General features: G+C 50.3%; 3 protein-coding genes and 1 long non-coding RNA gene across 8 annotated transcripts; 2 read left to right on the top strand and 2 right to left on the bottom strand.

The window, feature by feature from the left end:
• Nucleotides 1-8,603: 8,603 nt before the first annotated feature.
• Nucleotides 8,604-65,146, top strand: DHRS7B (dehydrogenase/reductase 7B). Of its 5 annotated transcripts, none has more exons than XM_087440255.1 (7): nt 8,604-8,664; nt 45,944-46,122; nt 51,528-51,637; nt 58,736-58,952; nt 59,515-59,607; nt 62,848-63,000; nt 64,669-65,146. In XM_087440255.1, exons 1-7 carry the CDS (start codon nt 8,645-8,647, stop codon nt 64,872-64,874), a joined length of 978 nt encoding a protein of 325 aa, XP_087296381.1. In that variant the 5' UTR covers nt 8,604-8,644; the 3' UTR covers nt 64,875-65,146. The 5 variants fall into 5 exon arrangements, with proteins under 5 accessions (XP_087296381.1, XP_087296382.1, XP_087296383.1 ...); XM_087440256.1 differs by lacking the exon at nt 8,604-8,664 and adding an exon at nt 12,702-13,002; XM_004432978.3 differs by lacking the exon at nt 8,604-8,664 and adding an exon at nt 42,019-42,155.
• A 4,341-nt stretch (nt 65,147-69,487) lies between these two features.
• TMEM11 (transmembrane protein 11) lies at nt 69,488-84,019 on the bottom strand. The gene is made up of 2 exons (XM_004432976.3): nt 83,862-84,019; nt 69,488-70,364 (listed from the first exon to the last, which is right to left on the bottom strand). The coding sequence occupies exons 1-2, from the start codon at nt 83,921-83,923 to the stop codon at nt 69,848-69,850; spliced, it is 579 nt and encodes a 192-aa protein (XP_004433033.1). The 5' UTR covers nt 83,924-84,019; the 3' UTR covers nt 69,488-69,847.
• A 12,776-nt stretch (nt 84,020-96,795) lies between these two features.
• On the bottom strand, nt 96,796-109,115 carry NATD1 (N-acetyltransferase domain containing 1). Its single transcript, XM_087440253.1, has 3 exons — nt 108,963-109,115; nt 101,377-101,495; nt 96,796-99,738 (listed from the first exon to the last, which is right to left on the bottom strand). The coding sequence occupies exons 1-3, from the start codon at nt 109,057-109,059 to the stop codon at nt 99,622-99,624; spliced, it is 333 nt and encodes a 110-aa protein (XP_087296379.1). The 5' UTR covers nt 109,060-109,115; the 3' UTR covers nt 96,796-99,621.
• Nucleotides 109,116-109,304: 189 nt separating this feature from the next.
• LOC147914852 (uncharacterized) lies at nt 109,305-112,406 on the top strand. Its single transcript, XR_015554574.1, has 2 exons — nt 109,305-110,618; nt 110,999-112,406. It is a non-coding gene; the product is annotated as an uncharacterized LOC147914852 (long non-coding RNA).
• The last annotated feature ends 14,303 nt before the right edge of the window (nt 112,407-126,709 follow it).

Genomic DNA, 126,709 nt, shown 5'->3' with positions numbered 1-126,709 from the left:
GAAGGCTGAGGTTTGGAGGTATTAAGAAATTCAACATCTGCCTTGTGGCTTTTTTTTTTTTTAATTTTATTTTGAATGAATTATAGATCCACAGGAAGTTGCAAGGGTGGTGTAGAGCAGGGTAGAGCATGATTATAGTACAATATCAAAACCAGGACTCTGACAATGTATGTGTGTTTGGGTGCGTGTGCGCAATTCCATGTCACACGTGTAGATTCGGGTAACCACCAATGCAATCGAGATACAGAACTATTCTATCACCACAAAGATCTCCCTCCAGTACCCCCTTATAGTCACAATCACTCCCCTTCCCCCTCATTCTTAACCCCTGGCAACCACTAATCTGTCATTCAAGAATGTTATATAAATGGAATCATAAGTGTGTGACCTTTTGAGGTTGGCTTTTTTCACTCAGCACAATGCTCTTGAGATTCATTCAAATTATCATATGTATCAATAGTTCATTCCTTTTTCTTGCTGAGTAGTATTCCATGGTATGGATGTACCAGTTTGTTTAACAATGAGGGACAATTTGGTCGGTCCCAGTTTTTGTCTGTTACAAATAAATCTTTAAACAACTGTGTTCAGGTTTGGGTCTCTTTATAGGTTTACATTTCTTTGGGATAAATGCAATTACTGGGTTGTATGTTTAGTTTTTTGTTTTGTTTTTAGGATCTATCAAACTGTTTTACAGAGTGGCTGTATTATTTTATGTCCCCATCAGCAATGCGTGAGAAGTCCACCTTCTCTGCATCCACTCCAGCATTGGCATTGGCATTATTTTTATTTTAGCTGTCCTAATAGGCATGCAGTGATATTTCATTGTGGTCTAATTTACATATTCCTAATGTCTAATAATGTTGAACATCTTTTCATGTGCTTATTTTCCATTTGTACATTTTCTTTAGTGAAACGTTTCCTGTCTTTCTCCATTTTAAAATGAATTGCCTATTTGTTTACTGTTGTTTTGAGAGTTCTTTATGTATTCTAGACATGAATCCTTTTTCAGCTATGTGGTTTGCAAATATTTTCTCCCATCTGTAATTAGCGTTTTTTTGGCCCATTAACGGTATTTTGTAGAGCAAAAGTTTTTAACTCTAATGAAGTCCAGGTCCACTTTATCAATTTTTTCTTTTATGAAATGTACTTTTAGTGTCATGTCTAAGACGTCTTCATGAACCCCTAATTCCTCCCAATTTTTTCCTGTTATCTTCTTTTTTTTTAAAGATTTTATTTATTTATTTTTTTCCCCCCAAAGCCCCAGCAGATAGCTGCATGTCATAGCTGCACATCCCTCCAGCCACTGTACGCGGGACGTGGCCCCAGCATGGCCAGAGAAGCGGTGCATTGGCGCATGCCTGGGACCCGAACCCGGGCCACCAGCAGTGGAGTGCGTACACCCAACTGCCAAGCCACGGGGCCGGCCCTTCTGTTATCTTCTAAAAGCCTTATAATTTTATGTTTTACATTTAAATTTTATTCATTTTGAATTAATTTTTATAAAAGGTGTGAGATTTAGGTTGAGGTTCTTTATTTTCTATTTTTTATATTTTTTGCCTGTAGACATCCAATTGCTCCAGCAGCATTAGTTGAAAGAGGCAATCCTTTTTCCAATGAGTTGTTTTTTCACCTTTCTCAAAAATCAGATGGACATAACTGTGTGGAGCTGCTTCTGAGCCCTCTACTCTGGCCCATCGAGCTACGTGGCCAACCCTCCACAACACCTCCAGGTCTTGAACTGTATAATAAGGAGCATAATCAGGTAGAGTGATTCCTTCCGTTTTGTTTTATTCTTTTTCAAAATTGTTTTAGCTATTGCAATTCCTTTGCCTTTCCACATACATTTTATTTTTTTTAATTTATTACAGTGTAGAAAGATTAACAATAAGCAAAGAACATCATCTTTTTTTTTTTATAATTTTATTTATTTATTATTTTTCCCCCAAAGCCCCAGTAGATAGTTGTATGTCATAGCTGCACATCCTTCCAGTTGCTGTATGTGGGACGCGGCCTCAGCATGGCCGGAGAAGCGGTGTGTTGGTGCGCGCCCGGGATCCGAACCCGGGCCGCCAGCAGCGGAGTGCACGCACTTAAGCACTAAGCCATGGGGCCGGCCCTCCACATACATTTTAAAATAATCTTTTCTATATCTACAAAGAAATCTTGCTGGTATTTTTATAGGAATTGTATTAAACATATAATTAGGAGAGAATTAACGTTTTTACCATATTGAGTCTTCTAATCCGTGAATTTGATATCTCTCCATTTAGTTAATCTTTATTTCATCAATGTCTTGTAGTTTTCAGCATGTAAGTCCTGTACATGTTTTGTTATATTTACACTTAAGTATTTCCATTTTGAATGACTGTAAATGGTATTGTATTTTTAAATTTGGTTTTCATTTGTTTGTTGCTAGGACATAGAAATACAATTGATTTTTGAATGTTGATTTGTATCCTGGGACTTTAATTAATTCATTTAGTTCTAGTGGATTTTTTTAGTTGTTGTTGATTCTTTGGAATTTTCTGCGTAGACACAGTCACGTCATCTGCAATTAGAGAGAGTTTAATTTCTTCATTTCCAACCTGTATGCCCTTTATTTCCATGCCTTGTCTCATTGCAGTGGCTAGAACCTCTAGTGCAATCTCAAATAGCATCAGTGAAAACAGACATCCTTGCCCTGCCCAAGATACGAGGATAGCTGTGGGTTTTTCATAGATGTTATTTATCAATTTGAGGAAGTTCCCTTTTATTCCTAGTTTGTTTAGTGTTTTTACCATGAATGGGTGTTTGATTTTGTCAGAATCATCTGCTGCACAATTGATATGATCATGTTTTTTTTTTCTTCATTCACCTCATAGTATCATGGGTTACAATGATTGATTTTCAAATATTGAACCAGCCTTGCATCCCTGGGATAAACTTCACTTGGTCATGATGTATAATTCTTTTTATATATTGCTGAATTCTAATTGTTAATATTTTGTTAACAATTTTTGACTGTCTGTTTATGAGGGATGATGGTCTATAGGTTTGTTTGTTGGTTCGTTCGCTCGTTCCTTCCTTCCTCCCTCCCTCCCTTCCTATCTTTCTCTCTTTCTTCCTTTTTTAGTACTGTCTTTTTCTGGTTTGGCTATCTGGGTAATACTGACTTCACAGAAGAAATTACAAAGTGTTTCTCCCTCTTCTATTTTCTGGAAGAGATTTGTAGAATTAGTATTACTTCTTCTTTAAATGTTTGGTATCACTCTCCAATTAAACTATCAGGGCCTGGACATTTCTTTCTTAGCAGGCTTTTAATTATTTCTTTAACAGTTAAAAGGCTATTCAACTTCTCCATTTCGCATTGGGTGAGTTGTGATAGTTTGTACTTTTTGAGGAATTGGTCCATTTCATCTAAGTTGTCAAATCTATGTGTATAAGTTGTTTTAGTACTTCCTTATTATCCTTTGAGGCCTGTGTGTCTGTGGTAATACCCCCGTTTCATTACTGATATTAGTAGTTTGTATCTTCCCTCTTTTTTCTGTCAGTCTTGTTAAAGATATATCAATTGTATTTATCTTTTAAAATAACTTTTTGATTCATTAATTCTCTCTACTTTTTAAAAAATTTCATTGATTTCTGCTATCTTTACTATTTCCTTCTTTCTGCTTGCTTCGGGTTTATTTTGCTCTTCTTTTTCTAATTTATTTTTAGCCTGTTTGATTTGAGGCTATACTCTTTTCTACTGTAAGTGTAGTGCTATAAATTTCCCTCTCAGCACCACCTTAGCTGTGTCCCACAAGTTTTGATATATTGTACTTTCATTTTCATTCAATGTATTTTTAAAAATTTCCCTTGAGACTAACTTTTTGACCCATGGATTATTTAAATATGTGTTGTTTAGCTTCCAAATGTTTGGAGATTTTCCTGTTATCATTCTTTTATTGATATCCAGTTTGAGTCCATTGTAGTTGGTACACACTATATAATTCCAATTCTTTTAAATTTGTTGAGGTTAGTTTTTATGGTCCAGGATATGGTCTACTTTGGCACATGTTCTGTGGGTGCTTAAAAGACTGTGTTTTCTGTTGCTGTTGGGAGGTGTTCTACAAATGTCAATAGATCCTGTTGGCTGATGGTATTGTTGAGCCCTTCAATATCTCTGCTGACTCTTTATTGGTTCTATCAAGTATTGAGAGAGGAGTATTGAAATCTTCAGCTACAATTGTGGATTTGCCCATTTCTCCTTTCAGTTCTATCAGATTTTGCTTGGCATATTTTGCACCTCTGTTGTTTGGTGCATACAGATTTAGGATTGCTATGTCTTCTTGGTGGATTCTTCTTCTAACACTATGTAATGTACCTGTGTCACTGCTAATTTCCTTTGCTCTGAAGTCTATTTTATCTTAATATAGCCACTCCTGCTTTCTTTTGATTAATGTTTGCATGGTTTATCTTTTTCCATCCTTGTACTTCCAACCTACCTAATCAAGTGAGTTTCTTGTAAATAGCATAGAGCTGTTATTTTTTTCCACTCTGCCAATCTCTTTTAACTTTTGTATTTAGACTTCTTTCATTTAATGTAGTTCTTAATATGTTAAGGTCTAAGTTTGTCATTTTATTTTTTGCTTTCTCTTTTTTTTTTTGTATCTTATTCCTGTCTTCCTGTCGGTTATCTGAACATTTTTAGACTTCTAGTTTGATTTATCTATAGTATTCTTGAGTATATCTCTTTGTACGGCTTTTTGAGTGGTCGCTCTAGGGACTTCATTATATATATGTAACTTATCATGGTCTACTGGTGTCTATATTTTATCAGTTCGAGTGAAGTGTAGAAAGCTCACCTCCTTTTATGTCTCTTTATCCTTTCCCATTTATAATTGTTTTAAATATTTCCTTAACATAGAGAACTATATTAGAAAGTGTTATAATTTTTGCTTCAACAATTCAACATAATTTATAAAATTTAAGAGAAGAAAAGTCTATTTTGTTTACCCATATTTTTACTCTTACAGTGTTCTTTCTTTCTACATCTTAGAATCTGATGTTCTAAGAGTCCTTCTTTTATCATTTCCTCTCTGTTCAGAGCACTTCCTTTAGCCATTTTTGTAGAGCAGATCTATTGGCAACAAGTTCTCCTAGTTTTCTTTCATGTGAGAATGTCTTTGTTTCTCTTTCATTCCCAAAGGATATTTTTGCTGGAAATAGAATTCCGGGCTGACAGTTTTCTGTCAGCACTTACTTGACAAATGTTGTGCCACTTTCTTCTGGGCTTCTAATGAGAAATCTGCTGTCATTAGAATTGTTTTTCTCCCATAAGTAATGCATAGTTTCTCTCTGGATGCTTTTAAGATTTTTTCTTTGTCTTTAGTTTTCATAAGTTTGACCACAGTGTGTCTTGGCATGGATTTCTTTGGGTTTTGCCTGTTTGGGGCTGAGCTTCTTAAATCTGTACCATTAAGTCTACTGCTAAATTTGGAGAACTTTCAGCCATTATTTCTTTCAACACTTTTTCTAATAATTTTATTTATTTATTTATTTATTCCCCCAAAGCCCCAGTAGATAGTTGTATGTCATAGCTGCACATCCTTCTAGTTGCTGTATGTGGGACGCGGCCTCAGCATGGCCGGAGAAGCGGTGCGTCAGTGCGCGCCCAGGATCCAAACCCGGGTCGCCAGCAGCGGTGCAAGAGCACTTAACCGCTAAGCCACGGGGCCAGCCCTCAATACTTTTTCAGTCCCACTATCTTTCTCCTCTCCTTCTGGGACTCTAAAGACACAAATGTTAGATCTTTTGTTAGAGTCCCACATGTCCCTAAGGGTCTACTCATTTTATTTAATCTGTTTTATCTCTGTTGTTCAGATTGTGTAATTTCTATTGTTCTATCCTCAAGTTCACTGACTCTTTCCTCTGTCCTCTTCATTCTGCTGTGGAACCTCTCACTAAGTTTTTAAATTTCAGCTATTGTATTTTTTAGTTCTAAAATTTCCATTTGATTCTTCCTTGTCCTTCAGTTTCTTTGCTGAGATTTTCTATTTTTTCATTTGTTTTAAACATGTTTGCAATTTCTTATTGAAACATTTTTATGATGGCTGCTTTAAAATCCTTGCAGTTAATTCTAACGTCTGTGTTATCTTTGTGTTGGCATCTGTTGATAGTGTTTTCTCATTCAAACTTACATCTTGTTTCTTTGTATGATGAATGCTCTTTGATGGAAGCCTGGATTTGGGGGCATCACAAGGCTCTGGAGCTTATTTAAACCTTGTGTTTTAGCAGGCTTCCTCTCATACCACCCTGGCACGGGAAGGGAGGTTCGTCTCCATCATTGCCAGGTGGGGGTGGAAGTGCAGGTTTTCCATTTGGCCTTCCTTGACACTTGGAGGGACTCCTTGTTACTGCTGGCTGCAGGTGGGAGAGCAGGCTCCCCAGTGGGCTTCCGCTGATGCCACCCTGGCTGGTGGTGCCTAGTTATTGCTTCCTACGTGGTTTCCATTGACACATAGGGTGGGAGGTGGTCTTGTGGGAGGTAGGGCACATCCTGACTCTCCACTTAGCTCCTCTGACACTGCCTCAGAGAGGAGGGGGAGGGTGCCTTCTTACCATCAAGTGGGGGTGGAAATTCGGGTTCCCTTCTGGTTTCCACTAACGCCATGTTGGGCAAGAGCCTCCTTATTGCCCATGGCAATGAAAGTCCCAGCTCTCCACTTGGCCTTCTCTGACACCACATCAGTGGAGGGGGCAGGGATGCTGGCACCTCTTTGTAGCCTACCTTGGGGTGAAGTCTAGGGGCTTCAAACTGTGCCCAGTGGCATCGCCAGTTTACCTGCTCCTCCAGTACCCAGTCTGGGATCATGAGGCAGAAAGAAAACCCAGGGAACTCACCACCATGTTGTTCCTCAGGTCCTGAGGTCCCTAATCAGTCTGCCATCTCTCTAATTTTCATTCTTCTTAAGCTTGTTTTATAGATAATGTCCAGGGGTTTTAGTTGTTCTTAGCAAGAGGAATAGGGAAAAGTGTGTTTATTCCATCTTCTTGGGAACGGAAGTCCCCTGTCCTGTTTTCAGTGCAGGCCATGGTCCTGTGCTAACCAGTGGGGTCTATCTGTATAATACCCTTGCTGGAAAGTTAGAGTTCTTACACTTGCATTTGACAAAAGATCCAACTCAAATTGGCTACAACATTGGAATCTATCGTCTTGCTTCCAGAATTTGACTAATGACTCCAAGCAGGACTGAAATGTGGGTTGGCTAGTGGGATGGATGGTAGGCCCAGACCATTAACCCTAAGAGACTGGCTCAGTCCTGCCCTAAGGACTCAGGATCACGTTGGCTTTGTTATGGGGTATCCGCACTTGGTGAAGCAGGCGTCCAGTTCCAGAACAGTGGAGAGGGGCCAGGAGAGCGCGCAAACTCCCGCGAAAATGTCAAGGGAAGACATATCATTTGACGGGGTAGCTGACATTTAGTTAGAATTTCCCCGGTGTTTCTCGAGTTTCTGGAGGCCTGTATTTCTATGATGCGTTAATTGACTGAGGGAATACAAGCCGGGGGCGGGGGGAGGGAAGGGGGCCACTGTCGCGGTGGGGAGAGGGGCACTGTCGCGGGGCAGGGGCGCGGGCGCCGGGACACGGGCGCTGGAGGGGGCGCAGGCGCGGGAGGTGCACTGTGGCGGGGGCACTGTGGCGGGGGCGTGGGAAGGGGCACTGTCGCCGGAGAGGGCGCAGGCGCGGGGGTGCACTGTCGCGGGGGCACTGTCGCCGAGGGGGAACACTGTCGCTGGGGGCACTGTCACTAGGGGCGGGCGCGGGGGCACTGTCGCCAGGGGCAGGGCACTGTCGCGGGGGCGCTGGCGCCGGGGCGGCACTGTCGCCGGGGACGGGCACTGTCGCGGGGGCGCTGGCGCCGGGGGGGTGGGGAACTGTCGAGGGGGCGGGGGTGGGCCGCCCCGCCCCGCCTCGCCTGCTCACACTCCACCATAAGCCCCTCCCCGCGCCTCTGTGCGTCCTCTTCCCCGCTCCCTCTCCCGCCACTTCACGTCTGACAGACTCATCCGCGAGCACGACTTCTACGGTCTCCACAGAGGCCGCCTCCCGACGGACGCACGCCGCGCCGCCCCCGCCGGCCGTGCCCTCTCACGGCGTCTCCCTGTGGGCGTCTCCCTGTGTGCGTCCGCCGTCCCCTGAGCGCCGGCACTTCCTGTGTCCCGCTAACAAGTCCCGTGGCACCCCGCTCCCGACGTGCCGCTGTCCTCCAGGGCCGCCCTCCTGGTCAGGGGCACAGTCCCCCTCGGGCTGACTGTTCCTCACGCCCCACCCCCGACATTCAGGTGATCTAGCACCACGGATTTACTGAACATCCTGGCCTCTTTCTCCTTTCCATTGATGTTTTTGTCTTCGCATCGGTATCACACTGTTAACTATGACGTCATTATAGTAACCTTGATGACCCCAGCATACATTCTCCGACTTTGTACCCTCCGCCCTCAGGAGAGCACGGAATGCAAGCCGTGACCTTCCGCGTTTCCCTCCGGAAGACGGAGGGAGGGCGCCGATCAGACCGCAGAGTGGGCCTGCGCAGCCTGAGGGCGGTGATTGGGCGGAGCCGCGGGGCGGGCGCGGGGCCGCGACGTCACTTCCGAGGCGGGAGGACGAAGTGGGTTGACCATGGTGTCGGCGGCCGCCAGGTAGGGCCGGGGCGGTGGGAGGCTGGTGGCGGGGCCGTGAGGTCCGGCCCGGTGCCGCGACCCGGCGGGGACAGGAGCGGGCGGGGCGGCGGGCGGCGACGCTCGGGCCCGCGCTGCAGTCTGGGCTGCGGCCGCCGTCTCGGGACGCGGTCTGCGCGGCTGGGGGGCGTGGGGCCGGGAGGCGGGGCCCGGAGCGCGCCGGCCTGGGCTGTCCGCGGCCGCCCGCCGGCTCGTGGGTCGCGGCGCGGGGAGGCGGCTCCCGCGGCGGCCGTGCTCGGCCCTCTGGCGCCTGCCCCGAGGTGCGGAGGGGCGTGTGCAGGGCCCCGGGCCGCGCGCTCGTGCCGAGTGCGCACGGCGCCTGCCTCTCTTCGAGGAGCTGCCGGGAGCGCCTTCCAGCCGTGGGGGAAACGGCTTCTGGAAGAGCGGCACACGGGAGGGGGCCTTGGCGTGGTGGTGGAGGGGCAGAGCAATAGTGATGTGTTCTGCGCGGGGACGCGGAGGAGGCGCCCGTCCTGAGCGCCCCCGGAGGAGCTGTCGTCGGTCTCGCTGCGCACGCGCGGACGAGGCGCGGGCCCGCCGCTGCTTTCAGCAGGTTATGGAAGCTGAGAAAACCCGCGGGACATGGGGGGAAGGCTTTTAGAACCAGGCCTCTGTGGAAAACCGCTCACGCTAGCACAGGGCTTGCCTTCGAAGAGGTTCTTGTTCGAGAACTTATATATGGTAGATTTGGAGACGTGCCATAACGTAGCTTATCAACATGTGGAGGTCGTCCAACTTTTTCCTAGGATAGCGATGCTTCTTTTTTTCCTGCGGCTTATGATGAGAGGGAATGGAGATGGAAGGGAGGGGTGGGGTCATGACTGGGCCTTGGTCTTGCTGGAATTCCCCAGGGTGGCATTCTGCTATCTCCAAAAGCAACGTGGTGAGACTTCCAGATTAACAGTTGACTGAAGTGTATGTAGTCCTAATAGGTCTTGCTTTAAAGGGAGGCATTATGAAAATAAATATACGTAAATTACGTTTTGCTGATTTAATCTTTGGGAACAAAGAGCCACCTAATTTCTTAAATTATTTTCCTTTGCAACATTTGGAGCGTCTTTGGGGTTATATATTTTATTCCAGTACACAGAGTGGGTGGGTGTTTTCTTTTATTGTGGAAAACACAGACTCGGAAAAAAAACGTAACATTGGAAAGGATCTTTGTTTTAATTTTTTTCTGGGTTGTAGATTGATTAGGGATCTGGTAGAAACACTAAAACAATAGTTACCATGTGCTACTATATGGCATATACTGTGCCATTTTGCAAAGAGGGAAATACTGTTTTAGTTCCATTTTTACAGGTGAAAAAATCGAGGCTTGGAGAAGTTAGATGATGGGTCCAAAGTGGAAAATCTAAGAGAGGACAAAAACAGAGTTAAAGGGGGTACTGGGAAATGTAGAATGCGCCAAGAGGGAGGAGGTGACCTTGGGATGCTGGAGAACACCAGAGTGAAGGGACGCTTTCTCACTAAGGCATGGAGTTTCCTACAGGGAGGGAATAGCGCCTGTCTTAAAGGGAAAGCCTGTTCTATCTGCGTGTCCTGGGCTAAGGTCAGCACAGCTGGACGGAGGTCCTGCAGGTTTTGAAGCCTGGGTTTGGAACCCTGCTGCCCTGAAGTAATGGATTCTTGATGCGCTTTGCTTTGGAAGAACCTGCCACTGTACACAAGAGTGTGCAGGCCGTATAAATGCATGATCACTTCACATCCAGAACGGTTCTTGGCTTCATGAACGGGTCTATCTTCTAGATGATATGTTCCTATAGTATACTGAAAATATTTGTTTTATTCACCTTTGCAACTGTATGTTTGCGTGAAGGGAGCTATGTTTGTGACCTAGGCAAGAGCATGGAATGTGCCTTCCCTACCATATATACTCCTCTTTTTCTCCTTGTTATGAGAGGTTCGGGGGATTCGATTGGAGACGGAAAAGAAACTTTCCACTCCAAACAAATGGACTGAAGGTATATTTTATGATGTAGAGGATAGTAAAGGCGATAGTCCGCAAACAGATCCGAATAGGTCATATATTGAGGGAAAAACATCAGATCGACTGGAAAGGGAAAACATCCACATCGACTGAAGGGAAATGACACAAATCAACCGGAAAGAGAAACACCAGGTTGACCGAAAAGAGAACACATCAAATCAATTATTCACAACAAATCACTCACAATATCCACGCCCCACTGCCGGGAGAGTCCTGTCAATCGACACGGCTGGGAGGGGATCACACTGGGCAAGGTGTCCCTTCCACAGGTGGAACTCTCACCAGGCCTCAGTTTCCAACAGTTTATATAAGGGGTTACAGAGTTTACAGAGCAAGCGTTCAGTGTTCCCAGGTGCAAATGGTTATCAGTGGCACACATGCACTGAGTCTCCTGGCTGTCGTCCCAGCCTGGCAATTATGTACGTGCATTGTTTACCCTTGTTATTGTCCCAGCCCGGCACAGATGGCCAGTCTGCCCAAGGCTGCGGCGCTCGAAGGACCTTGAAATTCTTACACATTGCAACTATCTCTGTGGGAGAAGGGCCAGTTCCCACCACGCAGAAAGCAGCCTTTATATTTCTTTTTGTGCTGGTGGCTGTAGGTCAATGGAGCAGCCAAACATGGCTGTACTCATGTCAAGATACTCCTCTTTTTAATAATAATAATAATAATAATAATTAATATCCATTGAGTGTTTATTGTGTGCTGGGCACTATGCTAAGCATTTATTGGATTATTCAATCCTCAATAATCCTGTAAAATAGGAACAGTTATCTTCATTTATAGAGGAAGAAATGGGCTCAGATGGTAAGAAATTTATCCAAAGGCACAGAGCTAGTAAGGGCAGAACCAATTCCCTCACTGCAAAAGCTAGTACTTATGTATGTATTTCATTCATTTCTTCAGTTAACAGGTATTTATCCAACACCTACTCTGTACCAGTGATGTGCCAGGTGTTGGGGATGCAGTGATGGCCAAAACAAACACAGCCAGGTCCTCAGGATGCTTTTAAGTCTAGCAAGGGAGATAGAAAGTAGAGTTACAAAGTAAATATTAATTACAATTGTGGTACAAAGTAAATATAAGTTACGATTGTGATACAAAGTAAATATTCGTTACGATTGTGGTGCATGCTATGGTGGTACATGCTATGGAGGACGGTAGAGGGTGCTATAAGAATATATAATGGAGTAGTTTGGCATCGGGAGGGAGTTAGGAGAGGCAGGGAAGGCTTTCCTGAGGAAATAATAATTTAGCTGAGACCTTAAGGACTGAGTGGAGTTCAGTTGAGCAAAGAGAAGGGTGAAGAGCTACCAGGGAGGACATGTGTGGGGCCTTGAGAATGGGAGGAGCTTGTCTTGTTACTGAAAGACCTGCGTGGCTGAGGATCAGACACAACATGTGGGCAGGGCTCTTGTCCTGAGAGCAGTACTGCTCCCCAGTCTTGGTTTACGTGTTTCTCAGAACGTGTAATCACAGCTGTTTCTCAGCTCTGATTAGAGTCCAGCCTCCTCCTTCAAACATGTGGTTAGACCTCTGGTTAGACCACAGGGTGGGGACGGGGGATGAGAGGAGGGTTCAGTGCCTAAACGTGAGACTTGATCAGCGTTGGTAATTGGCCTAAATAGACACAGAGTGCCGATATTGTATTTCACCCTATTTGTCTCTGATTTGCCAAATGATTTAACAAACATTTTTTAGCCCCACTATGGTCCAAGCCATAGTGGCCATGGTCAGCCACTTGGGATACAAACATGTATAAGGACACTCTTTCTCTCCAACATGCGTAATTTAGTTAGTGTCTTATTTGCTTTCCATTTAAGATGCTACAGTCTTATCAACACTACTCTTCAACATGTATTTGTTTAGCATCTGCTATGTGCTAGGCCCTGTGCTAGGGAAGGTTCTAAGTACTTTCACCATAAGCATCTTTGCCGCAAGCGTTTTTGCTGCAAACTTTTTCCCCAAATAACTAATTGTCCATGAGGCAATTTTGCCTTAAAAGATAAAGTAACTGGTTGACAGTTTGATTTCATTGACAGTTTGGTGTCATTTTTCCGTTGATGCAGTACTCCCGATTTGGTCCATACAGTGACGCAGAGTTGAACCCACATTTCCCATGGACCTTTGGAACGTCTGTCAGCAGACGTGTGACTGTGCAAGAACAAACAACAGCGGTGTAGAAGGCTTTCAGAACGCGATGCAGAGCTCAGTTACAGACATGCGTCCTGGGATTTGGAAACTGAAGCCTCTTTTAATGAAGGAAGAAATTTTAGCAAAAAAGAAAAAGTGCGATGCCAGTCGAGGAGGTAAATCAACAAGCAAACACAGTGTGATGCTGTGAATGAAAGATTTCGAAGACAAGCACTTAGGTACAACCCATGAAATAAAATCAGTTGCTTGCACAGCTGTGCCATGAATCTGCACACATTTTACATGTACTCAGATATTTTGTATTTTGCAGTAAAGTCTTGTTATTCATTTTTCATGTTTTATTATGTTCTTTTTTAAATTGATGTCATAGTAGTTTATAACGTGGAATTTCAGTTGTACGTTATTATTTGTCAGTCATCATATAAATGTGTCCCTTCACCCCTTGTGCCCATCCCCCATTATTATGTCCTTTTTGATGTCCCTCTTTTTATTTTTTGTTATTTTATCTTTTATGGCAAAATTGCTTTATGGCCAATTAGTTATGCGGTGAAAATGTTTGCAGCGAAAATGCTTGTGGCAAAGATGTCTGTGGAAAAGAAGCTTATGGGTGCAAATACCAGACGCGACAAGGAACATAGCTTGAGCAAAAAGGCCTGGTCTCTGTCCTCATGGACCTTAAGCTTCCAGCGGGGGCTGGAGGACAGGAGGGAGGGAGAGAGTCAGGGAGATGAGGTTGAAGGGTAGGCAGCGGTCAGACCTTCAGGCTCCATAGGTCGTGCTGAGGATTTGGAGCTTGTCCTGAGGATGGGGGGGAAGCCATTGAAGAGTTTCAGTCAGGGGAGTAGCACCAGCAGGTCTGTGTTTGTAAAGATCACTCTGGCTCCTCAGTGGAGGCAGAAGTTGATGGATTTGAGGGCTATTTAGGAGGTAGGATCAATGGGTCTTGGTAGTAGGTTCACTCTGGGATGAAAATGGAGAGAGAGGTGTCAGGGCTCATTCTTCCTTTTCTGGCCTGTGAGGTAGGAAATTCTGGAGGAAGAACGTGGCTTCAGCTTGAATAAGATATCTGAGAGAATCCACGTAGAGGTGTTGCAAAGGCAGTGATACGGAGCATCTGGCGCTCAAATGACAGGGGTGGGTCAGTCTCTGAAAGCTCTTGTCAGGGAAGAGTATTTTTCCTGTATTGAGGGAGCCATCAAGATGGGGTAAGTAGCAGTGAGGTGGCCCGGTAGAGAGTGTAGAATTTCTTCACATTTATGTTAGGGAAAAGTGAAAAATAAAATCTCCTGCCAACCTAGACTATGGTCTCACAAATGTGGAAAGAGAGAAAATAGTTCTATTATTGAATAATTATTAACCCAGACTGGGATGCAGCACAGGTAATCTGCTAACGAGATTACAAAACTAAAAGAAGTCCCACCATTTACAATCCGTTACATATGTGGTCTCAAGGTTAATGGTGATTTGTCCTCTTGTAAGAAGACTTGGCAGCACCATTTGCTGGACATGCTTTCATAGTTGATTCTAAATTCACCTGGTAATTGGGGTGGCCATCTGTGCTAGTTAATTGCCTTTATGTGAAGGAAAAATAAGACATCTCTAATCTCTATGAGCAGGTAGCTGAGGTGTCTTCATTAAACTCCCATGGTGACAGAGAGATGAGGCACTGTCTTCCTTGATGTTGACATTTAAGAGATGGGTCCCACGCCCTTCAGGGGCTTTACCAGTGGCTAGAGCCAGTTTATTTAGCCTTTAAAAAGATTTGCATACATATCAAGGGGACAGAGGAAGGATCTACAAATACAGGTTTTTCAAAGAAATGCTCTTAAGAAAAAGGAGGGAGAAAAAAAGATCTCTTTCCCTTTTGACAACAGGGAAAAGTCAATTTTTAAAATTTACAGCACCGGAAAATGTTCTACTGAAGCATGCACAGTCTGGAGATTATTCTAGCGATGATTTTTAAGTGATTCCGTGTAGTTGTGCATGGTCTGGATGCCCTCAAGTGGTCAGATCTAGCCTGTAATTTCTTGTACACTGATTTAAAGAAAAGTGTAGATCCACATCCTGCTGGTTTCCAGCCAAAACTCTTGTCTCTGGTAGTTAACCCTTCCAGGACTTGTCTTGTCCTCCTTAATGTCAGTAATGTCATTTCTCACTCCTACCCAGTGTTCAAAAACAAAATTCCACTGAATAAACTTTAAAGATCTTATTGGCTTTATTTGGTGATTTGTGATTTGGACAGCATTCCATCTATATCTAGCAGACAGAAAGGAGCTCCGAGGAGCTAGACAGAAGGAAAGACTTCTGTAGGCAGAAGGGAGCGGGAACAAGGAAGTTACAGTAGCAAAAAGTGGATGGGTTGTGGCAAGGTCACTTCCTTTAGGGGACAGCAGGGGTCAGTCAGGCAGATGACCTCACCAGTGCTGACCAGGCGATTCCTGATTGTCTGGTTTAAGATTCCATTTCTGGGAGAGGCCAAAACTGTAATTAAGTCTCGGTTTGGCTTAGCCTAAGTGACTCCATTTGGGGCCTGTCGTCTTGTTTTTAACACCAGTTATACACATATGAGACCTTTCTTTGGTAGGTAATGTTATGATTTTATTGCAAAAATGAACTCTCCATAATGTATTCTGGAAGGCCATAAACATAGGGATGAAAATTGAAGTTGTATGGCATGTAAATTTAGCTTGGAAGCTTCTTGCCACCCACCAACGTGGGAAATTCAACCGATTCTTTTAGATTCTACCTGAGCTCTCCCTCCCATCTTCTTACGTTGACGGTAACCTGAGACTTGGCCACTAAACTACTTAGTGGAGGGAAAGGTCTGCTGATAGCATCTGAACTGATTGAACATTGCTTACCAGTAGTCTGAGCTTGTTTGCTAGTTAGCTCTTAGTAAGTAAGGCCATGTTTGTACTTGGAACACTGAGTTTTGAAGGGAGATGTAAATTTTTCCAAGTTTATGTGAATAGTACTTAACAGTCGTTAAATTGGAAACTGTATTAGGAAACTGTTATTGCTTCAAAATTCTCTGTGTGTATGGTATTATAGTCCGGATTGGCTTAAAGTATTAGCTAAAGTGAACCAAGGAAATTGTACTGAGTTCCTGTTAAGCAGTTAGCTTGTGTGTATTCAATCCTTGCATAAAAGCCTTTGTTTTCTGTTTGGGTGATTGGAACTGAGTATAGGGATCTGTTCATCTCCTAGACAGTTCATCTCCATCTTTAAGGCTCCAAAGGGTTAATTAAAGGATTAATTTTTTTTCATGACCCCCCTATTTGATGCACTAAAGAGTTAAGAAGGTGGACTTCGAAGTCTGAATCCCTGGTTCAAATCTCTATCCTGCTGTTTGCTAGCTATGTGACTTGAAGTGCTTTTCTCATTTAGCAAATGGAAATAACTATCATACTTACCTCTTAGGCTCGCTATGAGGATGAAGTGAGATCATGGGTATGAAGTATGTAGCCCAATACATTGCAAACACTAAAAAAAGTTAATAATTGTTAATTTTTCTTTCCACAATAGCCATATATGGTAACAGGCTAAAAATTACTTTTTTAAAGTAGGATTTGGACATCTGTGTAATATTATTGTTTCACTCTTAAAGTTGTCATGTATGTTAGAAACAGTCACAGAACAAGCAAAAGATTAATTATGTTAGGAATAAAAATGAACTTCTGGTTTGAGGAGTTGGCATATAGAGTACTTTCTACCACATTTTCAAAGGAATGGGAATGGAGGATTGTTAGATTAGATCTCGTAGCATCTTGTAATATATAAAAAGCTTCTGAAAGCAGAACAGTCCCTCTTTTCCTGTCAGTTGCCAGGTCTTTTACAAAAGGGTGAGCTTTTTTCTCTCCTCTTAACCTGGAGATTTACAAATTGTGACAGTCTAATAGTGGTTCTTACATCCTTGCGTGTGTCCCTCCCAAGGGCCTAGTCCAGCAGCTTGCGCAAAAGAGTTGTAGTTTTTGGTCACTACTGACTCTTTGGGGTAGCAGATGGGGCCCTGAAATTCCGGTTCCTGAGAACTAGGAGACCGGAGTGCCGTGAAGGAGCCCAGGTTGTGAAAGGTGTTCAGTTTGCTCGTTTCACACATGCTGTTCATGTGTTCTTCACTCGTTCAGCAACATTTGCTGAATGTCCACTTTGTGCCCGGCACAGGCAACAGAGAGAAATCAAGCCGCTTTTCTTAGGCCACCAGAGAGAGACCACTTGTGGACAGATCAAGTGCAACCAGGTGCTGTAGGGGCTCTGGCAGGAGCCCCCAGACAATTCTGGTCTTTCTCTTTGCTCTGATTTCATCCTTTCAGGTTGAGAAACACTCAGACAAGGCAGACACGCGGCAGCAGAGGGTGTTTTCCAGCAGCTGTGGGATCAGCAATTCCGACAGATCCCACTCATATGACACTTCGTGGTGGATGAGGAGCTGTTGCCTCTTTATCTGTTGTCTCATAAGTGTCTTGAGGTGTGGGTAGAGTGGGGATCATTTCCCCATTTTATAGGTAGGGAAATTGGGGTCCAAAGTGGATAAGTTCCAGTGTGGGACAGGAAGTAAATGGGGGCAGCAGTTTGACTCCACGTCAGTTGCTCCACCGTGTGGGAACTGTAGTGATTTGTGTTTCATTTCTAATGCTGGACAGGCTCAGTTTAAGGAATCTAGGTTTATGAAAATCCAGGTTTACTAATTCACTCAGGTTTAAGAGGTGAATATATACATCGCAGAAGGATTTTCCAGCAAAGGTGGGTGTTCATTGGAGTATACAGATGGGCTTCAGGGGTTTGTAGATCTCCTGAGATCATTTTTACAAGTTACTTGTATAAACTGTATATTAGCAGAGACAGGAATAATCAGATATTCAAAGAAATCTATACTGAGAAAAGGTAGAGAACCCTACCACTCTGGTAGGTTTTTTAAAAATTCAATATGTAAATTTAAAAATTATGATACTTAATTTTTCTCAGACAATGCTTCTCAGACAGTAACTCTCCAAAAATTTTGTTTAAAAAAAAATAACATTTAAATGCAACTTTATAGGAAAATGTCTGTTGTGTTTCTTAGTGTGTTGCATGTGGTAGAATATTGTACTGTATAGAAATATCTCAATGAAAAGGGAAATAAAAAAGAGAAGGTCACTTCATTGTTCCTTGGTGTATAAGGAGAGAGAGGGCAGTTTAAACTCGTTAATGTGGCCATCCATGAGTGTTGGGCACAGCAAGGAGGAAGATTAGTTTGTCTGTTTTCTTTGTTCCTTCTCTTCACCCTTTCTGACATTACCTACCATCTTTCTAGATTGATAGTCCAGCAATTGTAGTGATAATTGCTATCATTTGTAGTCCTTCCTGCAGCTGTGTGTGGCAGATATTAGACATGTTTTGCAGATGAGGAAACTGGCTGGATTATTAAGTAGCTTGTCCAGAGATACTCTCCAAGTTAGTCTGATTATTGGTATTTGAACCAAGGTCTGCCTGGTTCCAAAGACAGTTTGCTATATCAATAAACATTTGAAATTATCATTCACACCTCTCATTTATATCTCAACAGAAAAATGTTAGCTGACAACTTGATCTTAGGCAAAAAACAAGACAGACTTAAATTTAAAGAGAAATTATTTAGTGGGAAAAAACACTGAATTGTAAGAAACAAAATTTGGTTTTGTATTGTGTCAGAAGGAAGGTGTGTGTGTTTGGACAACTGTAGCAACTGATGCCAGGCCAAGGGTCCTGGATCAGATGAGGGAATGTGAATTCTTATAAGAGGAGAGGTCACAGTGATCTAGTATCTCTTTTTTCTTGCCATAAACTTGAAATTAAGGATAATTGCTTATTTCCTTCAACATTTTAAATTTAACATGGCACAGATAACATCTTACAAGGCATCTCTTTTGAAAGTCCCTAAATAACACGCGGTATTTGATGATGAAGACATTCGGATAGAGTTTGAGAGACATAATTTCTGTTTGATTAGGTTTGTTATCATCATCAAAGTTTTAATTTCTAGCAGTAGAAAAAATTCTATTAAAGAGTCCTTGGGATGGGGGAAGACTTCTGGTATGGCAGAGTGAGGAGGTTGGCAAATCTCTTCAAAACCAACTATAACACAGGGCAGAATTGTCGAAAACAACCATTTCAGAAGTCTGGAAACTGACCAAAGACATACAACAAATCGAGAAGCATTTGTTCATGAAAAACCACTGAGCATTAGGGATGACCAGTGGGAATGTGTGGCGTTCTTGCCTGGGGCTGCTCCTGTCTCGTTCGCTCGCTAGGTCAGTGTAGGAGTTCAGCCAGGGTAGGGCAGGCAGTGAAGACCAGCAGTTTCACTGTTAGAGGGGCTCACTGTCTGGAACAGAGAAAACAGGACAAAAAACCGTGCCCAGCAGCTTTGTCAGTAAGGGTAGCGATCTTGGTGGCAAATGAGTGGGGGAGGCCAGCAGCTTTGCTAGTCTGAGGTTATGGCCCTAGTTGGGCAAGCAATGGACCAGTAGACTAGCTAGAAATTTGATAGAAATGCTGTAAGTGAGACAGCTATAGACAGGCTTGATAAACTCCCACATGGCCTGGATGACTGGAAAGCTACATGTTTGAGGATAGTTGACCAGAGAGGGCCCAGACTATCCATGTATCCCTGGACGACTGTGTGCAGACACAGAGGAGATGTGAGAGGGCCTGATGGAAAGTAAAAACTGAGGAAGACTTGAAAATTGCCTGAACTTTGAATATGCTTCCCATTCCACGCACAGGTCCGTCTACAGAGGGTGGAAGCTGTACTTGTTCGAGGAATTTGGGCACAAACTCTGATACATAATTGGTTGACCACTGAGATATTCAGATATAGAGTTTACCCTAGTAAGAATCCAAGCATAAAAATAAAAATAAGAAAAAAAGAACTGAGCAGAGACATCAGTGGCCACACGCTGTGTATGAGACACAATCTGTCTCATAGTACAAGCAAGTTACTAAACAAATAAGAAAAACCAGCAACTCTACTAGTCTCCAGAGGAGAAAATCAGAGTCTGGAGCTGCTACAGTGTAATATCTAAAGTGGCCAGTATTCACCAAAAAATTTATAAGACGTGAAGAAACAGGAAAGTGTGATTCATACCTAGGGGGAAGAAAGCAGTCAAAAGAAGCTGTCTCAGAGTGGCCCAGATGTTGGACTTAGCAGACAAAGACTTCAAAACAGCTCTTTTAAATGTGTTCAAAGAATGGAAGGAAACCGCTTTTAAAGAGTTAAAGGAAAGTATGATGACGTTGATTCTACAAATAGATAATCTCAGTAAGGAGGTAGAGCATATAACAGGGAACCAGGTGGAAACCCCGGAGTTGAAAAGTGCAGTAACTGAAATGAAAAGTTCTTTAGAGAGACTCAACAGCAGATTTGAGATGGCAGGAGAAAGGATCAGTAAGCTTGAAAAAGATTAACAGAAATGATCCAGTCTGAAGAACAGAGAGAACAAAGGTTGAAGACAAATTAACAGGGCCTCAGAAATCTGTGGGACAACATCAGGTGTACCAACATTTGGGAGTTCCAGAAGAAGAGAATGGGGCAGAAAAAATATTCAAAGAAATAATGTCCAGGGCCGGCCCCGTGGCTCAGCGGTTAAGTGCACATGCTCCGCTGCTGGCGGCCTGGGTTCGGATCCCGGGCGCACACGGACGCACCGCTTCTCCGGCCATGCTGAGGCCGCGTCCCACATACAGCAACTAGAAGGATGTGCAGCTATGACATACAACAATCTGCTGGGGCTTTGGGGGGAAAAATAAATAAATAAATAAAATCTTTAAAAAAAAAAAATAAATAAATAATGTCCAAAAAATCTCCAAATCTGATGAAACAACATTAGTCTCCTATTGCTGCTGTAAAAAGTTACCATGAACACGATAGCTTAAAGCCCCACAAATTTATTATCTTTTAGTCCTGGAGGTCGGAAGTCCTGAAATCAAGGTATCAACAAGGCAGTATTCCTTCTGGAGGCTCTAGAGGAGGATCTGTTTACTTGTCTTGTCCAGGTTCTGCAGGCCGCCAGCATTCATTGGCTTGGGGCCCCTTCCTCATGTTACTCCAGCCTCTACTCCTGTTGTCACATTTACTCTATGACTCGACTCTCCTGCTTCCCTGTAAGGAGGACTCTTGTGATTATATTGGACCCACCCAGATAATACAGGATAATCCCCCTAAGTCAAGATCTTCAATTTAATCACATCTGCAAAGTCCCTTTTACTATATAAGTAAGGTAACACACTCAGAGGTTCCAGGGATTAGGATGTGGACATCTTTGGGGGATATTCAGGTTATCATAAACATTAATATACATGTCTAAGAAAGTCAATGAATTCCAAGTGGGATAAACACAAAGATTCACACCTAGGTACCTCATAGTAAAACTGTTGAAAGCCAAAGATAAAACTTAAAAGCAATAAGAGGAAAACTAGTCATCACACAGAGGAAACAACTGTATGATTAATGGCTATCTTCTCATCATAAAGAATGGTGTCAGAACTTCTGGTTTCCTATTCAGCATGTAAGGAGCTTAGAAGTTGCCCTTCTATCCTAACAAGTAAAAAGCTGAACAAACTGAAAAGTCAACCAGTTCTTCTTAGATCCATCAGAGTCATCAGGTCATGGGACAAACTGCTGCCCCCCAAATTGGAGAGACAGGCAGATACAGAGAATCACAACTCAGTGGAGCAGAAGCCTCCATGGGAACCAGTGCTTGAACTGTAGTTGACAAATTGCTGGAGGATCTGTGTGGACAAGTCTAAGAGTTAAAAGCTCCAGAGGGGCCCAGTCCAAAGGGGGCCCCACACTTTTCTGTGTTTTTCCTCTAGGAGCTCTACCAGGCCCTCATAGTGAGTATTGGAGGAAAATTCCCCTGTGCTGCTGGTAGGAGGAGGGGAAAGCAACCATTTTGAAATATGTCGGAGTATTCTGTTTTTAACAAGGCCTGCCCTCAGGAGAAACTGTTTTACCGGGAGCCTAACCTCCCTAGGGAAATGGAAATACTCAACTCCAGCTCCCTCTAGCCATCCTGTCTCACCTAAGGAGGGGGAAAAAACTGAAAAGCACTGTTGAAGTGCACAGTCCAGGGGCATAGGCTCGCCAAAAGAATGAGACCTGATCATAGAAATACAGAATGCTTTCCCACCCCACATCACTGAAGGCCTGTTTACTGCCTTTCTTTTTAACCAGTCCATCATGCCTGCCTTTTAACAAAACATTGTAAGGCATACTGAAAGACAAAAAACACAGTTTGCAGAGACTGAACAAGCATTAGAACCAGAGTCAGATATGGCAGGAAAGTTGGAATTACCAGAGTTTCAATTTAATGGAAAAAGTAGACAACATGCAAGAACAGATGGATAATGTAAACAGAGAGATGGAAAGTTTAGGAAAGAAAGAAAAAGAAATGCTAGAGATAAAAAACACTCTAAGAGGAATGAAGAATGTCTTTGATGGGCTTGTTAGTAGATTGGGCACAGCTGAGGAAAGAATCTGTGAACTTGAGCATATGACAGTAGAAGCTTCCAAAACTGAAAAGCAAAAAGAACAGAATACCCAAGAACTGTAAAACAACTGCAAAAGATGTAACATATGCATAATGGGAATACTAGAAGGAAAAGAAAGAAAGAAACAGAAGCAATATTTGAAAAAATAATGATAGAGAATGTCCCCAAATTAATCTGCGACACCAAACCACAGATCCAGGAAGCTAGAAAACACAAAGTAAGATAATGCCCCCCAAAATCACACCTAATAACATACTCAAACTTCAGAAAATCAGAGATAAAGAAAAAAATCTTAAGCCAAAAGAAAGAAAACACCTTAGAGGAGCAAAGAAAAGAAATACATCTGTTTTCTCCTCAGAAACCATGTAAGCAAAAACAGAGTGGTGTGAGATATTTAGTGTTAAGAGGAAGAAGCTTATTGATCTAGAATACTGTACCCTGGGAAATTATCCTTCAAAAGTAAAGGAGAAATAAAGACTTCCAGACAAACAAAAATTGAGAGAATTTGTTGCCAGTAGACCTGCCTTGTGAGAAATCTTAAAAGAAGTTCTTCAGAGAGAAGGAAAATGACGAAGGTCAGAAACTCAGATCTACATAAAGAAAGGAAGAGCATTGGTGAAAGAATAAGTGAAAGTAAAATAAAACTTTTATTTTTCTTATTCTTAATTGACCTGACAGATCAGTTTGCTCAAAATAATAATTGGAACGTGTCTATTATTTGTATATATGTGTGTGTATGTATGTATATAGAGTAGAAAATATGTGTGTAGAGTAGTACACACTATGTGTACTCTATATGTATGCTTAAGTATAAGTGGAATGAACAACAATGATATAAGAGAGGGAAGAAAAGAATTAGGAATATTTTGTTACTTGCATTACCTGTGAAGTGGTATAGTGTTATTTGAAAGTGGGCTTGGATTAGTTGTAAATGTATATTGCAGTCTCTAGGGCAACTGCTAAAAAAAGTTAAAAAGGAAGTATAATTGATATGCTAAGAAAAGAGAGAAAATAGAATCATATAAATGCCTAATTAAACCGTAAGAGGTAGGAAAAGTATGGAAGACAAAAACAAGAACAGAGAACAAGGACAGAAAACAGTAACAAATGTGGTAGATATTAATATAACTATATCAGTAGTCACTTTAAATATAAATGATCTAAATATACCAATTAAAAGACAGATTCTAACAACCCAATTTAAAAAATGGGCAAAAGACCTGAACAGACATTTCTCCAAAGATATACAGATGGCCAACAGGCACATGAAGAGATGTTCAACATCATTAACTATCAGCAGAAATGCAAATCAAAACTACAGTGAGATATCACCTCACTCCCATCAGAATGGCTATAATTAACACGACAGGAAACAACAAGTGTTGGAGAGGATGTGGAGAGAAGGGAATGCTCGTACACTGCTGGTGGGAGTGCAAACTGGTACAGCAACGATGGAAAACAGTATGGAGATACTTCAGAAAGTTAAGAATAGAACTACCATATGATCCAGCTATTCCACTGCTGGATATTTTTATGCAAAGAACTTGAAAACACCAATGCATAAAGATACATACACCCCTGTGTTCATTGCAGCATTCTTCACAATAGCCAAGACTTGAAAGCAACCTAGGTGCCCATCAAGGGACGAACGGATAAAGAAGATGTGGTATATATACACAATGAAATACTATTCAGCCATAAGAAATGATGAAATTCAGCCATTTGTGACAACGTGGATGGACCTTGAGGGCACTATGCTAAGCTGAATAAGTCAGAGGGAGAAAGTCAAATACCATATGATCTCACTCATAAGTAGAAGATAAAAACAACAACAAACAGTTACACAGAGACGGAGATTGGATTGGTGGTTACCAGAGGGGAAGAGGGGAGGGAGGAGGGTGAAGGGGACAATTAGGCACATGTGTATGGTGATGGATTGCAATTAGTCTTTGGGTGGTGAACATGATGTAATCTATACAGACATTGAAATATAATGATGTACACCTGAAATTTACATAATGCTATAAACCAATGTTACCACAATTAAACAAATTTTTTATTAAAAATAAAGATTGTCAGAGTGAACCAGAAAACAAGACCCAACAATATGTTGTCTACAAGAAACCCACTTTTTTTTTTTAATGCTGAGAAAGATTTGCCCTGAGCTAACATCTGTTGCCAATCTTCCTCTTTTTGCTTGAGGAAGACTGTCCCTGAGCTAACATCTGTGCCAATATTCCTCTATTTTGTATGTGGGTCACTGCCACAGCATGGCCACCACCAAGTGGTGTAGGTCTGTGCCCAGGAACCGAATCCGGGCTGCCGAAGCAGAGCGCACCAAACTTAACCACTAGGCGATGGGGCCATCCCCAGAAACCCACTTTAAATAGGAAGACACATATAGATTAAAATAAAGGGATAGAAAAAGATATACCATGCTAACACCAATCAAAAGATGGCAGGAGTAGCTATATTAATTTCAGACAGAGCAGACTTCAGAGTAAGGAAAGTTATCAGAAATAAAGAGGGGCATTGTATAATGATAAAGGGGTCAGTACTCTAAGAAGATGTAACGTTCCTTAATGCGTATGCACCTAACAACAGAGTGTCAACATACATGAGGCAAAAACTGATAGAACTTCAAAGAGAAATAGATAAATCCAGTATTATAATTGGAGACTTCAACAGCTCTCTATCAGAAATGGACAGAGCCAGCAGGCAGATAATTAGTAAGGAAATATTTGAACTTAACAGCACCATCAATCAACTGGATATGATTGACATCTATAGACGACTTTGTCCAACAACAGCAGATTACATATACTTCTTAAGCTCACATGGAACATTCACCAAGATAGACCACATTCTGGGCCATAAAACACACCTTAACAAATTTAAAAGAATAGAAATCATACCATGTCTGCTTTCAAACCACAATGGAATTAAAGTAGAAATCAGTAACAGAAAGATAGCTGGAAAATCCCCAAATACTTGGAGATTAAACAACACACTTTTGAATAACACATGAGTCAAAAGAAGAAGTCTCAAGAGAAATTTTAAAATATTTTGAACTAAATGGAAATGAAAATACAACATATCAGAATTTGTGGGATGTAGCAAAAGCTGTACTTAGAGGGAAATTTATAGCATTGAATGCATATATTAGGAAAGAAGAAAGATGTAAAATCAATAATATAAGCTTCCACTTTAGGAAACTTAGGAAAAGAAGACCAAGTTAAATCCAAAGTAAGCAGAAGAAAAACAATAAAAATTAGAGTAGAAATCAATGAAATTGAAAATAGGAAATCAATAAAGAAAATCAACAAAACCAAAAGCTGGTTCTTTGAAGAGATCAATAAATTGATAAACCTCTAGTCAGGCTAATAACAGAAAAAAAGACACAAATTACTAATATCAGAAGTGAAGGGGGGTCAGCCCCGTGGCTTAGCGGTTAAGTGTGCACGCTCTGCTGCTGGTGGCCCGGGTTCGGATCCCAGGCGCGCACCGACACACTGCTTCTCTGGCCATGCTGAGGCCGTGTACCACATACAGCAACTAGAAGGATGTGCAGCTATGACATACAACTATCTACTGGGGCTTTGGGGGGAAAATAAATAAATAAAATCTTAAAAATAAAAAAATAAATCAAGGATTCTTTAAAAAAAAAAAAAAAGAAGTGAAGGAGGAGACATCACTACAGATCCCATAGGTATGAAAAGGACAGTAAAGCATTATTATGAACAACTCTATGCCCACAAATTTGATAACCTAGATGAAATAGACCAATTCTTTGAAAGACACAATCTGCCAAAACTCATACAAGAAGAAATAGACAATCTGAATATGCCTATATCTATGAAAGAAATGGAATGAATAATTAGTAATGTTCCAAAACAGAAAGTGCAGGCCCAGATGTGTTCACTGGTGAATTCTACTAAATACTTAAGGAAGAAATTATACCAATTCTTCAAATCTCTTCCAGAGGATAGACACAGAGGGAATACTTTCTAACTCATTCTGTGAGGCTAGTGTTACCCAGATACCAAAACCAGTCAAAGACATTACAAGAAAAGAAAACTACAGACTGATATCTCTCATGAACATAGATGCAAAAATACTCATCAAAATATTAGCAAATTGAGTCAGACAATGTATAAAAAGAATTATACACCATGACCAAGTGGAATTTTTCCCGGCATACAAGGCTGGTTGAACATTTAAAAATCAATTAATGTAATCCATCATATTAACAGACTGAAGAAGAGAAATTACATGATCATATCAATGGATGCAGTAAAACCATTTGACAAAATCCAATACTCATTCATGATAAAAACTCTCATGAATAGAGTTGGGAATAGGAGGGAACTTCTTTAACTTGATAAAAAATGTCTACAAAAAACCTACAGCTACCATCAACTCACTTAATGATGAGAAGCTTCTAACTTCGTTAGAATTAAAAACTTCTGCTCTGCGAAAGACAGTGTCAAGAAAATGAGAAGACAGGCCATAGACTGGGAGAAAATATTTGTAAATAACACATCTCATCAAGGACTGTTAGCCAAAATATACAAAGAGCTCTTAAAAACTCATAATAAGAAAATGAACAACTCAATTAAAATATGGGCAAATGACCTGAACAGACACCTCAGCAAAGAAGATATACAGATGGTAAGAAAACGTGAAAAGATGTTCAACATCATATGTCACTAGAGAATTGCGATTAAAACAACAGTGAGATACCAGTACACACCTGTTAGAGTTGCCAACAACCAAAACACTGACAACACCATGTGCTGGCGAGGATGTGGAGCAACAGGAACTCTCAGTCGTTGCTGTAGGAAGGCACAATGGTGCAGCCACTTTGGAAGACAGCTTGTCAGTTTCTTACAAAACTAAACATACTCTTACCATATGATCTAGGAATTGCACTCCTTAGTATTTACCCAAATAAATTGAAAACTTATGTCTACACAAAACCTACAAAGAGATATTTTTAGCAGCTTTATTCATAATTGCTAAAACCTGGAAGCAACCAAGATATCCTTCAGTAGGTGAATAGGCAAATAAACTGTGGTATATCCAGGAATATTATATATTTTCTTTGTGGTACAAAAGAATGTTATTCGGTGCTAAAAGGAAATAAACTATCAACCCATGAAAAGACACAGAGGAACCTTAAATGCGTATTACTGAGTGAAAGAAGCCACTCTGAAAAGGTTGCCTACTGTATGATTCCAACTACGTGTTTCCCCCACTGTCCGAAGGTAGAGTGTTCCTATGATACCTTTCATGAGCTGAAATGGCATAAAGGAAAGAAGAAATTTTTGCTTTTCGTCTTTTTTTGTAAAAGCAAAAATCCTCTTCGGATTTCTTTTGGTTACCAAAAACAGGTACTAATGTAGGTCTTCTGTAAAAGTGAAGTGGTGTAATGCGAACTTTCCAAAAGTGGGGAGTATCTGTGTATAACATTCTGGAAAAGGCAAAACTGTAGAGACAGTAGAAAGATCAGTGGTTGCCAGGAGGTAGGGAGGAGGAAGGGATGAATAGCAGAGCATAGAGGATATTTAGGGCAGTGAAACTATTCTATATGATCCTACAACGGTGGACCCAAGTCGTTATACATTTTTCAAAACCCATAGAATGTACACCAACAGGGATCCCTGCCATAAACTGTGGACTTTGGGTGATAATGATGTGTCCATGTAGGTTCATTGATTGTAACACATGTACCACGGTGATGGGGGATGTTGATACTGGAGGAGGTTGAGCATGTGTGGGGATAGGGGGCATATGGGGACTCTGTACTTTCCTCTCAATTTTGCTGTGAACCTAAAATGGCTCTAAAAAATAAAGTTTATTAATTAAATAATTGAAAAAAGAATGGTGGCCACAAAACAGTAGAATTATGTATTCAAAGAAAAACTGTCCACCCAAACTTGTATGTTAAATTCTGTATCTAAAACTATCCTTCAAAAGTGAAAATAAAATAAAAATATTCCCATATAAGTAAAGACTGAGGTAATCTATTCATTGCAGACTTACTTTCAAGAAATACCAAAGGAAGTCCTCTAGGCTAAAAGGAAATGACTCCAGACTGTATCGTGTATCCACAGTAGAAATAAAGAGCACTGGAAATGGTTAATTTGTGGGTAGCTATAAAAGACTGTATAAATATATTTTTCTCTTTTCTTGTCTTAACTTTTGTAAAAGTCCTAAGATTGTATTAAAACAGTAATTATAATGCTATTGGGTTTATAACATGCTTAGATATAATATGTATGAAAGTAAATTCACTAAAGGAGAGGGGCAGTTGGCCAGAACGGGATGTTTGAAATGAAGATTATAAAGGGTGGCTGTTATTGGTAATGATAAGGTCAAGTGTGTGACTGGGAGTGAGTGACTGAAGTAGGGTGGAAGACAAGATAGTGGAGGACAAGAGGTCATGGAACTAAGAGGCATGGGTAGAAGCGCCCACGTGGATGTAAAATTGCCAGGATTTATGACAGGAAATGCTCTGGAGAGAGTCACAATGAGTCAGTAGCTAAGAATCTAAGTAATGGGGTGGGGGTTCCTTTTCCAAAAGGAAAGCAGATGCTTATAAGGAGGGGCAGTGGGTGATGTAGTCTGACAGGAGAGTCACAGCTGGGTGGTTTTAGGGAGAAGGAGGGGAGAATAATAGGAGCAAAGATGACCCTACGGCACCTTTGAGCCAGTATAGGAGGGGCGTGGGGGAGAAAACAGCCACCACTGCAGAGGTCCTCTGGGTAATCTGTGTCCTCAGGTGGAGCCAGACATTGTTGGAGCAGGAAGGTGAAGGGGCCTTCAGAGTAGAGGTTGAAGATGCAGGGGATTTTGCTGATGACAGACCAAGAGTACCATGGGGTTTCAGAATATGGGGAGGGGTGGGAGATGGGGTCAGAAAAGGGAGTGCACAGAGTGGTTTGGGGTTTGGGATCCTGGTGGTGACTGATGTAAACAGGGATAAAGGGCATGATGAGATTGGTCCCAGTGGTTTCCAGGCAGGTGGGGGTGGTGAGGTTCGGCGTTGGGGTAGAGGTGGGGTGGAGGGCCTTACTCTCCCAGTAAGGCCCTTCCTGGACTCCTGTTGACAGAGGCTGGAAGAGAGGCCGTTATCCCTGACCCTGTGGCTGGAGGTTGGCAGATAGTCTTGTCACCTCCAGGGTGGCACATCTTTCTTGGTGGACAACTGCAGAGATCTTCAGGGGCTTCAAACTTGAGTACCCATTAAAATCATCAGAGGCAAGTATTAGGAGTCCTGATTCCCAGGTCTCATCCATTCTGGTATTATCAGTTTCAAAGGTCTGCATTGGATGAGGCCCTGGAGCTGCATTTTAATAGGTGCTTCTAACGCAGGTAGTGATTAGAGTACGAGTAACATGGCTCTGAGCCAGCTTGTTCATAAAACATATCAGGAAATGAGGCCTGGAAGTCTGTTGATTTACTCTGCAGTCACCTGGTCTCAGGTTCCACGAAGGGTCCAGATCAAGACCTCACCCACCGTGCTGCCCCATGGATGCCGCTATAACTTGACTTTAATCAGTTTGTTCCTCTTGGTGTTCTAGCTGGCGGTGTTTATTAGCTAATTTTATTTTACAAGGTTGATACTTCTAGTGTAATTTTTCAGTTTTCCAATCTCATTTTAGCAAAGTTCAGCGTGAAGGGGAAGTTATAGAAATGCTCAAAGATGGCGCAAGGTAAAGTAGTGCAGGGAGCCCCACGTAGGCGTTACCTCGCTTTAACAGCCACCAGCATTCTGCTGCACTGTAAGGACAGAAACTTAATGTTTTCATTTCCTGACTCATACATTTGATTTTAAAATTTGTTTCCTTTCACCTTGTTCTGTGACTAAGCTCATTAATGCTTATATGACCAGAAAAAAAGCTTAGTTATGTAACAGTGTTTATTGACTTTGTAGTTTAAATGCTGTTTGAAAACAGAGCGCTTATGCTGTTACACGCTCTGACAATAAAAATGGTGAATATATAAAAGACGTTTTCAATTTAAGGTATTTATCTTTTAATATAGACTCTGGAATTTGCCAAATAGTTTTTTTAAGCCTGAAAGGCTCTGAGAGAGAAATAAGGGGAAAAAATATGTATGGGGAAAAGAGAAATCTGCTAACAGTGAGTGACATAGATAGATTGATTGACTACTTACTGTGGGCCTGTCCTGAGGAGACACAGCCGTGTCCTCAGGGAGCTGCTTGCTAGGACACTGGGAAAATAAAGTTATAGGGCACTTGCTAGGCTATTTTTAGATGAAAGCTTAGAAGCTGGCTGTGGAAAAACCCTCTCAGGTTATTATGCTTTCCTTTTCCTTTAGTCCTTCCAGTGCGTGAAATTCCTTCCTGTGTGTTTTCTGGCATTACGTCAGTATACTACAAGTTTTAAGTAGAAGCATTATAAAAACTGCTTCAGAGTAAAGGGCATTCTCTACTTAAATTTCACAATAATGTTTTTCAGTTCTAAAAATAACTTGGAATTCAGGGTGAACCATCATCCTAAATAAATTATTGTAGGGTGGATTGTCCAAGAGGGAGACAGTGGACAGAGGCACATGGTGTATGCAAATCCACGAGGAAACCAAGACAGGGACTTGTTAGAAGTTACAATTGTCTGATTTTAATCATGAGCTGACTTGAAATTAGACAGCATTTAATGTTTAATCCTTTATGAATCACATACTTAATTTTTTTCTTTTTTTGTGATAAAATACACATAACATAAAACCAGTTCCGTGGTATTAAATACATTCATACTGTTGTGCCACCATCACTATCAGTTCAGAACTCTTTTCATCTTGCAAAACTGAAACTCTGTACCCATTAAAAAATAACTCTGTATCCCCTCTGCCCCCCACCCCATCCCTGGCAACCCCCATTCCACTTTCTGTCTCTATGAATTTGACTACTCTGAGTAGCTCACGTAAGTGGGATTATACAGTATTTGTCCTTTCGTGACTGGCTTATTTCACTTAGCATAATTTCCTCAAGATTCATCCATGTTGTAGCATATTGCAGAATTTTCTTCCTTTTTTTAAGGCTAAATAATATTCCATTTTTTTTTATGTTTATACCACATTTTACTTATCCATTCATTGGTTGATGGACCCTTAGGTTGCTTCCATGTTTTATCTTTTGTGAATAATGCTGTCGTGAACGTGGGTGTATAGATATCTCTTTGAGACCCTGCTTTCCATTCTTTTGAGTATATACCCAGCACTGGAGTTGTTGCATCCTATGGTAGTTCAATTTTTATTTTTTTTTTTTAGGAAACTTCATACTGTTTTTTCAGTGGCTATACCATTTTACATTCCCATCCGCAGTGCACAAGGGTTCCAATTTCTCCACATTTTTGCCAAAACTGGTTATTTTCTGGTATTTTTTTATAATAGTCATCCTAATCGATGTGAAGTGGTATCTCATTGAAGTTTTTTCATTTGCATTTCACTAATGACTGGTGATATTGAGCATCTTTTCATGTTCTTATTGGCCATTTGTATATCTTCTTTTGAGAAATGTCTGTTCAAGTCCTTTCCCCATTTTTGAATCAGGTTGTTTTTTTGTTTTTGAGTTTTAGGAGTTTTCTATATAGTCTGGGTATTGATCCTTTATCAGATATATGGTTTGCAAATATTTTCTCCCATTCTGAGAGTTGCCTTTTTACTCTGTGAATAGTGTCTTTTAATGCACAAAATTTGAAAATTTTCATGAAGTCCAGTTTGTCTAGTTTTTCTTTTGTTGCCTGTGCCTTTGGAGTCATATCCGAGAAAACATTGCCAAATCCAGTGTCATGAAGCTTTTTGCCCTATGTTTTCTTCTAAGAGTTTTATTGTTTTAGGTCTTACATTTAGGTCCTTGATCTATTTTGAGTTAATTTTTGTATAGGGTAAGAGTCCAACTTTGTTCTTTTGTATGTGGATATCCAGTTTTCCCAGTACCATTTATTGAAAAGACTGTACTTTCTCTATTAAATGTTCTTGGCACTCTTGTCAAAAATCATTTGACCGTATATGTGGGGGTTTATTTCTGGGCTCTCTGTTCTATTCTGTTGATCTGTATGTCTGTCTTTATACCGGTACCACACTGTTTTGATTACTGTGGCTTTGCAGTAAGTTTTGAAATCTTGTTTTGAAAGTGTGAGTCTTCCAGCTTTGTTCTTCTTTTTCAAGGTTGTTCTGGCTGTTCAAGGACCTTTGAGATTCCATATGAATTTTAGGATGGGTTTTTCTATTTCTGCAAAAGATATCATTGGGATTTTTATAGGGATTGCATTGAATCTATAGATCACTTTGGGTGGTATTGAAATTTTAATAATATTAAGTGTTCCTCCATGAATATGGGATGTGTTTCCATTTATTTGTCTTGTTTAATTTTTTTCAGCAATATTTTGTAGTTTTCATCATACAAGTCCACCTCCTTGGTTAAGTTAATTCTTAAGTATTTAATTCTTTTGGCTGTTATTGTAAATGGAATTGTTTTTGTAATTTCCTTTTCAGATTGTTCATTTTTCCTGTATAGAAATAGAACTGATGTTTGTGTATTCTGCTACTTTGCTGAATTCATTTATTAGTTCTGACAACTTTTTGTGGAGTTTTTTTGTGGTTTCCTACATATAAGATCATATCATCTGTGAACAGGGATAATTTTACTTCTTCCTTTCCAATTTTGATGCCGTTTTTTTCCTTGCCTAATTGCTCTGGCTAGAATTTCCAGTACCGTGTTGAATAGAAGTGGTGATGGTGGGCATCCTTGCTTTGTTCCTTATCTTAGAGGAAAAGCTTTCAGTCTTTTATCGTTGAGTATGATCACTGTGGGTTTTTCATAGATGTCTTTTATTATGTTGAGGTCGTTTCCTTCTGCAGTCATGTGTTGTGTAATGACATTTTGGTCAAGGGTGGGCTGCATGTACACTGGTGGTCCCATAGGATTAGTACTATATGGCCTAGATGTGTAGTAAGCTATCCCATCTAGGTTTGTGTAAGTATACTCTATGATGTTTGCACAATGATGAAATCACCTAATGATGCATTTCTCAGAACATATCTTTGTTGTTAAGTGATGCATGACCGTATGTCTATTTTGTTGAATGTTTTTATCAGTGAAAGGTGTTAAACTGCATCAACTGAGATGATTGTGTGTTTTTTTCCTTCAGTTGATGCAGCGTATTACATTGATTAATTTTCGTATGTTGAACCATCCTTGTATTCTAGGAACAAATCACACTTGGTCATGATGTATAATTCTTTTAATTTGCTGCTGAATTCAGTTTTTAGTATTTTGTTGAGGATTTTTGTGTCAATGTTCAAAAGGGATGTTGGTCTGTAGTTTCCTTTATAGTGTCTTTTTCTTGGTATTAGGGTAATGCTGGTCTCATGGAATGAGTTAGGAAGTGTTCTCTCCTCTTCAGTTTTTTGGAAAAGTTTAAGAAGGATTGACATTATTATTTCTTCTTTAAATATTTGGTAGAATTCACCAGTGAAGCCATCAGGTCCAGGACTTTTCTTTGTTGATGAGATTTTTGATTACTGGTTCAATCTCCTTACTAGTTATAGGTCTATTCAGATTTTCTGTTTCTTAGTGATTTAGTCTTGGTAGGTTTTGTGTTTCTAGGAATATGTGCATTACATGTAGGTTATATAATTTATTGACGTACAGTGTTCATAGTACTCTCTTATAATCCTTTTTATTTCTGTAGAATCAGTAGTAATATCCTCATTTTCTTTTCTGATCGTAGTAATTTGAGTCTTCTCTTTTTTTTTTTTTTTAAAGATTTTATTTATTTTATTTTTTCCCCCCAAAGCCCCAGTAGATAGTTGTATGTCATAGCTGCACATCCTTCTAGTTGCTGTATGTGGGACTCGGCCTCAGGATGGAGGGAGAAGTGGTGCCTCGATGCGCACCCGGGATCCGAACCCGGGCCACCAGCATTGCAGCGCGCGCACTTAACCACCAAGCCACAGGGCCGGCCCTGAGTCTTCTCTTTTTGCTTAGCCCATCTAGTTAAAGTTTTGTCCATCTTGTTGATCATTTCAAAACACCAACTTTTGGTTTCATTGATTTTTCTCTATTGTTTTTCTATTCTCTGTTTCATTTCTCTCTGCTCTAGTCCTTATTATTTCCTTCCTTCTGCTAGCTTTGGCTTTAGTTGTTCTTTTTCTAGTTTCTTAAGTTATAAAGTTATGTTGTTGATTTGAGATCTTCTCATTTTATAATGTAATCTTTTATAGCTATACATTTTCCTCTTAGTACTGCTTTTGTTTTATCTCATGTTTTGGTATTTTGTGTTTTTATTTTTATTTATCTGTAAGTATTTTCTAATATTTCTTGTGATTTCTTCTTATTCCATTGGTTGTTTAATAGTGTGTGTTTTTTTTGTTTTTGTGAGGAGATCAGCCCTGTGCTAACATCTGCCAATCCTTCTCTTTTGTTGCCGAGGAAGACTGGCCCTGGGCTAACATCTGTGCCCATCTTCCTCCACCTTATATGGGATGCCACCGCAGCATGGCTTGCCAAGCAGTGCGTCAGTGCGTGCCCGGGAGCTGAACCGGCGAACCCCGGGCCACTGCAGTAGAGCACGCACATTTAACCGCTTGCACCATGGGGCCGGCCCCAATAGTGTGTTTTTTAATTTACACAAAGTGTGAATTTTCTAGTTTTACTTTTGGTATTGATTTCTATCTTCATCCCATTGTGGTTGCAGAAGATACTTTGTATGATATCTATCATTTATTTATTTATTTATTGCTGAGGCGGATTCACCCTGAGCTAACATTTGTTGCTAATCTTCCCCCTTTTTTTTTATGTGAGCTGCCACCACAGCATGGCCACTAACAGACAAGTGGTGTGGTTCCGTGCCTGGGAACCGGACCTGGGCCGCTGAAGCGGAGCGTGCCGAACTTTAACTGCTAGGCCATCGGGGCTGGCGCCTCTATCTTTTAAATATTGAGACTAATTTGAGACTTAATTTGTGGCCTAATGTATGGTCTGTCCTGGAAATTGTCCCGTGTGCACTCAAGAACAATGTGTATGCTGTGGTTGTTGGGTGGAGGGTTCTGTATATGTCTGTTAGATCTAGTTGGTTTATTGTGTTAAGTCCTCTGTTTCCTTACTTGTTTTCTATCTAGTTGATCTCTCCGTTATTGAGTGGGGTACTGAAGTCTCTAGCTATTATTGTAGAACTGTCTGTTTCTCCTTCAACTCTGTCAGGAGAATTGCTTCATATGTTTAAAATCCATTTTGTCTGATATTCGTGTAGCCACCCTTGCTCTTTTTTCCCCCTGCTGTCTCTTACTATTTGCAAAGAGTATCTTTCTCCGTCCTTTCACATTCAGCCTGCTGTGTCTTGGATCTCAAGTGAGTCTCTTGTAGACAGCATGTTGTTGAATTATGTGTTTGTATCTGTTCTGCCAAATTCTGTCGTTTGACAGGAGGATTTAATCCACTTACATTTAAAGTAATTACTGACAAAGAAGGACTTCTGCAATTGTGCTATTTGTTTTCTCTATGCCTTGTAGCTTTTTTGTCCCTCATTTCCTGTGTTACTGTCTTCTTTTGCTTTAGTTGAATTTTTTGTGATGAAATGTTTTGATTCCCTTTTCATTTCCTTTTGTCTGTTATTCTACAGCTGTTTTCTTTGTGGTTACCATCAGGATTACGTTTAACATCCTAAAGTTATAACAATCTAATTTGAATTTAACCAGCTTAACTTGAATAACAGACAAAAACTCTGCTCCTTTATAGCTCTGTCACCACCCCTTTTGGTTGTTGATGTCACAAAATTACATCTTTATGCATTGTGTGCCCAAAACCTTAAACTAGTAATTATTTTAAATGCATTAATCTCCTAAATTATGCAGGGAACAAGATTTGCAGTTACAAACCAAAGTTACAATAATACTAGCTTTTAGACTAAAAATTGGTTTTTTAAACATGTATTAGTCTCTTAAATCATGTAGAAAACAGAAAGTAGAGTTACAACCATTGTTATAATAATTCTGGTTTTTATAATCGTGCGTGTATTTACCTGTCTTGAGATCTTTATTTCTCCCTGTGGCTTTGAGGTCCAGTCTGGTGTCCTTTCGTTTCACCCTGCAGGACTCCCATGAGCATTTCTTCAGGGCAGGTCTAGTGACAACAGACTCTCTCAGCTTTTATTTATCTGGGAATGTCTTAATTTCTCCCTTACTTTCGAAGGACAGTTTTGCCAGATACAGGATTCTTGGTTGACAGTTTTTTCTTTTAGCACTTTGACTATATTAGCCCTTTGCCTTCTGTCCTCCAAAGTTTGTGATGAGAAATCTGTTCATAATCTTGTTGAGGATCCCTTGTATGTGATGAGTCACTTCTCTCTTGCAGCTTTCAAGATTGTCTCTTTGTCTTTGCCTTTAGAAAGTTTGATTATCATGTGTCTCGGTATGGGACCCCTTAAGTTTATGTTACCTGGAGTGCATTGAGTTTCTTGGCTGTTTATAATCTTATCTTTCATCCAAGTTGGGAAGTTTTCAGCCACTGTTTCTTCAGATATTCTCTCTGCCCCTCTCTCTTCTCTTTTTGTGACTTCTACAATGCGTGTGTTGGTCTGATGTGTCCCACAGGTCTCTTATGCTCTGTTCACTTTTCTTCACATTTTTTTCTGTTCCTTAGATTCAGTAATTTCCATTGTCCAGTCTTCAAGTTTGCTGATTCTTTCTTCTGCCAGATCAGGTCTGCCTTTGCATCCCTCTAGTGAATTTTTCATTTCAGTTATTGTTCTTTTCAGCTCCAGTATTTCCTTTTGGTTTCTTTGTAGGCTTTCTGTCTCATTATTGATATTTCCATTGTTTTCCCCATAGATTATTTTCTTGACTTTCTTTAGTTTTTGAGCCTCTTTAGACAGTTGTTTTAATATCTTTGCCAGGTAGATCTACCTTCACGTCTTTTTCAGGGACAGTTTCTATGGTTAATTTTTTCCTTTGAATGGCCCATAATTTCCTATTTCTTTGTATACCTTTTGATTTTTTGTTGAAAACTGGACATTTAAGTCTAGTAATGAGTCTGAAAATCATTTTTTTTCCATTCCTTAGTGTTTACTGTTTTTTGTTTTTATTTATTATTGTTGTAGGCTGTCTCTGTGCCGGGGATCAGCCTGAGGTGTAAACTTAAGGTCTTCTCAGGTCTTTTCTGAGCCCGTGCCTTTCCCTGGGCGTGCATGGTCACTTTCTGGTTTTCCCAGTACATTCCGTTGCTTTTGAAGGTCCTACTCTTTAACTCCTGGCTCCCAAAGGGGGGACAAGAGAACAATGAAGGGAGGATAAGGCAATGCCAGCCCTTGAATACTCTGCCGTCACTTCATGGGCGGGGGGCTTGCTCTGGGGGGAGGTGCAGCAACATGGCTGCCCTCCTCTTTGTCTGCACCTCTGTGACCGGAAGCAGCAGTCAGCAGTTGGGCACAGACCCCCAGTATTAGGAGGACAGGGTCCCTTTTGTCCACCCTCATTCCCACAAGCTGTGTGCAAGTTGCTTCAGGATCTGGTGCACAGCTATCTGCCCCTAGGGTGGATGATGTGTATCTGCTACTGTGCTTAGAGCTGAAGTTGATGCATTAACCACAGTTTACCATCCAAGCCTTCTCCTGGAATTTGCAAGCCTTCACTAGACCCCAGAGTTCCAAAATAGTTGTACCAGACAGATTCTGCCAGAGTGATTGTTTTGTAGGTGGAGAGACAGATTCCTGGTGCTTCCGACTCCACCATCTTCCTAGAATCCTTCTAATGTGCGTTTTATTTGCTATCTCTTGTATTGCTTGTCTCTCCCATTGATATGTCGTCTCCATGAGGACAGTGCCTTATATTTCCTGTTTTGTTCACTGTACCCCAGAGCCTGGAAAAATCGACACACAGTAGGTGCTCAGTAACTATCTGTCTTGTTACTCCACTGTAGCAGAGATGGTGGGTAGTTGTGTTCCATCTTGAATGCAAGGACAGTGAGGTCCTGTGTTTGATTCTTAAGTTTCTGAAGCTGATGCCTGCATACAGTTCTCATTAGATATTTGCTTTGAGCTTCTGTAGCTCCTTTTAGACACATTGGATTCCTGACTTATATTTACACTGGCACCTTGTCTGTCTTATTGGTATTGTTATATGTAGTTTTTGAGGTAATAATCTGAACTTCAGGAGCTACGGACTGGCAGCTGCTCTGGGCCAGGGTGTGTGTTGTGTGGCCAGCACACACACAGCACACACACACAGGTTGTGTGGTTTGAACTGTCCTGACGTTGATGTAAAGCTTTAGGCAAGGCTTGTCCTTTAGACCGGCCACTGCTCTGTGGTTTTACAATGATTGTTTCACTTTCACAATTCGAATCATTACTTTTCGTGTTTCTTTGTTTATTGTCAGTCTCTTGGTCTAGGCTTTGAGCTCCAAGAGGTCAGAAACCATGTCTACTTGGTTCACCACCTCCCCCCGCCCTGTCCTAGCCCAGTGCGGTGGTTCTAGATGCACTTGATACATAGTCGTTGAATGGATGAGCGAGTAACATCCAGGACCTGAGGTGATCCATAGTATAGAAGGTGTGGATATAAAGTAATAAGTTTGGTCTTCTTACCAAACATATTTAAACATGAATAGCCTTTAAAGCTGTGTGCTTGGCTGCCATTCATTGCTCAGGTCCTGTCTGAAATCCTTTCTGGGAATTGCTTTTTTTCAGTCACTCGATGAGTTAGCAGCACATTTGTTCAAGACGTGAGCATTTACAAAGTGCTCCCCATGTGTTTTCTCATTAGAATAATCATCCCCGGGCCGGCCCCATGGCTTAGCGGTTAAGTGTGCGCGCTCCGCTGCTGGCAGCCCGGGTTCGGATCCCGGGCGTGCACTGACGCACCGCTTCTCCGGCCACGCTGAGGCCACATCCCACAGACAGCGACTAGAAGGATGTGCGGCTATGACATACGACTATCTACTGGAGCTTTGCGGGAGGGGGAAGAATAATCATCCCCATTTTGAAATTAGGACACTTAGTTGCAGATAGAGGTAAATTTGCCCGTGTCACACAGCAAGTACATCAGGGTGGACTCGAGCCCGGCTCCCCAGTGCCGACTTGGTGCTCTTTCTGCTTCTCCCTGACAGTGAGTGCCTTGTCTTGGGGGCCTGGGCCTCTTGTGTGTTTTCTAGGAAAGAGGGTAGGATCACTCCAGCATCTTCCAGTAATGCTCAGTTCATTTTATAAAGCGCATTAGAAACCAAAATTGTTTTCTTGTGTCAGGGTGTCTAGGTAGCCATGGTAAGTGCTCTTTCTAAAAACTGAAGTAAGACATTGGCTTGTATTAGTGGTTAGCCCCGGCCCCCTGTTCTTGTGTCGGCAGCCCACACCGCAGGGTCTGGAGCTGTGCTTGGCCCCTCGCGTCTCGCCCTCCCTGGCGGGGCTGCTGTGCAGCCTGTGCTCCGTGTCTCACTGGAGAGCAGCACTCGCTTCAGCCTGGTTGCTCTTCCCAGGACTGGGCATTCAGGACTCTGGTCTGAAATAGTCTCTGGCCTTCCCTTTGGTTTTATTTTTACCACTGCCAGCCTGCACCCCTTTAAACTGGGGGCCCTAAGGCTGGCATCCAAAAATACACCCCACAGGCCACTCGTCCGTGGCTTGTGCCAGCATTCCAGGAAGGGCCTGCTGACCTGAAGGTATCCTCTGGCCTCTAGTCTAGTCTAGTCACTCTGCTCCAGGTCAAAAGACCAGAGAAGACACTGGCACCAGGACCCACCACTGGCACAGTAGCTGCCACCTAAGGTAGGACCTTTTTCTTTCTTTCCAGTCGAAGACAGCCTTAGCTGCCGCTTCTCATACGCTTCCGACCAAAAAAGAGAGCGGCTTTACTCTGCTTTTCCTTTCTGAAAATAGATAAGTATTTTCAGATATGGATCGTAAGCACGACCCATAGCTTATGTCACCTTTAATAGACCAGCTGTTTAGAGCCAGTCGTCAGTTACAAAATGGAAGCGTGGGTGTAGGTTTGTGGGAACAGGATCCTCGCTGCTTTTGGTGGTACTGAGCCACTTCTTGCTGCAGGATTTCGGCGTCCTGCTTCCAGCTGGAACCCCTCTCTGCCCTTTAGCCTGATTCTCTTGTGTGTGAACATGGCAAATTATTTCATGGCTAATCCTTCTTACCAACCTGAAATCATTTTTAGTTTTGTACTTTGGAGGGTTTTCAAATCTCCTCCTTTGATTTTCAGATGTGGTGTCAATGATTTAATTTCTGTGTGTGGTTTCTGAGTAGATTCCAACAACCTGTTTTCACTGATGGTTCAATTTATTTTATGTTTTATAATTGCTTGAGAGAAGAAAGGAATCTTAGGAATGCACTGTAGAATTTTGGCTAAGGGATGAGGAATGGAATAGATGGCATAAAAGGTTACATTTCTGCTCAGAGTTGATTTCTTGGTACAGTCTTGTTTGTCGTTTGAGATCCTAAAAGCCCTTTAAAGAACCTCTCAGTGGAAAAGAAGGGAGCAGCTGAATTCCGAAGTCACGGTGAGAGACCATGACCTTTCTGGAGCAGCACTCAGTGGTGAAGGGACTTGACTCTGTTCTCTTAGGTGTGGTGACCATAGTCTGTGATATATGAAAATACCAGCAGACGGGCTGAGTGCGTGAGCACCAGAGCTCTCTGACTGCCCCACGCGGTTGATGGGGCTCATTAGTGTAACGTCATGCTTCACGTCACTTCCCTGGCGGTTAAGAGGATGGGCGTGACTGTGCGTGCGCACATTTCTGTTAGGCAGTGTGCGCTCTACTTCCCAACCATGTATGGTGTGGTTTCTGTTCAAGGAGGGCTTACTCACCTTCTTCCTTTTGTGACTTCTGTCTCCCCGTGTACCTGTCCTGCTCTGCTCTGGCTCACAGTGGTGCTGGGCCAACTCTCCCTTCTTTCTACAAGCTGATCTCAAATGCTGGAAATCGTGAGCAAGATTTTTTTCCCACTTCCTTTTTATACCTTCATCTTGCCTTTATGTCTGAAACTAGCAGGTAAGAAACATTTTAGTGTCAAATGCAAAATTTATAAACATATTAAAGTCCTTCTTATATGTCATTTTCAAAGAAAATGAGTCCCCTTGGCCTTGCTTCACATAGGAGATTTATTTCCTAACCTGGAAACGTGCTCATCCGGGACACAGTTCCTGTCTTCCACTTTGGAGCGGTCCCTTTTGCTCAGAGAAGGCCCCCGTCACCACAGCAAGGCAGTGGAGTAATCTCTGTGTCTCTGAGCTCTCTTGGCCGTTCTGACTGCCAAGGGTGAGACAGGAAGGGGTGACACAGCTGTCTCTGAGAGCCCAGGAGGCCCATCGGCCTAGGGACCCAGCGGTGTGGCCACGTGCACTGCAGAATAGAATAAAAGTTGGGAGGTCTTTAAGAATTTGAAAAACTCCCAGATAGGGTCGGGATTGCCAATATGACCAGCCTTACCTGGAAATATAACTTCAGGAAAGTTATCCTGAAATTGAACCTGATTCTCTCAAATAAATAACTTACTCTGGAGTGTCTTTTCCCACCAGAAGCCTGAGTTAGCTGGGCAAGGTCGGCACTGGTTTCTAATTTATTTCGCATTCTGATTGTGTAACAACTTGCTAGACTGAAAGCAGATGTGCGCTTTCCCCACAGAAGGCCGGCCCGTGGGCCGAGGATGGATCCCATTAACCTGGTGCCATATTTGCCTCGGGCAAAGTGGTCCACAGGGCCAGGAGACCAAGGTTGGCATGCGATGTTGTGTCAGGTGCTCGAGGAATCCCAGAAGCATACGAGACGGTGTGTAGTCTTCTCTCTTTTCTTCATGTCATCGAGTGCTGGCTGGGGTTTTAAACAGGTGCATGAACACGCGGTTTGTTGGGAGCTGTAACTGTCTTACCTGGGGGCCTGTGTCTGCAGTGGGGGGCCTGCGTCTACAGTGGGGTCCTGCATCTACAGTGGGGGGCCTGCGTCTACAGTGGGGGCTTGCGTCTACAGTGGGGGTGGGCTGTGTCGACAGTGGTGGGGGGCTGTGTCTACAGGGTGGGGGGGCCTTGCTGGGGGGTTTATTCTCATCCTGCTCCTCCCTGGGTGTGAAAAAAGGGTCGAAGGGACATTTCAGCACTTGTCTGCTCTCTCTCTGCCATGTTGGCCTCGATGACTTATGGTAGCCACAGTTTCTGATACAAACCTTGGGATGTGGGATCCTGACTTCTGACAAAAATGGGGATGGTTTTCTGTTTTTTCCCCTCTTTGTTAATTTAATTAAACTAAAGGGTTTATGAAGATATAAAAATTAAACTACAGTGAACTATATGTTTAATGAGTTTCCTTTATTTGGAAGAAACCAGTTTTCATAAACTAGGGACTTTTTCAGACAACCTTGGGACTCTGATGGCTGTAAAACTAATTCCTGGGCCAGGAGCTTTGAGTTGGCTGTGGGTCATGATGATGCTGATGGCAGCTGCATTTACTGAGCACTTACCTCACCAGGGGCTGTGCACACATTTCCATGTGTTAATTCTTCTGACCTCATAACAAACCGGAGGTGGGTACTCACATGCCCTCATCTTACAGATGAGGATACTGGGGCCCAAAGCGGTGAGGGCCCTTACCCAGGCTGGCGAAGGGCAGGGCCGGGCTGGGAGCGCAGCCGAGCTGGCTCGAGGGTCCCCTATGTAGGCCCTGCACTGTGGTCATCTTGCTGCAGTTAGTTTGTGTTTTCCAGGTGGTCTCTGAAACCTCAGAATGTTGAGAGGCAGCAGGCTGCATATCGGTGCTTGGCCCCCACGCCTTCAGTGGAATTCTGGCCCAGCCCCAGGGTGCAGGTCTGAGACGCGCAGATTCTGCGGCCTCTGGTCTCCAGGGGCTGTGGAGGAGTGTGCAGAGTTGTTTCCGCAAGCTGACCTCATGGAGCTCTGGGCTGCAGCCCGGGGCCGAGCCCTGCTCTCCTTTGGTGAGCAGCGTCCCTACCCCCTGGTCATTCCTGCCGGGCAGTGGCCGGGCCCCAGGTCATTCTGGGCCCGGCAGGGTGATCCACCTTGGGACCTGCCTGGAATAAGGATCTGGGATTGCAGTGGGGAAAGAGGCTTCCCAAACAGCCATCCTGCTGGTTGAAATCCCCCCAAGTCTATTACATGAAAGTTCTGGGCTATAATTACCCTGGGGCCTACCTGTGTTTTCTGTCAGTTGCTATAATTTTCTGGTAAAGCTACATCAAACTGGCAGTCATTCCTGCCCCCTAGCAGTCACCCCTCCCGCCCCGGGAAACACTGGCACACCCTGCCGTTCCTCAGGAGCTGGGCCCTGGGAAGGCCCCCAGGCAGCGCCCGCAGACCCACGGGATGTCAGAGGCGCTGAGCCTGCTCTCAGTCTTTTTGAGTATCCCAGGTGCTAGACAAAGGATCCTTGGGTCCTGGCATTCCCTCCTCAGGATTCGGCCTGGCCTGGGGCCAGAACACCTGCCTGAGCTTCCTGTTGGGAGAGGGTTGGTGCCAGTAGTATCTGGGGAGAGAGCTTGGCACTTGAGAAACTGCTTTAATAATTTTATTTATTTATTTATTTTTCCCCCAAAGCCCCAGTAGATAGTTGTATGTCATAGCTGCACATCCTTCTAGTTGCTGTATGTGGGACACGGCCTCAGCGTGGCCGGAGAAGCGGTGCGTCGGTGTGCGCCCGGGATCCGAACCTGGGCCGCCAGCAGCGGAGCGCGCGCACTTAACTGCTAAGCCACGGGGCCAGCCCGAGAAACCACTTTAATTGCCAGTTCATCCAGGTGTAGGCTTGGCACCAGGTGGGGTGAGAGGGAATGGATCCACTTAGCAGAGAGTAGCTGGGCATTTTTCAGAAGTAGGTTAAGTGCAGGTTGATGGGAAACAGTCATTTTTACAGATGTTTGTCCAACAGTGTTGTCAGTTTTGTATGGTGAACAGGAATTTAGGTGTATTTGGAAAGGCAGGTGAAAAATTGAACTAAATACTGAGTTAGTCGACAGTTCAAATCGGAGCAGAACCCTTCTACAGGGGAACCATTTAGCTTCGATGGGGACAGCCTACCCTGAACCTGAGCTTCAGGATCAAAGCAACTTGGGATGTAGGTGGATCCGTACTGAAGTTGAGCGGGTTCCTGGCTTCACGGTGTCTACAGAGTTGGTGTTGTCTTTTTTTTTTTTTTTTTTTTTGTGAGGCAGATCAGCCCTGAGCTAACATCTGCCAGTCCTCCTCTTTTTGCTGAGGAAGACCAGTCCTGAGCTAACATCCATGCCCATCTTCCTCTACTTTATGTGGGACGCCGCCTCAGCATGGCCTGGCAAGCGGTGCGTCGGCCCGTGCCCAGGATCCGAACCTGGGCTGCCAGCAGCGGAGCGTGCGCACTTAACCACTATGCCACGGGGCCAGCCCCGAGTTGATGTTGTCTTGGGAAAGGAAATAAGTATTTTTTTCAGTATGTGCAGTTGAAGAGATGCAATATTTAGTAGGTGTTTACTTTCAATCTGATAATAATTGAAAGTTCAGGCTGCTTTGCAGGAACTCTGCCCTTGGCTTCCAGCCTCTTCCTTCCTGAAGAGGGTTACTGTGCTCCTAATGTCATAGTCCTGGGAGTGCACTGTTGGTGGATATTTGTGTAATAGACTCTGGTCCACTTGTCACGTGGCCTGTAGGGCATTTTGTTCAAAGGGACACACATGGTGTTGCTCCTCACTGGTGCCCTCGACCCTCCTTTCACCCTGTGTCCCCTCTTAGCTGTTGCTCTGGGCACAGGCATGGGGGAGTGATGCAGAATGGGGGAGGCTTGGAGGGGTAAGGAAATTAGGGGCAGTGGGGGAGGAAGCGGATATGTTTCCTCAGAACTGACTGCACACTGTTGCACAAACCCTCATGTGGCCTCCCGGTTCATCTTCTGGTGTGGCTCACCGTGAATGTGAGGTGACCACACACTCCTCACATGCAGGGCAACCTGCCTACAGCCAGAGTCTGGGCCTGTGTGCGGCAAAGGGCAGCTCTGTCTGCCAGCTTCCCTTTGGGTGTCCGTGAGGCCTATGGACAGGAGTATGCTTATAGGCGTACTCTGGATACCTGGATACCATCCAGGCGTTGCCCCACCCAGAAACATCCATCTACCCATGGAGGAATATAAGGATTGGTATGGTTTTCTCTTTAAAAAAGGTTTCTAGTTGCACAAATACTCTGGGATTGAAAATGATAATGGGTGTTACTTAAGTTCCCCAAAACCAGTGTCTGAAGGAGAATCTGGTGAGTACTGATATGCCAGTGCCTTGGTAACACTCACCGGGTTCCTGAGTCCTGAGCTGAATGACCATCTCCGCTTGTTCTGGGGTCATTGCGCCTCTGAGAGGCATTTGTGAGGTCTGTGGCTTTGCTGTCTGCTTGTATCAGTGCAGAGTGAGAGAAAACAAGTTCCACGATGCTGAACATTCAGCATAACGTGCAGCACCTGGAAAGAACATTGCTGGGCTCAGAGCTGAAGTCCGCACAAGAGAGATCTGGGGTCTGTATCAGACTAGGGCCGAGAGGGTGGGCAAGTCTCTTGAGTTCCCATTTTGTCTCTAATTCATTTGGTTCTTCCAGGAAGAGTCTGCTGAAGGTGAGGGTCATGGACTGGATCACCTCTACGGCCATCCTGCCCCTGTTGTTGGGCTGTGTGGGGATCTTCAGCCTCTTCAAGCTGCTGCAGCAGATGCGCGTGAAGGCCTACCTGCGGAACGCTGTGGTGGTCATTACAGGCGCCACCTCAGGACTGGGGCGAGGTGGGTCCTGGAGGCAGTGCTGTCCGATGGGTAGGGAAGTTGCCCAGGGACCACCAGAGCAGGTGCGAATCAGTGAAGCAGGCTGGGGACCTTGGGAACAAGAGTGTGTCACTGTCCCTGGTCCAGTTAGAGAAGAAGAGCTTTAGTGCAGTAAGAGATGGCCCCTGACCTGTAGCGTCAGTGTTGGGGGCAGAAGCTGGTGAGGAGGACTGGAAAACGGGATACTGCGTGTCCCCCACGCTGGCTCTGTGCTCAGCTCCGGCTGCTTGTGGAAAGAGGGGTCTTTATGTGAAGGCTCCCGATTTTCACATATGGACAACTAATTTAAAAAATGTTTTTACCTCTGTGAGGGCCAAACAAAGCATGCCTTTTCCTGGATTCAGCCATCCTCCCCTGTTTACGGCCTTGCTGTCACCTGCTCCACACCTTCCCCTCTCTGGGCCGTGCCTCTAGCTGTGCCCTGGGCGCAGCCTTGGCAGGGTTGGAGACAGAGTGAGTGAGGCCTCAGCTGTTCCTTAACCAGGTTCTCCAAGTTATTTCTGTTCTAATTTGGTGAATACTCTGAGCTTCTAGGTCCCAGGAGTTGTGTGCTGGGACACAGGCCTGGCGTCAGTCCCCTCCACCCCTCATAAGTGAGTGCAGAGCTGTCCTCCTTCCCTTCCACACGTCGGTGTTGACTCTGGCGGAGGGCACAGGGCAGGCGCAGGCATGTCGCGAGCAGCCACCCGCGCTTTCTCAGCACCCGCACGCGGCCCGCACTACCCCAGGCCATTATCCGCACTCAGCTCCACGCAGAGGGCTGAGGGCGCCCCGAGCTGTGGTAAACCCACCATGCTGCACCTTTCGGTGGGTGATAGCGTAGCCAGCACTGATGGAGCATCTCCGACGTGCAAGGCTCCGGGCCGAGTGCTGGGACAAACGTGAAAAACAGGGTCCCTTCCCTCAGGGAGTTCACGGTCTGAGGGAGGGAGGCGGGGACTTAGCTCAGTGTGTTGCCAGTTCAGTCCTGGGTGTTCCCAGCAGGCCTGCTAGGAGAGGCACATTTCTCTGTCTGGCTTGTGCTTGTCTCACTGAATCCTCACAGCTAAGATTCAGAGAAAGTATGACTTGTCTTAGGACCTCTAGCCAGAAAGTGTGAAGCCAAGATTCAAACCCGTCTCCCTGACTCCAGAACCTACAGTCTTGTCTCACCTGAGGGGGAGATGGCCAGGGAAAAGGAAGGCGTGGGCCAGCAGGGTGGGCGTTGCAGGCAGGCCCAGAGCTGAGAGTGGCAGGGCTGTGCAGGGGGAATCCCTTGGGTGTTACGGGAGCACCGAGGAGCGGGCGAGGCCTTGTCTGCAGTTGGCCAGGGGGAGCCTGGGCAGGCTCTGGGTGGCGTGGATTCATTTGTACACCGCTGTGACGTTTAGGTGAGGTCTCTGGGGTGCACCCTGGGTCTGGCATTAGGTATCCAGACCTGCATGGAGACAGCTGCCTCCAGGCCCTTTGCCACAGTTGGTTCTCTGACCTCACTCAGCTACTATTTATAGGATAGTCAGCAGCTGCTTCTCTTCGTCTCAGAGAGAAGCACTTGTCTAAAGTCCTTGAAGAGTATGTGAGAGTCGGCTGAGAGGGAAGGTGAGTTGCAGGTGCTCTGAAACATGGATGTTTGAGAAGGACACTGTCCTCTTCATCATTCCACATTTGCTCTTCCGGACACCGAGATTGTGAAGGGAATAGAAAATGTAATTGAAAAAAAATAAAACCTGTGTGTATATATATAGTATATTATGTGAGCCATTTTCTGAATTCCAAATCACTCTGCTTATATTCTGTCCCGTTTAACGTCCTAGGGAAACAGGACTCCATATATTTCTTTCCCCTCCAGGCAGATAAAATAGGAACAGATTCTTAACCAGCATCTCGGGTACAAACACCCTCTGCTGGTGACCACCAAGGGCGTGCTGCTCCTTAGCCTCTGAGGAGGAGACCCTGCTGCCCCCGGGGCTCTGCCCGCCGCGTCAGCCGCTTTGAAGCTTTAGGTGTCATGACGAGTCTGCAGACAGCTTTCTGCAGTTTTCCTGTTTTGTCTCTTATTTCGTATCTTTAAGCTACATGAGCTTATCCTTGTAAAACAGTAGGACCAAGATTAAAGGAGCAGGGCCGGCCCCCTGGCTTGGTGGTTAAGTGAGCGCGCTCCGCTGCTGGCGACCCGGGTTCGGATCCCGGGCGCGCACCGACGCGCTGCTTCTCCGGCCATGCTGAGGCCGCGTCCCACATCCAGCAACTAGAAGGATGTGCAGCTATGACACACAACTATCGACTGGGGCTTTGGGGGGAAAAATAATAAATAAAATCTTTAAAAAAAAAAAAAAAAAGATTAAAGGAGCAGAATGTTCTGGATGCCCACTTTAGCCAGCCTAAGCCCTGAGGCCGTGAACATGATCTTGATGAACAAGCCAGTGGTCCGGCAGCAGGGGAGAACCGTCTGGCAGCCCTGGATAAATGGTAGTTGGGACTGTCTTCCTTTTTCCCTTGACCCATCTGCCTCCCTGTATCAGCTTTTTCAAGAAAGGAAAATGGAATCCTTCCAATCTGTTGTTTTCATTCTGTCACTTCCTACACAGACTTTTAATTTCCTCCCTTTTTGGCTCTGCTAGGAAGCAAAGTTGAAGCAGAGTGTAGGTGACCATTTTCCAGAAGCTGTTTAGACACCAGCCTCCTCCCACCTGTGGTTCTGCGTGTCTGCACCCTTTGGTGGTACCTCACAAAACGTCCATTGTGTTGGTCAGCACAGGATGAAATGGGATGAGGAGGCCAGCAGGGCTGGAGATTCCTAGTCTCTGGGCACAATTTAGTAAACCGAGTGAGCAGGTCCAGCCTCGGGCATGCGGGCGTCTGGGTTTGAGTGCAGCCCCTGCCCCTGCCCTGGCCCCCCGTGAGGACTTTGCTGCTCTGCTGAGAAGGACAGCAGGGCACGCGGGGTGGAGGCTGTGCCCCTGACCAGACCATCCAGGGACAGGCAGAGGAAGGGCTGCAGTTCTGTCTGGGTTTGCGTCCTTTGCTGGAATGAGGCAGTGAACAAACCAACCAGATCTCCAAAGAAGGGGATACAGCACACCTGAAAATGTATGGATTTAGTCTACTTAGCACCTCTGTCCAGAAAGCTCCACCTGGGGACGTGCAGGGAGGTGCTGGCCTGGGGATGGCAGGAAAAGAAGCTGAAGGAGGAGCTGCAGAGTGAAAGGAGAGGGCTTTGCACCCTGAGACAATCCAGACATCGAAGAACGTTCTCTCTCTTTTCCTGAAGGACGCTGGGATTTCTTCTCCCCTCCTGTTTTGAACCCTTCCAGCTTTAAGCAATTTTGACACTTTTGTGGGGGAAGGGCTGTCAGACCAGTACACCCTGCCTGGACCCTACAGCCTCCTCCCCTCCTGGTGAGGAAGTGACAGCCTTGATCCCTCGACCCCTCGCTGCGTGGCTCCCAGGGCAGGCCTGTCCCTCTGTGAGCCAAGTGGGGACTAAGACACCACTTGACTGTCTGGGCCTCTGAGATCTGGTCTGGGACCCAAGGTTAGCAAGGGACCGCCGGGTCTGCGCAGACCTGCTTGTGGGCCCTCGAGGGAGACTAGACCTCGGCTGAGGGCGGGCAGTGCTTGAACCTCTCGCATTTCAATTCTCACCCACGGTCAGGTTTTAGAACATTTGAAAAAGGCAGCTTAGAAATACAAAAACAACACTTCTGTAGTGCTCTTTTCTGTAGTGCTTTGTATCTACTGTACTCATTCAATCCCAGTGCCATTTTTATCTGCATTTTACAGAAGAGGAAAGTGAGAGACAGAGGTTGTAACTTACTCCAGATCACAGAACCAGTAAGTGTTGGAAGTCTAGCTCAAGTCTATTTCCTTGACCACTGGGCTGTCCTGCCCTTCATAAGCTGTAAGTTTTCAGGGCACTGAACATTTAGTTAGGACATGTTTGCAGGCAGGGCAAGCAAGAAGCAAGAGGACCTCACCCTCTGCTTCCTCCCTCTTCCCCTACCAGTTAGCTCCCCGGTTCTGGTGGTCTCCCTCCCTGCCCCTCCGCATGGCCTCAGGGAATTTATGTGGGACCCTTGCTGGGGTGGTCCTAGTGATGCCGCCCCCACCACGGCTGGTCATAGTCCCTCCCTGGGATTTTGACACCAGAGCTTGCAGGAGACAAGTGAGAGGCCCCTCTCCTGTCTGGCAGAGGAGTTGTGTTGATGTGAGCCCAAGGCTGCCCCTGGCCCTGTTTCCATCTTGTGGAGAAGTCAGGCGAGGGGATGAAGTGGAGAAGGGACCCGCCAGCACTGAGAGAGGCTGGTTCCTGCTGCCAGGGGCCCTGGGCAGCCACCACTCCTGTCCCTCCCAAGTCCTGGCCATCCCGCTTGTGCTCTTAATTCCTAAGCTATCCCAGAATCCTGCTGATAAATCCTCTTTTTGCTTAGCCCAGGGTGAGTTGAGTCTCTCTTCTCACTACCAGAAGAACAGAGGTGCCCGATTAGTTTTGGAGTCCACCCTGCTGTGGTCTTAGTCGACATCCTCATCAGTGGTCACCTGGAATGCGGTACTGGGCTCAGCAGAGCCTGATCTCTGGTCCCCTTCCTTCCCACCCAGCAGGAGGACTCTTTTGAAATGCAGCCACCCTTAACAGTCCTTAGCTGTTGCAGGCACTCAGCGTGCTTCAAGTCTTGAAAGTGCAGCTGTGTCCTGTCCCAGCCCAGCCAGGCTGTTACTCTGCACTTTCCGCCCCAGCTGCATCTGCGCACAGCCCCTCAGCTGCTTTGCGTACTGTGCTCCCTCTGTCTCGAGCTCTCTCTGGGCAAACAGCCCTCAGGCCTCTTCACCCCTTCTCAACAGGGCCCTGTGCCCACTGTGTTACTGCAGAACCACGTCAGTACCCCCAGTAGATACGTGCCTGTTGTGTTCTCGTGACTTGGGAAGCAGCCTGGTTGTGCTGGAACGCAGGCCGCGGCAGACCACAGCAGCACAGTAGCTGGCCCTGCCTGGTCACTGGGCACATTGCTTGACCTCCGTGAGCTTCCTCAGTTGTGATAATGGGGATAATGCTCCCAGGGTTGTTCAGAGCTAAAGATCATTAGGGACAGTTCTGAGCATAGTACCTAATAAAGCGGACTGCTGGTCCCTGGCTTCCTCTTGCCTGTGACGTCTGTCACACCACTGAACGTGAGCTCTTTACTAAGGGCAGCAACAGAGCTGGTTTATCATTGGCCCCGAACTCCTAGCTCCATGCCTGGTCCACGGCAGGCTCTACTACATATGTGCTGAGTGCGTGAAGGAACAAGTACACATTCGGAAACATTGGGTAAACTTGAACTGAACTGCACTGGGGAAGAAAGGCATTGAATTTCCTCGGCTGTCAAGGTTCTTTCCTCTCCCCTTAGAATGCGCCAAAGTCTTCTACGCTGCGGGCGCTAAGCTGGTGCTCTGTGGCCGGAACAGGGAGGCCCTGGAAGAGCTCACCAAAGAACTGGCTGCTTCTCAGGCCACCAAGGTGAGCCCAGGGGTGTGTTTTCTGTGGGGAAGGGGTGCAGTCCATCCTCTGCAGGCATCTGAGGAGACAGCCACCCACTCCTGGGCTGCTGGACGTGCAGGGTGTCCACACAGTCACACTTGACCAGGGAAGGCAGCAGGTCTCCACTGCAAACCAGGCTCCATGGCCTGAGGAGGAGGAACTGTCGTACGGTTCAAATCCCCACTCCACCACTTACTAGCACTGTGAGTTTAAGAAGTTCCTTCTGTGAATGCTCCCCCTCCCCCTTTACCTGGATAATACCTGCTCATCTCTTTTGGGAGGGCAGGTTGGAGATGACTTTTAAAATTTTAATTGTGGAAAAATACACATAATATTTATCATTTTAACCATTTATAAGTGTACAACTCAGTGGCATTAAATACACTCACAATGTGTGTAATTATCACCATTATCTATATCCAAAACCTTTTCATCATCCCCAAGAAAAATTCTGTACCCATTAAATAATAATTCATTCTTCCTCCCTCTCCCCAGCCCCTGGAAACCTTTATTCTACTTTCTCTCTCTATGAATTTGCCTGTTCTAGATATCTCATGTAAGTGAAAAAATACAATCTTTGTCCTTCTGTGTCTGGCTGCTTCACTAAGCGTAATCAAGGTCGATCCATATTGTAGCATGTATCAAAATTTCATTCCTTTTTATGGCAGAATGATATCTCATTATATGGATATACCACATTTTGTTTATCCATTCATTTGCTGATGGACACGAGGGTTGTTTCCATGTTTTTGCTATTGTGAATCATGCTGCTCCAGACATTAGTGTACAAATATCTGTTTGAGTCTCTGCTTTCAGTTTTTTTGGATATATACCTAGGAGTGGAATTGCTGGGTCACAGGGTAGTTTTATGTTCAACCTTTTGAGAAACTGCCAGACTTTTCCTCAGCAGCTATGCCACTTACATTCCCACGAGCCGCACACAAGGGCTCCAGCTTCTCCACATCCGCACCAACACGTGTTATTTTTCTGTTTCTTTTTTTTCCAGTTATACCCATCATAGGAAGTATGATGTGGTAGCTCGTTGTGGTTTTGATTTGCATTTCCCGAATTACAAGTGATGTGGAGCATCTTTTCATGTGCTTATTGACCATTTGTATATCTTCTTTGAGCAATGTCTATTCAAGTCCGCTGCCCATTTTTTAGTCAGGTTGTTTGTTTTTGCTCTTGTTGCTGAGTTCAGGAGTTCTCAATATATTCTCAATATTACTCCCTTATCAGATAAATGATTTGTAAATATTTTCTCTCATTCGGTAGATTGTCCTTTCACTTTCTTGATGGTACCGTTTGATGTACAGAAGTTTTTAATTTTGATGAAGCCCAACTTGTCTATTTTTTCTTTTATTGCCTGTGCTTTTGGTGTCATATCCATGAGGTAGTTGCCAAATCCAGTGTTATAAAGATTTTCCCCAATTTTTTATTCTAAGCGTTCTACAGTTTTAAGTCTTATGTTTAGCTCTTTGCTGCACTTCAGTTAATTTTTGTATCTGGTGTCAGGTGAGGGTCCAGCTCCATTCTTTCGCATGTGGATGTCCAGTTTCCCCAGTACCAGCTGTTGAAAACACTGTCCTTTCCCCTCGGGTGGTCTTGGAACCCTTGTCATAAATGAATTTATCATATATTTGAGGGTTTATTTCTGGGTTCTCTGTTCTATTCCACTGGTCTGTATGTCCTTATGTCACTGTGTCATACCATACTGTCCTTATGACATACCATATTGTTTTAATTAATGTAGCTTTGTAGTAAGTTTCCAAGTTGAGAAGTGTGAGTCCTCCAACTTTGTTCTTAGTCTTCAAGATTGTTTTGGCTATTCCTGAATAGCCATTGAAATCCCATATGAGTTTTAGGATTTTTTTTTTTTCTATTTCTGCCAAAAATGCCATTGGGATTTTGATAGGGATTGCACTGAATCCGTAGATCACTTTGGATAGTATAGACATCTTAACAATGTTAAGTCTTCCAATCCATGAACATCAGATGTCTTTCCATGTATTTAGGCTTTCTTTAATTTTAGCAGTGTTTTATAGTCTTCAGTGTACAAATCTTTCACCTCTTTAGTTAGATTTATTCCTAAATATTTAATTTTTTTAGCTGTCATTGTAAGTGGATTTGCTTTCCTAATTTTATTTTCAGATTATTCATTGCTGGTGTATAGAAACACAGCTGAGTTTTGCATGTTGATCTTGTACCCTGCAGCTCTGCTGAATTGATTGACGAGCTCTAATAGCTGTCTGTGGACTCCTTGGGATTTTTATGTATGGAATCATGTTATCTGTGAATAGAGGTAGTTTTATTTCTTCCTTTCCAATTTGGGTGCCTTTTATTTCTTTTTCTTGTCTAATGCTCTGATCCGAGTTTCCAGTGCTGTGTTGAATAGCGTAGTGAAAGCAGGCATCCTTGCCTTGTTGTTGATCATAGGGGGAGCACTTGGAGTCCGACACCATTGAACATGATGGGAGCTGCAGGTTTTTCATAAACACCCTTAACCATGTTGAGGAATTTCCCCTCCATTCTTAGTTTTCTGAGTTTTTATCATGAAAGGGTGTTGAATTTTGTCAGATCTCTTTTCTGCATCGAGATGATCGTGTGCTTTTTTTCCTTTGTTCTATCAATATGATGTATTATATCGATTGATTTTCTTATGTTGAACCACCCTTGCATTCTCAGGATAAATCCCACTTGGTCATGGTAAATAAACCTTTTAATATAATGTTGAATTTGATTTGCTAGTATTTTGTTGAGGATTTTAGCATCTGTACTCATAAAGGATATTGGTCGGTAATTTTCTTGTGATGTCTTTATCTGGCCTTGATATCAGAGTAATGCTGGCCTCACAGAATGAATTAGGAAGTGTTCTCTCTTCAACTGTTTGGAAGAGTATAAGAAGTATTGGTGTTAATTCTTTTTTAAAGTTTGGTAAAATTCACCAGTGAAGCCATCTGGTCTAAGACATTTTCTTTGTCAGGAGGTTTTAGGTTACTGATTCAATCTTTTGACCTGTTATATGTCTGCTGAAATTTTCTATTGCTTCTTGAGTCAGTTTAGGTAATTTGTGTGTTTCAAAGAATTTGTTCATTTCTTCTAGGTTATTTAATTTGTTGGCATACAGTTATTCATAGTATAATCTTATTCATAGTATAATCTTTTTTATCTATGTGAGGTCCCACTTTCATTTCTAATTTTAGTTATTTGCATCTTTTCTCTTTTTTTTGGTCAATCTAGCTAATGGTTTCTCAATTTTGTTGATCTTTTCGAAGAACCAACTTTTGGTTTCATTGATTTTCTTTATTGTTTTTCTATTCTCTATTTTGTTTCTGTTCTCTCTAATCTATTATTTCCTTACACTGCTAGCTTTGGGTTTAGTTTGCTCTTTTCTAGTTCCCTAAGGTGTGAAGTTACATTATTGATTTGAGGTCTTTCTTCTTTTTTAATATAGGCATTGACAGTTATAAATTGCCCTCTCAGCACTGCTTTCACTGCACTCCGTTAAGTTTTGGTATGTTGTGTTTTCATTTTCATTTGTGTCTGTGTATCTTCTCATTTCCCTTGTGATTTCTTTTTTGAGTTAGTGGTTGTTCAAGAGTGTTTTGTTTAATTTCCATTTATTTTCCAGTTTACCTTCTGTTACTGATTTCTGGCTTCATCACATTGCGGTTGGAGAAGATACTTGATATGATATCTTTCTTTTTAAATCTATTAAGACTTGTTTTGTGGCCTACATAGAGAATGTCCCATGTGTGCTTGAGAAGAATATGTATGGTGCTGTTGTTGGGTGGAATGTTCTATATACATCTCTTAGGACCAGTTGGTTCATATTGTTGTTCAAATCATGTATTTCCTTATTGCTCTTCTGTCTGGTTGTTCTGTCCATTATTAAAAGTGGAGTATTGAAATATCCAAATATTATTGTAGAACTATTTCTCCCTTCAATTCTGTTGATTTTTGCTTTATATATTTTGAGGGTCTGTTATTAGGTACATAAGTGTTTATAATTGTTATATCTTCTTGCTGTAATGTACCTTTTATTATTATATAATGTCCTTCTTTGTCTCTTGTAACCTTTTTTGATTTAAAGACTATTTTTTCTGATATTAGTATAGCCACCCTCACTCTCTTTTGGTTATTTCCATGGAATATCTTTTTTCATCCTTTACTTTCAATGTATTTGTGTCCTTACATCTAAAGTGAGTCTCTTAAAGGCAGCATATAGTTGGATCTTTTTCCTTTTTTTTAGATCCATTCTGCCAGTCTGTGTTTTGATTAGAGAGTTTAAAGTACTTACATTTCAAGCAATTACTATTAAGGAGGGACTTACTTTTGCCATTTTGCTATTTGTTTTCTCTATGTTTTATAGCTTTTTTGTCCCTCATTTCCTGCATTACTGTCTTCTTTTGTGTTTAGTTGATTTTTTTGTACTGAAATGCTTTGATTCGCTTCTCATTTCCTTACGTGTATATTCTACAGCTGTTTTCTTTGTGGTTGCTATGGGGATTACATTGAATATCCTAAAGTTATAACAATCTAATTTGAATTTATACCAACTTAACTTCAATAGCAGTTTGAATTCAATACAAAAACTTTACTCCTATATAGCTCTGTCCTCTCCCCTTTCTCCTGTTCACATCATAGGTTACATCTTTATACATTGCTTGCCCAGTAACATAGATTAATAATAGGTTTTGTGTGTGTGTGTGTGTGTGTGAGGAAGATTAGCCCTGAGCTAACATCTATTGCCAGTCCTCCACTTTTTGCTGTGGAAGCTGGCACTGAACTAACACCTGTGCCCATCTTCCTCTATTTTATGTGGGACGTCTGCCACAGCATGGGTTGATGAGCCGTGCCTAGGTCTGCACCTGGGATCCGAACCTGCGAACCCCGGGCTGCCGAAGTGGAGCACGCGAACTTAACCACCGTGCCACTGGGGCTGGCCCCATTAATAGTTTTTAAATGCATTTGTCTTTTAAATTATGTAGAAAATAAAAAGTAGAGCTACAAACCAAAATTACAATAATACTAGCTTTTATAATTGCCCTTGTATTTACTTGACTGGAGATCGTTAGTTCTTCATATGGCTTTAAATTACACTGTCTAGCTTCCTTTCATTTCAAACCTGAAGGACTCCCTTTAGCATTTCTTGCAGGGCAGGTCTGGTGGTAACAAACCCCCTCAGCTTTTGTTGATCTGGGAATCTTAAATTCTCCCTCATTTTTGAAGCATAGTTGTGCCAGATACAGAATTCTTGGTGCACAGTTTTTCTTTCAGCACTTTGATGTATCAGCCCACTGTTTTCTGACCTCCAAGGTTTCTGATGAGAAATCGGCTGATAGTCTCATTGAGGATCTCTTTTATGTGAGGAGTAGCTTCTCTGTTGCTGTTTTCAGGATTCTCTGTCATTTGACAGTTTGATTGTAATGTGTCTTATTGTGTGTCTCTGAGTTTATCCTACTTGGTATTGAGCTTATTGGATGTGTAGATTCATGTTTTTCATTAAATTTCGGATTTTGTCAGTTATTTCTTCAAACATTCTTTCTAGCCCTTTCTCTCTCTCTTCTCCTTCTCAGATTCCCACAGTGTGTATATCAGTTCACTTGAGGGTGTCCCACAGATCCCTTAGGCTCTGTTCAGTTTTCTAAAATTTCTTCTTTTTATCTTCAGATTTGATCATTTCAGTTGTCTTCTCTTCAAGTTCACTGATTCTCTCTTCTACTTGCTAAAATCTGCTTTTGAACCCTGCTAGTGTATTTTTCAGTTCAGTTATTGTACTTTTGAGCTCCAAATTTTTTTTTATAATTTCATTTTTTTTATTGATAGTCTCATTTTGTTTATACATCAGTTTCCTGCCTTTGTCCATGTCTTCCTTTAGCACTTTGAGCATCTTTAAGACAGTTGTTTTAAAGTCTTTGTGTAGTAAGTCTATCATCTGGGCTTCCTCAAGTATATTTTCTGGGGGTGTATTTATTGAAAACTAGAGCAACAGATGCAACTCCTTTAAATCTACCGGAAGCCACTTCAGCCAGTGGTGGTGAAAACAGTGACAACCTGCCTCCATGCTGCACCCCAGTGATTAGAGCTGCAGTCCACCATCAGAACAATCCCTGATGTTTGGAAGACAAGGTCTTATTGCCTGCCTGGGCTCCCTCAAGCTGTACCAGAAATGTGGGTTGCCTTTCCTACAGCTGCCTGCCACAGGGCTGGATGCATGGGGATGGAGAGTCACCTCTGAGCCAACGGCTGAAATAGACCAAAATTATCTATAATTTGCCAGCCAAGCAATCCCCTGAAAGCTGCAAGCATTCACATAGACTCCAGAGTTCCAAAATAGTCACGTCACAGGGTTTCTGCCAGGACAATTGTCCAGGTGGAGAGATGGATTCCTGGCACTTCCTCCTCTGCCCACATCTCTGATTTCACAACCCCTTTATCTTTTTGATCTCTTGTTAAACTCACTTCCATTGGGAAGCCCTCTAAGTTGGATGCTCAGTTATTCATTTCTCTAGCCTCTTATACTTCTTCATGGCATTCTTTACAATTATAGAATTCATCTCTGCTCCCCACTAGACTGTATGCTTCAGGACAGGAACCATGTCTGTCTTGCTTTCTGCCACATCCCCAGGGTCTGGCACATAGAGGATATATAAAAAATGTTTCATGATACATTAATTGAAATGACTTAACCTGAGAAGGATAGCACCTCTCAGCAGGGGCACTGTTGAACGTAATGACAACGTACGGTACTGCTGGCACAGGGCAGCAGTGGCGCTGTGATTAATGGCTCCTATGGTGACCTGCTACAGTAGTCTATACCAGGCGTGATCGCTGCCCTGTGGAATTACCGTCTGCCTCTAGTAGTCATTTTCAGTTCAGTAGACAAGCTGCCCAGGCCAGGTGTGAGCCCCAGGGGTGGAATCCTCCAGGCCACGTCTCTTCAGAAGAGAGGTGCTGCAGCCCCTGTCATTTCACGACCAGGGGACCACTCCCCAGACTTTGAAGAGCAGAGACACGTGGCTCACGTGGCCTGTCACTCTGAAGGTGCATTTGGTTTCTGTTGTATCTGACCAGGTGCAGACACACAAGCCTTACACGGTGACCTTCGACCTCGCAGAACCTGGGGCCATAGTTGCAGCAACAGCCGAGATCCTGCAGTGCTTTGGCTATGTGGATGTGCTCATCAACAACGCCGGGATCAGCTACCGCGGTGCCATCGTGGACACCACCGCGGACGTAGACAAGAGAGTCATGGAGACAAACTACTTTGGCCCAGTTGCTCTAACGAAAGGTAACAGTCTTGGATTAAAAGAAAAAAGAGTACTGATACGTTGGCATTTTTTTACTTCACCTGGTTCCTTTCTAGCAAACGTTCGTTGCCTGTCCCCGTCCTGTTTTCTCCTGGGACAGGTGTTGTCATTACACTTGGGCGTTTGCCTTTTCCAGGCTCTGTTTGCATTTTATCTGCTTTATAGCCTCAGTCAAGGTGTTCTCCTTAGCGACAGCTTCATTTCTACAGCATTGCCTCCATTTCCTTCTCAGGGTGTTTGCAAACCCCTACAAGTGGGGATACTTTTATGTCCAGCCATGGATTTCACTCCAGGGGAGAGGCTGTCCCTAGGAGAAGGGAACTGAGCTGACCGTGGGTGGTGGGTAGGCTTCTGTCTGCCTCCCTCCCCACCCCTCTTCCCGGCCCATTGGCATGCTGGGGCAGGAGGCCTCCCCCTGAGGGGCTTCACCATTCGCCTCCCTTGCTCTGACTCCATCTCATCAGTGAGGCCACCGCCTCTCAGCATTGGGCGTGGTGCCCTAAAGGAAAGGGCTCTTCTCCAGCCTCTGCCTCCTTTCCTCAGCACTCCTGCCCTCCATGATCAAGAGGCGACAGGGCCACGTCGTCGCCATCAGCAGCATCCAGGGCAAGATCAGCATTCCTTTTCGGTCAGCATGTGAGTACTTCCTTCTCACTCCTAGATGTTCTTCTCTCTGTTTTTTCCTGATTATAAAAATAACACGTTTACAATCCAGAATTCAGACACTAGAGAAATACTCAATACAGAATGTGAAGGAACTTCATCAGAATGTGTTCTCCTGAGCAGAATGCCTGGATTCACATCCCAGCTCCACTCTACCCCCGTATGTGACCTTCTGCAAGTGTCCCACCTGCAGAGAGGTGACCCACCTCTGTACCCCAGTTCTCATCTGCATAATCGAGACAGTGCCCTCCCAGCCTTGGAGGGCCACTGGAAGATTGAGTTCACCTGTGAGCGCTGCGAGCTGCGAGCGAGGTGTGGGGGCAGTGCAGGCAGAGCTGCCTTGAACGTGTCGTCCCACGGACAGTCACTCATCACTGTGGCATACGCCTCTAAACTTTTTTCTACATGTGATCAAATGTACAAAAACGAGATCATGTCATGCAGACTGTTTTGTGGCTTACTTATTCCACTTGACAGTCTGTCCTTCTACATCAGCGTATACGGATTTACCTAATCCTTTTAAGTGGATATATATAATAGTTCATTGAATGGAAGTGACATAATTTATTTAGCCATTTTCCTGGACAGTTGATTTTTTTCCCTTCAGTCTTTGATCATTAACAATGATGTGCTACATAGAACATCCTTAAATATTTATATCTCTGGCACTCACCAGAGGGTTTCAGTAAGGTAAATTCCAAAAAGTGGGAATATTAGGTAGGACCGAAAAATTAAAACTGTCAAATGACTCCCATTCACAATCTCACCTCCACGTGTGCAGGTGGCTACGCCAACATTTTCAGATATCATTTCATTCGTCTGTCTGCCATCATGTTGCACCAGCAAGCAAACAGGATCTAGTTTTGTTAAAAGATTTTAAAGGTAATTTCACAAACCGTCCTAGCAACTACTCTCTTTGCCCTACCTCTGAAAGAGAATGCTGACTTGGAACAGCCTCGTCTGTCTCACCACCTCCTGGTGGTGTAGACTTGTCGGAGAAGCAGGACACTGAAAGCACAGTAACTCACATCCAGCTGGGTGATGGTGTAGCCAGCTCTCTGGGCTGGAAATGTAACAAACACTGTTTCTCTCAAGATGGGACCCCGGCTCTACCTTTTGGCTCTAGCTGCGTGTCCTTGGGCAAGCTATTAACTTGTCTGGCCCTCCCTTTCCTTACTTATAAAATGAGACTTACAGTCGTCATATATGCTTCACAAAGCTCTTTTGAAGATGAAATGAGACAACTGGAGATGAAAAGTCCTCTGTAAATTGTGACGTGCTGCATGCATATTTGTATTCTCTGTGTGTGGTGTTCTGTTTCAACTCCAGCAGCACAGGACAGCCATCTAAGGCTGCTCGAATGGTTCAGGAATAAATATCTATAGAATCACAAATGACAAAGCAAATGAGGTAAAATGTTCATAGTAGATAAATTGGGGTAAAGGATATACAGTGTTCTTTGTACTAAATTATTTCCAAACTTGACTTTGACTTAATCTCACTGAATTTTGTTCTCTATTTGGGCTTTGACTGCAGTAGGTCACGTGTGGTTGGTCTGGCGCTTTGTAATGACCAGACGGAATGTGGTGTTGCCTCCTGGGCATGCGGGTTGCCCCGACGAGCAGCAGTCTCCTCTGTAAGATGGGAGAGCAGCTTCATGTCTCTCACACGTTGTCGTGAGGTGATCCAGGGGCCGTGGTTAGCATGTGTCTCGCGAGAGGAGGGGCTGAGTTCTGTTGACAGTGGTGCTGAGGGTTTAGGTCAGCACCGCCCGGCTGAGGACCTACAGGCTGAGAGCTCTGGGGCCCAGTTGTCAGGTGCAGCCCTCTGTTCTGGGGACCCCCAGGATGACTCCCTCTTCTCAGTCCTTGGGCCTGGGCTGCACCCCTGGAATCACGGCTGATAGGAGCAGTTCTCTCCACCCACCTACCCACAAACTGCTCATCCAGCGCCTGGCAACTTGGCACCAACCAAAGGAGCTAGCTGCAGGAGGCCGCGGAGAGCCCAGGTGCTGTTCCACTTCCCGTGTGACCGGCTGCGGCACTTCCTTGCTTTCTGCATTCCTGTTTTTTTGGCGGATAGATGCCCTTTTCCTAAGGCTAAAACATTTAGAACTCTGAATTGGAGGAAACTGATTTTCAGTGGAAATGCCGTGCTTCCCAAGAATGCCGTTGTAGGGTCACTGTCCCCTTCAGAGCGCCGTTCACCGTGTGGTGGAGCCGTCGCTGAGGAGCAGAGGTGGCTCCGTTCTCGCTGGTGGAGCAAGCTCGATGGCTCTTCCACACGAAAAGCCACGTCACGGGAGTTTGTCAAACGAAACACACAGGAAAGGCAGGCACAGAGTTGACACACACACTCCCGTGCACGCGGGGATGCTCACTGTAGCACAGTTGCAGTGATAAAGCCTGGAGACAGCCGTGAATGCCACTGATGGGCCACTTCTGTCGTCTGGTGACCCACGGAGGGGCATGGCAGGGCTGCCTGGCCGCGCGGCACGGAGACTTTCCAGGCTGTGCCACCAGGTGAAGAACTCCACTTGCAGGAATAATACGAACATGAGCTCATTTCTGTAAAAAAATATTACTTATGTGTAAGATCACACGTATGTACATAGGATATATAAAAAAATCCCGAGAGACCGTTAACTTTGCTTACCTCTGGAGAATGAAATTGGAAGGCAGAAGGAGGCCTTTCACTGTTTTACTTATATCTTTCTGTACCATCTGAATTTTTACCCATTAAGCATTAAGTTTCTTGTTTTCTTTTTAACTTTTAACATGGAATAATTTCAGACTTAAGAGTTGTAGGAATGGTACAAAGAACTCCCATGTCCCCTTCATGCAGATTCCCCAGTTGTTAAGATTTTACTGCATTTGCTTTGTCATATTCTCGGTGTGTGTATGTATATGTGTGTATATATGCGCATTTATATGGATATGAAATTTATAATATTTTCCTGAACCATTTGAAAGGAAGTTGGAGGCATGATGCTCCTTCCCTCCTAATTACTTGAGAGTGTTTCCTAAGAACAAGGAGACAATGCACTTCTCTAAATCAGAAAACGAAGATTGTTATAATACTGTCATCTTAGATTATAACATCAGTTTTTTAAATAAAAGAGAGAGAATGAATGAGGGTGAGTGTGTAGGCTTGTCCCAGGCCAGGCGCCACACCAGCTCACTCACCTGCCTCTCTGGCCACCAACCTTTGCAGACGCGGCCTCCAAACACGCAACCCAAGCCTTCTTTGACTGTCTGCGTGCAGAGGTGGAGCAGTACGAGGTTGAGGTGACTGTGATCAGCCCCGGCTACATCCACACCAGCCTCTCTGTCAACGCCATCACTGCTGACGGCTCCACATACGGAGGTGAGGCCCCACTTCTCTTTCTTCTCTGGAAAGCTGTTGGCCACAGTGAGACACATGGCTCTTACCTGATAATTCTTTGGTCATTTTCATTTGGAATATAATTTTTACAACTAAAAAACTTGATGTATGGGTGTTGGTTATATATACGGTTGAATAATCTTCGTTTACCATGAACCATCCTTAGCCTGAGCATCACCACTGCAGCTATTGGAACAGGGCCCCTGTAGCCCAGGACTTTGAGGGCTGGAAAGGAAGTCTCCAAGCTGATATGCCACCAGACTTCTAGCTGACCACTTCTCGGGAAATTAAAGGGAAGTTAAAGTGAAATACCCTCATGGGAAGTGTGGGTTGCTTGACCCCAGAGCTCACTCAGTGTGCTGGAGAAATGACTGAACTGTCCCCTGGGGTGAGGCTGGTGCACCAGTCTCAGAATCTCCATTTTGCTCAGCCAAACACAATGCTGAGCTGAGCTGCAGTCACCACTAGTGGGCCAAACAGCCTGGCCCCAGCACACAGGCTCAGGCCAAGCAAGGACCAGTTGGCTTCTGCCTCCCAGGTCAATTGATCCACATGTGCCTCTGCTGCTTGAAGCACGGGGCCTACCCACCCCTTGAGTACTGTCCTGGCATGTCCTGCCTCCCTGGATGTCATCTCTTGGGCCTGTGCTGTGGCGTTCACCAGGGGCCTCCTGTCCTACACCCCACCCCAGCCAGACCTGAACCAGGCTGCCTGTGCCCTAGGTGGCAGCTGCTCTCTCACTTGGCAAGTCAACAGAAACCATACAGGGACACAGAGCCAGAGAGGTTCATACCTATTTATACCTAGAAGAATCTTTTTAAAAATTCCTTCTGTGGCATTTAAAAAGAAGCAACAATCAGAAACCTATTTGTGTTAACAAAAACACGATGAGCACAGATGTGGTGAGGATCCAGGCAGTCTGGATGACTTGCGAGTGGTTTCAGATGGCTATGGCCTCTCCCTCTCCTCGGTGCCTGCCGCCTGGTCCCGCCTTGTCAGCACAGTTGTCAGATTACTAGGGAAGGAGGAGCGGCAGTCGCTGAGAACCAGCCTGACACCCCTCCATCCGCGCGGCCGCCTCTGACACCTCAGACGACCAAGGCGTGCTTCCTGTCTCCCGTCCAGCTGACTCGGGACGGCTGCTCCCGACCCTTCACCTTCACTTCAGGGAGCTCATAGTGCACACGGGCCGGGGGAGTCTTCTCCCGGGCCCAGCCACCCAAGACAGATGTGATGGTGCAGCATGCTTAGTCGTCGGTTGCTCTAGTAGGTAGAACTTCCCCAGGTCAGGAAGCTCCTCCTCAGCTGTGGTGTGAGGGGCTCACTCTTGGAGACCCCATCTGGGCTGGCCTTCGTCCTTCGTCATAGAGTAGCAGTTCTGAGCACTGCCTGGGGCCCCAGCGACCTTGTGCCCACGTCCCACCCGCATCTCCCCAACCCCCACTCACACGTGGGACCGCAGAATGGCTCCTCGGTTGCTTGGCGCACAGAAGAGTCAGGGATGGGGTGTGCCCCCTGCTTCCTGACCGACCGTGGGAAGAGCTTCCAAGCGGCAGAGCTAGCAAGCCGACCCCACGCGGTCCACGTCAGCTCCACTTGAGAGGGGGACTTCTGCTTACAAGTTCATGTGGTGTTTTTGTTTTGTTTTAGTTATGGATGAGACCACGGCCCAGGGCCGAAGCCCTGTGGAGGTGGCCCGAGATGTTCTGGCTGCCGTGGGGAAGAAGAAGAAAGATGTGATCCTGGCCGACCTGTTGCCGTCCTTGGCCGTTTATCTGCGAACTCTGGCTCCGGGGCTCTTCTTCAGCCTCATGGCCTCCCGGGCCAGAAAGGAGCGAAAATCGAAGAACTCCTAGAGCCGCAGCGGAGCCGGGGGAGCAGCAGCGCCTGCTGGTGGCTGCTCTACAGGGACGGCCCTGTCTGCTGAGACTTCCCTGGACATTGGTCTCTCGGGTGGGAAAGAGGGAGCTATGCTTCTGCAGGTCCCTGGCTAGGCCCCTGCTGGCAGAGGATGGGAACCAAAAAAGGCAACAGGCTTCTCCCTGGGGGTGAGTGGTAACCCTTAAGGAATTTATATGGAGCTGGATTTTAACTCTTAAGAATATGAAATAAAGGAATGGAACAGTAAGTTGTAGTCTTCAAGGACTGGGAGAACCACACTTCCTTGGAATTCCAGCCTCCGCCAGCTCCTAGAACATGTTTCAGTCTTGAAATCAGAAGACACCTGACATCACTTGATCCGGTGTTCTCATATTTGACTATCCAAGACCACTTACCTCGTGAAGGCAGGGTCCACCTTCAGTACCCAAGGGAGCAGGCCATAGTGTGAAAGGGTCATTACTCATATCCATTTCCAGGGTCCTACAATGTCTCATTCAGCACACCACCACCACAGTGGGCTAATATGTGATCGGTCATTTGACATATCCCAGGTGACGCCGGCTTTAGTACCTAAAAGGAATTCCCCAGTTTCCCTGTTGGCTTCCACTCGAAGCCCCTGTAGGACCAGGCAGCACTCCAAGTAGAAGATGAACTGACTAAGGAGACAGCAGCCAAAAGGGAGAGGGAAATCCCACATGGTCCCCTATGTCCTCCAGAAAATAAGACCCAGAAACCCAGTCAGGTGGGGAGGGATGCTAAAGCAGTGGCTGGGCCCCAGGGGAGCAGTCCATTTGTTAGCTGTGACTGTTGGAGCAGAGCCAGAAAGGACGCATGCCTCCACCTGTCTGATTTGTTAAAAATGCATGGTTGAAACTAGAAGGATGTGAACCTATGACATACAACTATCTGCTGGGGCTTTGGGGGGAAAAAAATGAATAAATAAAATCTTTAAAAAAAAAAAAAATGCATGGTTGAGGTTCACTGAGTAAATCAACTTCATACCTGAAGTTTAGGACGAAACTTTTCCTAGGACTGAAGCTGATGGTGGAAATAGTGGGTCCATTGTATAGGCTCCTCCGAATTGGAATAAAAATCCCCTCGCATAGGATCCGGGCATTTTACACTTACGTCCTGACTCTGGCCCTATGCAGCTTTTATGTTAAACAGCTGCCCCTGAAATACAAATGGCCCATGCCAGCCTGTGGTTAGGGTGTGCGAGGCTCTTGAGTTACCTGGGAGTAGGGGACAAGGAGTGGGTGATTAGATCTGGTGACCTTCCCCAGGTCCCAGCACGGCCTGGACATTCCAGGAGCTGTGGTTGAAATGTGGACACGGGCAGTGTAGGTGGCTTTTCCTTTTCCACATAAACCGTCTGCCTCCCCCTGACGTGGGAGAGAAGATCTCATTAGTGTTCACATCAGAGCTGAGAGGGCCAGGGGAGAGCTGGACCCAAGGCGGCAGCAGCAGCTGCGCCAAAGCCTGGCCCAAGTCTGAGGCCGAATGAAATTGCCAAGCATGTAATGGGTCCTCAGTAAGAGGCTGTGATGGGGAACTATCCCTCTAAGTGGGAACGAGCGAACACCTCTCCTTGGACGCTTGTTGACTGGCACCCTCAAAAGGGCCACGTCCAGGTGCTGCCCATTCCTCTCCATTAAATAAGATGGCCCGCAGCTGGAGCCGGACGCGATCCGCTGCCCTCTGAGGAAGGCAGGTTGAGCAGCTGCGTACCCTGTCCTCAAAAGACGGCATCACTCTTGTTGAGGCTGTTGGTTTTATGACATATGACAGTGGCTGGGAGCCCACTGAGCCCTGACGCCCATGTGTTGGCTGGTACACAGAGCTCAGAGCAGACACGAAGGGTCTCAACCTAGATACGACACTTGAGCCATATCCGACGACCACTGGAGGTTTATTTACCTAACATTTTAAAAAACTCAACTCACTTTCTAAAACTTACTTGAGAAGCTTTATATTCTGTATAAATAGAAAATAACAGAACCATTAAAGTCTAGCTAGATCCGGCTGTCTGCTCCTGAGGAGGCTGGCAATCTCAGAGAGGCATTAAAGGTGCTCACACCACACAGATGCTCTTCTTGACCTCGGAGGCTAGGAAGAGGACTCAACGGGCCAGCCATCCAGTGTTCAACGGCCGCGTTGCACCTCGAGCCATCTCGGGGGCCCCTGGGGTTAGGAGCCGTCCCTGGAGAGAGCACTGGGTAAAGCTGGGCTTGTGGAGCCTGCGGGAGTTGGTGTGACTTGAACGCAGAGGCAGCACCTTCCTGAGGGCAGGCGCCCCACCTGTGCTGTACGCGAGCATCCCGAAGAGGGGAGCTGGGCCAGGACCCGGCCGTGGCATTTCCCTCTTGGAATTGAAACCAGTGTTTGAGGATGAACACCTGCCACCAGGGTGGTGCTGCTGCTGTTCCAGTTTCTCTTTTCTGCCCTAAAAGGTCTGTCTTCCCATCTCTCTTAGCCTGGAATTCTGCTGGGTAGGTTGAGAAAGCAAAGCCTGATTCTGAATTGGTTCTGCCTTCAGATCAAGTTCAGAGGCGCTTCCCACTTTGCTCTGCAAGCCCCCTCCTGCTCGCCAAGCTTCACCGGGCTGAGGGCAGAGCCGGCTCTCTTGTGCTTCAGGACAAAATTAGAGTCTGGAAAACACAACCCAAGGAGGTTTTCCAGACAGCAGCACTGCACATCTGTGTGCTGCAGAGTGGCCGCAGCTCAGGGTGGCCAGACTACACGGAGTGCACAGCCGCCTGGCACGCTGCCCGGCTCACGGCGGCTGTGGAGCCAGACGTGATCACTTTGGAGGGAGGTGAACGACTGACAAGCAGAGACAGCCAGGTCTGCTCATCTCCATTTCCTAACAAGTTGGCCCCTGCTCTTCCCTGAAATTAGGGTGAGACAGGAGTTAACACCGAGACTCACGTACCAGGTGAAGAGCACGATGCGCTTACCGAAGGGCTCACACAGGGCTCACGGACAAGCCCTTTGCAGAGCAGGACCCAGCTAACTCAGCCTTTGCTTCCTCTCAATTGGCAGTTGTTTTGTGCTGTTTCTTCAAGAGTCCTGTGGCCTGTCACAGATGAGCATAACCCACTTGTCAGCGACGTCTAAGTGGGAAGGGGGCAGAGAGAAGCCAGTGCCAACAGAAGGGAAGGCTTACAGACATGGGAGCGGGCTCTGCCACTCTCCTTCCCAGCCGACTCGGCGCGTGGCTCAAGTAGAGGGGCCCGCACTACCAAACCCATGCCCTACGGCCCACCACAGCACCCCGTCCTTGCCTCCTTGGTCGGGACGTGTAACCAAGACAGCCTTTCGGAATCTGGGTGAGTCCACCCAACAAGAACCACTTTGTTCACGGCACTGGAGCCAGCCCGTTTGCACCTGGCTTCTATTTCTAGTGAGGGCTTCTGCTCAGCTGACCCGAGGTGGCCGCTGCTTGTCCGCCTCCAGCCACCTCCCCCATGACATCCGATGTGCAGGCAGTGCATGGGGCTCCCTTTCCATATCTGGGCTGCTTGTTACAAAAACACCTACCATTCCTGCCCAGCAGGCTCGGGAGCCAGCAGAGGGACACCCGAGGGCTGTGTCATTGCACGAATGAGACGAGGTCTGCTTGTCTGGGATCACTACGAGTTTACTGTCGTTCCAGAAGGCCAGACTACTACGTAAACAATAGTGTGCCCCAACTCCGTGTGCCACCCAGCGCTCTAGGGCCCTGGGAATTAAGTCCAAGTTCCTCAGACTCTGTGGGCCACGGGTCCCTTCTGAAATCGTCAAAGCTCTGGACCTCTCCCTGCAAAAAATGGCCCCGTCGCCCCCTTGAGTCCTTGGACGCCTTCCCGCACCCCTTCAGTCCTCTCTGGTGTCAGTTCTTTCTGGTGGATCCTTTAAACTGGGTGAGCATCAGTCGGCTGTCTCTGAAAGACAGGCCCTTCAGGAGGAAGTGCTGTGCGGCTCTCAGGGACGACTGAGAGCAGAGGGCTTAAGACGGCCGCGGTCAAGGCAGGGGCCCGACCTCTGTGGAAGGAATAGTTCTCTGTTTATCCAAAGACTTAGAAGGAATGTGGAAGGTGATGCACAGTATGCCCTTTGGTGTGGGAGGGGGGCAAGGGATTCACGCCTATAGAAGGGGAGCACCAGGCGGGGGTGCTGTGGAGGCTGTGTTGAGGGCTCTCCCCTCAGCTAGGGCAGTGGGCTGAACTCAGGGTCCACGTCAGCAGCAGCTTTGGTGCTTTAAGAAAAATATGGATGTCAGTTTCTGTGTCTTCCTAAATCAGAATTTCTGGACAAGAGGTCCCAGGCCCCAGTTCTCCACGTGAACCCAGATGGAGACCGGGTGACCCCTAGGTTTCCCACCCTAACATGACCCTGAACAGCATGAGTGCTGCTGGCCTTGGAAAGGGCCACAGTGAGGCATGAGACCACCCTGGGAGGGGTCTAGCCCCGGGAACACCTGTTCAAAGGCCTGCCCTTGCTGCCAGTGGTGACGCCAGGCTGCAGCAGGGAGCTTCCGTGGTGCCCACTCTGTCCACGTGCAAGCCACCCCCCAGAGCAGACCGTGGTGGAGAGAAGATACCTGCCCTTCAAACTCTCATCATTTTAATAGTCGACAGCTGGCTGGCTCTGAACGGTACATTAAACAACAGACTCAAAGACCCCCAAGCGCGTCCACACCCCTCACAGCGTTGCTTCCATCAGCATTCCACCGCCCCGTCAGACTCCCACAGCCTCGGGCCCCCGGGGTCACGGAAACCCACGTCTTAGTGTGATGAGTTGAAAAAACCATCAGTACACTTATCACCTGTGTTATTTTTTTAAAATAACCAATATTAAACCAAACACCTCCCCAGGTCTGCGGCCTCAGAGCAAATGTGGCTCCGCGGCAGGCTGAGGCCTCCGCGCTCCGTGGGCTGGGTTGTTGTGTCTCCCGGCCCTGCGGCAGTCATACGGCATAGAGCTCATAGATCTTCTTTACACAGTACACCAGGGCGGCGAGGGCTATCGTGTTGTGCAGTCTCTTTCTGTGCAGGTCGTCCTTCCGGACCAGCACCACTGGCGTGGAGGAGGTGAGTGTGTGCAGGGGCAGGCGGGACAGTTTGTAGGCGTCGTACTCCACCTGGTACTTGCAGCAGGGGTCAAACTGCCAGGAGATGCCATAGAGCGTGCAGCAGGCCAGGCTCAGCACGCCGGCGGGCAGGGAGATGTAGTGCGAGTAATCGAGCGGCAGGGCCAGCGGCGTGAAGAGGCAGGCCGTGCCCGCCAGCACGGTGGTCTTGTGCAGGCAGTTGCCCACGGTGATCCAGCGGGCAGTCTCGTCGCCGATGCGGGTGGGCTCGATGACGATGTACTTGTACTGCGCCTCCAGGGCCTGCTCCAGCTCGTACTCAAACTGGTCCTGGGCGCTCTCCCCATTGTAGATCTCGTGCACGATGTAACAGTCTGTGGCCGACACGCTCACCCTGCCGACGAGGGGCGGAGAGAGAGGAGACGGTTAGGCTGAGAAGCACCTACTGTGTCTCTCTGCTGAGGCGCTGAGGGGAAGTGCCGTGAGGGGAAGGCTGGCCTCAGGCTCCGCAGCAGGCCTGACCTCGGGAGGGCACATCTCACTCCGGTTTTGTGGGGTTTCTTGCTGAGGAAGATTCGCCCTGAGCTAACACCTGTGCCAATCTTCCTCTATTTTGATGTGGGTCACCGCCACAGCATGGCTGACAAGTGGTGTAGGTCTGCAGCTGGGAACCGAACCCACAAACCTGGGCCGCCGAAGCGGAGCATGCCAAACCCAACCACTAGGCCACAGGGCCAGCCCCTCCCTCATGTTTTTATCTCCCTTAGAACCCATATACAAGATAATCAGTAAAGAATTTATTTTTTCTGAAAGAATAAAATAGTGAAATATAAAAAGACAGAGGAAAAGGAGTCTCTGACCTCTAAGAAGATGACAGCCTACAAAGGTACCGGGCCTGGCGGTTAGCCGAGTGCAGGGGACTGACAGATCTCAGTTAGCAAAGCAGCCCCAAGGAACAAAGAATGATTTCAGCCCTGAGTCACGTGAACACAGAAGACGAAGCCCGAGGTCGGCAGGATGAGATCTGCTCTGGGTTCACTGGGGCACCTGCAGAGGAGGATTCTCCGAGGGAAGCCAGCAGACCCGAGACAGATAATGCCCAACCCCCTGCCCTTCACACAGTTCAAAAGTAGTCCTCCTTGGCTTGCAGAACAGAAGGTGAATGGGGCCACCTTCGCCTCGGTGACAGAACCAACTCCTCTGGCCCTCAGGGGAGGACATGCTGCCGCCAGAGCCCCCAAGGCCCTTCGAAGGCCGGCAGCCCAGGAGCCCCCGCCCACTGCTCTGAAAAAGCAGCCCTTTGATTAGTTAGCAAAAGACAGCGCCTCAAGAACAGCAGTGCCTCTAAAGTCACTGGGCATGAGGGTCACGTGAGGCCCAGACGTTCTCGCCCGTTCTGCCCACTGGCCAGGACTCCATGTCTGCTGCCAGTAAATGCTTCTCTCATGCACATAAGCAGCACTGTTCACAAAGACCCACTTCAAGAGGCTGAGCTGGCCCAACTCCTCGTGGGACTCGGGAGGGCTGACATGGCTCTTTCCAGCGGAGGACAAATCGGAGCCTTCCAGAAGGCTCGGCTCTGCATCAAGGCCAGACAGCAACCTGGCTCCGCCCTGGCAGCGACCACAGGCCAACGGGGCAGTTTAGGCCGTGGCAAGACTCTCAATTTGAGGCCTCTCAATTGAGGTGTGAACTTCCCACACCCGCAGTGAACAAACCTAAATAGGACCTGTACGGGCCCTGTCATCTTCTCTTGCCTTGTTTCAACCTGTCCACATCTTCCTGGGTCTGCATACTGCCGCCCAGCATGTAGTGTTTCTCCTAGTTTTGTGTCATCTGTTCATCTGATAAGAGGCCTTCCTTATCCAGCCTCCGAGAGGGACCCTGCTAGACACAGCTCTTGAGGCTGAACCAACTTGCTGAACTCATGATATGCTTACCAAGCTGTACAGAGCCATCTCATGTCACACGCCTCAGTGAAAAGTAGCCCCTGCTCCCCAGGCTGGTCAGACTGTCACAAAGGAGACGAGCCCCGGCTCCTCGTGATCACGGCCCACCCTCCTGAGCCCTGCTTGTGCAGCGAGGAGCAAGCCCTCTGTGCTCACAGACACGAGGCCCAGGGGCCTGGCATGTCCTGGGGGCGGCACTCCAAGCGGCTGCTGAGTAAAGCCACGTGGAGCTGGGCTCCAAGCTTCCTGGTCAGAGACCATGTACATTAGGGACCAGTGAAGGCTTTTCAACAAGGTCACCCCAGAACCTCTAAGTTCAGCATTAAGGTGGTTCCAGCCCTCCTTCACAGATGAAAGCAGTGCCATGTTAGGGTGGTGGGAACTGGATTGTCAGGGGCAAAGTTCAAGGAGAAAGGACAGGTGATGGGAGAGCCAGACCACTGAGCGATCCTTCCAGTTCCTCCCAGGCAGGACTCTGCCATAAAAGCTACTTTTAGCAAACAAATAAGCCCACCTGGAGGCAAGTTTCCCTCTAGTTGGATAAATGCCTGGTTAATGCTCTCCTGTGGTCACATTAGAAATGAAAAGTCCGGGGCTGGCCCCGTGGCTTAGCAGTTAAGTGCACGCGCTCCGCTACTGGCAGCTCGGGTTCGCATCCCGGGCGCGCACCCACGCACCGCTTGTCTGGCCATGTTGAGGCCGCGTCCCACATACAGCAACTAGAAGGATGTGCAGCTATGACACACAACTATCTACTGGGGCTTTGGGGAGAAAAAGGGAAAAAGGAGGAGGATTGGCATGGATGTTAGCTCAGGGCTGATCTTCCTCACAAAAAAACCGAAAAGAAATGAAAAGTCCTTGGTAGAGGGCCGACCGTGCCCCGGGTGCAGGGGAGGAGCCTGGGGATGGGCGGGGGGGGGGGGGGGGGGGGGGACTCAGGTAGAGGGAACTCTCTATCCTGAAAACGGAGCTGTCATTACACTGGCGCAGGGAGCCTCCTAATTAAACCACAGGCCCTGACTGACTGGTGCCCTGGGGAGAAGTCGTTCCCTGGGGGGCGGACAAGAAGCCTCCTGATCTTGGGACGCTGGCGAGTGTGCCAGTGGTCAGGGCTGCCTTTCCAGGAAGAGTCAATGAGCCGTTTCTGTAAGAATTCACCGGAAGTTTATGAAATGAGGAAAGTCGGGTTTCCCATCTGAAGGCCTTTGTGGGGTCTCTCCCTTGGGTTTTAGTTCCCAGAGGGGAGGGAGGAGGTGACGTCAGTCACTCCTCCCAGGTGGATTCAGCACTGCCGAGGCCACCGCCGGCGAACAATCGGACCTAAGGGGCAGGGTTTCCCTTGGCTGGGTGAGTCACAGAGGATGACGGTCACTGCTAAGGCTGCCTGTCCCCCCGTGTGCAGACGGGAGGAACATTCCTGGCCCCGGGAATTCCTCTGTGTTCTCAAGCTCCTCGGGCAAGAGAGGCAGAGGGGAGAGAGGAGCAGAGGCGGGAGAGGCCTGAAGAGGAGGCACCGCCAAGGCAGCTGTGTGTCCTGCTGATGTCAAAGTGAGGCCGGGACGACGCCTTGCTGTCGGCGTCCGAGGCACGCTTTCTGGCCAAAGTCCCTCTGGAACACTCAAAGCAAAACGTGGGCGTCAAGGTTGGATTACAGAATGTTCTCGCCAAAACACAAATCTACCTTCGTGCAGTGCCCTTCTCTGCCCAGCAGACTGTAGCCATCCTGAACATGGTGAGAAAACGCCGTCAGGTCTAGTAAGAAAATGCTAGTTGAAGCCCCAGCACCTGGCAGACTGCTCCACCTCGCCCCCACCGTGTGTCGACCAGGCCCCGCCCCCCCAGCTCCCTGCTGCCCTGGCCTCTGGAAGCCCAGCTGGCACCCATATCCACGAAGGCCCACCTATCCCAGCCCACCCAGGGGCTGGCTCCCTCTGGTTGCTCAGGGTGGGCGTGGTGGGCACTGTGATCCGCCGTCATCTGGTCACACAGATCAGGGGGTGTGTCCACAGCTCCCATCAAGCCTGAAATGGACAAAAGCCAGTGCCCTCTGGCTCCTGTCTGACTCCTGTCCTCAGGTGCCGCCCCGTGTCAGCCCTGACAGCACAGGAGTGACGGCAATGGACACGGGGAGTCCCTCAGCCTCTGCCTTCGGCTGGGGGCGGTCACAACAGCACAGCCCTGAGAGTGTGCGCAGACACAGGGCTCTCACCCAGTCCACGAACCCCAAGCCTGCCGCAGCGTGCCCGCTGCCGTGGCCTCCTGGAGCCTCCAGGCCTTGCTTCGGGCAGGTTGCCCCGCTCCCATCCATCGCCGTCAACCAGCTATTCAGTGTGACAACGAAAGAGCAGGAGCCACGCTCCCGGGTGCCTGCCAGCAGGTGGTGCCACGTACACCACCCTAAGACTCCCCAGTGCTGCTTTCAAAGCCAAGCCCGCTACACCCAACTCAGGAAAGGGGTTCGTAGTTTCCACTGGGAAAGGATGAAATCTGAAGTCTAGAGAAGTGATTTCCAGGATTCCATGTGACATACAAGGAAGGAGATGGCAAGGTCCAAAACACACACAGACACACAAGGAGGAGGCTCCCTTTGTCAGAGGGCTCCCCGCCCAGCAGTCAGCACCCGCACCTTCCACCCCAGGCTGCAGCCATTGAGGCACCATCCGCCTCTGCAAGTGAGGTTCTCAAGGCAGCCCAGACCACTGGATTCAGTTCCGCATGGCGGACAGACTCTTACTTTAGAAGCCCCGTGGCCGAGTACTCGCAGGAGAGCCACGTCCACCACTGCGCAGCCACCCCAGCCCCCACTCATGTGTGGCTTGCTTTTTTTTCTAGATAGATGTAATCCAACTAAAGAAAGAACCCAGGGCCAGCCCCGTGGCTTAGCGGTTAAGTGCGCGCATTCCGCTGCTGGCGGCCCGGGGTTCGGATCCCAGGTGCACACCGACGCACCGCTTCTCCAGCCATGCTGAGGCTGCATCCCACGTACAGCAACTAGAAGGATGTGCAGCTATGACATACAACTATCTACTGGGGCTTTGGGGGAAAAAAAGTAAATAAATAAAATTATTAAAAAAAAAAAAAAAAAAAAGAACGAACGAGCCCAGGTAGAAGGCTGCCTTGAACATTTCAGAGCATCACCAGCCAACCCCCAACATGAACCCTGGTACACAAAAGCAGATTAAAAAAAAAAAATAGTAAGTAATAGCCAATTGGAATCTTTTGAGCCCTGGGCTTCCTAAGAGACTATATTTTTGCTTTTCATTGCAGGTATGAAATGACCAGCAAGAGAGCATAATAAAAAGAGTTTGTGTTATTAAAAAAAAAGAGAGAGCACTGATAATGGAGAAATCTCCAAGAAATAAAGTGAAAAAAGTGAGGAGAGAGCAGTGTTTACGGCATGCTGGCGTTGGTGTGTGTTTGAAAAGGTGCACGTTTGCTGTCATCTGCACAGAACATTTCTGGATGGACATACAGAGACCTGAGAGTGGTGAATGTGGCTGGAGAGGGAACGGAATGGCTCCGCAGGGAAAGGGGGTCCCTTTTGAACCTTTAGAATTGGGCCTGCTCAGCGGTCCTTACGGCCAGGGTCATCCTCCTCCACACTCTGCCAGCGTGGAGACCGCCGTGCACGGGGGGCCTTGAAGCGCCAGGAAGCAGAGCAGCCACCTGCCTGAGCTGGAGCGGCCACTGCAGATGCTGCCTCGAGGTCATGGGCACTTGTGACTGGGGGTCTTGAACCCATTGCCTCGCTCTGCCTCCAACCAGTCAGCCTGAGACCCTGGTCTCCCCTCTCCTCTGAATCAGCCCTGGTGGTCCTCAGGAAACAGTCATCAGAGGAATGCCCTGGGAACGCTGGCATTCAGTGAAAAGGTGGCCGTAATGAAGAATCGACGGGACAAACTGTTTCCCCCAGGATCTGGGCGCCCTGTGCGTGCGCCCGTCAGCCTGCCCAGAACCCGGCCCCACGGTCCCCCACACCGTCTCGAAGCCAGTCTCAAAGGAATCTGGGATTACAGAAGTAGTCTCAAACGTGGGATCCCCAAAGTTTGGCGACACCTCTCCAGAAGTTAGAGCAGCACTGTTTGGTGAGAGCAAAAGATGACTGACAAAGGAAGAGAGAAACTGTGATGTCTTCCGCAAGAGTGAGGACGGAGGCCAGCGCAGCCTCCGCGCGGAACCCTCACGTGCAGGCGGAGGGAAGCAGGGGCCGAGCATGCGCAGACGGCGCCTCACTCAGCCAGAGGCACGCAGCGCTGAAGGAGGCGCTGCCATGAAGAAAAGCCAGGAAACCACTGACAGTTCAGGCGCGAGGTGGCCTCTGCCTGGAGGAGGGACACGTGGGCCAGGGTAGTGCTAGTTCTCTACTTGTTAAGCTGAGCAGTGAGCACACAGGTTTATTATTTTTTAAATTATGGTAAAATACACATAAAATTTACTATCAATCATTTTTAAGTGACAGTTCAGTAGTGTTAAGCACATTCACATTACTGTGCAACCAATCTCTAGGACTTCTTCATCTTGTAAAACTAAAACTCTGTACCCACTAAACAGCAGTTCCCTCCCCACCCCACCCCACCATTCCAGTTTCTGTCTCTCTGAATTTGACAACTCTAGCTAAATCATAAGCAAATCATACAGTGTTTGGCCTTTTGTGTCTGGCTTATTTCACTCAGTGTAATGTCCTGAAGGTCCATCCATGCTGTAGCATGTGTCAGAATTCCTTTCCTTTTTAAGGACAAATATTTCATCGAATGTATAGACCACATTGTGTTTATCCGTTCATCCATCAATGGACACTTGGGTCATTTCTATCTTCTAGCTATTGTGAATAATGCTGCTATGGGTGTACAGATATTCATTCAAATCTCTGCTTTTAATTCTTTTGGATGTGTACCCATAAGTGGCATTGCTGGATCGTATGGTAGTTCTATTAATTTTTTGAGGAACCACCACACTATTTTCTGCAGCAGCTGCACCATTTTCCATCCCCACAAACAGGGCACCAGGGTTCCAGTTTTTCCACATCCTTGCCAACACTTGTTATTTTGTTTTGTTTTTAATAGTAGCTATCTTGACATGTGTGAGGTGGTATCTCATTGTGGTTTTGATTTGTACTTTTTTAAATAACAGCTTTATTAAGATAGAATCCACATAATACACAATTCACCCATTTAGAGTGTACAGTTCAATGGCTCAGCATTTTCACCAAGTTGTGCAACCAACACCACAATCAACTTTAGAACATTTTCATCACCCAAAAAAGAAACCCTGTCACTCCCCATTTCCCCCAACCCTCCCCAGCCCCTGGCAACCACCAATCTACTTCCTGACTCAACAGCTTTGCCTCTTCTGGACATTTCACATAAATGCAGTCATACAGTATGTGGTCTTTTGTGACTGGCTTCTTTCATTTACCATGTTTTCAAGGGTCATACATATGGCAAGTTTGTGACTTTTCACATGTTAGAAACATAATTTTGATGTGTTTAACATATAATTTTTAAAAATCCAAGAGAAAATATCTGGGGGGAAGTAGCAAAGGTGCTATACATGAAAAAAGGTCAACAATGGTTTTCTTTGGATGGTGGCCTAACAGGTGACTTTTAAATTTTATTTTTCTGGGCCGGCCCCATGGCTTAGCGGTTAAGTGCGTGCGCTCCGCTACTGGTGGCCCGGGTTCGGATCCCGGGCACGCACCGATGCACCGCTTCTCCAGCCATGCTGAGGCCGCGTCCCACATACAGCAACTAGAAGGATGTGCAGCTATGACATACAACTATCTACTGGGGCTTTGGGGAAAAAAAATAAATAAATAAATAAAAATTTTAAAAAATTTATTTTTCTTTGTACTTTTCTGTATTTTCCAAAAAAAAATAAAACTAAAAATAAACAAACATGTGCTTCTTTTGTAATGGGAAAATTAATTATAAACTTTTTGTTATAAAGAAAAATCTTCTTCAACAGCCCTGTATCCTTTGGGGTGAAGAGACCAGACAGCCATGGGCCCTCCAGAGCTGAGGGGAGCAGGGGGGCCACTTCCAGCTCCAGCAGCTTCTCAGTGCCAGCAGAGAAGCCCCTGCTCCCGGGGAACAAGCCGCCCCCGCCAGGAACAAGCCCACCGCAGCCGAGTCTGGGCACAGGCAGCGTCTCAGGGCTGAGGTGTCCTGCTGCTCTGACACCCCTGCAGTCCTGCCAGTGAGAGGCAGGAGGCGAATTCCACTCCCGCTTCACTCACGCAAGCACTGCCCAAGTTGCCTGCAAGCCACCATCATTCTCTGGTCACGCTGGACCCGCAGGAAGCAAATCCAAGTGCAGTGGAGCACGCGCTGTGGGCCCAGCTCTTGGAGCGGCCAGGCCCGCAGCAGGACTGAGCTGTGAGCTCCCCTCCGAAACACAGAAGGATGTGGGCTCCGAGCTCCGCAAAGGCAGGCTGCGTTTTCATCACAGTATCCCCAGCACAGGGCCTGAATGTGACAGGTTCCTAACAGACATTACTGCAAGTATGTTGGAAAGGAGTGACAGGAGGAGAAAAACAATTATAATAACTGAGAGAGCTGGTGGCTGGAAAATTAAACTAGGTCCAGATGTCAGGTTGCCTTCCACCTAAAAAGCATGTGGTCCCTGATCACCTGTGACGTGTGAGGTGCTGACTCCACCTCTGCCCCCGGTGTAGGAAACCTACTTTTGGCTAATAAAAAATTGCTTCCCCAGGAGCCAAAGAAAGCAGTAAAATCTATGCCAGTGAGGACAGAAAGGACAGGCACATCGCCCCGAATATTGAGGACGGTTCCAAACAGGCCCAGGAACTTCCAACCAGGGCACCTGACATCTGCACCTGTTCGAGAGCCGAGTGCAAGGGAACGCGCTCCTCCTGTGCTCTGGGGAGTGTGCAGCTCTCTGCTTTGGGAACAAGCACGCAGTGAGTGCACCAAGTGTGGGCGTCAAGAGGCCTGGATTCAGGTTTCCCCTCCACCATTCACTGGCTTTGTGTCCAAGGGCAGAAGCCCTCGCTGCTCCGAGCCGGCTTCCGTCACGTCAAATGGGGCAAAGGCCCCAGCTCACCCAGAGTGCTGCAGTGGAGAGGGGATGGGGGCCGGCGTGCAAACCAAAGTGACAGCTGCAAAGCACCAGCCCAGGGTAAGGCCCATGTGGCTGTTTAAATCTAAATTAATTAAAATTAAGTAAAATAAAAGATTCAGTTCCTCAGACACACAAGCCACTTGTCAAATGCTCGACAACCACATGTGGCTAATGGCTACCCTAACGGGCAGTGCAGATACAGAACACCTCTGTCCTGGCAGCAAGTCCTACTGGACAGCCTGGAGCTCAAGAACCGTTATGACGACTAAGTGACTGTTGGCTTTCACAAGAATTCTCTGGCCCATAAGTTGCTGCTGGCACCAAGGACAGAACATAGTGGTGGCAGCTGGGAGGTTCCTGTGTGTGCTCGCTCTGTGGGGTACTTTCCACCTGCTCCCACTGCCCTCGCTCAGAGAGGCATGCACGCACACGCGCGCGCACACACATGCACGCGCACAGGCCCAGGGCGAGAAGCCCAACTCAGGCTTGGTCTCAGCCTCCTCCTCACCTCCATAGACACAAGATCATCCCTCCCTTCTTCAAAAAGTTGGGCCTGAATTGGAATGTAGCCTAAAGGACCGAACCACTGAGGCACAAGTTATTGTAGCTGGAATCCAGATTGCTCAGTGAATCAAGCAAGACAGAAATTCATGCTGAAGAGGATGAACCCCAGCAGATCCTAACCTACAATATCCAACTTCTGGGATTAGCATGTGGCCCAACCATGCACGACTCGGCCTGCTGACAGCCAGCTGAGTGGGACCCACAATCCTCAGGGCTGCACCCACAGACTGGGGCGCAGATGCTGTCCCTGCGTGGCTCACCCAGACCAGGAGCAAAGAAACGTTTCCACCACCCACCAGAGCCAGAATGGGAGTCTTTCAAGAGAAATAAAATACCAACCTCTAAGGGTCCTCAGCTCTAACAGGCAAGGATCAGATCAGAATGAGGGGAACATCACCCCAGGAACGTGAGCCGCCTGCTCGCACGGCTTGTGGTCCATCTGTTGAGCTGGACTGCAAACTAAACCCTCCACTGGCCACCCATGACCAGGCCCGTCCAATTCACAGATTAAAGCAAAGGTGTCCAAGAGGAGGACCAAGTCCCGGGGAGTAAAGCGTCATACAGAAAGATGTGGAAGTGATCCCACGGAACTGGCTGCCTAAAAACGCTGGAGCAGACGGCTGCACAACCCAGGGAAGGGGAAAGCCACAAAAAAAGTGACTTCGCCCTCAAACCTGAGCATTCAGTCCAGCACGCCCAGCCCTCTAAACACTCCAGGCCTTTACACGGTGCTGCTGCATCATGTTGTGATCAGAATCAGATCAAGTGCATCTTCACGTGATGGTAAGAACAGGAACTGAGAGCACAAGGCTATCCTCACATTCCAGCAGTCATGGAGAACTCAGGGATGCTCAGGGGCCCTGAAGGAGTGAAGACAAGCAGCCCAACGGGACAGGCGGGACCGTCTGTGAGCTGCTCCAGGTTGGCACCCAAGTGGCAGAACACACAGATACCTGCACTGTGCCTTCCTAGAGGGGCAGGTGTGTCTCAAAGACGCCGACAGGACAAGTAGCAGTCTGTCTCGTGTGCTCGCTGCCAGTGTGCTGAATTCTGGACAAGAATTCAAGTTACAGCTCAGAGTCTCGTGTTCTTCATTACAAACACTGTTGATGCCCTCAATTTAACGGAGCAGAGAAAAATCAACGTGGAAGCAGCTACCACTTTGCTGTTTCTACCCCTCTCCTATCTTAGCCGAGACCAGCATTGTCCTATCGATGGAGCTTTCTGCAGTGATGGACATGTTCTATATTTGCGCTATCCAGTATGGTAGCCACAAGGCACATGTGTCTGCTGAGCACTTGAAATGTGGCTAGTGTGACTGAGAAGCTGAATTTTTCATTTTACTTAATTTTTTTTTTTTTTAAAGATTTTATTTATTTTATTTTTTCCCCCCAAAGCCCCAGTGGATAGTTGTATGTCGTAGCTGCACATCCTTCTAGTTGCTGTATGCGGGACTCGGCCTCAGGATGAACGGAGAAGTGCTGCCTCGATGCGCACCCGGGATCCGAACCCGGGCCACCAGCATCGCAGCGCGCGCACTTAACCACCAAGCCACAGGGCCGGCCCGTTTTACTTAATTTTAATTAATTTCAATTTAATTACTACAGGTGACTAGTGGCTACTGAATTAACACAGCTCTCGACCCAAGAACCATGTAAAGCGAGAATCCACACGCTGTGTGTTCTAAACTAGACCATCATTAACACACAGCTGATGACAGTAATTCTCGTGGACAATCTGGTACCAGGCAGGGCCTTTAAATACAAGGCATGGTTCCGGCTTTGCAGCCGCTGGCAAATCTGGAAAGTTTATCCAAAGCATTGCTCTGCTCCAGCCCCAGCCCCAGCCCCAGGCCCAGCCTCAGCCCCAGCCCCAGCCCCAGCCCCAGCCCCAGCCCCAGCTGAGACAATGTTTCCTTCAGTTTCAACATAAAGCAGATTGCAGCCAGGTGTGTGCAGCACCTCGGGAAAGTGGTGTTACAATGTGGAACTGAGATTTGAGTCAGCACAAATGTGACATGGAACAAAGTCATTTAAGAGAGCCATAAACAGCCTACTTCAGTCATAAGAGCCAATAATATACTCGGGCCTCATCGTCTACGGTTCTGGGCAATCAATTAATCCGGTCTGCCCCACCCGAACAGCCTTCCCACCCACTGAGCAAGAATGGAGGTGCGCCCAGAAATGAGCTAGCTGGCCCTGGGGCTGGTTATGTTTCCATCCTCTGCTCACCATGGGAGGATCTTAGGGAAACGGGGGTCAGAAAAATGACTCCTCCAACAGATCCCAGCTAGGGCCCCCATGGCAAAGGCAAAAAAAGGGGGACCTCCCAGCCACACCAGGTTATCTGGAGGGAGGAGAGATGGTGCCACCCAAACCACAAAACCAGATGCCCCCTTCCTGGCTGACATACCACATCTGCATGTGTGAGCACAGCCTTCAGTTCCAGGCCAAAGGTGGCCACCTGAACCCCTGAGGAAACCAAGCAGGTAACTGCAGTGAGTCAAGCTGTCAGGGGAGGAATGATGAACTAGAGAGCATGTGCCCTGACCAAAAAAATGCGGCCCTACTCAACTTTTCAAGGAGAGTTTTATGTAAAATCTTTCAATTTATAAGCATTGGCAACTAATCTAAATTCTCTGAAAAACTGAGGGTCAACAGTCAAGGACTGGATTCAGCCTATGGGCTGCTGGTTTGCAAACTCAGTTTTGAATTAATGCTTTTCTTGAACCAAGGAGAAAAATCCCCAACATCTAATTTCTTAGATCACTAAGAGCTTAACTTTTGTTGGCATGGCCCTGTATGATGCCTGGGCCTCTCCACTTGGCCTTCCGGTTGTTTTCACCCACTAAGGAGGAATGCCTTTCTCTCTGATACTCAGTTTTCTAAACAGGTTATTTCCTATTACTAAAGAATTGTTTGCATTAAAGAACTCAAAAATGTTTGCTAGTTTTTAAGGCCATCTGGAAACCATCGAGGTCACTTCTTTAACTTCTTTCTATTGCCCAATCTAAGAAACACCAGGTGGGAGTTGGGAAAATAAAAATATCTGCTTGCCATTCACTGTTTTTCCAAGGAAGAGGAAATGCAGAACAGACAGTGTTGGATAACTCTGAGCTCAAGAATAAAATGTAAGCTGAAGGGGTCTATCACAATCACCAAACAGGAGGAATCTTCTGAGCTGGGAAAACCATCTGCAGGCAACAGCAATGAATGTGTGATGGAATCAGTCAAAGAAAAGGAATAATGCAGAATAGTTGAGAGAGAGAGAGAAGAGATGGGTAAAGGGAGAGCGAGAAAGAGAACTGTTCTGTTTAACAATCCTCACCACAAAGACAAAAAGAAGCAAACACAAAACTTTCCTTTCTTGCTGCCCCCTGCTATACCAATCAAGCCATAATACAATGGTCAGGGACAGTTTAATCCGGTGACTCCACCAACACACATCCTTTCCCAAATTTCTAGTGGCTGAACAGCTTCTAGTGGCTTCTACTAGCTGAAATTGCCTTCCAGAAATAAAAACTGTAATTTCAACACGAAAACTACTCCAATCTCATGTTCTAGAAATCAGTTCTCCAAATCGAGACCCACCTTGGAAAAAACGAGTTCCTCACTCCCCACCCAGACCATTCATTGGGAAAGGTCACTTGAAAGGACTTCCAAGGCAAGGGTGGTTGCAGAGAACCCTCAAAAAGTCGCAAGAATCGGCCCTCGAGGAAGCGGCCGGCTCTCGGCCCGGGAGACACAAGTGGGGAAGGTTACGGCTCCCCCTGGTAAACGTGCAGATCGCACGGCCCTTCCCGCGCCCGGCCCGCTCTGTGAAGGCTTCCCCTTCCTTCTCCCTCCCGAGACCCATTCCTCACCACGTCAGCGGCCGCGGCCGAGAGGGCCACGCGCGGGGCCAGGCGAGGCGAAAGCTTCGGACGCCGCTCGGCCCGCGGGCAGCCAGGCGGGTCCCTGGGGCCTGCGCGGGGCGCCCGGTCCTCTCCGCGCGGCCCGGCCTCGGCCCCCACCCTGCACGGCGGCGGCCCACCTCGCCCGGCCCGCCATCGCTCCCTCTCCTGAGCCCTCGGGGAGGCCGCTTCGGCCCGGCTCGAGCGGGCGCCGCCTCCCAGCCGATCCCGGATCGGCCCGGGCTGGACCCCCGCGTGCCCGGCGCGGGGACGGAGGGCGCGGGCGAGCGAGGAGGGGGAGCCCGGGGGCTACGGCAGGGAGGGCGCTGCAGCCCCCGGAGGCCCCAGCGGCTCCCCAGCTCCTGAGCCACCCGCCCTAGGGGAGCAACACGGCCGTGGATCTCACCTCTCTCGGGCGCCGCCGCCGCTGCTGCCCGGGCCAAGACGCCTCCTTCCCCAAGCGGCCATCTTGGAGACACTCTGCTCGCCACTGTCTCGCGCCAAGGCGGCCCCGGGAGAGCGGGCGGGCGGAAGGGAAATGTAGTTCGGCCCAGAGCCCCGGCCAGCCCGGGAGGAGGAGACCGAGCCCCGCAGGACTACAGCGTCCACAATGCACCGCGCGCCGGAAGCCCCGCCTCCCGAGGTCGCCTGGGAAATGCAGTCCTCAAAACGGGCAGAGTGGAGGGCGCCCCGGCAAGACTCCTGGTCAGTGCACGTTTCCGGAAATTACGATGCCCAAAGTGCACAGCCAAGGATCACAGGGGCCCACCTGCTTGTACGCCCTCGGGCTTCGAGAGCACGGAGCCGAAGGAGCGTGGAGAGGAGAGCGCCTACAATTCCCAGAGCGCCGCGCGGGAGAGTCCCGCCGCCCGCCCCGCCGCCGAGGGGGCGCCGCGCTCTCTGCCGCCGCGTCCCGCCCTGCCCGCGTCGTCGTCCGCGCGCCCAGCCCGGCGCCTCGGCCTCGCCCTCCGCGGGGCGGCCCGACCTGCCCTTCACGGCCGCCTCTGCCCGCTAAGGTCATCGCGGGCTGACGGCGCCGCCGGGCCCTGCTCGGAGGCAGTCGCTGCTCCCCTCCGCTCCCCCAAACTCTCTGGACTCCAGGGACACTTGGGAGACGAGACGGACGCGGGCCCCGCTGCCACGGAGGGCCCTGCGTGCGGGCTGGTGGGAGGAAGAGTCTGAAAGCAAAGAGGAGGAACTACCACGTGATCATTGCCACGAGAGAAATGGGGTTCTGCGATAGAGAAAAGCCCATGTTAGATGGGCCACGAGGCCCCTTCAGGCCCCGCCACGCACCCCACCCCTGTCCTGCGGTGACGTGAACGCAGCCGCCTCCTTCGGTGTCTTTGGAGGCATATGCTGGGCAAACCATCCTCCTGACGGGAGCCCTGCCCGGGACCTGGCATTTCCCTGCCTGGACGCCGCTGCAGAGGCAGAGTCAGGATGGACCAGACGGAACCCAGAGATTCCTAGATGCTGCTCCCTCAGACCCGTGGGCTATTTTGGGGGGATCCTTTGCCGTTTTTAAACTTCCAGTCTCTCTCCTGCTTTCCGCAGACGATGTTGCTAGTCATATTAGTTGATCCCATTAAGTATTGAAGCAACTCTTACATGCCGAAATCTGCTCCAGATTCGGAGATGGGGAGAAGCATGGCGCATGCTCTCAGCACCCAAGTCTAGCGGAACTGGGCGAGCCAGGGCGGGAGGGCTGTCGGGTGTCGATGGGACTCGCATCACTGAGGATTCCTTGGGATTTCCTTCCAGCTCACATTCTACACTCGTAAGTGCTTGAGGTCCTCTCACAGTCCCTTATTACCTGCAAGACGCAATGCAAGCTCCTTAGCACAATCTGGTAGCTCCCCCCCACGCCATGGTTTGGAGGTTGTCTACCTCTCCTGCTTGAGCTGCCCCTTTCCTGCATGGAACTTGCCAGACTAGCAGAGTCAGAGGGTTTGTAGGCCCCCAGATGTTATACGCTTTGCCTAAAATGCCTTTGTCTTCTGGCCGACTATGCTCCTAGACCTTGGGCCTGTCTCATCCCTTGAAAGTCCCTGCTGTTCCTGTTGGGTCGGGTAGCACAACCGTGCCTCCCAGTGCCACTGTAGCGTGTGCTAGAGCTACAACGTTACCACATTGCCTTGGCACTGCCTACGGAGAGTTGGTTTTCTCTGGACCAGTGTGGTGGTGAAGAGTTTCTAGGGGTTCTGGAACAGCTGGGTTTGAAGAATGGCTCAGGCTCTGGGTCTGGGACTGCTTAGACAACCCCTGTTCCTCAGCTCCCTGGTGTGTACCGTGGGGGGGATGTCAGTGCCTCCCTCAGGACTGCCCTGAGGACCACATACGATGACGCAGGTGTGGGCTTCGAACAGCACACTGGTAACGATGACAGCTGACGGCTCTGTCATGCCAAGCCCTGTCCTCAATGTTTTAAGTGATGTAACTCTTTTTATCTTCACAACAACCCTATGAAAGTGATACTGTTATCATCAGCATTCTTCTTTTGCAAATGAGGAAACCAAGTTACAGAGGACCTGAGTGACTGGCCGAGGTCACGAAGCGGGTCAGCAGCGGTGCTGCGATCGGAACCCAAAGCGGTTGCAGGGATTTCACTATGCCGTGGTGCCTCTCAGGAAGAGCCCCGGCAGTGCCACTGCCGTCGTCAAGGAGGACAGGTCCCAGGCCAATATCTGGTGCACAGACAGTGTAAGTGCTCAAACAGCTGTGGACCTAGGATGATCTTCCCGTCTCCCCAGCTCTTGCACTTAACTTCTAACAGGCCATCTGTTTCCAGTCTGCGGACTTGAGCTGAGATCCCCAGAATGTTGTCTCTTGATCACTATTAGGGCACAGACATCTTCTGAAAGGTTCATAGGCGGGTTGATGTACATCAACTACATGAGGGCACAACCTGGATGGTAGAAATTGGAATTTCTGAGACTCCCGATGAGGCCTCTGAACTGCTGGCACAGGGGCAGCCCGCAGGACAGGCGGCTCCGAGATGGTGCTCACGATAATCTGCCACTTCTCTTACTACCCTTTTCATTCATCTTTTTTTTTTTTTTGTGAGGAAGATTAGCCCTCAGCTGACATCTGTTGCCAATCCTCCTCTTTTTGCTGAGGAAGATTGGCCCTGGGTTAACATCCGTGCCCATCTTCCTCTACTTTATATGTGGGATGCCACCACAGCATGGCTTGATAAGTGGTGCGTAGGTCCGTGCCAGGGATGCAAACCCGGGAACCCTGGGCCACCGAAGCAGAGTACGTGAACTTAACCACTATGCCACTGGGCTGGCCCTGATTCATTCATTCTTATAGCAAATAATTATTGAGTGCACACTCAGTGCCAGGTACCGAGTATACTGTTCCTGGTCTCGTGGGCTTTCCAATCCAGTAGGATAAATAAGTAAATAAACATTTTCAGAGAGTGATAAGTACGAAGAAGAAATTAGGCAGGGCGATGTAATAGAGTGACTTGGAGATTGCAGTTGGCTAGATGAGGTCTCTTTCAGGAGGTGACATTTGCATAGGACCTGAATGAAGAGAGTGTGAGCGTGAAGAGTTCACACAGAAGGAATGCTCCGCACAGAAGGCATTGGCGCAAAGGCTCTGGAGTTCAAGGGAGCTTGGTGTGTTCCAGTAACGGGACTGGGGTGGCTGGAGCACGCTGAGGGAGGAGAGGTACTGGGTTTGCCTCTGGTTAATTCACTTCTTCTCTCTGAATTTCAATTTTCTTAATTGTAAAATGGGGGTAATTTTACCTATATTACTTAGTGTCTAATTAGGAAAAAAAGAAGCCACCCTACATGTTTCAAACAAGGAATATAATACAGGGGGTTGTTTGCAGAGGTGTTGGGAGGGCTAGAGAAGCCAGGGGACAATAAGGACACCCACAGACCAGTCCCTGGCGGGGACCGGCCCCCACAGCTGGAGGAGCAAAAGGAAAAATAGTGTTTCCCAGAAACCATGCTTCCTGCCGCCTGAGCAGGAGCTGGGGGCTGCACTTGCTGGGGACGCTACTGACATGCGGCTGCTGCCACTACTGTGGCCTGAGGTGCCGCCAGAATCCGGGACTGGGACGGCTTTTCCCTCCCTCCCATCTTCCGAACCCCTGCCAGGGCCTCCCACCAGCAGTCAGCTCTGGGGGTCTGGGGATGTAGTTTACGGGCTTCCAGCCCTGGCTGCAGAGAAGAGTCCTGAAAGATAAGTGTGGGATGAAGGCAGCAGACACCATTCACACACCAGCCACCTTGCAGGGCCATTTTGAGGAGTAGAAATGAGTATGTACTCAACAAATTATGCTTGTTCTTATGCTTTGTAGCAACAGTAGGCATTTGGGAAAGGCACATCCTCCAAAAGAAAGTTTACGATTAAAAGCATCAAAAATAAGCATTTTAAAAATAGAATTTTAATTCTGAATGGGTGATATATTCACATGGTATAAAACAAATTACAAAACAATACGTGGTGAAAATACAATTCCCTTACCCTGTCTCCACGTTACCTCGTCAGCACCCTGAGGGCCGGCACTGGGGCCCGTCCTGCGCATCTTCCACAGATAGTCCACACACTGGCGAGTGGACGCACGTGAAACAACTGTCCTTTCACCCAAAGGGTGCGTATGTACACACTGCTCTGTCTCGTTTTTCCACCTGTGTCTTAGGAGATCACTATCAGCACACGTGGATCTGTTCTCACGGTCCGGCCACGGCGGTCCGTGTTCAGACAGGCCGTGGCCTCGGCCGCCAGTCCCCGAGAGGTGCTTACAGTGGCAGGGGTGCTGCGGTGAATGCACTCGCACAGCCTCGTGGTGCCCGGCACGTTTCCCAGGGATGGCTGCCTGACGAGAACTGGCTGGGCCGAGGGCAGGGCGCCTGTCTTTCTGATAAACAGTGCCGAGCTGCCCCCCACTCCACCGCAATGTGTGACGGTGCCTGCTCTGCCGCGGCTTTGCCGGCACGCTCTGCGCGACCTCCCAGCTGAAGCCCCAGGTGTTGAGGGGCGGAGACAGGCTCCCTCCTGTGTCCGTCTGGGTTCTGGACCCGAAGATGCCATGAGCAGGATAGAAGGGCTGTTGTTTTGTGCCACTGTGCTGTGAGGTGCTTGCTACACAGCAGCAGATAGCTGAACAACCCCTTCCTAGACTCCTGTTGGCAGACATTGTCCACTTGGTGAGACAAAAGCTGGCCTAGTGGTGCTCAGCGGTGCAAAAGCCCAGTCATTAGCCCAACTGCAGGCAGCCAGTGTCCCTCCAAGATGTCCCCAGGGAGCCCCAATAATCCTGCCCATCAGCGTGCCACCTCAGACACAGGGACGGCCCTGGGACGTGCGAGAGCAATACCAGCACCCTCGTTACCTGAGAGATGAGGCAGTGGCCGCAGGCGTAGAGCACGAGTCTGTGAAAGGCACAGGGTGCCCCTGATCTATCCTGGTGTCCTCCTCGGTGGAGGCCGATAGCAGTCAGCCAGAGCGCTGAGCCCCCCAGCAGTCATGGAGCCCCGTGGGAGGGGTGTCACTCACTCATCACCAAACCCCTGCTGAGCACCTGATCTATCCCAGGTCCTGGAGAAGCCCTGGGGACAGAGGAGCACATGGACAAGGCCCTGGCCTTCCAGCAGCCCACCTGGCCAGCCCCTAATTCGGGGGCCAGGGGCAAACACAGAGCAGGGGTGCGGAAGGGGGACGCGGGAATTTCAGTTTTAATATCGGGAGGTCCTAGGCCAACTCCGTCATGCCAGGGTGTGGTGAGGAAGGCAAAGATGGTTTGATAACGATTGTGCCTTTTTATACCCGCTTTATAGCACGAGCCGCCCTCACGACAGGCCAGTGAGGTGGGTGAGACATCTGTTAGTACCGTGATTTCACAAGCTGGGGCTGGGGCCGGCCAGGGAAAGGGGGAGACTTGGGATACTCACAGGGCATTGAAGCAGTCACTCTGTATGGGTTTGCTAAGGCTGCCCTAACAAAGGACCACAGACTGGCGGCTTCAACCATAGAAGTTCATTTTCTCGCAGCTCTGGAGGCTGGAGGCCTGAGACCAAGCTGCTGGCAGGGTCGGCTGCTGCTGGGCCTCTCTCCTGGCCGGCACACAGTGGTCTTCTCGCTGTGTCCTCACGTGGTCGTCCCCCGTGCACGCACACCCCTGGTGTCTCCGTGAGCCCCATCTCCTCTTTTCGTGGGGACACCAGTCAGAGTGGGTTAGGACCCACCCGTATGACCTCATCTCGGCTCATTCGCCTCTGTCAAGACCCTGTCTGCAAATACAATCACATTCTGAGGGACTAGGGGTTAGGGCTTCAACATGTGGATTTTCGGGGGACACAATTCAGCCCAGAACACACTCTTTCCCAGTTTGGACTGAGGCCACAAAATGAATCGAGCACCATCTGTGCCCTGCGGGGACCGTCACAGACCTCCAGCCTAAAAGAAGTTGGAGGTCGGTGGGGGGTAGGGGGGAGATTGGTTTGGGGCAAGAAGGTTGCGCTGGGTCCCCTGGGTTGGGGCGCAATGGGCTGGTGGATGGCCATGTGCGAAGGGCTCTAAAGGGGAGAGGCTGCGCTGGCACCCGAGGTGGCCAGACACAGAAAGGGCGACGGGCCTGTGCTGGGGCCAGTTACATTCCCCAGCTGGGCAGGAGGAGATGCAGTGTGAGTCGGATGCTATTTTAAATCCTGTCTTGCCCTGGGGGACACCGGCAGGGACAAAGGGCCCCCTCAAGGAGGATGGGCCACCAGGTTCCTAGGCACTGAAAGAACGGGAAGGCCGGCCATCGCAGGAAGCAGAATCAGAAGGGCCTCGCGGTGGGGCCTCTGCAGAGAACTCAAAGGTGATCATCAGCCAGCATATTCAAATGGATTCCGGTGCACCCATGTTTTCAGCACACTATTCACCATCACCAAAAGGTGGGACACCCCGAATGTCCATCCGTGGATGAATGGAGAAACAAAATGGGGTCTGTAGCACATAAAAAGGAATGAAGCTGTGGGAGATCAGAATTGGCCACCCCAAAATGTGTCTCTTTGGCTTGAGGATTATTTTGGGCTGGTTACTTTTAAAAACTGCAGACATGGGAGAAGCTCTGAAAAGTAGAATTAACCCTTTCCAAGAGACATTTACATTTGTAAGGGAAGTCTCCATTTGTAAAGGTGTCTCCCTCTCTGTACCAGGAAGAAGGGGGGATGGCCTCATCTCTAGAAACTCTCATCGGCACAGAAGGTAAGGACTTAAATCTGCATATTAACCTCTTCTTTACTGTGCTTTTCTGGTAATCTCCCATAGCCGACTCCCCACCCCCAACATCCTCCTTTGTCTTTAGCTGAAGATAGTATTTAAGATGACAGCCTCCGCCATTTTGTTGAATTACCCAGTTTTTCCTCAGTCTCTCCCGTGTATACATGTTATAAAGCTTTGTTTGATTTTCTCCTGTTATTCTGTCTCATGTCAATTTAATTCCTACCCCAACCAGAAGGACCCAGAGGGTAGAGGAAATCTCTTCCTCCCCTACAAAGCACTGACACACATGACCACACGGATGAACCTGGAAAATGTTATGCCAGGTAAAACAAGCCAGACACGAGAGGAGAACTAGTGCGTGATTCCCTGTGTATGCAATGTCCACAATAGGCAGATCCCCAGAGACAGAAAGTAGATCAGGGTGCTGGGGCTGCGGGGAGCGGGCGAGGAGTCACTGCTGATGGGTTCCAGGTTTCTTTCTGGGATGAAGACAATGTTCTGGAACTAGGTAAAGGTGATGGTTGCACAACATTGTGAATGTACTAATAAATTCCACTGAACTGTGCTCTTTAAAATGGTTAATTTTATGTGATGTGAATTCCACCTCAATTTTAAAAAAAGTGACCATGAGAATGAGCTCCAGCTGTAAACATCTGCATCAGCCACGGAACCCCCTGGGCTCACTGGGGGGTGTCAGGTAGAGCTCTGGGCCCCCCAAGTGGCGCCCTCCCCCGCCCCAGCTACCAACATAGCAGGTTGTGGAGAATCACAGCCGGCTGCCCCACACCCCCACTCGCTCAGGTCCCTACACCCGTGCCAGGACGAAGGGAGGCCATCCCTGAGCGTCCCCAGGCGGGCCTGGTGCTGACGATAAAGATATCGTACCACCCACACTGTAGTTTTCCAGTGACCACATTTTAAAAAGTAAAAAGAGACAAGTGAAGTAAATTTTAATAATGTATTTTATTTAACCCAGTATATCCAAAAAATCATCATGTCAACGTGTAATCAATTTAGAGTTTATGAATGAGATATTTTACATTCTTTTTTTTTTATACTAAGTCTTCAAAGTCCAGTGTGTTATTTCACACTTAGATACGTCTGTATCAGGACACTGAATTTTCTTCAGGAACACTTGATCTGTATTTATAAATTTCATTAAGTTTATGGTTGAAAAGTAGATTCACATATGCCAGTTGTTCCAAACATACTCAAAAGTATGAGTAACTGAATCGAGTATTGCTTTTAACAATTGCAATTAAATAAGTTAAAATGGAGTAAAGTTGAGAATTCCCCATTCGGCCACGCTAGCCCGTCCCTGGCTCCGTGGCGGGTTCTCCCCTCGTGTGCCGGGCGGCTCCACCTCTGCCCTGGAGCAGGCGGGGCAGGAAGCGCGTGGTGACAGGGGTTTGACGACAGGCAGAGCGCAGCGGGTGCCAAAGGCTGGGCGGTCACCCGGCAGGAGCGTCAAGGCTGCGGGCCAGGCCCTGGGAGCACCTGGGGGCCCTCCTCAGCTGCGGCTCCCTGCAGCCCTCTTGAGCTCAGCGTCTTGGAGGGGTCATTCCTCGGGGGAGAGTAGGGCAGGCTCTCACTCCCGCTGCGGACGGGAAAGGAGCCGGGGGGGACGAGAAGGATGGTCGTGTTGCTCAGGGTCAGTGTGCGCTGGCCGGACGCCGGCTGGGGCCGCACGCCCCAGGGTGCACTCAGAGGGCGCCCCGGGCTCGTGTGCCCAGAGTCTTGGGGCTCGGAAGCAGGAAGCTGGATTCGCACCCATGTCTGTCTGACACAGACCCCGAAACTGTGGACTCCCAGAAATTGCTCTCAAATGTCAGAGCCAGGGCAGACCAGGTCATCCTCACCTCCCCGCTGAGCTTCCCTCTCCTGCCCTCCCCCACCCAGTGCGCTGCTCCGCTGAACGGGGGCAACAAGGGGCATTTGAGACTGCATCTCATCAGATTTGGTTTTAGGAGGGAGATGGAGAAGAATGCCTGGAACGAAACAGGAGCTGGTGGGAAGGAGGGAGGCAGAGGCCTGGCCCCCTGTGTTCATCCTGCCGGGGAAAGGCAGGGCGGAGGAGAAGGAGCTGGGGAAAGAGAGAGCAAGGCAGGAGAGGTGGGGAGGGCTGTCGTGGGGGGCGTCAGATGTGCTTTGTGGGGCTGTAAGGGCAGGAGCCAGGACCAGAGGCTCTCAGTTGTGTTAGTTCCCTGTGGCTGCTCTAACAAATGACCACATACATAACAAATGACCAATGACCTCTAACAAATGACCCTCTAACAAATGGGCCACTGAAAACAGCAGACATGGACTCAGAAGTCTGAAGACCAGGTGTGGGCAGGGCCACCCCCCACCCCCACCCCCGAGGCTCTAGGAGAGAATCCAGCCCACCTCTTCCAGCTTCTGGAGGCTGTGGCCTTCCTTCTTCCGTGGCTCGTGGCCACATCACTCCAGTCCCTGCCTCTGTGGTCACATGGCCTCCCCTTCTGTCTTTACTCCCCTCTGCCTCTCTTTAGGGACATTTGTGGGATGTAGGGCCACCTGGATAACCCAGGGCAATCTCCTCATCTCAGGATCCTTCACTTCATTGCCTCTTCAAAGACCCCTTTTCCAAATGGGGTGACATCCCCAGGTCCCAAGGATTCAGATGCCGACATGTCATTTTGAGGGTCACCATTCAACCTGCTACAAAGTGACAGGGGGACAGATCACTAGCTCAACACTAAGAAAAGACCCCATGCAGGTCACCAGGCAGGTGACTGAGGAGGGAGTCCCAGTGTGGACGCCCTCCGCCCCCCACCTGGGTGGGCTGGCCTCGGGGGTGCGCGGTGTGGAGGCTGCAGGGGGAGGCCGGCGCTGGTGGCCACGCAGAGGAGCCGTGGGGCCTCCAGGCCTGGTCCTGTCGCTCACACATCTGTGTCTCTTTCTGTTGCCTGAAAGTTTAGGTCAACTTTTGGAAGAAGGTGGTAAATTTGCCACCTCTGTAGCTCCTGTCTGGGGGTCCCTGCCCTCCTCACCCCAGCCCAAGGCTCCCTGGCCTCCACTCCGGAAGTTTGCCTTATAGCTCGGGGTAGTCGGGACGAGGCCTGTCCTGATAGCCCTGCCTCAGACCGACGCCCAGCAGCCCGAGCTGGGGGCCAGGAGCCGGTGGGTGGTGCCCCCTCAGACCTGTGTGTCTATTGTTGACAGGCGGGCTCTGAGGAAGGAGATAGAGGGTAGGGGTCTTCTGAGGAGCTCGGGGCTGGTGGGGTGCAGTGGGGAGGGGCGGGGGAGACAGGTGAGGGGAGACATGTGCGCAAGAAATGCTGGGGGAGGCCCGATCAGACCCTGCTGCCTGCAGATAGGCCACTGCTCATCAGTTAACTGTATCCCCCTGCTGGTAGGTGCACTTCCTCATCTGTTCTGGAGGGTTCTGAGCAGTGCCAGGCAGAAGTGCTCTCCTAGGTGCAACCCAAAATTAGGTTTCCCATTCTGGGGCCAGATGAGATGTGTGCTGAGTGTGTACGGGGGTCCCAGAACCGAGGCTTCTCTCTGAAACCCCTAGGCTGCAGGGATCAAATTGAGTTTAGGAGGGATCTGATCTGGTACATTTAACCTTTTTTTAATTAAAAAAAAAAAAATGTAGGGGCCGGCCCGGTGGTGTAGCAGCTAAGTGTGCACACTCCACTTCGGCGGCCCGGGGTTCGCAGGTTCGGATGCCAAGCGTGGACTGACGCACCGCTTGTCAGGCCATGCTGTGGCGGCGTCCCATATAAAGTAGAGGAAGATGGGCACAGACATCAGCTCAGGGGCAATCTTTCTCAGCAAAAAGAGGAGGATTGGCACCAGATGTTAGCTCAGGGCTGATCTTCCACACACACACACACACCACTATAGAAATGTGCTTCTTGCTCATGTAATAAGCCAAAATGAGAGTTTGTTATTTGCTGGTGGCTCTTCTCCGTGCAGCAATTCAGGGACCCCTGTTCTTTACAGCCAGTAGATGTACCGTCCCCAAAGCCTTGTCATCGACTGCATCCAGCAGTGGAATGGGAGTAACAGAGCCTGGGAAGAGCCGCCTCATTGCCGCACACATCCCTTTGGCTAGAACTCAGCCCCAGGTGCACGCCTGCTGCAGCGGGGCTGGTAGGTGCAGCTGTGCGTCCACGAGTGGAAGCACGCTGGGCCGCAGACAGCCTGTGCCGCACCTCAAGGCTCTCCAGCATCAGGCCCCACCCACCGCTCCAGGCAACTTCAGAAGACACCAAATGCTCTCTCACCACTAGGCCTCAGCTCATGCTGTTTAGTCTGTCCAGAGCCCTCCTTCCCCGCACTGTTCTAGCCATTCATCTGTCTGCCCATCCGTCCGTCCGTCCAGCCAATAAATATTATTGAGCATCAAATACGTGCCAGACCATGATCTCAATGCTGAGGATAGCGAAATGAACAAAGCAGAAAACAGCAGACTCCTGTCCTCAGACAGTGGGGCTTGTACTGCAGCAGGGAGACGCAGATGGCACACAATGAACAAGGTATATGTGATAAACCAGTTATAGGTGAGGTCAGAACACAGCAGTGATGGAAAAGTAGAGCAGGTGAGGGGATCAGGAGTGGGGGGCAGCGACTTAGAAGGGTGGGACCCAGGAAACGAGGCCTCTCTGAGAAGGCAACAGGCAGGTGGGCACAGACCTGAAGGAGGTAAGGGAGGGAGCCCTGAAGACGTCTGGGGGAAGAGCATGTACAGAGGGAACAGCATGTGCAAAGGCCCTGAGGTGGGAGTGGCTTCTCTGGCATGAGGAGCTGCAAGGAGGCCTGTGTGGCTGGAGAGCGGTGGGAGACAAGGTCAGAGCCCAGGGGGACCAGGTTGTGGGACCTGTGGGCTGGTCCCTTCACAAAGCCCACCCATCTTTTCATTTTCAACCTAGAGCTCCCTTCTTCAAGAGAGCCTTCCAGGGCTCTCCACGCTGAGGGCACTGAGCTGGAAAGAGTGGGACCCCCAGAATAGTAAAGGGGCGTTTGGGTGCACTTGAGCCAATCCGAGAATCCTGAACCAAGGAGGGAACAGCACAAGTGTGTGGCTAGGTCTCTACCAACGTTCCCGTCACGACCCCAGCTTCACAGGCAATGTCGTCTTTGCCTCGCCTGCCAGGCCCCCCTGGTTAGCCATGCACTTTGTAGCTTGAGACAGAACACACCACTGCCCTCCAGATGAGCAGGGAATTTGCCGGAAGTGTCATCCGTGTATTGCTCTCCGAGGCCAAGTGTCGCCTAAAGTTGACACGAAACCTCAGGGACACAGGGCACGTCACTTGATAGGGGTTGGGCACAGGGCATGGACGCGCTCCCTCACCGTCTGCCGCGTGGGCTGCAGCCAGGGACTCCCCACTCCGAGCCCTGTTTCCTGGTACAACAGGCCTGGTAACCGGCGTCGCAGGGAGCTGCTGTGAGAACCAGGCTGAATGAGGCTCCGAAGGCCTGGCGCTGCACGCCCTCCTCTTCCTCTTCCCTTCACGACTGTGTTGTACCCCCAGGGTGGAAACCAGGAGGAAATCCCCCTGGATTTCCCTTCCTCCCTGGGCAGCCGGGGGAGGCGTGGCCGTCGCCAGTGCAGCTGCTGTCTGACCCCACGTGCGTGGAGGGTGACTGTGCCCCTTTCCCCACAGGCCTGCGTGGGCAGCCACCTCCCTCCACTGGACCAGAGGCCCCGAGAGAGGCTTCATAAGGGGGAGAGGGACACATCCCAGAGCAGCAGCTGATGCGACGTGACAGGATGTCACAGCTCTTCCTGACGAACCCCGGATCACAGGCAGGCGCCAGAGCCCAGCGTGAGAGCTGTGGCCTCAGAGGGCTGGTACCTGGGCAGGAGGCAGGGCCGCCGTGTGTGGACGGGCACGGAGGTCCTGCTGTGCAGCCTCGCTGCCCCTCCCTGAGACGGGCTTGTGCCGCCAATCAAATAAGACGGAGGGCCTGCCTCTCCCTCCTTCCTCACACCCTGTGGGCTCCAGAACCTTCCTGTGCCTGTTTCCTCATTGGGGCCAACAATCACACGGCATGGGGACAGAGCAGGGTGGCACGGGGCAGCACCCTGGCCTGAGAGTGCCTCCGAGCCCCTCCAGAAGCAATCCCAGAGCCGCACGCACGAGGCCACACCTTTTATTGAAATGTACGTCATGCAGTCTGTTCAGGAGTTTGAAAAATAACAAAGGGAGGTCTGAAGACCAGCCTCGGCCAGGACCACCTGGAACAAGTCCTGAGTAGGAAAGGCACATGAGTGACCACCCATTTGATGGGGCGAGAAAGAGAAACCCACAAAGCGAGACGTGGCAGGAGAGTGTGGGGCCTTTGGGGCGACCTGCTGGGACGGGGCCAGGTGGCCCCCCAAGTGTCCCCCTGCCCCCGCTGGTGGCACGAACTGCCCCATGTGCCCTGCCTCCTGAGCAAGGGCTCCCGGAGCACCCCGGGGACGGGTGGGGGTGACGCTGGGACGCCAGACAGACAGGGTAGCACCAAGGGGCAGGCCAGCTGCGAAAGGGGTGGGGCTCCACGGCAGCGTCTGCAGCGGACCCAGGGCCGCAGCCTGGGAGTCTAGTTTATTGCTGCTGCTGGAGCCCACGGGCCAGGTGGCCACCACAGCCGGCCCCCTAGGAGCAGGGGCAGTGGCACTTTAAGGCAGCCCGAGGCAAGGAGGCCCAGGTGGCACCTGCAGGAATTGGGGACAAGCTGTTCCTGGGCCCAGTGCCACAGGGCCCCCGAGACCCCATGCGCCTCCTGGTTCAAGTACTAAGTGTTCTGTGTGTGCTGGAGAGTCACCTGCTGTTAGAGCAGGGGTTCAGGCTGAGACACAGTAGGGACGGGGACAGGACCCTCCTGGTGCCACCTGGCCCTCTGCTCCTCAACAGCCTGCTTGCCCCGGGCTCCCTTGGGGTCCCCTGCCACGGCTGCAGGGCACCCTCGTGGGTCGCCCCTCCTGGAACCGGCCTTCTTGCCCCAGAGGCTGCAGAGGCTGCAGCACCAGCTTGCTGAGCCACTGGGGGAAGTTTTCATGACAAGTCTGTGCTTGACCTTGGGGAGGGACATGTGGATGGGGAGGGGGTCCTAGAGAGGAAGGGAAAAGGCCCAGACCCTAAGCTGGCCTTTCCGTCCTCTCTCGGGCCTACAACCCACTCTTTTCCTACAGTGTGGGGGGAACAGGACACCTCCAGCCTTGCAGGGGACCCAGCAGCTGAACCCAGCTCCTCCCAGTGACTTCCTCCTGGCCTACAACTCCCAGCCCAGGCAAGGCCCAGCAGCTTCCCTGGCTCCACACAACGGTCCTCTGCGAAGAGAGCTGGGAGCCCAGTGAGAAGGGGAGGGGGTGCCCATGGTCCTCTCAGGAACTCCTGGAGCCAGAGTGGGGCTGGGGGCTGGCACGTGGGAGGGGGTGGGGGATGCTAAGGACGGTGACTCTGGGGTTCAGGGACCCCGGTGGTGGGCTGCCAGGCTTCCGTGCACGTGCAGATACACTGAGATGTTCCTGCCACCGGGTGATCAGGCGTCTGTGCACAAACGTCTGGGCTGCGGGGGCCCGAGCCGCCGCAGCGGTGGTGACCGGCGGCTCTGTGCCGAGCCTGGGAGCAGAGGTGAGAGGCGAGGCAGCCAGGGGCCCTCACCTGCGCAGCCAGTCAGACACGAGAGGGATCGTCGTGGCAGACAAGCCCCGGCACCCACCCCTCCCGGAGCCAGGGATTCACTGGCAACTGACGCCTCCACCCCAGAGGGACCCTGACTCCTGGGTTCCCGTTCAGCCCACAGAGGAGCAGGCACGGATCTGACCCTTGTGGGGAGCAGAGCACAGGAGATCAGGACCCTGAGCCCTCACCAGCCCCCAAAAGGAAGCCCACAGGGCCCTCAGAAAGGCTGGCCCCACAGAACAAAGGCTATTACCAGGAAGGCTGGTCTGGGAGGGGCCCTGGGACCCCCAGACAGGCCACAGAACGTGCCCAGCCACTAGCTCGCCATGAAAGGAAAGACGCTCTGCTGTCTGCCGGCCGCAGAGGAAACCCCTCCACAGAAACACTTTTTCCTCTTAGGTGGTGAGGATGGTTTTTGAGGACAATTTGCCTCCCTCCCAGCCCAGCTCCCAAGGGTCCTCTCCGAGAAAGCCCCCCCCAGGGTGGTCAAGAAGCAGCGGGGGCGGGGTCCCCGAGCAGCTCCTGGCAGACGGGCAAACGTGGGGGATGGGGACCTCGGTTTCCCGCAGAGCTGACGGACGAGGGGCAAGGAGTCAGGGGAACGGGTGCCAAGGGGAAAACACCCAGCGCTCCCCCGCCCACCTCCCCACCGATGCACAGCTCCTTGCCGAGTGCTTAGTGTCCAGTGTGTGCGTGCGCGTGCACGTGTGTGCGTGTGCAGTCGAGCCAGCCTGTGCCCGTTCCTGGCCTCACATGCCGGGCAGGGCTGCCCCGCCATGGCCACCCCAGGGCACACGAGTCGGAGGAAGAGAAGGGGCAGCGAGGGGCAGCCACAGCGTGGTGCCATGCCCTCGGAAGGCGGCACACGAGGCTTGTTATTGCTCCTCTTGGCTCAGGGAGCATCCTCCTCACCTGCAGAAAGGTCCCAGACCGAGGCAGTGGCGGCAGGGGGCCCAGATCAGCCCCCCTGCCAGTCACAGAGCAGGGGATAGCAGGTGGGACCCAGGACAGGGATGCCCCTGTCCATGTACCAGTCCTGGCCTCGGGCCCTCCCAGGCCTGCCCACAAGAGGCCAGGACGGCCCCCGGACACAGCCGGTGTCTGCAGAGCAGGAGCTGCTGGGGCTGCGGCGGCCGGGCCGTGCCTTCACCACAGTGGCTGGACCGCTGCCCATCCTTGGCCAGCCGCCTCCAGGGGCCACAGAAACAAGTCCTTACAAAAATAACTCTGAGTCCGTCCCGTGGGGACCAGGTTTCCTGAGAGCATGCAGGGGCCGGGGGAGGCGTGAGAGGGCTAGGGCTGCAGGTGCTCCAGGTACTGCGGGAGGGGGTTCTCCTTGACGTACTTCTGGACGTACCAGCACGTGAGATGGGCCTTCAGGTCCTCCTCCACCACGAAGTCCAGGGCAGCCTGGCGGCCGGGCAGAGAGAAGCACGGTCAGCGCCCGCACCCGGCCCCCACGCCTCCCGGCTGTCCTCTCCGGGGCGGGAGCTGGCTGCCCACGGCCACCTGTTCTACTCGGTCTGCAGTGGAGGTGGGAGGCGCCGTCACCACCTCCGTGCTCCAGTTGGGGAAACCGAGGCACACAGCTTTGGTAAACTGCCTGAAGCACTCTGCATGGAAGAGGATGGGCCAGAACTGGATCAGAGCCCCTGCACAGAACGCCCGGGGGCGGCCTTGCACAGGGCGGCAGGGCCTACACGCAGAGAACGTGCCCCTGCTGCGTGTCTCGTCCGGCCCCCGCCCCACCTGGGCTGCCTGTCTCCACAAAAAGGCACGCCTTTCCCATCTCAGTGCCTCCTGCTCGCAGGGTGCCCGCCTAACTCCACTTCTTCACTCGTCCTGCACGTGGCAGCTCAGCGGATGCCTCCTCCAGGAAGCCCCCCTGCAGGCCAGGTCAGGGGTGCCCCAGGGTGTCCCACCAGCAGAGGTCATGCTGAGTTCCTGCAGGGCTCCCACAGGTACCCGGGGGGTCCAGGGTGGGACCCTGTAGATGGCTGCTGTCCCCATCTCCAGCGAGCTCAGGAGGCGGAGCGCAAGAACACGTCTGGTGCAGCCCCTGCCCCCAGTGCCCTGCACACAGTTGGTGTTTAATAAATGTTTGCCAAAACAAAGCAGAGGACAGCCTGGTGGGGCTGCTGGGCTGATGAACAAGGAAGCAGCTGGACTGAGCACCACTAAAAGCTGACCGACCGTGACTGGCCCACCCAGCCTTCTGACACCTGAGCCGGCCTCTGTCGTCTCACAGTCCACGCCTGACCCAGGCTTTACGACCAGAGACCCTCTGGTGACAAGACTCCACTGTGCAGAGGAAGGAACTGAAGGCCCAAGAAGGCACCGATCAGAGGCCACACGAGGAGCGCCCTGGTGCCCTGGGCAGGCGGGCTCAGGAAAGCCACAGGCCCCCCAAGTGGCTCCCACGGCCAGTGGGGCCCCCAGGGTGAGGGGCCCACCTCCCCTTTACCCAGGTCAGTAAGCTCACAGGCTGGTCCCGCAGAAAGGGAGAGACCCGCCCGCCCCTCCTGCAGGCAGAGCCCCCACCAGCCGGCTGGGCGGAGAGGGCAGAGGGCAGAGGCCTGCGGGGGGGGGGGGGGGGGGCGTGGCGGTGGGAAGAGCAGGCAGAGGGAGGAACCGCCTGTCTCTGCTCCTGGCTGCCATGCCCCTCCCTCAGCCCACACCTGCTCTCCAGCGGCCTGGGGTTTGAGGGGCTCTGGGGACGAAGGGGGTGAGGACGGCGAATGGGGTGGGAGCCAGTTCACCCAAACCCTCATTTACCCGCTCACTCAGCGAGGTTTCCTGAGCACCTATTACCCGCTGCGCGCTCCTGACGCGCAGCAGTGTCCCCGGCCCTGGAGGCTCAGCTCTGAGAGCCGGCCCGGCCCAGCGCCCGCGCCAGACCCGAGGGAGGGGCTGCTGACCGCTGCTCCCAGCTGCAACCTGTGGGCGAGGCGGCACCCGCCAGCACTCTGGCCAAACAGGCTGGATCGGCCCAGCCCACGGGCTCCCTCTGAGCGAGCAGGAGGGCAGCCCTCCCCGCCCCACCCGTACCTTGGCCAGGTGCTTGGCGATGCCGCGCCCGCGGTAGGCGTCGGGGACCTCGGTGTGCTGCAGGTCCACGATCCGCTTGCCCACGTACTCATAGAGCAGGACGGCCCGGTCATGACATCCTGCGGGGGGAGGGCAGTGGACAGGTGAGGCCTGGAGACTCGGCCCGACCGGGCACGGCGGCGGGGTGGACAGGCACTGGAGCCAGGCTGCTGCAGCTGGATCCCAAGTGACCGCCCTGTGCCTCCACAAAGCTGGGATATAACAGGACATTACTCGTGGGGGGTTGGAGGATTAAATGAGGTAAAACGCTTGGAGCAGCGCCCAGAACACACGCCCCAGGCGAGCCTTTGCCGTATCATCAGTCTCACCACCCCAGGGCCCCCAGCACCCTCTCCAGGGCACAGCTCTCTGCGTCCCCACCTGAACACCCTCCCAAGGGTGTGGGGGTCGAGGTGTAGGGCTGGACGCAGAGCAGGGCTCAGCAAGTCCTCAACTAAACCAGAACCCAGAGACATCAGGGAGCAGACCGTCAGGACACCCTACCGGACCCATGGACAAGCCACAGGAAAGTGACACTGGGCACAGGAAGCAGGAACAAACAGGCCGCCAAGCCCTCTCAGGCCTGCCAGGAGGGGAGCTCACCATCCACCCCAAACTCCTGTGGGGAAAACATTTAATTGGAGTCCCTCCAACCAAAGTCTTTAGTTCTCTATCCATCTGTCTGTCTGTCCATCCACCCATCCATCCATCCATCCATCCATCCATCCATCCATCCATCCATCCTTCCATCCATCCATCCTTCCATCCATCCATCCTTCCATCTGTCTGCCAACCGCCTGGACACCTACCTACCCAGCCGTCACACCTGTCTATTTGTCCATCTATCCATCCACTCCATCAACAACTGTTTATTGAGTCCCAGGCACTGTTTCAGGTGCTGGGGACACCAATGAACAGTCAGATGAAGAGCCCTGTCTTCTGACCAACCAGAGAGGAGACAGAGAATACACAAAGAAAACAAGTTAAGGGTCGCCTGGCAGGGATGGAGCAGGGGTGGGGGAGTGCGGGGCGGAGACAGACAGGAAGGAGGTGAGGGAGTGGGCCATGCGACGTCTGGGGAAACAGTGTCATAGGCAGTCACAGCCAGTGCAAAGGCCCTGAGTTTAGAGTAGACAAGTCACTGTCCCTAAAAGAAAACATGTCATTGCCAAGTGCCTTTCTCTGATTTTTAACAACAAATTGTATTTCATGTGTTTTTCACTTTAAAGCACTGTAGAGAATTCACTCCTAAACGCTGCCTGGGCTCCCAGCCTACGGTGAGCATCGCCAAGCGGAAGACTGACAGGCTGAGAGACACAAATGACTAGTCCAGGGTCTCACAGCAAATCGACAGGTTTCAGCCCCAGCCGGGGCGAGTGCTAGCTCTCCCCAAAGCTCTGGGAGCGAGGCTACAACTCATCTCCCCCCTTCCAGAGCGGAAACTGAGGTCCAGAGGCGAGTCCCACGGCAAGTCCCAGGGGAAGCTGGAACGCAGGCGTCCAAACCAGAGCCCAGCTCTCTCCTGCTCCACCCCAACACGCCCTCTATCGCCGGCCTCCAGGCCTTTGCCTAGGCAGTTCCGTCCGCCTGGAATACCCTCTCCCCTTTCCAGGCCGGCGGAGGGTGGCCCCCAGCACCTCCTCCTCATGGCCCGGCCCGACTGTTGCTCTGCCAGCTGTGCCTGCCCTCTGGCCAGTGCCCAGCTGTGCAGCACGGGACTCGGTTCTCGGCTCCCGCCCCTGCCGGGGTTAATGCAGCTCACCCGGGACAGGGGACAGAGACTGCGAGGCTATTCTGGGCCTGGCCTGGTCACCAGTCACTGAGGGAGCTGCCTGCCTGCCCTGGCCATTCGATTACCCAAGCACTCAGTGAGGGCCTACTACGTGTCAGCCAGGGTCTCAGTGCTGGGCACACAGCAGGGAAGAAAACTGACAAAATGCTCCCTCTTGGAGGGAGACAGACAGTAAGCAATGTTATTGTAAACGATACAGGGTCCGCAGGTGAGGGGGCGGAGAACAAGACAGCAGAGAAGGGTGGGTAGGCTGCCGCTTTAACGAGGGTGCACAGGGGAGGCCTCTCTTGAGGAAAGACCTGAAGGAGGTGAGGGATCCAAGAGGAGACATGGGGGATGAGCAGTCCAGGTGGGAAGAGCAGCACGTGCAAAGGCCCCGGGATAGGATGTTCAAGAAGAAGTGAGGAGGCTGGCAGGGCTGGACCCGAATGAGGGGGGGAGAGCGAGAGGAAGCCACGTTGTGGTCCTGGGGCCAGACCACGCGGGGCCTTGCAGGCTGGAGAAGACCTCTGCCTTCGCGCCATTGCCATCCCTGTGGGGGCAGGGGGCCTGGAGCCCCCGCAAGCTTGCTAGTGTTCCTCCGTCCGTTCATTACTCGTCCCCTCAGTCAATGCTCCCGGAGCGGCCACACAGGCTGTCCACGGACCAGATCCCGGGACAGCCTGCAGACTCTCTGCCCCACCGCCCCCCATCAGCTCCTGGTGGTCTCACGGGCTCGGTCACTGCCCCAGCCCCAGTGCCCAGCCCAGGGCAGACGCCCAGGAAAGATCTGTCCCACAAACGGCTGCTGCTGTCTCACTGCCAGGCACACGCTTGGGCGTGAGGCCGACCCACAGGCTCCGAGACGCCAGCACGTGCCTGCCCAGGGCCCAGCCCGCCTCCGGGGAGACACAGGGCAGGACGCTGCAGCTCACACCCATGGCCCTCCTGGGCAGGCCTGTGCTCCGCTCTCCACACGCTCACCCCACGAGACCTGACAAGACGGGGACGACTCTTAGAGCCCTGCTTATAGACGGGGAAACTGAAGCTCCAGAGGCAGTGGCTCAGCTCGGTGGCGCGTGGAGCTGGCTGGGGACAGGTGAGCTCACTGACAAGGGTCTTCTGGCTGAAAGAGGAATAGAAGGCATCAGGGGCCACCGGAGTGGACGGGGACCACTGGGGCGGACATGGGCTATGCGTGAGGGAAAGAGCAAGTTAATGACCTCCCACTGGCCAGACAACACCACGCTGGGCCGGGGAGGAACCAGACCCCTAATGGGCAATCCCCGAACGCCTGGCCCACGGCCTGGCACCTCAGCCTTGGAGGGTCCACAGAGGCCACCTGGTCCCAACCACCCACACCTGGCGTGGCCCGAGTCCCCTCTCCCAAACCTGTCTGGAGGGCCCCAGAAAACAGCCAACCCCCGGGGCTCAGGCCAAGATCCTGGGGTCCTCCTTGCCTTGTCTTTCTCTCAGACTCTGATCTGATCCTTCGGCAGATCCGTGGGCATAACTTCCAAAACACGCCTGGAATCTGGCCACTGCTCACCTCTCCACGGGCCTCCACGCCCGCCCCTCTGTCCTCTGCTCAGGGCCCTGGTTCAGCCACACTGGCCACCGCATCGCCCCTCACACACACCCAGCTCTCGACCCGCGGCCTTTGTCGGGCTGCCCCCTCCACCTGGCGCCTCTCCCCCCAGGGCCTCCCAGGTTGCCTCCTCCTTATTAATGATGGTGAGCCCAAATGCCACCTCCCCTGAGGCCTCCCTGACTGTCAGCCGCAGGCAAGGACAGTGCTATTTGTCACCCTCTCACCTTGGGCACCACCGTCATCCCGTCTCTGGCGGCTTGGCCCGTGGACACGGCTCACACAGGCATTGTGGGCAGAGCCCCTGGGCACGGCCTGGCTGGACCCCAGGCCCTTCTCTGGGCTGCATTCCATGAGCTGCCAAGAACCCCAAGCTTTGGACTAGCAAAGGGGGTCAAGACTTGCCACCTGGGGAGCACAGGAGCAAGCCCAGGGCAGGGCAGGGCCCTGGGCTCCAGCGCCAGCTCTGCCAGGTGACCTCAGAGCAGTCCCGATACCTCTGCGCCCTAGACCTCACCAGAGGGACCCTGCCCTGGATCTCTCCATCCCAGTACCCTCCGCCGGCCCCAACACCAGGACCAAATGCCCTAGGAAGTTATTGGGAAGTGGTCACCGAGAAATCATCTTCCCTGTCAGGCAGGGAAGAAGAGCAGGGGTTCTAGATGGGAGGTGTGGGGCCTTTGCAGAGGGCATCGACTGCCACCATCTCCACTCTGCCCGCACCAGTGGATCAAAACACCCACCACACAGAGGAGGAGACTAAGGAAGACGCAAAGCCAGAACCCAGACCTTCTGCTCCCTGTGGGAGCCGGGGCAGCAGACCGAGAGCAGGTGCAGGAGCAGGCAGCAGGCCTCAGAAGCACCTGGCTGGCTTTCTGGGCGTCCGCAGGTGCAGAGCCTTGTTTGGGGAGGGGCCCCGTGTTGGTGGCTCAGAGGCAGGTTAGGCAGAGGGGGCCGTGGCCTGGAGAAGCTCAAGGGGCCCAGCCAGGAGGCATGTGACGGCAGACCCTGGGGGTTACCCGGGAAAGTCCCCCCATAGACCAAGCTGGTCCCCTTGTCACACCGGGGATCCTCTCCTGCCCTCCCTGCTCAGGGACACCGCCCTAGGCGTCGCTATGGGGCACGGGCGTCCCTAGGGGCAGCAACGTGGGCTCATGCAGGGGCCTCACACCTGGGACTGGGATCTGAATCCCACGGGACCTGCGGCTGCACTTTCAGCCCTGCTGCCTCTGGGTGCTGAGCGAGGCCAGAGGCAGCTGCTGACTCTCTGGGGGCCTCAGTCTCCCCATCTGCAAAATGGGGGTTGGGGAGGATGGAGCAAGCAGGATTCTGGACCCTCCATGACCCTTCTCCTTGCAGCAAGCAGGAGACCCAGCCCTGGCTGAGAGGGGAAGGGGAAGGCCAAGGAAGGGTCAGCCCAGGGGCTCAATTCCGGCTCTGCTGCCTATCAGCTGCCGCCCCGGTTTCCCCACCTATGAAACGGTGACAAAAGCTAGCGTTTCAGAACCCGGATCTGGGGGTCAGACAAGCCTGAGCTTCAGCATTCTCACACCCCATGTCAGCAAGACCTACCCGCCTTCCTTCAACATCAGTTTAGGAGCCGGCCATTTCTCCGCACCCCCACTCACTCTGCCTGGACTAGTGCAGTAGCCACTCCCTGCTCTGTCCGGCCCCGCAGAGTCGGTCTCCCTTGGAGCAGCCAGCGGGAGCCTGGCATACCCCATCCATCCTCTGCTCAGGACCCTCCAAGGTACCCACCTCACTCAGAGTCAGAGCCCAGGCCTGACAATGCCTTCCCAGGCCCCGCACCACCGGCCCCCCACGACTTTCTGACCGCATCTGCTACGATCCTCCTCCCTGTCCTCCACTCCCAGCTGCTCCTGAGACAGCACCGCAGGGCCTTTGCTCTGGCTGCTCCTTCCACTTGGGACGCTCCACCCTCTGGAGCTCCCTTCCTCGTCTCCTTCAGGTCTTCATTTAAATGCCACCTTCCCAGGGCAGCCCTCCTGGACACCTGACTCTCAACAGCAGCCCTTTCGCGACATGCTCTCCGCCTGCCCTGCTCTATTTCTTGCCAGGCCCTTGTCTCCTAGGACCCTTTACACTCTATTCATTGTCACCGCCCCTCCAGACTGTCATCCCATGAGTCCCCAGCACCGAGAACAATGCTTGGCACACAGCGGGCGCTCGGCAAGGACTGTGGAGTGAATCCCAGCTCTCCCGCCTGCGAGGCACGGGGCCCTGGGTGCGTCAGTCACATCTCCGTGCCTCAGTCTCCCCATCTGTAACACTGGAGGGGCAGTTCCCTTCCCCCCGGCAACACCATGAGGATACAGTAAGTGCCTCTCTGTGCAGGGTGCCTGCCTGGGACACGACAGGGACTCAGTGAATGCAGCTGCTCCGACGCCTCCCCTCACTGCTACCGGGCGCTCACCAGCCTCGCTCTGCGACGGGAGGGCCGGGCACACGTCTGCACCAGGAGCCCTAGGGCCACTTCTCCCCTCTGCCTCAGTGTTCATTTCTCAGTGGACACCATGAGCCGGCCTCCAGGGCTCACCCTGCAGTTCAGGAGACACTCTCACAGGCTGTTCCCCTCCCCAGCTGAGGCAGAGTGGGGCCCAGACACAGACGGGCCCTCTCCTGCCCCGCAACATACACACTCGGACTGGGCCCAGCCTAGGCCACACAGTCCCTGCCTTGCCGGCTGGGGAGGAGCTGGTGGCCTCGCGCTGCTCCCTGGGCTTGGCTGGGGATCCCCGGTCCACTTTCTAGTTAGCCATCTGGGCAGTAGGTTCTGGAAGGGGACAAGTTTAGGAATATGGCTGGCACGTCTAGCCCCGACCACAGTCAATTCTAGAGGGGTGTCCTTTGGCTCTAGCCATTTGGAAGAGAAAGCAAGAAAACTCCAAACATTCCCTTTTTTTCTGTCTCGGTGAGTGTATAGGGCCTCCAGAACCCCCACGGGAACCAGAGCCTCTTTGGAACCTGAGAAGAGAGGATTTGAAAATCCACGAGGCCCCTCCCCACAAGAGTGGCCAGCGCCCTTAGTGTCACGGCCAGCTGGGCCACGGCCCACACCACGGTGGCAGAAGGACTTGCTTGAGTTCTAGCTCTGGCACTTCATGACACGGCAAATCACTTCTTCCCTGTGGTCCAAGCCTCAGTTTACTCACTTGTCACGTGGGGGGCTGATGCCCACACCACAAGGATGTTGTAACAGGGACGTGCTGAGGCCCAGCCCAATGCCCAGCACAGCGCAGACAGGGCTCTGAGAAATGTCCCTGCCCTGGGCCCCAGCCCTGCTGCTTGTGTCCAAGTGCAGGTCCCAGGAGCCCAGATCCAGGAGTCAGAGCCGCCGGCCCCTACCCCAGCTCTGCCCCGGCTCACTGCCTGGCCTCAGCAAGCCTCTCCTTTTCCTGGGCCCCTGCCTTCCCTTCTCAGAAATGGGCACAGTGGCCTCTGAGGGCTCTTGCCACCTGGACCTGCCACAGGGGGCCCAGATGGATGAGAAGAAAGTCATTAATGCAGAAAGTGTGGGATACGGGGAATTCACGGGCCTCCATTGTATAACTCTGTTTTCTATCCCCCAGATCTCTTATGGTGAGCAGGCGTGGGCTAGTAGGCGGCAGAACCTTCCTTTACAGGAAACGTCTTGACTTGGCTTGCTGGTTTCGAAAATAACGACCAGTGCATGTTTATCTGCGCTGACAAGCGCGGCGGGCGCTGTTCTAAGTCTCCACTCTGATCTCCGCAGGCACCCGCACAGGCAGCCAGGCGGTCTGCACCGGGGGTGGGGGGCTTCCCAGACTAGGGGTGGAGGCGCTGGGGCTCGCGGGGAGGACACGACTTGGCCGCAGCCTCGGCCGCGGGGTCTGACGCGACACCAGTCCCTCCACACCGGCAGCCCCTCTCTCCAGCAGCCCCAGGTCTGCCCGGGGGTCTCTCCCAGCCCCTCCGTGCAGAGACGCCAGGTTCCCAGGGGCGGCGAGCAGCCGTAGCAGCCGGGAGGGAAGCGCGGTCAGGCTGCCCGCCCCCCGGGGTCTCAGCCCCAGCCGCGTCCACCCCGCGGCGGGGGGGCACGCGGGAAGGGCAGGTGCGGGGGCTCGGGCGGGGACCGGCGCGCCCCCCCGCCGCCGCCTCCCGGGCCCCCGCCCGAGCCCCCGGCGCGGACAAAGGCCGGGCGGTTACCGTTGAGGCGGACGGAGAACTGGCGGCGCCGCCGGTCGTGCTCCACGCGGACGGGGCAGCCCTGCTCCGGCGGCCCGGCGCCCCCCGGCTGCGCCATCGCGGCCCCTCGGGCGGGCGGGGGCCCGAGACCGCGGGCGGCGGCGCGGACCGACCCCCGGCGGCGGCGAGAACACGAGGCGGGGCCGGAAGCCAGCTGTGCGGTCACGTGCCGCCCCGTGGGGACACATCCCGTCCGCTCTTAAAGGGGCCGCGCCTCCGTGGGGACTCAGCCCGCCCGCTCTTAAAGGGGCCGCGCCTCGCGGCTCCGAACAGAAACGCCCTGCGCCGGCGCCCGGGCCGCTGCGTCCTCTTGCATTTGACCCACGGGCGACTTTGGGGCCCCCACACGGACACCTTCTCAAGATGTCACGACCTGTAGTGAAATTCTAATCATCCCTTCGCGGCCACCATTGATTGAGCACTTGCTGTGTGTATGGCCTCTGCACGGCAAAGCCCTGGAGAGCGACAGGAGGGGCTCATGGAGGCCCCCCTGCGCTCAGTGAAGATTCTCCTCACCAGCCCGAGAAACAGGCATGCCCAACTCCATTTTACGGATGAGGAAAGAAAGGCCCCGGGCAGGCAGAGACCTTCGTGAGGGCACACACGGCGGGGCCCTGGGCGGATGGGGCTGCGGATCCCACCGTGCGCAGCTGAGGCTGCTGAGGAGGGGGTCCCCGAGGAGCCGTCTGGGTTGGGGGTGAATGCCACCACTTCCAAAAGAGGCCGAAGTGCAGGAAGAGGCCTTGCAGATCCCTGGATCCACTCCACAGATGGGGAAATCGAGTCCCAAGAGGGCCAGGGACTTGCTTGAGGACACACAGGGCTCTCGGGAGCCCAAACCTGTTTTCTGAAAGGAGACTTGACCAGCATCCCCACCCCCATGGAATCACATGACTGTAGCTTACTTTTCCCTGGTTTGTTAATGAAGGTGTAAGCTCAACATTCACTGCCGTGTGAGGATCACCCAAATCAAGATAGGGGACATGTGTGCTTCCCTCAGCCTCTTCCAGGCAGTGCCCCACCCCTGGAGGTAACCACCCTCCTGGACTTCTAGCATCATTGCCTAATTCGCTTTTTCTGGAACTCCGTGTAAACAGAATTGTATAGTATGTACTTTAGTGTGCCGTTTCTTCTGGTCAACACTTCACCTGTGAGATTCATCCGTGTCGTTGCTTCTTTGTCATCACTGAATAGTCTTGTCGTGTGCTTACACCAGGGTCGATGTATCTACCACCTGTGGATGGGCCTTTGGGCTGTGTCTGGGTTTGCCTGCCGTGGACCATCTGGAGCACTCTGTTGGGGTCTGTAGCATAGACCCCTCTTGGGCGGCCCAGGAGTGGATTGCGGGGTCTTGGTAGCTGCACCTTGAGTTTTATGAGATGTTGCCAGGTCTTCTTCCAGAGTGGTTGTCCCGTTTTACACTCAGCACTGTGGCCGACCCCGTTGAGTGGCACGTTCGGTGATGTCGGTCTCTCAGTCTTGTTCATTTTTGCTGTTCTGATGGGCGTGAAGTGGTCTCTCGCTGGCTTTGGTTTGCGTTTGCCTGATGACTGATGATATTAGCCTTTTTCAGTTGCTCCTTGGCCGTTTGGATATCCACTTTTGTGAAGAGCCTGTGTAAGTATTTCGCCTATTCATTTTACTTTTTTTTTTTTTTGTGAGGAAGATTAGCCCTGTGCTAACATCTGCCAATCCTCCTCTTTTTTGCTGAGGAAGACTGGCCCTGGGCTAACATCCGTGCCCATCTTCCTCCACTTGATATGGGACGCCGCCACAGCATGGCCTGACAAGTGGTGCATCAGTGTGCGCCCAGGATCCGAACCGGCAAACCCCGGGCCACCGCAGCAGAGCACGTGCACTTAACTGCTACGCCACTGGGCCGGCCCCTCATTTTACTTCTTTTTGATTTGTTGGATTTCTTTTTATAGTTTGGTTGTGAGTCCTTTGTCAGATATAGTTATTGAGACTATCCTAGCAGAGCTTTTTTTTTTTTACAGGTGTGTGTTGTATCACGGAGTCTGGAAACAAAACAAGGCTGAGGAGTGAGTCACTATATACAAGGAGACAGACAAGGATCCTGAGGTCAGAGGGGGCCTTGACCTCAGCTGAGTCAGGGCTGGCTACAATCCTGAGCAAGCAAGATGTGACCTTGTGTGTGTCTCAGATGACTTCTCTGTGTCCCAAGAACTTGAGTAGGGTGGGGAGGCCAGAGCAAGTTACTGGAAATTCCATGAACATGCCATGCTGTTTCCCGCTCTGGGCCTTTGCATGTGCTATTGCCCACACATCGCCTCCTCTGGGGAGCCCTCACTGATGCTCCCCAGCCGGCCTGGGTCCAGGGGAGATTCCTCTCTGAAGAAGTCCCTGGCAGGGCCCCGTGCACACCAGGCCCAGCACAAGAGGCCAGGTTCCTCCCTGTTTTTGACTCTCTTCTTTCTCTCCTACGTTTAAATGTCTACTAGCTTGTTGAGGTCTTTAAACCTTGTAGAAATCCTTTGTGGAACAAGGCAGTGGGTCAACACAAGAATAAAGCAAGCAATTAATGTTTGCTGAGTTGAATGGACTTGCTCTATCTTTCGACCCCAAAGCATGCTGGTCCTAGAGGAGACCTTGGGGAGGGGTTGCTGAATGAATGTGTGATCCCTGAGGCAAGAAAGAAAAGCTGGGTCCCAGCAGCCTTGGTAGATGGGCACTAAGTGCTAAAAGCTCCTGTGGCCGGGGCGCACGTCTCCACGTGGAGACCCGTCATTTGTATGCAGGGTATCATTTATCAGTCAGTCGTTACCTCATCTAGCAAACATGTATTGAGCTCTGCCCCTGTGCTGGTCACTGGTCTAGAGGACACACCAGTGAAGAAGACAGTCCCGTTCCCTGCCCTTCAGGAACTTCCATTCTAGGGGAGAGAGAGACAATAAGCAAAGAGGGAAATAAATACATGCTCCATCTCACGGAGATAAGGGCCCCGGAGAGAGATTCAGCGGGGAGGGGGGCTGAGCTTTCGAGGGTTTCGGACAGGGTGGCCAGGCAGACCTCAAATGACTTGGGCTCTTTTTATGGGAAGCTTGAAGGAGGTGAGGGAATGGGGCAGGAGATGTCGGGGAAGAGCAGTCCAGGCAGAGAGAAGAGCCAGTGCAAAGGCCCTGAGGTGTGTTTAAAAAGCACACTGAGGCCAGTGTGGCTGAGGCTGAGTGAGCCAGGGCAGAGGGGAGAGGCTGAGGGGCCCAAGGGCAGATCAAGCGGCCTTGCTGGCCACAGTGGGGCCTTCAGCTTTTAGTCCGAGCCAGGAGGAGCCATGGGAGGGTTTCAAGCCGACCAGTGACACAACCTTAGGTTTTTTTTTCACAGTGGAAAATTTCAAACATGTATGTAAATAGAATAATAAAATGAAGCCCAGTGTACCCATCATGGCTGAGGGTTTTGTTTGTGGTTTTTTTGTGTGTGTGTGTGAGGAAGATTAGCCCTGAGCTAACATCCATGCCAATCCTCCTCTTTTTTTGCTGAGGAAGATTGGCCCTGGGCTGACATCCGTGCCCATCCTCCTCTACTTTACAGGGGACCCGCCACAGCATGGCCTGACCAGTGGTGCGTAGGTTGGCGCCCGGGATCCGGAACCAGGGAACCCCGGGCCGCCGAAGCGGAGCCCTGGAACTTAACCGCTGTGCCACCAGGCCGGCCCCTGTGCTTTTTTTTTAATTAAAAAATTTAATTTTTATACAGTAAAAATGACCCCTTTCGGCGTATAGCTTTGACAAATGTACCCCCTCATGTAGCTGCCACCACAAGCAAGTTAGGGAACAGTTCATCACCCCACCTCCCCGCGCCCGCCCGGTCTTCTGCCCCCGGTCGTCTGGCTCTCCAGGGGTCCTAGGGGAGGAGGCGTCGCGCGCCCTGGCGCTTGGCGCAGGGGCCGCGTGTGTCCGCTGTCGGCTCCGCGGGGGCCGTGGGCCGTGGAGGGGAAAGGCGAGAGGGAGGGGCCCCACCCTAGTCCAGTCCAGCAGTGGGGACAGTGGCCGGTGCCGGTCGTCCTGAGCGTGGGTTCTCACCACACGCTGCATGGACGGGGCTGCCGGCAGCCTCTCTTTACGGAGGAGGCTGAGGAACTTCCCGGGTCACATAGCTGGCAAGTGGCAGAGTCAGATTCCAACCCAGCCCTCCCTGCTCTGTCCCCAAGCGTGGGACCCACTCCGCAGGGCACCCGAGAGGCTCCGTGGACATTTTCAGGTGCTGTGACCCCGCACTGTAGGGCTCCAGGGAGGCAGCGAGCTCCACCTCAGAATCCTTTTTGTGTGTGGAGGAAGATAAGCCCTGAGCTAATGTCCATGCCAATCCTCCTCTTTTTGCTGAGGAAGACTGGCCCTGGGCTAACATCCGTGCCCATCTTCCTCTGCTTTGCATGGGACACCACCTCAGCATGGCTTGACAAGCAGTGCGTTGGTGCACACCTGGGATCTGAATCTGCGAACCCTGGGCCATCAAAGCGGAGTGCGCACCCTTGACCGCTGCGCCATGGGGCCGGCCCTCCACCTCAGAATCCTAAAGGCCAGCCTCAACCGCCACCACCGCCTGGGGACCCACTGTGTGCAGGGAGCTTGTGGGCTTGGCACCGCGGCTGCCTCCCCGTGGTAGGAGTGGGAACTGAAGCCCCATGAGGGGAGGATCCTGTGAGGGTGAGTGACAGACTGAGAGTTTGAACCGTGTCTTCAGAGCTCTTGGCCCCTCCAGCTCTCCACCCCTGGGCCTCAGTTTCCTCATCTGTGAAATAGAGTTAAGGGGTACCAATAACTTCATCAAGTGTCCCAGCTGCTGATATTGGAGGCTGAGACCTGAGCAGGCCCTGCTGTGCTACCCCAGGCCAGTCGCAGGCCCTCTCTGGGCCTCACCTTCCCTCCCGCAGCCCCAGCCTCCCCTGGGCCCTTGGCTCTGCCAGGCCTGTGTGCAACGAGCTTGGGCAGGTGAGGATAGCTGCCCTGGTCACCTGCCCAACCTCCTTCCCACCTCGCCTGGACCCCGCTGCCCCCATGCCCACGCAGAGCCTTCACTTTCCCTTTGAATGCCCTTACTGTCCCTTCCTGATTAGAGGCACGAGGGGTGCTCATTGAAAACATTCACAATAAACAGAAAAATAATCAAGAAGATAAAAATCCCTCATAAACCTGCATCCACAGTCCACGACTGTTCACAGTCTCCCTATGTGTCCTTCTGGACATCTTGTTCTCGTAGCCATTCATTCCTTCATTCATTCACTCTTTCACTCATTCATTCGCTTGCTTGTTCAGTGTTTATTGGGGAGCTACTATGTGTTCTAGATTCTGGGAACACCGTCGTAGATAAGGCAGACAAAACTGTTCGCGTGGAGCTCTCTGCATACAGATTTTTCCAACAAAAATGTAAACATATTGACTGTTTTGTAGTCTTTTTCTTGCATGTAACAATATACTATGAACAATTTCCTTTGTTAATGTATAGAAAACCACAGAATCATTCTTTAAGAATATTTTACATTTAATTTTTGCTTAGGTAATATATGCACGTTTCAGAAAGCAGAACAGAAGATGTGCAGGCACCACCCACAGTCCAGCTCACACCCGCCCCTTCCTCCCAGCTCTCTGCCTCCCTCACAGAAGCAGTTTTACTTGTTTCTTATTAAGTTTTCCCGTTTTCCACACATAAACCCAAGTCAACATAAATGTATATTCCTTCTTCCCATTTTTTATCCCCCAAAGTTAAGCATGTCACTTAAGGGTGTGTCCTGGAGCTCCATCTGTGCCCACACACCGTCCCCATGCCCTCTGCAGCCACGTGCTCTCCCGCTGAATGAGCATCGTGATGTTAACAGATGACGCACCCTAACCATTCTCTTTGACACGGTCCTTTACTGATGGCTATTTGGGTCATCCTTGCCTCGGCTGCTGCAGCTCCCATCTTAAGGACAAAGTGATTGTCTAACCAGTTCCCTGTTGCTGGGCATGTAGGTCCATTTCTAGTTTTTCGCCACATTGAGAGGAACGTGTTTCTACAGATGTTTTGCCCACCTGCACTGTCATGTTCCCAGATGACCTACGGCTGATAAGAAATGTTTACACATTGTGGTGTGTGGGGAAGCATTCTGGCTTACGCTGACTCGGCCTGAATTTGTGTGAACCGTGAAGCCTGGGGAGCACCCACTGCGCCAGCTTCACCCGTGACAGCGAAGGGTGCCAGTCCCCGCCCTGGGGGCAGGAGTGTGCTCTGGAGATAAGAGCGAATGGCCCTGCTGGTGACCCCGGGCGAATCTTCCTCCCACGGCTCACGTTGACCCGCTGGGCGCGTGCTAATCTGTAAACAAAACGTCTCCTTGAAACCTCAAGGAAAAAAATCCATAGCCCTGTCGTGCACGATTTGTGTTCTTTGCCCTGAAACGGGATCAACTGTGAAAACCAGGCTTCTCCAGAGAGTTCTCCTCGGTGAAGACCGCGCTTCCGGGCTGTCCTCGGCTCTGCTCGCAGGAAAACCCTTCCACGGCAGGCTAATGCTCGACTGCTGGCGGCAACGTGCCCGCAGCAGCGTCCGCCCAGTGCTCCTCACCCATGGCGCTGTGCTGCGCGGCGGGGCACTCGCCTCCATCCTCGCTCCACCCTGGAGCAGGGGTCGCGCGGGTGAGGGGCTGGGCCGGGCTGTGCAGAGGCTGCTGGCAGGTGGTGGAGAGGGATCCAGGCCTGGGCGACGCTGAGTCCAGAGTCTGACACCCCCAGCAGAGGAACAGCTGCAGGGCCGGTCTGCCTAACAGGAGCCACCTGAGGGGGTGGCGTCCTCCCAAGCAGCCCGCCCGGAGGCCCTCCCTCCCAGATCATCTGGAGTAGGTCAGGGGTCAAAAACGCAGTGGGTGCAGGGCCCAGGCAGGGCACCTGACGAGGGACATGGGCTGGGTGTCAGACAAAAGGGAGTGGTGTGGAACGTGGCAAGGTGGGGCCTGCTGCCCGCTGCCGCTGGAGGGTCCATGTGGGAGGTCTGTTCAGGGGCTTCCGGTTCTTCAGGGGGAGCTGGAAATCAAAGAATAAAGTGAGGCCTCCTGATGTTTAAAAGATGGCAAGTGATTCAAAAACACAATATATGTGTCTTAAATGGTTGGGGGAGGGAGAGAGAGAGGATCTGCCAGACTGCTAACAACTGATGGATCCAGATGAAGTCCATGTGCCTTTTCATTGCAGGATTCTGGCCATTTCTCTGGAGATGTAAATTTTTTCAAAATAAAAAATTGAGTGGAGAAAAAAGCGATAAAACCAATAGAATATGTGAATTTTGGTTAGATCCTGGTTCAAAAAAAAAATTGAGCCATAAAAGACATTTTGGGGATAATGGGGCACTTGACTCCGGACCGTGGTGGATGGCTGTGGACTTGTCACTCTCTTCTTAGGTGGCATCATTGCACTGCGATTATGAGGAGAATGTCCTTGTTCTCAGGGGAACGTGCTGGGGTTAACAGCAGAAGCTTATGCTGTCAGGAACTCACCCTCAAATGATCCGCAACGCGGTCTGTGTCTCCCTGTGGCGGATGGAGAGCAAGAGCGCGGGCAGGCGCGCACGGTGCCGGCGGGCTGCAGCTTCCTGTGCTCTTGACATGTTTCATAGTAAAAATTTGGGGGAAAAAGCAACCATGGGGGTAAAACAAAATGTATGTGAGTGCTGGAAATGGCCCCCAGTTCCACCTGTCATTTAGCCCAGCTCACTCCGGCTGCACGGTGGGGAAACGGAGGCCTGAAGAGAAGCGGGGAGAGTCCTTTCCTTGCCGCTCATTTACCTTCCTCACAGTTCTCTCGCTCAGAGTGGGAGCCGGCGTCTGGGCTGGCGGCCACCCGAGTCAGCGCTTCCTCCCCGTTGTCTTCTCTCTCCCTGACCAGAGTGCTAGGAGCCCCGTGCCGTGCTGGCTCCATTTTGCAGAGGTGGAGACTGAGGCCCAGAGGGGAGAACTGAATTGACTGAGTTGTACATCAACTTGGGGAGGGAAGCTGGTCCTCAGGGCCTCTCATCTTCCCTTCTGTCCCCAGAGCAAGAACACCAGCTTTGCTGTGTCACCTGAGGGAATCACGAAACCTCTCTGAGCACAGCTTCCGGGGAAGAGTTACTGGTAGGTGACGCATGAGAAGGCACCTGACCCGCTGCCCTGGACACGGTCGGTGCTGTCACGTGTCCCTCTGCCGCTGCAGTCCCTGAAATCTCTGCGCCCTAGTGCTTGTGCCCACCCAGGCTGCCCTGCAGGACCATCGCCCCCGCCTCCACTCCTTCTCGCTCTCCAGCCTCAGACCCATCTAGCTGCTGTTCCCCAACCTCACTGCGGGTCTCTGTGTGTCTCCCCCTGTCACGGTTTGCCACAAGCCTGGGAGCCATCGTGTCACCTTTCTGGGCCTCAGTTTCCTCATCTGTAACACGGCAGCAATGGCCCCAACTCCTCAGGGCTTTTCTTCCTCATCAAACAGGCTTCCCTCTTCCTCCCTCAGCTTTAATGAGGTATCATCTACATACAGCAAAATTCACTCATTTAAGTGTAAGCTGCATGATTTTTCAAAAGTGCATACAGTTATGTACTAACCATCACAAGCATCCTATAGAATATTCCCTTTACTCCCCAATTTCCCTTATGCCCCTTTGCAGGTATCCACCATTGCCCCCAGCCCCTGGCAACACTGGTCTGTTTTGTGTCACTGTAGAGTCGCCTTTTCCAGAATGGCATACAAACAGAGTCATCGCGAACCTTGCCCTTTCAGTCTGGCTTCTTAGGCCCAGCATGATGCACCCGACACTAGCCATGATCTGGCCCGGATCTGCAGTTCATCCCTCGCTCGTGGATCGATATACCGTGATTTGTTTTTCCATTCGCAAGTTCGTGGACATTTGGGTACTTTCCAGGTTTTAGTTGCAACGAAAAATAGCTGCTATTAGTATTTGCATACAGGTTTTTTGTGTGTAAGCATAGGTTTTTGTTTCTCTTGGGAGTGGAACAGCTGGGTCGTAGGTAGTTCTACAGTATATGCAATTTTGTAAAAGACTGCCAAGCTGTTTTCCAGAGTGGTCCTACCATTTTGCATTCCCACCGGCAAGGTGTGCGAGTTCTAGTTTCTGCACGTCCTGGCTGACACTGGAATTGTCAGTCTTTCGAATTGCAGTCATTCTGGTCGGTGTGGAGTGGAATCGCACCGTGGCTTTCATTTGCATCCCTCTCTGAGCATCTTTTCATATGCTTATTTGCCGTCTGGATATCTTCATTGGAGAGGTGTCTGTTCAGATCTTTTGCACATCTTTTATTGGGTTGTTTGTTTTCTTACTTTTTAATTGTAAGAACTCTTTGTATATTCTGGGTACAAGCCCTTTATCAGAGATGCGTTTTGCAAATCTCTTTTCTTGGGTTTGTGTTGAGAGTTAAACAACATTGTAAACGCTGGGTGAGTGAGCGCTCTTGGCCTGAGTCTTCTCATTACACTGTTATCTGGTTACTCTACTTTGTCACTGTGGGTGGAACAAGACCTCATGCCTCTCAGCCAGAAGTCCTACGGCACCTGCCGACAGAGGCTCCTTGGTGCCAAAATCCCACCACTCAGGTCCCCTCTGCTGGATCTCCCGAGGGAGACGCAGCCTCCCCTGAGGCCAGGACGTCTCTGTGTTATTTGTTTATAATATTCATTTATCCAAACCAACCAGCTGGCCTCGGCTGCTTGGCTGGGCCCAGAGGCCTCGCCCTCCCTGCCCGCCTGCGGGTCACAGCACGTCCCTCCCCACCCCGACCCGCACCCGCGGCCCCTGTGTGCTGGGCATGCACAGACATGCACTCTCACTCGAGCCTCGCCACGGCACCAGGGATCTGAGCCCATGTGCCAGATGAGACACGTGAGGCTTGAAGAGGCTGTGTGGCTGCCCGAAGCCCGACAGCCCAGGATGGGGGGACTGAGACGTGATCGCAGGTTCTCTTGCACAGACACCGTCATTTGCTCATGCTCTTGTTCATCGAACATTCACCAGCTGGCACGTATGGCTGGGCTGAGCAGAGAACAGCTGGAGGCAAACAGGGACTATTTACTGAGCACCTGGCAGGTGCCGAGCACGGAGCTCCTCGTGAATTTTCTTACTCGAGGGAGTAGCTGTTATCGTCCCATTTCACAGATGAGGAAACTGAGGCTTAGAGAGACCAAGCAACTCACTCAATAAATTGGTGGCAGAGCAGCATTTGAACCCAGGCACTCTGTCCCCTCAGCCTGAGTACTTGACTGCTGGGCCAGACTGAACTCAGGGCCTCCGTCCCTTCTGTGGACCTGCCCCAACCTGTGTGGCCAGCAGTGCTGGGGGCGCCCAGGCATGGCATGCGTGTGTCCTCACTGGCCATCACAGTACCTCCCGGAAGTCGGTCATGCCATCCCTGTTCCCCATGACGTGCCCCCTCTTTCCCCCTCAAGCTCACGGGGATGCCCGTCTGCACCCTCATCCATGTGGTGTGGCCTCTCTGACTGCCCCCCCATGGAAGCCTCATTCTTATCCATAAAGTCTTCCCCGTGGGAACAGGCTGCCTGAGACACCCTGCTGGTGCCCGGCGTGGGGAGGGCCTCGGGGCGAGGGCTGGCTGTGACGATGCACGTGCCCCAGCCAGCCCCCTCTGGAGTGTCTCTTCAGACACCCTCGAGGATGTCTGCCGGGGGACGTCCGGCGTGAAGGCGTGAGCCTGCAAGGCTCGCAGACGCCCATGAGCAGGGGACCGCGGAGGGCGCTGGGGGAGGGCCATTCGGCAGATGCCGCGCCGCGGCTGCGAGAAGGCGGGGCCGCTCTGACCCGCTGAAGGGAAGGACACAGGGGATCCCAGGGGCCGAGAGGTCTCAGAGAGACGTGCCGCACAGTGAGAAAAGCGCGCACGGAGCCTCGTCCCTGCAGGGACACACACGGCCAAGTCCTGGAGGCGCCTGGCGGCTGGGGGACCGAGGTGGAGACACTGCTGCTGCTACGCCTGGTCACCTTTTGAATTTGGAACTGAAATTTCCCCTTCCTCTGGGAAGCTGCCTCTGCTTCTGCCACCTGAGGGCCTACCCACAGTGCTGTTCTGAGTGACGTAGAGGTCGGCCACGGGCCCCACCCTTCTCTACATCCGGTGCCCGAGAGTTCTTGGAGGGTGCCTCCCGCCAGCCCTTCCCTTGTCTGTCCTGGGTCAGACTGGACACCCCCGAGGGAAGGGCCTGGATGAGGCTTGTCCTTCAGGGGAACCCACACGTCCAGCTCAAGGTCCTAGGTGGCCGCTGGCTTGCCCCTGATCCTGAGGCTCCTCCTGCCCTGGGGCCTCAGGAGGGGGCTGATTTCACAGCCAGGCCTCAGTGAGCTCTGACTCTGTGCCAGGCACATCCTCCTGCGCACCCTAACTCTTTACAGGGAGGAGCGGGGAAACCCCCACTTGACAGAGGAGGGCTGAGGCTCAGAGCAGGGAAGAAATCCCATAGCTTGCTGAGGGTGGCACACTAGTAGACGGAGGAGCCAGAACTCCCCCCAGAGGCTCTTGGCGCCCTTTGCGGGACACTGGCCTTCCACCCGTGGGGGCCTCAGCCTGCAGGAGCCTTTCTCTTGCCCTGGATGAGACTGGGGACCCAAAGACGCATCAGGCCCACCCAGTGTGATGAGGGCAGCACAGCGTTTTCAGGAGCCCAGGGGAGGGAGCAGTAATCCCCCTGGAGCCCCAGGGAGGGCTTCCTCGGGGAGGTGGTGCTCGCATTCAGCCTGGAAAGATGAGGTGGCTGAGAAACCCTTCAACTCAGCGTGTTCCCCACGAAGCTCACTATCTTCTCTTCCCACACCTACTGCCCCACCCCGTGTTATCTTTGTGATTGGCACCCTCCTCCTGAGCCCAGAGGAGGCTTCAAGCCTCCCCATCACCCTGGCCTCCTCTCTCGGCCTCCATCCCCTTCCAGCCAGCCACTAAGGCCTCTGAATCTGTCTCAGATCCTGCCCCCACCTTCCGTCCCCACACCTGTTCCATCTGGACTTGCTCTGGCCTCCTCACTGGAGGAGGAGGTCCCCACCTGGCGCCCTGCCCCAGAGACATGCTGACACACAGGAAAGGGTGGCAGGTGGCGCTGTGAATGGTCGCTGTCCAGGATAAATTGCAGAACAGGGGTGGAGGTTTTAAAAAAATGGCTGCAAGTTCTCTGTCATTCCTCCCATTGCAGGATTGGGCCAATGTCTCCTCCCCTAAACTGGGGGGGCTGCTTTGACCGACAGAGGAAGAGAGAAGTGACACTGCATGACTTCTGACACTCCGTCAGAAAGGGCCACAGAGCTTCTGCCTGGTTCCCCTCGGACATTCCAGCTTGATGCCCGTCTGCCATGCTGTGAGAAAGCCCTGGCCAGACCCGGAGGCTGCACGTGGTGCTTCGTCCTCCCCCGCAGCGGGCCAGCCCTAGGGTCCTCCCAGCCCAGGCGCCCAGCATGGAAGTGAAGGGGCCTCCAGATGGATCCGGTGACAGAGACAGGCCACCCCTGCTGTGCCCCGAGCATCATAACGTGGTTGTCTCACACCACCGAGTTTAGGGGGGTTTGTAATGCAGCAGGAGATAAGAAGAGGGGATTTTGTGACTTTCTTCATCTCTGATCATCATTCCTTTCAACACACGTCTGCTGGGACCTGTGAGGGGCTGGGGGGGCTGCAGAAGCAGCACTGGCTTGGAGCTTGGCCCCCAGTCAAACCCTGGAGCCACTGTCTACCCCTGCCCTGTGAAACAGCGCAGCTGGATTAGAACCAGGGAGCACTGGCTGCGACCATCTGCCTCCCACACACTGCTACACACACCCAGTCCCTGACACCACTGGACTCTGGAGTCTCAGGTCACTAGAGGGTGTCAAGTCCTGTGAGGAGCTCAGTTTGGGTAATCCAGGAAGGCTGCATGCGGGCGCTGGCTTGCTGCCCTCCTTCCCTGCCCCTGCACAGCCCCAACGACAAGCTCATCCCAGCAGCTCTGCCCTCTGTGGCGCCAGCTCTCAGTCGTTCACAGAACACCCCCATGGGGGACACCTGAGCGTGCCAGACGAACATCTCTCCTGCCGCTTCTTGGCTCTCTAATCCCCAAGCACAGTCACCTCCAGACCCCGGGCAGTGGAAATCTATGCTTCGGAGGCAAAGGAAGCCGCTGGTCTGTGTGCGGGGGCGTCCTGGCCACCCGCCCCACCCGGGTCTAATCAGCGTGAGTCCCGGCACCGCACTGGGAGGAAAGGAATTCCCTCAGCGGTGGCCTTGAGGGCGTCCCAGCGACCCACCGCCCCTGCAGGGAGAAATTCTTCTCTCCACCCAAGAATGTTCGCCCCCCTCCACAGGGCAGTTTCCCAAGATCAGCCACGTGAACCTCCTTTCTCCCCTTATCCAAGGAAGACCTGTTGGTTGCTGGGAAGGGTCTGGAGACGAGAACATGTTGCAGGACGGGCTGGCTGAGGCTTTGCCCCTGGAGCAGGCTGGGGGTGGCAGCCAAGAGCACTGCGGGAGGCGGCGCTTCCGAGGGGCTGCAGCAGCACCCAGCGCCAGGCGGACCTCAGGCCATGGCTGGTCGGGAGGTTTCTCCTGAGGAGACACAGCCTCTGCTCGGAGTGAGGAGGAGGGAAATGCTCTGGGAAAAAAATGACATTTTATACCAATTTCCTGTTGATAGTGTTGGTCACAGCACTCTGCAGGGTACCATCCAGGACAGATCTTCGGCCTGACTTCGGGTCCAATGGCTGGACGGCTGCAGATATCTCCCCACAGGCCCCTCGGAGAGGCCCTTGGCCTCAGGTCGTGCCCCAGCCCAGGCCTGGGGCAGCAGTGGACACACCCAGCATCCTCCCCACCCAGTCCTGCCAGGACCTGCCAACCGGAGTGGAGGCATGTCCCCTTTCTGCCTGCCTCGCAGCCGACCCAGGCCTGGGGACCCCTCCAGCCCCCTCACTGCCCAGCAGGGGCGCCGCCACGGCAGAGGAGGGACACTGCCGGACCCTGGAGTCCCACCCCACTCTGTGCCGTGTGGCTCGGTGCCCCCAACCAGACGGCCGCCCCGGACTCTGCAGGGAAAGCTGGCTCAGGGAGGGGGCGGCGGCAGTGCCAGACGCAGCAGGGCAGCCGCGGCCGTGTCTTCATCCACACGGCCCTGGGGAGCGACTTGTGCCTTTTTTCCTGAACGTGCGGCTGGCAGGCCGGAGAGACCCCGAATGACTCAAGATCCTCTAAAAACACTCCATTTTTGGCCTTCCATGACCTGGTCCCACTGACCCCTAACGTCGCGTCCTTCCTCTCTCCTCCCCTCCCGCTAGTGCCCTAGCCACACTGGCCTCTTCGTTTTCCCTTCAAGTTTACTCTTTACTTTCATTAACAGCAATACAAGGCTTATAAGAACAACAGAAGACAGCAGCCTCCTGCTCGCCCCCACAGGCAAACGGGAACGGAGCGCCTGCCGTGTGCCAGGCTCTGCTCTAGGCAGCGGGGACACCGTGTGGCCCACACGGACCAAGTCCTGCCCGCGCACAGCTGACACGCCAGTGTCGCCACCTCCAGCCCTGTTGGCTCTTCCTTCCCTAGTTCTCCCTCTTCTCATGAGCAATCACATGCCTGTATTGCTATTCCCTTTCTTCCTTTCTTTTCCGTTTCAGACAATTTTAGACAGGATCTGACGGCTTCCTATGGCAGCAGGTGAAGACTCAGTTCTCTACACGCGGATCCCTGCCTTTCTCCTCCCCCAAGTGCCCGCTCTCACTTCCTCACAGTGTTTGCACACATCAGCATGTGGTGTTCACGATATGAGGGGTGTGTAGACGTCGCTCCCAGCTGGGCTGTGCGGCACTCTGTGACTACACGTTTCATTTTGTGTTGTTTGTTTCTCCAGGAGTTGATAATTGCCTTGTTTCCTTCTTGCATGAAGCTGGGCGCTCAGGGGATCCTTTCAACGTGGAGACACGTGACCTTTGGTTCCGAGAAGCTGGAAGGCATAACTGCTCTTTTTACAAACTCTTTAACTCATTTTGTTTCCATCCCCATCCGCCCCTCCACGACCGGATGGCCCTCGCGCTTCCCAGGCTGAGCGTTTCCAGGGGGCTGTTGTGTCGGTGGTCTGGCTCCCTCCCCTGCAGACTTAGATTTCACCTTCCTCCACTCTGCTAAGTTGGTTACCATTTTTCAAGTCATTTTCCAGCTTCAAAAAACTTGCAGATTCCTCTTATCTCTGTCATTGACTTTCCTGTTCTTTTTGTCCATGTGAGTTTGTACCTTAAAGTTTTTTTTATTTTACTGTCATTTTAGTGGGGTTTTGGGAGGGAAGGGAGAACAATATCCCTGTTCGGTTCATGGTTGACTAGAAGGCCCCCTCACCTTTCTCTGAGCACCTACAGTGTGCCATGGACTATTTTAAGTCAACCTCTACTCCCAGTGTCGCATGGCTCTTTTTTGTTACCCAAATCTGAGTTCAGAAGATACCTCCTCCAAGAAGTCCTCCTTGACCATTCCATCTAATGGAGCCACCCCAGAGCCTCTGCCGCGTCACGATGCTTTACTTTTGTTTAAAGCCCTTATCACTATTTGATGTTATTTAATATATTTACTTTCACTGATGTATTTGCCTTCCTTCTCAACCTCCCCCAGAAGATTTACTCCATGAAGGCAGGGGCCTTGTCTGTCTTGTTCCTCACTGTCTCCACAGTGTCAGGCAGAAATAGATGCTCAGGAAATATATGTTGGATGGATGGATGGAGTTGAGCTTGGGATCTCCAAGAGGCAAACTTCAGCGTAACTTAAGGAAGAAGATGGTAATAGTCAGTTTCCTGGGAGTGGAAGACACTGCCAGTGAGAGAGTGAGACCCTCGTCAGGGGAGAGATGTAAGCCCAGGCTTGAGGATGGCTGTAAGGGGACAGATGTGATGATCGCCAAGGCCTGGCCGAGCCAAGTGATTGGCTCGAGGTCACTCAGCTACTTCCTGGGGGAGCCACGACACCCGTCACAGGGGAAGACAGCCCTTCACAGGCAGATATTGGGCTGTGCCAGGTTGTGGAGTCGGCCTCCTCTCTCTGGTTGTGTGATCCTGGGCATGTTGCTTGTCTCTGTGTCTGTGCTGTGTTCTCCCCTGGACTGTGGTGATAAGAAAGACTCCGAGGTTCTGCATCCAGATAACAAGCATGAGCCTTCTAGTAAATGCTCGAGACACAGTGGGCTGTTCTGATGATCTGGGTTAAAAGCCTGGTTTCATCCTCCCTGGTAGGGGCACCTGGGCAAGCTGCTTGAAGCCTTGGGCCTCAGTCTCCTCGTCTGTTAGATGAGGCTCTAACCACACAGGCCTCACCGGTTGTGTCCAGTTTTGGGCATGGAGTCAGCAGGGGTCAGTCAACACCTGGCCCCGCCTCGTGGGCAGGAAATGGCACTCGCGAGGACCGGGACAGACAGGCTCCAGGCTGGGGGCTCCTGGGATGCCCGGAGGCCTGGGCACCTGGACAGCGTCCCGGGGCAGCCGCAGGGTCTCTGTGCAGCTCGCAGGGCAGCGGGCAGCACAGGCCTGAAGGCTGCGTCAGAAGCACAGGTCTCGGCGTCTGTCCAGACGGCAGCAGCGGCTGCTCAAGGCAGCTTGTTTTGCTCAGAAGAAGGGAGTTGCAAACCTTTTCAGTGGACGCTTGGGCAAGAAGAGGCAGGGAAAACTCTCTCTGCACCTGACGGTTCCAGCAATGGCTCCACTGGTACCAGCGGCCCGCGGCACCCCTCTGAGCCTCGGTCTCCGCAGCTGTTAACAAACAGAGGCGATGATAACAGCATGCCCCTTGCTGGGGTGCTGTGAGCCGTCCTCCATTCCCCAATCGTTCCCTGAGCACCTGCTGTGTGCTGGGGACACTGCAGTAACCAAGGCAGAGTCGCTGACCCTGCAGCCTCCCTTGTAGTGAGCCGCGAGGTGCTGTGCTTCGCGGGGTCAGCACAGAGTAGGTGGGCTAGAAATGGTACTTGTAGTTTTGCTAGTGGAGCCATCTACCTCGTGTGAATTCACCCTTTGATGCTCCAGAGGGGCGACAATTTAAACAGAGCAGGTGAGGCTCTGCCCTCCTTTGTGGTTTTCTCCTTTGTACACTGCAACTTCAGAGCCTGACCCTGAGTAAGAGGCTCCCACCGCCCTCCAAGCTCCTCGAGGGTAATTTCTCAGTGCCCCTAAAGCACCACCTCTGGCCGGGCCGCCCAATGCTGGGCAGGAAGGAACCAGCCCCAGCCCCTGCTGTTGAGCAGTGCAAGTCCGATGCAGGGGCAGATGGGGCTGCAGCCACTAGCAGAGCAGGGGCCCCTGGTGAGAGGGGCTGGGGCACGTGCCCTGGGGAGGGCCGTGTCAGGGAGAGCCTCCCCTCCTGGCTTCAGAACTGGGCCTTGAAGGGGAGTAGGAATGAGTCTGCGGAGAAGGCAGGGAAGCGCATGCCCAGCCGAAGGAAGAGCCTTTGCAAAGAAAGGTTCAGGGAGGAAATTTTGGGCTGGGAGTGGCTGGACTGGGGAGACATCTGGGGAAGTTCCCCACTTGGGGAGCCTTGGCCGGTTTGGAGCTTCGCCAGCCCTGTTTTGGAAGGCTCTCTCTGGCTGCAGTGTGGAGGAGCTGGGGGCAGGGAGCACAGGGAGGAGGAGGAGGAGCAGAGAGGGTTGCTGGCACTGCCCAGGGCCCCACAGAGTGACCAGCTCACGCCCAGCAGGACTGGTCACCAGAGGGCGCTGTGGGCCAGCAAGCCATGGGGG

The sequence above is a fragment of the Ceratotherium simum genome, chromosome 16 (genome assembly GCF_057802395.1).
Source record: "Ceratotherium simum simum isolate JZ-2026a chromosome 16, ASM5780239v1, whole genome shotgun sequence".
Lineage (NCBI taxonomy): Eukaryota > Metazoa > Chordata > Mammalia > Perissodactyla > Rhinocerotidae > Ceratotherium > Ceratotherium simum.
The sequence above is the reverse complement of the archived record's forward strand: the minus strand, read 5'-3'. Positions and strand labels throughout refer to the sequence as shown.

Bases quoted from the DNA above. Each gene is read 5' to 3' on its own strand.
- DHRS7B (XM_004432978.3), top strand. From the start codon at position 42,034: ATGGATCCCATTAACCTGGTGCCATATTTGCCTCGGGCAAAGTGGTCC. The intron at 46,123-51,527 runs GTGGGTCCTGGA...CTCTCCCCTTAG, and splicing joins CACCTCAGGACTGGGGCGAG to AATGCGCCAAAGTCTTCTAC. The intron at 59,608-62,847 runs GTGAGTACTTCC...CAACCTTTGCAG, and splicing joins CATTCCTTTTCGGTCAGCAT to ACGCGGCCTCCAAACACGCA.
- TMEM11 (XM_004432976.3), bottom strand. From the start codon at position 83,923: ATGGCCGCTTGGGGAAGGAGGCGTCTTGGCCCGGGCAGCAGCGGCGGC. The intron at 70,365-83,861 runs GTGAGATCCACG...CCTCGTCGGCAG, and splicing joins GGCGGCGGCGCCCGAGAGAG to GGTGAGCGTGTCGGCCACAG.
- NATD1 (XM_087440253.1), bottom strand. From the start codon at position 109,059: ATGGCGCAGCCGGGGGGCGCCGGGCCGCCGGAGCAGGGCTGCCCCGTC. The intron at 101,496-108,962 runs GTAACCGCCCGG...CTCCCCCCGCAG, and splicing joins GTTCTCCGTCCGCCTCAACG to GATGTCATGACCGGGCCGTC. The intron at 99,739-101,376 runs GTACGGGTGGGG...CCCGGCCGCCAG, and splicing joins TCGCCAAGCACCTGGCCAAG to GCTGCCCTGGACTTCGTGGT.